At 36.9% G+C, this 121896-nt stretch overlaps 2 protein-coding genes across 2 annotated transcripts; both read left to right on the forward strand.

Annotated features, from left to right (window-relative positions):
• The first annotated feature begins 29516 nt into the window (after window positions 1–29516).
• Window positions 29517–31990, forward strand: LOC137400787 (uncharacterized). The gene is made up of 5 exons (XM_068087124.1): window positions 29517–29784; window positions 29905–30012; window positions 30203–30307; window positions 30525–30751; window positions 30857–31990. The coding sequence occupies exons 1-5, from the start codon at window positions 29517–29519 to the stop codon at window positions 31988–31990; spliced, it is 1842 nt and encodes a 613-aa protein (XP_067943225.1).
• Window positions 31991–33996: 2006 nt separating this feature from the next.
• On the forward strand, window positions 33997–117616 carry LOC137400334 (xanthine dehydrogenase/oxidase-like). The gene is made up of 31 exons (XM_068086664.1): window positions 33997–34118; window positions 44858–44962; window positions 51340–51494; window positions 51613–51721; window positions 51975–52101; window positions 53589–53794; window positions 58405–58543; window positions 58631–58875; window positions 59023–59116; window positions 65485–65597; window positions 65715–65816; window positions 66786–66868; window positions 68965–69124; window positions 69489–69681; window positions 70827–71005; window positions 75820–75939; window positions 78409–78552; window positions 93108–93246; window positions 94729–94798; window positions 99082–99169; window positions 100015–100101; window positions 104017–104208; window positions 104698–104843; window positions 108515–108692; window positions 109063–109191; window positions 111661–111788; window positions 113104–113221; window positions 115739–115858; window positions 116195–116332; window positions 116755–116922; window positions 117128–117616. The coding sequence occupies exons 2-31, from the start codon at window positions 44885–44887 to the stop codon at window positions 117179–117181; spliced, it is 4002 nt and encodes a 1333-aa protein (XP_067942765.1). The 5' UTR covers window positions 33997–34118; window positions 44858–44884; the 3' UTR covers window positions 117182–117616.
• Window positions 117617–121896: the final 4280 nt, after the last annotated feature.

Raw genomic sequence — 121896 nt, forward strand, 5'->3', positions numbered from 1 at the left:
AAATGGGCAGCAGATTTTACTTGAAGGCATGAGAAATTTAAAATTTTGACTGGGACCGATACAACTGCAACATCAGTTTGTAGTATTTGATGTGGACAATCACATTCTGTTAGGGTTACACTTCTTGGAGGATCAAGAATGTCAGATAGACTTCCGTTATTTACAGCTACATTGTAAGGGCACCACAGTTGCCTGCTACGCAGAGGACAAAGAACCCGTTTTGTTGAATGTGCAGGTCAAAAGGAGCATTGTTATTTGGCCAAATACTGAATGCTTGTTGTTAGCAAGGCTTAGTCCAAAGTAGACTTCAGGGCCAGCTTGCATCAAAACTTCGCACAACGTTTTGGGCTTAATGATAGTTACATCGCTGTGGGAACCTACAGAGCAGGAGGTCAATATTCGTGTGATGAACACAAGCAATAGACCTATTCATCTACCTTCTGGAAACAAAGTAGCCGTCTGCAGGCCCGTAGAAAGACAAAAGCAGTTTCAGAAAGATTGCAATGGAACTAAATGCCCAAACACTTTGATGAACATTTACCCAGGTTGACGCAACCTCTGTCAGAAATTAATCCAAAGCAAGCCAAGATACCGCTGATAAAGCATCAGAATGTATTCATCTCCAGCAGAGATGATGTTGGTCGCGACCAGGTAGTAAAACATGAAATTTTGGTTACGAGGGATAGGCCGCCCATTAATCAGCTAGTATATCGGATGGGGCCAATACAGGAAGCCGAGGTTGAAAAGCCAGTAGAAGAGTTAAAGCAGCACAGTTTGTTTAAAGGAGGCACCAGACTCTGTCTATAAAAGTGGAGAATCTAAGATGATATGAATGATGAGCCTGCCACCTTTTCTGTCGAAACCAAAGCTTCATTGAAGACATTTTTCACGGAGAAAGGATGCAGCACCAAACTTAAACCGAAAGATGTTAGTCCCTCCACTATGAGCAAGTATCTGCCAAATCAGAAATTTAAAATAGAGTGCAAGGGCAGAACCCCTATTCCATATGAAAATAATATCACCAGACTCTGTAATATCAGACTAAGCACCACCAGAAATTGCAGAGAAAGTCCACCTAAGCTAACGGATTGCCCTCCTGACTCAAAGGTGAAGAGGCAAGGCGTCTCATTGTTCTAGGGGCACGCAAAGAGATCTGAGGTGGGAGATCACACTATTCCACCAACCCAGCCTCAGGCTACTAAATTATGTCAGCACCTACAGGACTACCACTTAGATGTCTGCCATAGAAGTAATGCCATTCTGGGACAGAATGAAGTTTTAGGGGAGGATGGTATAGTAAACTTGAAAATTAAGCAAGGTATTCTAAAGAGCAAACTCTATGAAAAGAATGATAGCCCTGAAAAAAGCCGTGGGATGAATAACTCCAAAGAATTGCCCGATTTGGATCAGTCTCAAGGATGTCAGACTCATCGAGGCGCTTTGGATACTCGATGCAGAAAAGCGTAAAATACTGATTAAAAGAAAAGGTGACTTAGGCGATATATAGAGAAGAGATTTCTGGGACAGTAGTCGTCCTAGAAAAAATAACAGACTCCATGTATTAGGATTTTTACTCAATGAACAATCTTCAATAATTTATTTCTTACTGTTCGCTCGTTTGAAGAATTTTCATATGTTCATGGTTATGTATCAGAATAATCTAGTAAGTATTAGTTGTTTAAGTTACTTAAATAATACTGTTTCTGTTATTATTCATACATATGATCTCGAGATGAGATTTTGTAATTAGCCCTTTTCATTATCAAAATATGTCTTACTGTTTTGTTACGATTACTGTTCCCTATCCAGAATATGTTGAATTTTCTGGTCTTTTTGTTAGTGTTCAGATTTTTATACTGCAATGGCTCATTGTCTAACAAGAATTTTTTATTGTTACGGATGTGAAAATTTTTAGAAAGTCGGCAGTCAGCAAGACGATATGATTGGTTGGTTTGAACGATAACCGTCAATCTCTAGGCCAATCGCTTATGTAATAATATTGCCACAAGTTTTTAGACAGTTCAACATGCGTTTCAATCTTAAAATAGACATCTAATATTTGTGTTATAATAAAATTGTTTCACTTTTTGGAGAAACATTAATTCTAAGCCTTACTACAGACTAGCAGCAAGCTCAGAAAAATTATAACAAACAATTGGATAACTAAAGAGTTCTTGTTCTTAAAAGAGTTGTGTTCTCTTCTGTTGGGTTCAGCAGGTTGTAACGTTGGTTTCAGCAGAGCACAAGTGAATTTGGTTCAGCTCCCTCCTGTTAGTTGCGGCAGGTTGTACTGTCAGCAGCATTGGGTTCAGCACACTTTGTTGAGTTCAGCAAAGCACAATTGCGTTGGTTTCAGTTCCTGTTGGGTTCAGCAGGTTGTAGCATTGGCAACGTTGGTTTCAGCGCACTCTGTTGGTTTCAGCAGAACACAATTGAGTTGGGTTCAGCTCCCTTCTGTTGGTTTCAGCAGGTTGTACAGTCGGCAGCATTGGGTTCAGCGCACTCTGTTGAGTTCAGTAAAGCACAAGTGAGTTGGTTTCTGCTCCCTCCTGTTGCGTTCAGCAGGTTGTAGAGTTGGCAGCGTTGGTTAAAGCGCAGTGACTAGAGGTAAGGATTGTCCCCACACCACTCTTGTGAGTTTTTTTTACATAAGTCATAAAATTAAACTAATTTTACACGAGAGCACAAAGCAAACGCACGCATATACAATGGACACACGCAAAAATTCACTATAATATTTACTGCTACTGGCGTTAACAAAAGCTTATAGCTGTCAACCTGAGTGGAACATTGAAAAGTAGAGACAATTGGGTAAACATTGTTTTATATAGAGCTTCACTTCCGGTGACGGCGCGCGTTCATAAAATTAGCATACACTTGCATTGAGCTAAATTTTTTAAAAACTTTTTTCAGCTTAGAACTAGTGCTAAAAAATAAGTATTGACTGGAGGACTTTTATATCAGTGTGAACTAGCAAAGACGTCTAAATTCTAATAATAATTAGAATATTAACGATTATTCAAAAACGGATTTTACCAATTAGGCCTACATGTATACAATGATATACACCCCTCTGGGGGGGGGGGCTGTATATCATTGATGTATATTCCCACGACCAAACAAGAGCGAAGCGATTGATTGGGAGATTTATGATAAATGCACATGTGCACACAACTTCCGAAAAATTATCCGTTAATGGCCGTCACCAAACCCTTGCAACGAAATCCTATCAACAAATTTAACTATATTTCAGTAAAGTCGTTTAAAGAATAGAGAAAGCATAATATTATTATGCTTTATTATTTATCTTGAGGTGTTGACTGATGTTCTAAAAAAAGAATCAAGGAGATTGACCAACCAGAAGCTGAGATATAGCCAGCCAAACATAGGTCTACCAAAAAACATTAGTGTTTTGGTAATCATCAATATATGACGTATGAAATCGACTTGTGTGCCATTGGTCAATTAAGCCAACTAATGCGCTCTCCTATAACAATCGCGGCGTTTTATTTCGTTTAATCCCTGGAAGTATAAGAACAATCAAATTGGACCTAACAATCATTGCTCTGATAATTCCGAACCAGTCCCTCTGACGCGAGATTAGTTTTAGCGTAAAATAATTACACGCATCTATTATTTCGCAACATTTCGCTACCTTGCTAGTTCAGCTCAGTTTTGTTGTTCTCCCACTTAGCTTCCCTATTCAGACTCATCTTTAGCGTTGTTCAGATTTTTTAACTATAGCTAATAAATGGAATCAATTAAATCAATCTCGGTAATCATTTGGAATTTTCTACAAATTACATTAGTTACACCATTTATTCTATACGCAGTCATACCTGCCAACTCTCACGCATTTGGCGTGAGACTCACGCAATCACCCCAAAGAAAAAATGAAAATGCGTGAGGTTTTTCCCCGATTTCCACAATTTTATACATACTATCATTGATACATCAATTGCCCCAAAACCAAATCTCACGCTTTGCCCCACTCTTGGGTTGGCAGGTCTGTACGCAGTTATATTATTATTTTGTATAATATGCATTATGATTATTATATTAATCATAAAAATAATCATAGATAAGATAATAAATCAATAGAAAAATCAAATCAAAAGTTATCGTTTTCTTTTCTTGCAGCAAGAGCAGCACGGTCAAGTTATTCTTTTTAAGATTATGGCTGTAGTGAACTTACAGTCTGTTAATAGTGACGATAATCATGAAAATCAACTGAATACTGCAGTAGATACACAGTAGAAAAATGATGAATGAACAAAAAGTCACATTCCTATTTCTTATTCTAAACAAACTGCATATCGCGAATGTCGCATATAGACTATACACGTGCCGTTTGTTGAAAAGAGGATCTTCGGAGCATATCCGTGGAGATCGAGTTAAATTTTGAAGCATAATAGTCAAAATCTGCTCTTCTGTTTTGAAAAATCATGGCGAGGGGTTGTGGGCAAATGCCTTTACCACACAATGTTTGCTTGATTTTTCTGAGAAACCAGAGCTAGTCTGTAAATTATTTACTATCGCGAGAAGCGTTTCACATCTCGTAGCCAAAACAATCATTATACGTAACGGCGGTAAGGGTGCGCAATTCCGGAACATGATCATTAAGTCGATTTCATACGTCACAGTTCTCGGGATTTTCGAAGGGTTTTCCTCTGATTCTTTATTAGGTAGACCTGTGTTTGGCTGGCTATATCTCAGCTTCTAGTGGGTCAATCTCCTTAATTTTTTTTAGAACATCAGTCAACACCTCAAGATAACTAATAAAGCATAATAATATTATGCTTTCTCTACTCTAATATGTATAAGTATATGTCGTTTAAGTATAATAATGATACAAAACACATAGAAACCTTTTTAAGTATGTTACCAAGCCTTTGAAAGGTTACCGCAAATTCCTAAAACTAACCCATCTGATTGGATTATACACAAATAGACAGATTTATTTGGACGAAAATCGCCACAAAACGTTTGAAAAGCTTTGTTTAATAAAAGTTAAGACCGGAAATTGAAACGCCGAGCGACGGAGAATAGAACTATAAAGTCTTGTGCATTTCACGAAAAAACAACGTGCACTTTTCACCAGTCTATAGCATTGTCGAATTGCCGAAGGTTTCGGCAATTAACATAGGAGTACAGAAATCGTTTCATTTTTGCCGATTTCAATTTTTTCATTTTCATTTGCCGACACATTTGAGTACTTTTGTATTCTAACTGATGTCTAACACAGTGTAAGTAAAGGAAATGATGATGATATTTTTTAACGGTTCTTATGAGATTATTACAATAATTAATGATAAGTTTGGAGGACTACAGAGCAATGACTACGTAGTAGATTTTCTAAAACTCTAACGCAGTGTAAGTAAAGGGAATGACGATGATATTTTTTCTGACGGTTCTAATGAGATTATTACAATAATTAATTATAAGTTTGGATGACTACAGAACAATGACTACGTAGTACAGATTTTTTAAAGATCTATATAAATATCACAACTTCGTGATATTGTTAGCTATGACGTTTTGAAATGTAATCAAAATTGTGCATTGGTTTTATATTATTACTATATTAATAATATTGGTTATTCTAATAACATCAGTGCATTTTACTTCTAATATTGGCCAATATTGCATTTCTCTTTTTGCAGGAAGAGAGATATAAACATATAATCTTTTCCTTTCATTATTGCTAATTGTTGTATATAATAACACCCACACCCAGTACATTACAGCTACCATTGCAGTTATCCTATTTAACTGCTAATATTGCATTTCTCAACCATCAGTACCCTTTCTTTTTTCCAATATCACTTTGGTCGTGGGCTGTATGACAGTGGAATTTCTAGTATATATAATTTTAAAGAGATCTTTTTAAACATCTGGGGAAAAGAAAACTTCCAAAATATAGGAGGCACCAACAAAGTAAAGAGTGGAGTACATGGTTAAGTAACACTAGCTTCTTCTTGAAATGGGTTTTGTAGAGGGTGAAAATTAGTGTTTTGGTAATATGTAACAGCCAACTAGTTATGACGTCATTTACTATGTTTCCATGATGCACAGTACTTTCGTCTTCGCGTGATTTTGTCTTCGCACTAAAATCATTGCGCACTGATCAGTGCGAAGCCAGTGCAAATTTGCAGCAAGGAAACGACAATTGCGCAGTGGCTGCGCATAGCTCGCTCGCTGTAGAGGCAGATTCATCGAGGACCATTAACTAGTACAAAATTTATCCCGCTCTTTTTGTTTTTTTCTATTCTTCTGATTTTCTTTCACTTAAATTTAATTATGGTCTTAATATTTAATTAGGTGATTACTTTCCTAGACTTTGTTATCAATGCCAACACTTCGAAAAATAGGTGACAAGTCCTAAAGTAACATTTAAATAATATAGTACTAAAAAATACTTATTAATGTGATGCAGAAAACCGGATGTCCGGTTTACGACAGCTAGGAGAGGATTACGGCATCTTAACTGCGAGTGATCGGAAGAGAAGGAAGCAATAACTAGGAACTAAAAACCAGGTACATTAAATGGTGTCAAGAGAGGCGACTACAAGGAGAACCAGTAAGTCAACGATAATTGCAGCGATGATAATAAAAAGATTAAGCAATAGTGAATAATTGATGATAATAGAAAGAATTTGTGAATATAATAGTTGAAGAAAGAAATATAAAATTATAAGTTATACAATAGTGAATGATTGAGGATAATAACCTGGAAGATGAGTAACAGACACAATAATAGCATTTTTGGGAAGGAGGTTAAGACACCCGAACTGAGACTATAAACCGGAGCCGAATTAGAAAGATGGAGGAAATTTATTGAAAGATTTGAGATAGCGATTGTGTCTGCGGGATTAAAAAGAAAGAAACACACCAGGGTGACAAGAAAGGTAGAATCAGAAGAATACGTTTTAGAACAAAAGAAGGCAGCGTTTCTGTTAGACTGCATGGGAGAGAAGGGGTATGATATTTTTGAAACATGGGAGATAGAGGTTGATGCCATGCAATACGACGTCATCAAAGAAAAATTTGACGATTATTTTTCTGAGAAAGAAAATATAGTAGCAACGAGACACAGATTATTTACTATGAAACAGGATAATAGTGAAGATTTATGCAGGTTTATAGAAAGAATAGAAAAGGCAGCGAAACAATGCAGGCTGGAGGAGTTGGAGAAAGATCTAATACAGCAGGTTTTGATAATGGGTATGAATGATGATAAAATAAAAAAAGAGTTGTTACTTAAGAATAATATCACCCTAGAGAAGGCAAGAGCCAGGTGCAGTCAGTACGAGTTGGCCACAATAGCAGCGGGGATAATAACAAAAAAAAAATGAAACGATAGATCAAGTAGTAGGAGAAGAAGACGATGAGTTAATACAAAGGATAGGAGGTAGAGCTGATGGAGGAGCAAGAAACAAAAGTAATATCGGTACATGGAGATCAGGAGTACAATGCTATACATGGAATAGATTCGGACAAGAATCAAAAGATTGCTTCAGAAATAGAGGAACTGAGTATAATAGAGGATACAGAGAATGAAACTTAACCAGTGGTGGAGGCACTCTAAAAAAAAATGATGACAAGTCACCTATCACATGCTATGCTTGCTCGGAAACAGGACACATAACAATAAGCTGTCCTAAACGGCTAACAAATAAGAAAATAAGCATGGTTGAGAATGATGCATCGGAATATTCAGAAGATTCATTATAACTAAAAGAGAAATTAAAAAGATTTAAAGCAGCTAATGACTTCCTAATCAGCTTGAAAACTAGAAATAAATATATAAACTTTGAGATAGACACAAGAGCTGATGTAACAGTTATAAGTGAAGCAACAGCAAGGAGGATAAACTGCAAGATTGAGCCAACTAAACGAGTACTGAAAGGGGCAGATGGTAAGAGGTTAGAGACAGTGAGCAAGTCAAAAATTGAGTTGATATCGAAGAGAGGACAAAGAATAATAGCGAGGATCAGTGTTATGAAGGGAAACAATAGTAATCTGTTAGGGAAACGGGAGATAATAAAGTTAGAGCTAGTTAAGACAATTCAAAAAGTGACAAAGATAGAGGACGAGATGGCAAAGAAATACCCAAATTTGTTCAGAGCTTGGAACACTACCAGACGTGTTCCGGATAAATTTAAAAGAAGATTCGACACCGGTGTGTCTCCAAGTGCCAAGGAGGTTGCCAATAGGTCTGAAGGAAGCAACGAAACAGGAAATAGCAAAGATGGAAAAATTAGGAGTAATAAAGAAAATTGAGAGACCAACAAAGTGGTGTTCGGGAATGGTAGTAGCACCAAAGAGTAATGGAAAGGTCCGAATTGTGGATCTGACGCAACTGAACAAGAGTGTACTTAGAAAAAATTTCCCACTGCCTACATTGGAAGAAACAATAGCGGAGCTAGAGGACAGCTTCATTGTTAGCAAAATGGATGCTAATTCAGGATTTTGGCAGACAGAATTGCCGGAAAAGTCAAGAGAGCTTACTACATTCATCACACCATTTGGTAGGTATATGTTTCAGCGGATGTCGTTCGGTATTTTGGCAGCTGCAGAATTTTTTCAACGCCAAATGAGTAAGATAATAGGACAACAACAGAGAGTTGTTTGTATGATGGATGACATTCTGGTAGTAGGAAAGAACAAAGAAGAACACGATATAAGGCTTCACGAAGTGCTAGACAAGCTTAATAGAGCAGGGTTGACACTTAACAGAGATAAATGTCAGTTTGGAGTCGATGAAGTGAAGTTTTTAGGTCATATCTTAAATAAAGAAGGAATTCAGATAGCTCCAAAGAAAAAAAAAGCAATTAAAGAGATGCCGGCACCTATAGACAGGAAGAGTTTGAGAAGGTTCTTGGCGATGGTGAACTATTTAGGAAGGTTTAGCCCATTGTTAGCAAAAGTGGAAAGACCATTGAGACTATTAGACAAAAACAATGCAGCATGGTGGTGGAATGAGGAACAGCGGAAGGGTTTCGAAAAGATTAGGGAGATCATCTCTTCAGCACCAGTCTTGACTTTATTTGATAATAATAGTAAACACAGGATAACAGTGGATGCTAGTAAACATACATTGGGAGCAACTTTGCTGCAGATGAATAGAGAAAGGAGATGGCAACCAGTAGCCTATGCCTCAAGAAAAATGAGCGAAGCAGAGCAAAAGTATGGACAAATAGAGAAGGAGGTACTGGCTGTAGCGTGGGCATGTGACAAATTCAATTTCTGCTTGGTGGGAAAAGACTTTGAAGTTGAGACTGATCATAAGCCACTGGTTCCGTTGTCGGGAAATAAAGATTTGTCAAACTTGCCATTAAGGATCCAAAGATTTAACGGTTGACTTGCAACAAAATTCGCATTACAGTTATTTGATATGAAAAGATTCACCATGTCGTACTCTGTTGTGTTGTAGGTGCAAAATATGTGGAAAGGTGATTACAAGCTCTTAAAAGCTCAAAAAGAACAGAAAATCGCAGCTCCACGAGACCGCCATAGTTTGGATTCCCTTTCCAAAACGGCTCAAATGCCGAGCATGTAGCGAGCATCTATATTTGATATGGGGTCTTCGGTAAAACCCGAAGTCTTTATCATAAACTAGTACTACAATAAGTTTTATATTGAGCTTTGTATTGGCCTTTCAATTCACGGGACAACATACGTGACAAGAGGATAACCAAATTTCGTGGTTACGTCATCAAAATAAAGAGATTCCAATCTACAGCGGCTTTTCGATTTTGAGCCTTTTAAGAGCTTGTAATCACATTTCCACATATTTGGCACTTACAACAGAGTAAGACATGGTGAATCTTTTGATACCAAATAACTGTACTGTGAATTTTGTTGCAAGTCAACTTTTAAGATGAGGATGATGAGGTACAGATATCATATTTTCCACACACCAAGAGATAGCTGACCTGTTATCAAAACCAGCATCATAAAAAGACGAAATAAAATTAAAAAGAGTAGAAGATCATGCTAGTAGGATAGTAGCAGCAACAGAGGATGATGTAATAGAGAAAACTAAAGTGTACGCGGAAACAGATGAAACGTATCAGACAGTGATTAAAGGAGTAGAAACAGGATGGGGATATGCAATATCTGGTGAGGCTAAAAAGTTGAAGGAAAAGAAGGATGAGCTCAGTGCGGTGAATGGAATGATTATGTGGAACGCCAGAGCTTACATACCTATAAATATGAGGCGGGAAATAATGGAAAAACTTCATAGTGGACATCAGAGCCAGGTCAAGACAAACCGAAGGTGTCAAGATTCAGTGTGGTGACCAGGGATTATAAAGGAGATAATAGAGATGGTGGAACGATTTGAAGCATGTATAAAAGATAGAAGGATATCACATGAACCGATGAGTAACACTCCATTACCAAAGAAGCCTTGGCAAGAGATCTTAACAGACTTGTTCGAGTTTGAAGGAAAGCACTACATTATTTTCATAGACTACTACTCAAAATGGATAGAGGTAGTTCAGATGAATAATCAAACAAGAAGAGAATTGACATTGAAAATTGCAGGAATAATAGCAAGGTTGGGAAAACGGACCATGTTACAACTCACCCGATTGGAGGGAAATTTTGAAGAGGTACAACATAGTAGGAGAAACTAGTAGTCCTAGATATTCTGAAAGTAATGGTTTAGCAGAGAGAGCGGTAGGGGCAATAAAAAGTCTGTGGAGGAAAGAGAAAGACAAGAATTTGGCTTTGCTAGCCTATAGAACTACCCCACTGGAAAGTGGAAATAGGCCAGATAAGTTAATGTATAATAGAAGAACTTGAAATGAGTTACCAGGACAGCACTTAGTTGTGCCCAATTTAGGACAAATCAAAGAAAGACATAGACACCTCAAAGAGAGAGAGAAAAGCAATTTTGATAAAGTAAAGAGGTCAAAGAGATTGCCCATATTAACAGAAGGGGACAGAGTATGGGTGAAAATAAACCATGAGGATGAAGGGATAGAAGCAATAGTTATTAAGGAGGCTTTAGAACCAAATAGCTTCTGGGTAGATATGAAAGGAAGAAGAGTAAGAAGGAATAGGAAACATCTGAGATTATTATTTGAAAAAGCTTCGCGCTACACAACAGAGTCTCAGCATAATGAAGTAGTTAGTAATAGTAAGGAAGTAAATAGAAAGAAAACATTAGTAGGAGATAATAGTAATAGTAACCCAATAAGAAAGAGTACTAGAGATAGAATAAATAAACATGATAATGATTTTGTTTACTCCAAATAACTTCTGTTGTAGACACTTAGAGTACTATAACTGAAGTTGGATTCAGTAGAAAGGGCTCAAGGTAAAAGAAAGGTGGACAATAGAAAGTGAGGAGGTTAAGAGCACAGATAATAGAAAGGGTTTAGAATTAAAAAGAGCAAAGGAATAATAAAAATGGAGGACTATACAATAGTTGGGAACAGCATAGCTCACTATATCACGCCACCAGTTGGGGGTGAAAAAAATTGCTTTAGGAGGAGCCACCCTGGAGGAGCTGCTATACAGGTGTGGGATCCCTGGGATAAAAATTATCATATCCGGAGTTCCCGATATCATGGGCCGACAGGATAACACCGTGGATGGGGACAGGGTTTCTCGGTATGAGCAGACTCTGAGAATGGCATCCAACAGACCGGGAGTGGTCCTCTGTTCCTTTTATCCCTCTACCAGGGTGCCAGCTACACAGTACAGAGTCATAGGTCGTCTGAATAGGCTTATTTGTATCCTCAACTCTAACAAAAGAGAGGGCACGCCCAATTTGTGCACTCGCCTTTTTGGAAGAGGAACGGATGGCCTGTTCTTCTTTAAAGAATAGAGAAAGTATAATATTATGATGCTTTATTATGTATCTTGAGGTGTTGACTGATGTTCTACAAAAAAATCAAGGAGATTGACCCACGAGAAGCAGAGATATAGCCAGCCAAACATAGGTCTACCTAAAGACGAATCGGAGGAAAAACCATTCGAACACCCCGAGAATTGTGAGGTATGAAATCGACTTAATGGACATGTGCCGGAGTTGCGCACCCTTACCTCCGTTGAGTATATTGATTGTTTTAGGCTGCGAGATGTGAAACGCTTTTCGCGGTAGTAAATAATTTACAGACCAGCTTTGGTTTTTCAAAAAAATCAAGCAAACATCGTGTGGTAAAGGCAATTGCCCACAACCCCTTGCCATGATTTTTCAAAACAGAAGAGTGGATTTTGACTATTGTGCCTCAAATTTTAGCTCTATCTGCACCGATATGCTCAGGAAATCGTATGTTCAATGAACGGCACGTGTATAGTCTATGCCGGTCTATAATTTACGATATCCGCAATTTGCGGTTTGTTTACAGGTCGAATAAGAAATGTGGATGTAAATTTTTGTTCCTTCATCATCTTTGTACCTACTGCAGCATTCAGTTGATTTTAAAGATTATCATCACTGTTAATCAAACTGTAAGTTCACTACAGCCATATTTTTAAAAAGAATAACTTGACCGTGCTGCTCTTGTTATAAGAAAAGAAAACATTAGCTTTTGATTTGATTCTTCTATGATATCTATGATTGTTTTTTATGATTAATTAATGTAATCATAATGCATATTATACGAAATAATAATATAACTTTGTATAGAATTATCGATGCAATTAATATAATTTGTAGAAAATTCCAAAGATAACCGCGATTGATGATTGATTAAGGAAAAGACTATGCAGATAAATATGCTGAAGTTCATATCTTATCATTTAATATTACTTACTTAACTAAACCCAACTATTATCAATATCTATTTAGTTTTTGGTCATAGTAATCAAATTGAGTATGAAGTGCTTTGACACTTGAGACTGAAGTGGTTACCAGCAATTTTATTGTTACCAGATTTATATATATATAATTTGCTAATCTTTGCTGGGAGATGTAATTGGAACCAAATGATATTCTTCTGCTTGTCACAATGAATACCACGCTCAGCAATGATTTCTTATCTTTTTTTAGACTAACATTGTACGCTTCTTACCATACTGTTGGACACTGTTACCATAGCAACTTATGGTTCTAAGTCCAGGCGTTCTCACAGAGAGCAGCAACATAGTGAGAGACTAAGGTGACCCTTTATAAGCCTAAGATTGTATCTCTACCAGAAAACAGTAACTGCACAGGTAAGAGTCCTTTATACAAAATGTTGTCATGGCTGTTTTGAGTCTTATAGAACCAAAATATTCTGTATACCATTGACACACGCTAACATGCCTCATTTAATGCTAAGGGATGTGGTTATTAATTCAAAATTGCAAATCCACCTACACTATACTCATTTGTTGTGAGAACTTGACCCATTATTTCAATACATGAGGAACTCAGACAAGGAAGCGTCTTGGAAGATGTAAAAGACGTTCTGTTGCAACACAGTGCAATCTAATCGATCCTCTAAACCTCTTTTCACAGCAAATCAATCTGATGGATTTTCAGATGAAGAATTATCATCTGACTATGACACTGGTAGTGAGGTAGGTAAGCGTTAATCTTACACCGATATACAGTTGCAAATTAAGCTTATATTGGTTCAAGTGGTCTATTGTCATTTTCTTGCTTTCACAGGATGAATTAAGCTCAGAGGCTCCCTCATCCAGTGAGTCTGAAGATTATCCCGATAATGATGGGAATGATTCTGACTACGAGCCAGATAGTGAAGATGATGACCAGGGTCCAGAAGATGTTATGTTCAGTCTGGGGTAACTTACACCATTGTTAATCAACATCATATTAGCTGCCTACTAGAATAATTGCCATACACGCTGGCACCAGTTAGTAGTTTGTACACTCATGAATTATATTTTTAGTCGAGGTACTTGGTTTGATGAGCCAAAGGTTATCGTGTCAGCAAGAAAGTTGGTGGAGTTACTGGGAGTTTGCATGTTGTGTGCCAAGTCTTGTGATGTGGAAGGAAGAAGACTCGGTGCTGCCTCATATTCACCATCACTTGTCAGTATTGCATGCACACAAGGTTAGTGGAGTGGAAATCACGTCATTGTGAATATTAGATTTTGTAGTTTAAACAATTCTTCATAGCTACACTGGTTTAGATTTTGTGGCGCTACACTTGTAGCGCCACAAAATCCCTCGCCAACCAAAGCTAAACCAGTGTTGCTAAAATCTTCATAATGTTGTTTGTGTTGGTCTCCCTGCAGAAAATGGTCAATTTGTGATATGATAGGGAAAACTGCATCCATCAATGCTCTTCTAGCTGCTGCAGTGCTCTTCACAGGCTCCCTGCCAGCAAAGTCTTTAAGGCTTCTCAGTTCCCTAAAAGTTTTTGTACCGACGATACAAACCTTTCACTATTACCAGAGAACTTATCTGCACCAGGTATGATATATTTATATATCATATATACAGCACTTGACTTTGGTTGATGAATGTGTTTTCTTTGGTGCGGTCTGTATTGTGAGCACAGTTCTACACAATTGTATGGTGGATTTGTGTAGATGCTCACCCACCCAAAAATCTAGACATGTTTCCAACACTGAGATGAATATTATTGTATGTGCTCAACTTGATTTGAATGCTGATGTCATTCAACGCATCCATATGTAGTAATATACATGGACATGGAATATAGGTATTGTGTCCACAGCCATTGTCTGATCAAAATACAAAGCATTTATATTGGTCTCTGAGCTGTCATAATATATGTCCCAGTATCATTAATGTTTTGAGCAATCATATTGTGTGAAATCTTTCAGATCATTAGAGATAAATTTTCTGACATGAAAACTAATCTGTAGAAGACGGTGAGTGGACCTGTGATTGTGGCAGGAGATGGAAGGTGTGACACAGCAGGGCACTCTGTCATATATGGGCTCTATAGCTTGATGGATTGTGAGACAAACTTCATCCTATCAGCCAAGCTAGTAAAGGTAGTTAAAACAATTTGTTATTCAGGGGACAATGACAGCACATTGTCACACTCTACAGTGCATTTAAACTTCCTACATGACATGGTGTTGTTTTATGTATGTAGGTAATAGAGGTATCTAGCTCCAACGCTATGAACTTGGAGGGACTCTAGAAGCCATAGCGTTGTCATATTAGACGCAGGCTTGATCATAAGAGAGTTAGTCACGGACCGGCACAAGACTGAATGCATTTGTAGCCAAGAATTTGCCTAGCATTACACATACATTGGACCCTTGGCATATTGCAAAAGGTAAACATAAAGCTCAGACTGGAGCTGGTTACTGTGATGGTACTTTAATTTAGCTTTGTTTTATTCACCTGGATGGAATCACTTTTATGATTGATTGACGATTGTAGGACTAAAGACTAAATTTGCTAGACATTGGTAAGATTGGGTCGCTCAGAAAAACTCTCAACTAGATCAAGCATGAGGTCAGTCATGTCTACCATTGCGCTAAATTTTCACCTCTCAACTCCTCTCTCCGTTGAGAAATGTGGAAAATTGTTCTATTCCATCTACAGGTTAGCAACTTTGTTGTAGGCCAAAACAATTACTTATACTGAACGTACTTGCAGAAGGCCACAACATACCAGTATCATCAGTGATGGTGTTCAATTGCTACTAAACTGAATTATTGACATATTTTGATTTTTTGCTATAGGATATCTACAAGTTTCCTGCTAATATGCACTATAAAGTGTGTCCGCATGACAACTTGTCTGGTGTTGATGGTGAAATAATAGACTGGCTGCTCAAAGGTAACTAACAGATATGATATAATAACATATTTATGGTAATCAATAACATAGGATAGTGAGATAGTCTAGCTGCCTCAATAATTCATTTCTTCTTATCCACAATTAATCCATTGTCAAACCGACACATGATTTAAATAATCCTACAAATTCTTATTTATATGGTTATGTTTTAGGTGGAAAGGTATATCAAGCCCTAACTCCTGTGGTGCAGAAAAAAGACATTCTTGAGGCAGTGATGAGAGCCAGCTTTGCAGACACGGCAGCCCTCGAGAGCTATCATGCTGAACTTAGCAGAAACGCACCAAAGATGAGTTACTTCTCATACTCTGGTATGCAGTCAAGGTATGTAGATCACAAATGTGTAGCATTATTTGACCATCTATACAGTGACATCTGTTGGTAAATTCAGCCATGTAGATGATATTACTTTTGTATGATATTGACTGAAGGTCATCCAGTCATAGTAGTTTGTAAATGCATGAACAAAACACTATTCTGTAACCTGGATTTGGCCCTATGTTGAGATAGGCAATGTGCCAAGCCCCTGCCCAACCACAAAAAGCCCACAAAAATTCTCACGCTACTGCTCCAGGGTGTTGCATCATTGTATATATTTTGCTTCATGAATGCTTTTACCAGGGCTGTAAATGTTGATGGTAAATTATTGTTGTCGTAGTGGTATATGCGTGCCAGTGGTTTTTGCTGAATATTCCATGAATCATTGTGTTCTTTGGTGTGACAGGATTCAATTGATAGTTATGCACCATAACAAGAATGTCAATCGGCCAGTCATCATCAACAAGGATGGAACTGTAAGGCAGCAAATTGTTAGAAAGAAGATTACAAAACAACGGCAAACTTCAATTTCTTTCAGGATGCCACCAACATATGGTGAGTTTCGGCTATCAAAGTTTTGCATTGGTAAAATATTTCAACATGTTCATGGCCACAATAACTCAAGATGGGCAATGGGAAAAGACCAGAGAATCTCTTCTCATTATCCAAAAAACATAATTGGCCATTTCCACTTTATGCATACCGCATTTACGAGGTCTCATAATTATATGAACTTAGAAGGTATGTCCTATTCAATTAACAGAGAAAAAGGCTTTCTTTTACCAGCATACAGAGACAAGGTGTATCTACAGTTTGAATCCTACCTGCAAAGCAGGACAAAGCATATTCCACTAGAAGACATCATACCACCAACACTAGCCTCGACAGGATCCCAGTTATTAAGGGAGGACGTGATAGCAAGACAGAAGAGCAGACCAGGAGTAATACGCAAGCCACACCATGTTACAATGACTACCACTGAAGCTAATAGGAAAAGGTTCGATAACCTCTGACATTCTAGTCTGTAGCTAATGGCATGCTCTGACATTATGAAATTTGCACTAATATTGTTCATGTCTAGGTTTGGTTATTGAGCCATAAGGGCTTTATTCCCCTCGCTCCTTTCTTGCGGAGGAGGGGTTAAATATAACCCAGATGGCTCATGGTTTGATTGTCTATTCCAGTCTGGAGCTGATGGCATGCTCTGACTAATATGAAATTTGCATTAATATTGTTCACGTTGACAGGAAGACGAAAGCTACCTCAGCAGCAGCTTAAAAGAAATTGGTAGCAGCTAAGACCAGGAAAGGGGCCACAGCTAAGAAACGTCCAACTACAACATCAAAGGTGCTCATCATCCCAAAAAAAAGAAAGAAGTACTAAAGAATCATCAAAGACTGAGATTGGTTACAATGATTATAACTTTAAATATATATATATATATATATATATATATATATATATATATATATATATATATATATATATATATATATATATATATATAAACATATATGTGCATAAAACATGTATATATGTATAAACTAGAGATATATATGTATAAATTAGAGATAAAAATAATCAACTTGAAACAAATTTGCTGAACAAAAGGGAATCAAGTTCATCACCATCATCATTATTATTATTAATAAAGGGGAATTTCTTTCTCACAAACTGATAAACACATACAGGCAGGGCACGCTTGTCCCGCTTCTTTAGGCCTGAGAACAACCAAAATACAATCGATCTGTAGGCACTGAACCTATCCTTGCGCCTGTAATCATCCGGAGTTGGGTTTTCTGGAAACATGTCTTCTACAATAAAAGAATAAACAAACATTATATTGTTGTTAAAAAGGTAAGTCGAACATTCATATTGCTATGACATGGGCCAATATAGCATAGACCAACAACTAGTAATGCATTTGGTATATGATGAAACCTGCAACTATAATGTAACGTAAGATGATAATTTTTATTCTTACCATGAAAAGCAAGAGTGGTTGTATGCACTTTCCAGCACTGCCTCAGATGTTAGCTGCTCCAGTGCAGGGTTGTCAGTAAAGCATAGGAAGGTCTTCCCCATCATCTTCATCCGTGCACCTCTGTGGCTCCAACAGCAACAATTCATTTCTGGGGTGGGTTGCAGCGTACAGCTGCCACACGTACACGACTTCATGTGGCCAAACTTAACACTGACCTAGAAGGATGAAAGAACTGCAAGTCTCAAACACTTATACAATAAGCTCAATGAGAGCACCGTCAACTATCTACAGCTTTGATTTGAACAAACCTTCAGGTAGGAGTGATACTTATTATCTTATGCAATAGCGATCAATGATGTTAGACATTGGTGATAGATAGCGGTCGTATATATACATAACATGTCTATATGATTACTAAAAATGCATAACATACATTTATCATTAGTATTGAATGCAACAACATGGTCATAGATATTAATTTATAGGGAGAGCGAAAGATTAATCATTATATTTACCAAATTTCGCATATCGATCCTCTTTTTTACCTCCTGCTCTTCGCTGTCAGGCTCAGCAGCACACTTTCTAGGCTCAAAACCAGCCATTTAATAGATATAAATTAGAAAATCTGACCAGCGCTAAAGATGAGTATGAATACGGAAGCCAAGTGAAAGAACAACGAAACTGAGCTGAACTAGCAAGATAGCGAGATACTGCCAGATAATAGATGCGTGTAATTATTTCATGCTAAAACTAATCTACACGTCAGAGGGACTGGTTCGGAATTTTTGGAGCAATGATTGTTAGGCCCAATTCGATTAGTCTATACTTTACCCTACAGGATGAATTTATTCGCGGAGTTAAATTTAGCGAAAAATTGCCATTTCATGCATATTCGCGGATTAATTTATTCGTGGCGGAAAACTGTCACTCTCTATGAAGAGTTAACTCTATTACGTCTTACAATAGAGTTAACCCTACACATGCGCACGCTGCTTGTTTTGTTTTCTATTTAGCTTACAACTACGGGTCGATTGTGCTAAGCTATAAATTTTTTGCTGCGTTCAGAGGTTTTCACGAACATTTATAGATTTGGAGGCCTTTGATGAACCAACAATTTGTGGTAAGTAATGAGTTTTTCACATTTACTAAATTAGTTGAATTTTACTTTGGTTCTTCGGTAAAACGCAATATTTATTTTTTCCATCCCTACCGCTTAATTATTTGTTTTAGTGTGAGAGAGATTTTTCATTATACACGCAAGCACAATGACTGCAAGGGTGGTATATGTCATTCTTAGAAGATCACCAATCATTCAGGGAGGTCTGGAAATTGAGGTAGAAGTGACCGCAGCTACTTACGAGGAGAGTATACCTGATTTAAAAAAGGAACAAAAACGCCTTTACGAGCACAAATCTTTGGCCAACCGGCAGAAATTTGCAATAGTTAGCCACGAGGAGAGTTCTGATGACAACTTCCTTACCAGCCATGTAGTAACGAGTGAATCGCCTTTAACATCTACCCAAGACAGTGACAGCGATATAGAGCTGCTATTACCAAAGAAAACTAGCCAGAGAGCACCATTACACGCTAGTATTCACTTATCAAGAGTATCAGTTTAATTTTATTGCTAGACAACCGCCATATAGACTAAACTGTTTATATTTACTCCATTCATCAATTGTAAAATTTTGTTTGTATTTGAAATATTTTATTTGTACACTCAAGTTTGTAATAAATTATGATATATCTATCCATGAAATAAAATATATAATTTAATCATGTTTGCTGCTGCGATATCAAGGAGTTGTTGTCGATGAAGGGGTCTAGGTTGACTGGTTGCTTCTCTGCCAATATTCCTGCCTTATGAATATTACTACTTGTCTCTAGTTTTCGTAATCGGAGAAGGTTGTATCATTCTCAATCTGCAGTAAACACAAAAAAGAAAAAATATTAATAATTGTTAAAGATTGACTTGCAACAAAATTCACTTTACAGTTATTTGGTATCAAAAAATTCACCATGTCTTACTCTGTTGTGTTGTAGGTGCCAAACACGTGGAAGTGTGATTACAAGCTCATAAACGCTCAAAAACGAAAAGCCACCGTAGATTGAAATCTCTTTATTTATTTGACGTATTCATTACAGTTTGGTTATCGTCTTGTCACGTGATGTTCTCACGAGAATTGAAAGGCCAATAAAAATCTCAACATAAAACTTATTGTAGCACTAGTTTATGACAAACACTTCGGGTTTTACTGAAGACCCCGTATCAAATATAGATGCTCGCTACTTTACAGTTTTCTTTCGGCTTGGACTAACCGTCAAGTCTTAATCTGATCATGTGACCCAATACTTCGAAAATAATTTTTGCAGCACTTTTCGATTATCACAGGTGACCAACAGGCTCGTCATGATTATCAGACAATGATATGTACTCATTCGAGCTAAGGTTGAAAAGTTTAACGATTTTTTACAGTAAGTTATAAGATATCAGTGCTAAAAGTGACAGCATTACAATGACGATAAAACAGACGTGTAAGAACAATAGACATGGTTTTATTGAATGTGTGAAGTATATTTGTGAAAATATTTTGACGAATGAGACTGCATGAAATTGTAAACAGAAACCATCCTGTAACAAGTACGTCCCATTTGAGCTGTTTTGGAAATCGAATCCAAACTACGGCGGTCTCGTGTGTCTGCGATTAACTGTTCGTTTTTTAGCTTTTAAGAGCTTGTAATCACATTCCCACATATTTTGCACCTACAACACAACAGAGTAAGACATGGTGAATCTTTTCATATCAAATAACTATAATGTGAATTTTATTGCAAGTCAACCTATAAGGAAGTACAAAAACATTAGCTGAAGTATTTAATGAAAGCGATCAGTTTTTCAACAAAAGAATTAACTAATGCAGTTAATTATGGAAAAATGTATCTGCACTGCAAATCAAATGCATACCATAATGTCCAGATCAGAATCATGATTGTCCTCAACTTCGGTATTAGAGACTGATGGAGTTGATTTCAACGTAAAAAGAGTACGAGAGATTTTTTGCGACGACGAAGCCATGCCGAATAACTTGTGAAAACCTTGAATAATTTTGTAAAGTTTGATGCAATGGCAATAAAACTCGAAGCCTGGCGATGATTTGAAAGAAGTTTTGGAACTCGGCTACGTTTAGTACTTCTGCCTAGCAGCTATTTTTGCGATGACGCCATTCTGCATATCTTGTGACAACCTTGAATAATTTTGTAAAGAAATGTGATGCATTGACAATGGTGTTAGCTCAATGCCCAAGCAATTATTTTAAAAATGTTTTGGAACTAAACTACGTTTAGTATTTATGTTAAAAAATAGCCTAACAGCTAGTTTTTAATTTGATGCAGTAGTTATTCTCCCTTGTTATTAAAAATAGAACTAATTATTCACAGAATTTATTAATTCGCGGAATTGACTTCGCGAAATCGCGAATTTTTGTAACCAACGAATATTTTCATCCTGAAGGGTATAAGATTAAACCAATTAAATTGCCGTGATTGTTATAGGAGCGCGCATTAGTTGGCTTAATTGACCAATGGCACACAAGTCAATTTCATACGTCATATATTGATGCTGGTATGAGGATTCTCAAAACACATATGTTTTTTGGTAGACCGGTGTTTGGCTGGCCATATCTCAGTTTCTGGTGGGTCAATCTCCTTGATTATTTTTTAGAACATCAGTCAACACCTCAAGATACATAATAAAACATCATAATATTATGCTTTCTTTATTCTTTAATAAAGAACACTTGAAGGATGAAGTCCACCCTAATGAACACTGGGCGAGGGTCCGAAACTGTCCGAAACTATGTCCAGATTCATAGCTACAAGAAGAAGGGGTGCGATGGACTTGAGGGAACGTCTGTTTTGGCCTCCAAGGAGAGAATTTGATACTAAAGCAGGAATTGATAGGGGAAACAATAGAGAAGGGGTAAATAGAAAGATGTTGGATAAAGATGGAAGTTCAGAGGAAAGGAACGTCGAAGCTGCTAGAGAAAACCAAGATGGAGAAGGTCTACAACTAGAGGAAGAAAGCATATGAAGAAGAAGCAAAAGAGAGGTGATAGAAAGAGCAAGACAAGATAGAGAAAGAAAGAAAAGTGAAATAAGGTTTGAAAGCGAAATGGCAGCAGTTGAAAGAGATTATGAAGGAGATATGGTAAGAGCTAGAGAAGATAGGATAGAAAATGCTGAAAGCTTTTATAGATAGATAGCTGAAAGAGCTACTGAAAGAGAAAGAGCCAGGGAAAAGAGGCAGAAAGGGTTAACAGGGAGGAAAAGAGACAACAAGATATTAGAAGGATAGATAGAGATGCAAAGGAGAGAAAGTCACCTGTCAGGCAGCGGAGAGATTGTTTTGCTGAACAACCTGTGATAAGAAACAGAGACATCTGACAAGATGTCCCTACTCTTCGAGAGTATGTGAAGTAGAAGAAATAGAATGGAAGCAATAGTCAGGGCTTAAGGAAAGATAATAGTTAGCGGAGAACAATAGAGTGGATAATAGACAGGGCTAAAGAAAAGAGATAAAGAGAAAAGAAAGAGAAAGGGAGATGTGATCCAGGAAACCGGATGTTCGGTTTACGACAGCTAGGAGAGGATTACGGCATCTTAACTGCGAGTAACCGGAAGAGAAGGAAGCAATAGCTAGAAACTAAGAACCAGGTACATTAGAATTAAAATATGTTACTTTGTAAAAATTGTGTTAAGCTTTGTAAAAACTTGTGAATGTGTATTGTAAATAAAAATATAATGACAACAGAAGCATATAAAGACTGTTTCTGACGTTCGTTATCTATGATCGATTTTATCTCTCCATCCGGCGATTCGATTTATACAATTTCTCTTCTCTGGCTAATTTGCTGAAAACCACCGCGCAGCATGTAAACGTACAATCCCCTCGACTTCGGAAGGGGCTGCATCGAAGTACTGCGCATCATGGAAAGATAGTGATTGTCTGAACTCTCTTAATCGTACACTCAGGCTGTCGGCACCAGAAACAGACTAACGACCCAAACGCTATCAACGCTAGAAAATAAGCCCTGCATAAAAATGTCCTAGTTTTGGGTCTACAAATATGATAAGCTGATTTAGCAAACTGTCCTTGGCATAAGAAAAAATTTATTATAATTTTACTCACTCTTATTTGGCTAATTACTTCCAGCTTAACAACTAAAAAGCAGTAATAAACCAGATTAGTAATTACTTTGCCAAACAGGTGCCAAAGTGGCAGGCCTGTATTCACTGGTTGCAAGTTGGGGCGTCTAATGTTAGGCGACTGGTTATGAACACCTGGGGGTGTGGAGGGGGCGGTGTAAGCCCCCAACAGGTTTCTCTTATGTAGGGCCTCAGCCGGGCCTCTCATGTGAAGTTTTAAAAAGATTTATCGGAAAGTATCAACGTTTTTCTATTTTTTGAGATTTGTTTTGTTTCAGGTGATGTGACTGACGAGACGTTGTTAAATTAAAATAGGCAAAACTTGATCGCAGTTGAAACGCTAAAAAAAAGACATCTTTTTCTTTTGAGAGTTTTAGCAAAGATCAAATTTGCCGATTTTATTTTAAGTTCATACGGAGGTTTCTACGCTTTCTGTTAAAGTATTTACCTGAAGAGACTGATAAAACGTGAGCTTTCACGTGAGCTACCAAGATGTCGTCTGCGCGCGGTTTCAACTTAAACCGGAATTACATAAAATCACGTGACCATAATGTGACATCTCCCCTTTTAAGAAATATTTAAACTATTACATTTTAAATGAACACTTCACAAATCAAACCTACTCTGATTAGGATAAACTAAACAGAAGAAATATTCTATGTAAGACAGAAAGAACTAATACGTGGAACACGAGCTGAAATTAGCTCTGATCTGCAGAAACCAGTATATCTTAGCAGCAAATTGCCACATATCGACAACTGGATACTAAGCAATCATGTGACCACAAGAAAGAAACTAATGTAACTAAAACTAAGTAACTACATGTTATGCAGAAAACACACTAAACAAAAACAAAGACAAATGAGTAAACTACAACAGATGAGAATAATGATTGAACTATACACAAGAATTGTCAACTTAAAGGCTTAAGCTGACATGTCATAGTCCCTGTACCTCAGTAGCAGCTTGCCACAAGTAGAACGTTGACTACCTCTATCAGAGGATGCAGAAACAGCAGGCGGTGATGTGTTAACTGTAGCATTAGAATCAATATCTGGCATGGGAATATCTCTTTCCCAGACCACATCATCTTCAACCCGAACTGGAAGCATGTCTGAAGAAGAAACATTTGTTTCACAAGTTTACCTCAAATGCGCTCGTTTCCTTCTTAGCTGTTGACGCCCATCATCAACCAAATATGACCTAGGAGCGGCATGTTGACCTAACACTACTGCTAGTTCCTTAGTGCTCTGTTTGTCAGTTCTTACCAACACATTGTCTCCAGCCTTGAGAGATGGCAAGGATTTGGTCCCTTTGTCATAATATTCTCTCGGCTGATACTGTCTGGGCTCTAAACCTGTCTTAGGTTTACCCACCTGAGGAGCCAGAGTGAATGACAGTTTAGGAGCCTTAGACCTAAGACCCCTACCAAATAACATCTCAGCTGGACTGTACTCACAACCAGCAAGAGCAGTCTTCCTATAAGCTAACAGTGAGGCATACACATCCTCTTTGGGCTCATCAGCTTTTTTCAGAAAAGACTTAACAGTCTGAACATACCGTTCAGCCATTTCATTAGAGCGAGGATAGTTCGGACTTGAAGTTGTGATTTTAAAACCCCAACTATCAGCAAAGCACCTCATCTGACTGCTATTGAAAGGCATGTTATCCGCTATGAGCTCCATGGGTACTCCATGAGTAGCAAACACCGACTTTAAAGCCTGGATAACATCACTAGCAGTCTTTCTGGTAAGCAATCTCATATCAGGATAGTGAGAAAAATTTACTACAACTAAAAAGTTTTTGCCTTGAAAATGTAAAATGTCCATAGCTACCTTCTGCCAAGGAAGGTCTGGTACACTATGTGGAAAAGGGGTTCTCTTTGCTGTCTCCTCTGATGTTTATTGCACACCGAGCAGGCCCGTATAGCCTCATCGAGATCTGTTCTGAGCCTTGGCTAGTAGACAGACTGCTTAGCTCTATCAAGACACTGATCAAGACCCATATGGCCCTGATGAACAATATCTAGCATCTGGTTCCTCAAAGACTTAGGAACAACTAAGCGTTCTCCAATGTAGAGAAAATCACCTTCCTTGTGCAGACAGCCCTTCACACCCCAGTAAGGTTTACATTTCAGAGGCACGGACTTAATAGTGTTAGGCCAGCCAGATTCAACTGGAGAGACTAAACCTCTCATCTCTATGTTATCAGCATAAGAGCTAGTCAATTCAGCTTTGAGACCAACATCAGCTGTCATTTAATGGACCATTACTACTTGGTCATCAACAATGTCCTGCGTCTCTTTCGCTGATATAGGTAGGTAAGCCCTGGAGAGAGTATAAGCTAAATATAACTCTTTGTCAAGCACATGACGTACCAATTTATCTGGATACTTCTCCAGTCTCAGTAACAGCCTCTGCAATCTAGGAGAGGCCATAGCAGTGGGCTTGGCTATAATAGGCACCAACGGCTTGTGATCTGTCTCAATGTTTATGGTACGCCCATAGACATAGGCGTGAAACTTCTCACAACCATACACCACAGCCAAGAGCTCCTTCTCAATCTGAGCATAGTTTTGCTCTGCAGAGGTCAAGGAACGAGATGCATAGCACACTGGCCGTCCTTCCTGAAGGAACACCGCTCCCAAACCAGATTTAGAAGCATCTACCTGTACTGTCACAAGTTTGTTAGGGTCAAAATAAGACAACACAGGATGGCTTGCTAGCACTGCCTTGACCTTGAAAAAGGACTGGTCTTGTTCTGGACCCCAGTTAAAGAGTGACTCATCCTTCATTAGCACTCTCAAAGGTTGAACCAAAGTGGAGAGATGGGAATGTAAGAACCTAAATATTTACTGAACCTAAGGGACGCTGAATACCTGTTTTGTCAGTAGGGGGAAGCATTTCGGATATAGCTTTGACCTTATTAAGATTAGGCCTCAAGCCCTCATTGGACACTATATGGCCAAAATAAACTACCTCTAACTGAGCGAGCTGTACTTTGGACCTGTTAAATTTAACATTTACTTCAGCAGCCCTTGCTAAAAACAACCTAAGATTATTATCGTGCTCTTCTCGACTCTTGCCAGCCACAATCAAGTCATCAAAATACATGGCTACATAAAGTAGATCACCAAAGAGTTCTTCAACTCTTTTCTCAAATGCCTCAGCTGAGGACTTCAACCCAAAGGGCAGTCTCAAAGAACAGTACCTCCCAAAAGGGGTGTTGAATGTTGTCAACAAACTGCTTTCTTGAGAGAGAGGTACATGCCAATATCTATGGCGCATATCAAGGATTGAAAAATACTTCATTCCTTCAAACTTTAGTGCTATGTCCTCAATGGTAGGTATCCTGTGGTGTTCACACATAATCGCCTTGTTGAGATCTTTAGGATCCAAGCAAATGCAAAGCGATCCATTTGTCTTCTCAACAATCACCAAACTATTAACCCACGGAGTGGGAACATCCACTTTACTTATTATGGCATTAGCCTCCAAAGAGATTAGCTCTGCTTTGACAACATCTAGTATGGCCAGAGGAACTCGTCCTGAGGCATGAATTACTGGCTCCACTGTTGGATCTACACTTATGCTATGTTCCCCTTGCAAACAGCCAATACCTTCAAACGCCTCAGGAAACTCATATAAGATGCTACTGACATTAACAGCAACAGTTTTTACTCTCCTTACTAAATCTAGATTTTGAACAGCCCAAAGACCAAGAATCAGAGGAGATTATCAATCTACAACTTCAAAAGGGAGTTGCCGAGTTTTACTGCCACAGTGCAAGGTGAGAGTAGTTTTACCAACATTTGGGATAGGATTCCGTCCATGGCCCAATAGTTTAGCATGTGTGGGTTTAAGTGGACAGCCAATCTGGTCAGCAACCGATTTAAGAATCACGTTGACCTCAGCTCCTGTATCAAGTTTAAAGCACATCTGAATTTGCTTAGACCTTACTGGAATGTTTTGCTGTCATGAGCAAGGCAAGTCGTCACACCCTACATAACCAACAAATAGAGAATCAATGGGAGTACTGTCAACATCAGAATCTGTCACAAATTCATCCACACGTTTTTGATCACAACAAATAGCAAAGTGATTTATCTTTTTACACCTGTTGCAAGTCTTGCGATAAGCTGGGCACCTACCCCTTACATGACTTCTACCACAAAAGCGACATTGAGACACCAGTTTCTCAGCATGCTTGGAAGCAACTGGAACACTTTTTCTTACTTCAGTTTCCTTAGACATCACCGATACAGTCTTGTCACCATCTGCCATGGCTGACAACTGAGATCTTGTCATCTCTGTGGCCCTAATATCATCTATTGCTCTAAGTAAAGTCAAATTGTTTTCTCTTAACAATCTCTCCTTTAGCTTAGCGTCAACCACATCAAAAACTACCCTGAAAAGTAACATGCGCACCCTGAGCTCACCAAACTCTCAAACACTAGCCTGTGTTTTTAATCTCTTAGCAAAAGAATCTATTCCTTCATCAGGAATTTGTTTCATATTTCAGAAAGCATATTTCCCCAATGATATACAGCCCCCACATACAGGCCCCCTTAAGGGGTGTATATCATTGGTGTCACTACTGAGTGTACGAGTTTGACTGTTTGTTTGTCGGTGAATAGATAAATTTATAAGCTAGTGAGTGAACTTTTTCTTCTTTCAGAACAAAGGTTTTTTTATTATTTAAGTTTGGAATTTTTTATTATCTTAATATTTAGGAACTACAAACCATTACGTTATTTTACATAGCAATATGGTAGCATTTTGACCTGTTTTGTTTTTGCTTATTTCATTAGTTGTATTGTTGTATCTTTGGCATACTATGAGGATGTGAATAAGACATTAATTTTTGTTGATTTTATGTAATTTTTATAATTGATGCTCTTGTTTAGGTGGTTAGAATGATAATCCTACTGTTACTCAGTTTAAGGCTATCTTTCGCAAACTTATCAGCAAATGTGGTGCAAAATCAGATGCTGGTAAGACAGGTAATGTTACTGCTCAAAACGAGATTCTCATCATACAGGCTACTCCAGAAGTTGATCAGCTTGTGGATCTCACAATGATTTCGGATGTCAAATTTCTGTTATAGGTAACAGTATAGTCTATATAGCTGGCTACATTGTGCAAAAGCTAACTAAAGCGCTGTCGTGACATTGGCCGTCAGTCGCTGGTTACCACTAAGTCAAGTATCCAGTACCGTCATCTCTATACTTTACTCGAGCTACAAAACAACGGAGGATTGGTGCGTCCATCAGATGGTGTCATCAGGATCCTGCTAGTTGCAGATCGATACTTTCGTATTAATGCAAAGCCAGATTCACTCCATTGTGTTGTGTATGCTATTGGTAGTGTAAGATCTAGTGATGTGCTATGCCTTGGGAAACACCTTACGGACACAGCAGATGGCATATCCAACCACTGCATCATTGATGAAAAACCTTATTCGGTCGTTTTATGATCTCTGACAGTATCATTATGCCAAAATCCTACATTCAAACTGCAAGGTGCATCTTTGCGGCATAAAATACTAAAGCAGTACTTTTTAAAGGCCAGTAACAATGTAATCACTGTAATATTCATCTGTAGCTGTTGTTGTGCTGTTATTTCTAATCTGATTCAGTTCTAAGACACTCTGATGCACCTTAGCTCAATATTCATTGGTATACAAATCTTCTTTTACACAGTTTCTGTAACGAGTATGTTTAAGTTTAATCATCTGATTACACAATTTCTGCATTTCCTTGTTTGCATTATTTTGATCATCCTCTAATACAACTGTTTTTAATTTCCTTTTAGTTGATGCAGTAGTTTATTCCATCTTTTACAGATACTGTATTATACATATCATACATTCATGAGCTATTAGCACTTGAATCTTGAAAGCGGTTTCTGTTTTGGCAGCATATGTGTTGTTTTTATCGAAATACTTCATGTTGTAAGTTTCTTTATGTAGTCTATGTATATATAGTAAACTATGCGTGCATGTATTATTTTATAAGCCTATATCATTTACTCTTGCTACTGCATGTAATACTATTACTCATTTCTGTGTACAAGTAATTGCTGCTTCATGGATTGCTGTCTCTGTGTTTCTTACCTAGTGGTTACGCCATTCGTTACGTCATTCGTTATGTTATACCTATTATTGTGTCATTCGAATACAAGCGGTCTTGGTGTCAAGTTAGCTGGTGCACTATACAAAGATAAAAGTACTTACTACAAGCTATTTCGGCTATAAGAAACAATGGCAGTAAAACTATCTGATTTAATCAAATCTTACGAGGACAATAATATCAGTGGAGAGTTCGGCACTTGGATCAGCAAATTAGAACTGGTGGCTAAACTACAAAAAGTAGAGGATCTTAAAATATTTGTACTGCTATTCTTAAATGGCTCAGCATTTGCTTTGTATGAGCAGCTGTCTGAGGATGCAAAGGGTGACTATGTTAAGCTGAAGAAAGAACTACTGACGGCATTCAGCATAAATATATACAGTGCCTACAGTCAACTACGTGAGTGAGCCTTGCAAGATAACGAAACAGTAGACGTTTACCTAGCAGATTTGAAAAGGCTTGTAGAATCTATGAGACAGACTAATCCAGAGCCGCTTCTCAAATGCGCTTTTATGTCAGGGCTGCCATCAGAGTTAGCATGCCAGCTTAAAGCTACAGCTGCCGTAGAGGAGATGGGGTTAAGGGAAATTGTAACTAGAGCTCGAGCAATTCTGTCTTCAAATTCAGGTGCGTCAGCTTATGTATGCGGTGCTGCTACACATGACACACGTAATCAACCAGCAAAGGGTGTTCAATGCTATGCTTGCTCAGGTTTTGAACATTTTTTAAGACATTGTCCTACAGGAAAAAAAACAAAAAGTTTTTCTAGTAAGCCAACTTGTGGTTACAACTGCAATAACATCGGTCATATAAGCAGAAACTGGACAGCTAAGGAACAACAGAGAAACGAGAATGGGAGAGCCTCAGCATCGCATGCTCTTCCCAACAACCAACACTAGAGATGACGCTGCCAATTATATCTGTGAGGCTTCATAGACTGTCCATAAAAACTCTAATTGATAGTGGATGTGAGCAGTCGGTAATCTCAGTAAGTGTTGTTTGTAAATTAGGTTTTGGCATAAGAGGGCAACAAAGGACAGTAAAGATGTTAAATGGAAATAGCACGCAATGCTGTGGAGAAGCTGACATCAATGTAGCTATAGACCATTGTGACACTATTCAGTTACATTGCTTGGTAGTACCTGAGTTAGTATGTGGGTGCGGGTTGATTCTTGGTGTAAACGGAATCTACAAACTTAAAGATGTGACAATACATGCAAGAGACAGGGTAACATTTGGATGTGCATCACAACCTGTGGTTGCTATGTTATATGAAGATAACTCCGAGTTGAAAAAACCTGAGACAGACTGTTTGACTATCAAAGATACTGACTTTAAAGCTGTATTTGATGGAACTAAGTGGACGGTATTATGGAAATGAAAAAGCCACGAACAAGAGTTTAAAAATCACTGCGCTGAGTATGCTATAAACACAGACTATAAAAAACAATACAGCTGTGATATTGAGCAGTGGATCTCTAATGGCTGGCTGGAGCCACATGATGTGAAGATTCATGGCAACGTAAGTGGCATAATTCCACTGATGGCAGTCTTTCAGTCAAACAAAGGTAGAAAGGTGAGACCAGTGATGGACTATAGCAGGGAGTTAAACAAGCATGTGAACAGCAACCCTAGAAATGACGTAGCTATATGTCAAGAAAAACTGAGGCAGTGGAGAACATTAGGGGACAATGTGTGTATGTTAGATCTGAAAAAAGCATACCTACAACTTCATGTGAACAGTTCACTACAATGGTTTCAAGCTGTTCGATTCAATGGTCAGTTGTATGTGATGGCAAGGTTAGGGTTTGGCTTGAATGTGGCACCTAAGATAATGTCTCGTATCTTAGCAAAGGTTCTGTCAATGGATGAGAAGATAGCCAAAGGCACGGATCATTACATAGATGATATTGTGGTAAATGAAGATGTTGTGTCAGCATTGAAAGTGAAGGATCATCTGCAGAAGTACGGCTTACTGTCAAAAAAACCAGAAAGTCTGTCAAGCACACGAGTACTGGGTTTGAGAGTAGAGGCTTCCAATAGCGGTATTCTCAAGTGGAGTAGAGACTCTGAGCTGCCAGAAGTGCATTCCACTGTGACCAAACGAGAGCTGTACTCAATATGTGGAAAGTATATTGGTCACTATCCAGTAGCAAGGTGGTTGCGAGTAGCATGTAGCTATCTCAAAAGAGAAATTAACGCTTATGGGTGGGACGATGAGGTACCTAGTAATGTCAAGGAAAAATTAGATGAGATTGATGACAGCATACACCACCATGACCCTGTAACTGGCCAATGGGAAGTACCTGCATCTGAGAGTGGTAAAGTGTGGTGTGATGCTAGCAGCTTGGCAATAGGAGCATGTGTCAAAATTGATAATCAGATAGTAGAGGATGCAAGTTGGTTGAGAGGTGTCAATAATAGAACCCATATCAGTATGGTAGAGTTAGAAGGAGTTATCAAAGCAATCAATATGGTTATGAAATGGAATCTCAAAAATGTGACAATTTTGACAGACTCTGCCACAGTAGTTGGATGGGTGAAATCTGTATTACAGGACTGTAAAAGACCAAAGGTGAGCGACCTCAGTGAAATGCTGGTGTAACGACATCTCAATCTACTAATTGATCTAATCAGTGAGTATCAGTTGGTCTTACAAATAACTCTCGCAAAGTCTGAAGACAATAAAGCTGATGAACTGACTAGAGTTCCCCGCAAATGGTCAGAGAAACGAGTTTGTGCTGTCAATGTAACAACTTCTGACAGTATAGAAGGGAAACTGCGTGATCTACATGAAGCTCATCACCTAGGCGTTGATCGTACATGGTATCTACCCACAGGAATGTGGGGCCTACTGTAAAAAAGAGAGACATTAAAGAAGTAGTGAAGCACTGTCATGTGTGCAAACGAGTCGATCCTGCACCAGCTCATTGGGAAACTGGTCAAGTAGACGTGGAAAGTGATTAGTATCGTTTAGCAATTGACATAACACACTACCAAAGAATCCCGTACTTGACTGTTGTTGACTGTGGACCGAGCAGGTTTGCGATTTGGAGAAAGTTAAGAAACGAAACTTCTCCCGCTGTCATTGAACAGTTAGACCACATATTTTGTGAGTGCGGGTCTCCAGTGGAAATATTGTCAGATAATGGACCTTGCTATAGATCGTTCAAGCCTCTTCTTGACAAATGGGGTGTAAATCATGTCCACAGCTGTGCTTATAGAGCTTCTGGCAATGGAGTGATAGAACGCAATCATCGTACTATTAAGCGCATGCTTGCCCGCTCCGGTGGCACTGTCAATGACATGCTATATTGGTACAACAATTCTCCTAATGCCGATGGTGTTGTACCATTTAGGAGATTGTTTAATTACAATCCTCAGAAACAAGAAACTACTAGAATATCGATTAAATGGGACATTAGTTTAAACCCTTACAAAGTGGGTGACCAGGTATATGTAAAACCAGGTAACGCCAAGTGCACATCAGTGTGGAAAACTGGGAAGGTAATTTCCTTGGTCTCCAACACAGCAGTTAAAGTGGATGACATGACTCGCCACATTAATAGGAGACATAAGATTTTGTTGGAGAGTTGATAAACAGCCAGCTACTTTAGACTGTGAGTTAGACATAGCTAATACTAATGAGTCAACTGAGGGTTTAATAAATGTTGAAACTCCACCTGTAACTAAAGACAGTCACAACAATTATTCAACTGCAGCTAACAACGCCACTAGACCAGCTAGGGCTAGGAAACCCCCAGATTTTTATGTAGCTGGTTTTAATTGATCTTGGAGATCAGGGGGAGGTGTAGTCTATGTATATATAGTAACCTATGCGTGCATGTATTATTTTATAAGCCTATATCATTTACTCTTGCTACTGCATGTAATACTATTACTCATTTCTGTGTGCAAGTAATTGCTGTCTCATGAATTGCTGTCTCTGTGTTTTTTACTTAGTGGTTACGATATTCGTTACGTCATTCGTTATGTTATAGGCTACCTATTATTGTGTCATTCGATTACAAGTGGTCTTGGTGTCAAGTTAGCTGGTGCACTATACAAGGATAAAAGCACTTATTACACTCCATTATGTAATGTAATTTTTAATATAATGGAACAGTTGTTCTTTGCCTAAATATATCATTTGCTAGGTTTATGCATCTGTAAAACAACAGTTTGTATGACTAATATGGTCCACGAAAATCTATTTTACATCTACTTAACATTTATTATATCCCACTCCATATGTTATAAATAGGTTTTCTTCTACTAGGGCACGCTAAACGTTGTGTATGAGAAGTTTTCATCAAGACCCAGCTGGAAAATAACTATTCAACATGTATGTTTGTCATTTTTCGCTGTTTGTTTACAAACGGTTAGCTCTCCAATATGGCGCATGCATTACGTACCGGTACATGCATTACTAACAATGATGTAAAAGTCACGTGATTGCCATTCCAGGGGTCGTAAGTTCAATGGATACGTGGTTGTTTGTAGTTCAAGTTCCTATACTGCAACCAAGTGCGGAGAGACTCATGGGGATACGTACATCGTATAACAACAGGCCCTAAAGGAGGCGGGCGTAAAGTAAGCGAGTCTGCTGAAACCGCAGAACGCGAGTATTCGTTCGTAAATTACATTCGATAGGTCTGGATCTGGATCTGGATAAATTAGGTCCCAAGACCTCTTGAGCCGAGTAAAATGTGGGACCCTCTGACCACTGAATCGTAAGAATTGAGAGTCATTAAAATGAAAAGTTAATTTTTTTACTGTAAGATTCATATCTAAAATTGATTGTTAAAAATCCACCCTAAAAGTATGCACGTTATAGCTCCATATTAAAACGACAGTTTCATGTGCCTATCAAAATATTGTTAAACCCATTTATTCAATAAAAAAAAAAATTTTACATGAAAAAGCTATAGTAATATTAGTTTTTTTTTAAAAATCATCAAAAATTTCTCCTGTGCGAATTTCCCTTGCCGTTCGTACTAAAAAACTCTGTAAAAACAAGCTTGACTCACAAGCAATAGCATTGTAACCCTGAGTGCGAGTACTCATACTGTGAGTTGAGCTCTGCATAAAATTTAAAGTGTCCTCAAAAGAAGGAAGCAAATAGTTATCTGTTGTAACACGACAAAATAAAGAAATTCTTTGCAATTGCCTTCTTTTTTGAAGTGAGGTCAGCCCCGCTTCAACTTTGCTGTCAGTCACTGAAATATCTCGACCCTTGATGTTTTTTACAAAGCGAATAGCTTTACTTTGGATATTCTCTAATTGAGTAGAATGAGATTTAGTTACTGGGTCCCATACCTCCGCAGCATATTCAAGCAAGGGCCGACAAATAGTCTTATATGCAAGCAGTTTAATTTTCTGAGGAGCACTGTAAAGTGAGTGCTTGAGTAGACCCAGAATGCGTAGTGCCTTTGTATACACTGCAGTAATGTGGTGATGCCATTTCATGTCCTGTGAAATAATGACTCCCAAGTATTTAATTGTGGTGCATGCGTTTAAGACACTCTTGTCAAGTTTGTATATGTACGCGTTCAGTGTTTTGTCTCCAAAGGATATAAAGTTACTCTTTCCTGCATTAAATCTCATCTTATTTATTTTTGCCCATGATGTTAAACTATTTAAATCATCCTGCAGTTCAGCCTGTTCGCCAGGGCCAGTAATGGGATGGTATATTAGAGTGTCGTCAGCAAACAATCGAATAGTGCTGTTGGACACACAGTCCACAATGTCGTTGATAAAGAGTATAAACAATGCTGGTCCCAACACACTACCCTGCGGGACACCAGATGTGACAACAGTTAAATCAGAGTTTTCGCCATTCAGAATTACTCTCTGATATCGCTCACTAAGAAATGATGAAACCCACCGAATAATAATAGGATTGATCTTAAGTTTAATCATTTTACTTAAAAGTAATTGGTGTTCTACTACGTCGAAAGCCTTCGAGAAGTCTAGAACTATGGCATGAACAGAGACACCTTTCTCAATACTTTTCAGAATGTCGTGAGTTACCGTAGCCAGCTGAGTAACGCATGACAACCCTTTACGGAAACCATGCTGGTTTTCGTGTAAAATCTCATCAAGCTGCTTACTCAGATGATGATGAACAATGTGTTCAAGGAGTTTGCAGCATATGCATGTAAGAGACACCGGTCTGTAATTTGAGGGACTGCTTCGGCCGCCCTGTTTGTAAATGGGGGTCACATGCGCCAATTTCCACTCATCTGGTAGAGCTCCGGTTTGAATAGATTGGTTAAAAATACATACCAAAATGTCTGCAGTTTTGTCTAAATTAATTGACAAGTACTCCTGGGTTATTTTGTCTGGTCCTGGTGCCTTTCCAGACTTGAGAGATTTTAAAAGATTTATAACTCCTTCCTTGTCAATCTGAATATCAACAGCACTATCTACAGAGGGCAGATTTGGTAGTGGAGACGACTTTGTAAAAACACTATTGAAAAAATTATTAAGGGTATTGGCAATATCTACCGAGTCCTGTGTTAGTGCTCCGTTTGCTTTTTCCATAGACATTATTTGATTGCTGTTACCTTTCAAATCTTTTACATATCTATAGAAAGGTTTTGAGTTCCCACAGCTTAGTGGTTTGTACAATCTGTTCGTCATGTACGATTTTTTCAGGGCTTTGAACATGTTTTTGTTAGAACGTCTCAGGTTTGTATATTTTGCCATCGTGCTTTGGTCCTTTGTTTTTTTATATAAGGAGTATAATTTCCGTTGTTTATTGCATGCCCGCCTAGCCATACTATTGAACCATAAAGGTTCATTGTCATTCTTAATTGTGCACTTGCGTGTAGGAACATGACTGTCAACAGCATTGTGTAATCCAGTTGTGAAAGTTGACCATAAGGTATTCATATCTGCCCCTTGGTTAATCTGATCTTTAATCTCTGTGTAAACAAGATCTAGGTCATCACTAAATTGTGCAAAGTCCACTTTGTGGAATAGTTTAACAGGTGGTCTAAGTGACTTACTTTTCTCAGTCTGAGTGGCAAGGATCTTAGCTTCAATCATGAAGTGATCGCTAATTCCTGGTTGGATAACGCTTACATTTTCAATTTTAAATGCCAAGTCTGTACATAGTAAGTCCAGTGTGTTGCCAGCTATATGTGTAGGCTCATGAATGAGTTGTTCTAGATTGTGCTCTGCCAGTAAATTAATAAAATCAATATAAAAAGGCCTCCAAGAAGTCGACAACTCCACTTTGTTCCAATTAATACCAGGTAAATTAAAATCTCCGGTTATGAGTGTTTTATTTGTGGGGTGGAGAGATTTGATGGTATCTATATATGACAAAAACGAGTTAAGATCATTATTTGATGGTGGCCTGTAGTAGCATGTTAAGTTGCAATACTCGTCGCCACAGAGTTTAAAACATATCGAAACCACCTCCGCGCTAGAATCACATGCAATCTCTCTGTGAGGAATACTAGCTTTAATGGCCACAAGAACTCCTCCACCATATAAATTCCGATCCCTCCTATATATTACTTTATCTTGAGACATAAACAACTGAGAGTTGAAAAAAATTGTTATCTAAGTGAGTCTCGGTGATACAAATAATGTCATAGTCTACAGCCAGAGATTCAATTTCAGCTACCTTTCCTCGCAGTGATCTGGCATTTAAAGAAAGCAATCTTACACTACTCCCAGCAAAACCTACTGGTCCAGGTCCCCCACTCTGGTTACTTTTCCTTTCACAATTTTGAATATTTTGCTTGGGTTGTTCGCTTTTGTCTCTTTTAGCTCCTTTCTCAGGAGAAAATCCGCCTCTTGTTCTTTTTTGTTAAGGTCAAGCCGAGCAAAAACCCCCTTTACCTTCTGATTGTTAATACGCGTCAGGAACTCCCATTTTTGGGGTTCACTACTCAAAGTTAGTCTGATAGGCCTGAATTTACCTTCTTTTTTTTGACCAAGTCTTGTTGTGTTTGTTTTAGATGTTTCGTGTTTCAAGTTACATTCTTTCAGAAATGTGGAAACTTTAGCGACTGATTCGTCTAAGGTTGTGTCTTGGTCTTCGGTCATGCCAAAGATAATCAGATTCTTTGATCTACTCTCATTAGTCATTTCGGTTCTGATGGAGCTAATTTCTGCTCTAATTTGAGAGGCCTGTTCAGTAGAGTTAGTTTCGATTTTGGCTACTGCTTCTGCATAGGTGTGTAAGGAGTCGTGGATTAAGGAGTCGCTTAGGAGGAGGTAAAGTATTACAAGCTGTAGTCCAAACGACTGTGGTTAAGTTTTCAGTGTATTAGAAAATTATTCGTTTTTATAATTAATGAAACAACAAATGTTCACAGAAGAAGCATAGATCTGGAGTATTCACAATTACAAAACTCGGAATCGTGAGGGTTTTAAGTCTGTTATCGAGAGCTGTCACTAAGATTGAGGAAGACGAACTAATAGCTAGTCTAGCCAAGTTAGGGCCAAACTCCTCAATATGCAATTTGAATTGTTCTGGCTAGACATTAACGTCACACCAGTTTTAATGGACTGTAAAATAAGGCTGTAAAATAAGGCTCTTCGCTTTGATTTGAAAAGTTAATCTACATGTAGATTTTTTGAGCTGTGGTGAGGAAATGCACTCTGTAGACGATATTTTATGCATAATTGTCATATGCAATAAAATTGTGAGAATAAAAAACGTTAGCCCTTTCTTGAGCTGCTACTCTGACAGTTTTGCAACCGTCTTGATTTTTTTTGAGATAGCAGAATAGGTAGTCGCAGTGTTAATACGAGAATTATTTATCATAATACAGAGTATCTCCTAATTACTATGTGTTGACCAAGTACAGGTTGAAATATCTCATGTGTTGTATAAATGGGTATAGTAGAGCAGGAGGGCGTCAAAACCTGTCAAAAAGTGATTTATTCCTTTTGAAGGTGGGCTATGTAATAAGAGTGACATCTAGATCAGAATTTTGAGCTGATTTCAAATATCTGGTTTCTACACCTATCTGATTGTTCGTTTTTGAGCATTATAATTAATATATTATTTTAATTAAATAAATGGCTGTAGTGTTTTATGTGCTTCTACCAACAATGTGATATTGAAATAGGCATATAAATGCTAAATAATTAGCAATAACCTAAGTTGGAATTAGTTTTGATGATACTAAAATATTTATTATTCAAATATTAGAATAATATTATAATTGTATTATATAATATTATGTGTTCTCAGTTTGGTTGGTTGATATTGTGGCAGCTTTAAAGTTTGTCCTTGTGAAGTAAATTCTGCTCGACGAGGATAGACAACTCCCAACTCGAGCGAGTTCACGCAAGCTCGATGAGTTGATGAACAGACTCGTGGGCGAGCTGATAAACAGGCTCGGGGGCGAGCCGATAAACAGACTCGTGGGTGAGCCGATAAACAGACTCGATGGTGAGCCGATAAGCAGACTCGATGGGGAGCCGATAAACAGACTCGATGGTGAGCCGATAAACAGACTCGATGTTGAGCCGATAAACAGACTCAATGGTGAGCCGATAAACAGACTCGATGGTGAGCTGATAAACAGACTCGATGGTGAGCCGATAAACAGACTCGTGGGTGAGCCGATAAACAGACTCGTGGGTGAGCCGATAAACAGACTCGATGGTGAGCCGATAAACAGACTCGATGGTGAGCCGATAAACAGACTCGATGGTGAGCCGATAAACAGACTCGTGGGTGAGCCGATAAACAGACTCGTGGGTGAGCCGATAAACAGACTCGATGGTGAGCCGATAAACAGACTCGATGGTGAGCCGATAAACAGACTCGTGGGTGAGCCGATAAACAGACTCGTGGGTGAGCCGATAAACAGACTCGATGGTGAGCCGATAAACAAACTCGATAGTGAGCCGAGCGCAATAATTCTTGATGTTCGGTCAATAGCACTTATAGTGAAAGCACCTATGATACGCTGGCTAATATCACAATGCTAAAGTCAGAAACAGTGACAAGAATTTTTTATACCCTATTTGCTTTTGAAAATCAAGCAGAGCTTATTGTAAAGAACGCAGTATCTTTATTGGTGTTATATCTCTCAGTACCAAGCAGTAACACACCAGCAATGATAAAACTGACAGGTTATGAAGCAATCCCAGGGAAAAATCTACAATTGATTGGCTGCACAGTAATTAGGTCAACCAATTCCACAAGAACATATTTCGAATACAAAAACGATAACATTTGTCACTAACTAATCACGCAATACGAGTATTAATAATTTTTAGTGTTTGTATAGTAACATACAAATCTTAGAACAATATGGTAATAAATGGTTAACGTAAAAAAATTTCTAGTATAACCCATACATATACACTACAGTGGACATGTGTTAAGAGTGTGCCTTATAAATGACTATTCAAATTTGTCTGAATTGCGACGAACGTAATATAGATCCATTGAGTCAGCAATTTGAAGCTGCGGGATTATAGGCTTAGAATGACGTCATCAACTCTCTTACGCATGCTGACTGTCTATAAATACGGGTACACACTGATTTACAGCTCATTCGCTTTTACAGGCATGAAGCACTCGTGTACTTTTTGCGATTTTTCTTGCAACAAGGAGCGTTACCTACAGAGGCACGCTCGTGTACACAGACACCGTTGCTCCTCCTGTGATGAGGTGTTCACCACTCAGCCTCTCCTGCATGCGCACCTCTCTGCTGAGCACCGAAGAACACAGTCTACCCAGACTGAACCCCAGAGACCGAGGGCGTGTTCACCCCGTCACCAACACCATCACCGAGGGCAACGCTACCAAAGGCTACGGCAGGACCGACGGCCATACTGGAGGCCAGCCCGTGATGCTTGCCCTACTCCACGACATGAAGTGGAGTCCAAGATCGTCCGCCCATCGGTAGACTCCATCGGAGATGATAATGACCCTCTCGGGCTACTGGACTCACCAGTCAAAATCGATTTCTGAGCGCCAGTAGTCCCACCAACCACCTCGGCCCTTCTCAGGGCCACCATTTCCATTTTAAGGGTTTTGTTCTGCGTCTACAATGGCGGAAACTCACTGTCGTACTTATCATCCACTTTTTTATTACACTTGTTATTCCGCAACTCCTATATCATTACAGATCTGCGAAACAAAATGAAAAGTATTTTTAAAGACTTAGACCATGTGTATATAATATTTTAGTATACATTTATTCATCATTAATGCTTATGATTTTGAACCGTATACTTTATTATGCAAGTAAAATCGCAATTAGTCCATCTTTCATATGGTATGACACATACGTGTTCTAATCAAACATGAAGCACACCTCTGGTTACAATACCACTCAAATACTAACCTTGTAATTCACAGTCATCTGAGTCTTCTGCATCACTACTTTCATCTCCATCCTCTTTATTTCTATTGCTACAGCAGCCGCATCTGCACATGTCCGTACATTTGAGATCTGTATTGTTGTATTGACAGCGACGAGACTGGCACCCAGTTTTGCATCGACAAAACATGTTATGTGCACATCAGGAGGTGCTGGTTGTTGTGTCATCCATCTAGCTTTAAACTCTCCACCTTCCATAAACCATCCATGTTGCTAGGGGATGGGGCATTGATGATGATTTGCTTGGCTCTTCTCCATATTGCGGCCTGATAGGCAGCCCTAGATATATGGAGATTTAACTCTTCTAGTGTGAGTGGTAGGTTTGATTGTGATGTGCGATACGACGGTCATCAGAAGATCTTATATAGTGCTTCATTGATGGAATTTGTTTCTTCACCATATAATCTGCATATGAATTTCTCAATAGATTCTCTTACTGCATCATCAACTTCAAAATCTGTTTCTAATGATTTCAGTATGTTACAGAATTCAGGATTGTTCTTTAGCAGCTTGAAGAAAGTTATCTTTCCTTTGAAATAGAATTTGCTTACACTGTCGCATCGACTTAGAACATAGAGCTCGAGCAGTGCTTTCTATCGTTCGAGTGTGAGGACGGTAGACAGACAGCCTATGGTTACGTTTCTCAACCGCTCCTTACCACAGCAGTAAATGAGTTTCTGTGATGGCAGCTCATCCACTAGAGATAGACAGCTTAGGAAAACATCTGTCTCCTGGCACTTGACTAGAACTTTTGAGCTGGGTCTGTCTTCCATTATCTTTGCGATATGTGATAACATGCGTGTATCTGCCTCCTCGTGGTCTGACAGCAAACTATCTATTTGGCTTACAGCAATTGATTCATCAAGGTCATAGCTGATCATGTGGCATTATTGAGAAAAAGCTGTTACAAGATCTAGTTTCTGTTTCACAGTTGACTTGCTCCATGTATCCTTCAAAGATTTTACTAGGGCAGTTTTGTTTGAGCCATCTGCTAAAAGTTCAGACCATTTTGGCACTGATTCGCTCGGACTAAACACAGCAACCTTCTGCCTTCCTTTCACACTTCTACGACTTTTCTCACCTCCATTAATGCTGATATCAGGGTATGTGTCACAAACAAAATCTACACGACATGTGTGATACACGCTTGCAATACTAACTATCCGTTGCAAAAGCTGACTTGCAACCATGCCAAAAGTTGGAGGAGCTTTCAGGGTCTGAATTTTGCCTATAGCAACAACCACAACAGCGTCAAAGACTGGTAGCTGATTCTGGTTAACATAGATCGATGGTTGATCATCAGCATCTTTCTCAACAGCAGCCATCGGAGCCGATTTAGCAGTCTTCAATATAGAGCCATCAGAGTTAGCCAGGGACCAGCTGATGTTGCTAAAAGAAAATGATAACACTTTTCTCAAATCCAAGTTACACTGTTGATTGATCACTAACAAATTCTTAAACAGTCTGTGCGAACACTCTAAGACTTTTTCTTTTGATTTCTTCTTAGCTGATGGTAATGTGGTAAAGGTTTTGAGCTTGTTTGACTTGATGGATGCATTGAAATCAATTTCTTGGGTGCTTAACCTCTTCTGTACATATTCTGAAAGCTGTTTCTTTCCTATCACATTTGCTATTTCAAGATCCTGCTTCACTTCAATGGAGGCTTTTGCATCACTGGTAATATGTACTAGCTTGGTGGTCTGAAACGCAAACGGATTCTTGCTGTTATGAGTCTTTCATGACTTCCCTCATTTCTTCATCAGCCTTCCATGCCTTTTCATGCATCTCATAACTTGCTGTATCCGATTCACCAAGCACTAGCATCTTCTTCCTGTCTGTATGCTCAGCTGTTTGTTTCGGGTGAGATAAAGTCCAGCGCTGAAAGGCCGATGACTGACTTCGTGGTAAACCCTATGATTCCACCGTGAGACTTTTAGTCTATTCTAACTGTTTGCTCAATAGATTGATCACAAGCAATAGAGCTAAATGGACAGTGGTGCCGTGATTGATAAGTAAAGTACCCCTTCTTCATAAGAGCCTCATACACCTTGCTATGCGATACATTCAGATTAATCATCTCTGCATAGTACAGTGTGCCATATCTAGCGTACAATGGTCATATGTGGTGTGGTCATATGCAAAAATCCAAGGAAGGATCATACATGTAATATATCTATACATTTATGTCCAAATTGTAGGCTATAACACGCCATGTAAACTGCAAAGTGTTAGTTTTTCTGCTCCCAAAAAGTGCAGACAAAAATGAAAATGTTTTCTTTGTCTCCCACCAAAGTACCATCATCATGGAGTAATCATCATGCATTTGTAAAGTTATAAATATCTAGTCTCACCTCTTCTGATGTATCACATTCTTTCTGTCTATTCTCATGTCTTTTCTCAGCTCTTTCCATAACGAGTTTGTTACAATACTTGTTATAAAAGGCATAATGACATAACAAGTCTGAACTCTCATCAAAGTTCTCAATGCTTAGCACTCTTTGAGCAATTTCACATGGAATGCTCTTTTCTTCCAGTATCAACCATCTGCTTGAATAATGTTTGGCTGTCTCATATTGAAGTTTAGTCACTCTGAGTAGGGCTTCATTCACGGACTGATCAAGACAGTGAAACAAGCAGTCTTGCTGCATCCTTGGCAGGGATTAAAAAATGCTGAGAGCTGACTCACCAAATCTCAAATAAAAGCATTTATTAATTTTCGAGATTATAAAATAGTTTTCTTTGTCTGATATGTAAGGTTTTTCAAGCAAACTTTGAGTTGCCCCTCCCATTTCAAAAGTGCCCTTTAGCTCAGAAATGTGCAAGCACATAGGTGTAGAAACATTATAATTGAATTCAGCATAAATTTCTGACTATGAAACATATTTGTATGAATAGCCCACCCTCTGAAGGAAAAGGCTGAACGATAAGTTTATGTTCTTGCTCTACTAGTAGACTTACATGTATTGATGCGCATAGGGCAAAGAAGAGACTCTGTCTTTCGTTCCACTTGCTTATGTACTTCCCATACTGCCTTGCTGCCCCATACTCCCCTACTACCTAATCTTTACCTAAGCTTTACCCACTAGCCTTATTCTCTAGCTTTATCCACTTTTATTCACTCACGTAATTGCAAAGACCACCTGTACTGCTTTGAGCTCAGACACCAATCTAGCCTGAGCCTAATAAATCCTTTAATACAACATCATGAAGCTGATCTTGTAGGATAAATATTCTGGCTAACATTACCCTGAAAAATGCCATTTCAAAAAACGTTTCGGGCCATAACGATAATTGATATTGTTCAAGTACCGGTGTAGTTTTTGCAAGTAGCAGAACTTAACCTGTTAGGCAGCGGTTAGCTGCTTCTTCAGATGAGTTCATCTAGTACCGCGGATTAATTATGTTTGTACAGTTTTAATCTTTTCACATAGAAGTCCAGGCAATATTATCTTCTGGCTCATCTAAAACTCTTTCATCGTGTAAGTAAGTAGCATACATTAGGTTTCAGTCAGGTCAGATCAGTGTGGTATTTCACCCTATCAGTTATTCTGTAGCAAGACAACAAAGTTTCATGATACCCTCATCATTATGATCTAGGGGATCTTTCGAGACCTCCATTTTGATTCAAATTGGTTTGAGTCGTCTTTTCATGACCATTATTAGTTAGATATTATTATTCAGACAAAACTACTTTATGTATTATTATGCTAGATTAGCTGGCATTTCGAATAATCACCGGTTAGCGTTTATTCATTGATGCTGCTAAAGAATTCTCTTAACTGCTATATCCCCATATTCTTTAAGCATCATGTCCTAGCTAGTAACCAATATGCATGCTACTGAAAACATTTTAAGCTTATATAGTGTCTTTTCTCTGGTTGATATTATTTCAAATTATTCTGTCAGTGCTGTACTGCTATAATTACATTATAGCAGTACATTAACAAATTATACTATGGTGTAGCAGAACAAATACAAATCCCTTAGTTTATATAGAGTAGACCGAGCTCCAGAAATGGTCTATTCTGGAGTTGAACTGATTTCACTGTCTTATAGTATAATAACTTTTGGTATGTATTCTTATTCATCATTTTTGGGTATAGCAGGAGCTGCAAGGTTGAATAGACAAGATGGGGAAACCTTTCGATGTCTGCCAGTTTGGCAATGAGGATAAACAGACTCTTATTTTCTATGTCAATGGAAAGCAGGTATGTTCTATAAATGCATTCATATAGCCTAACTAACTGCTTTCCATTACCAAAATGAGGTCATTATCTAATGGATCAATCCTGCTAAAATGTAAAATTGGGATATTGGTTCGTTCAAAGCAGCTCTATGACCTCTCATTGTGTGTAATGAAGACTACCAAAGCATTAACTGTAGCTATGCGAGAGTCATGTCTTGTTCGTGGAATGGATTGGAGGATTCAAATATTAGCTTATTATATATATGCCGGTTGTTTATTATTGTTTCATTGTTTTTAAAAACGTTTTGTTTCTTGAAATCTCAAATTGCCTTAATTGTTACTTTGTAACTCTAAGGTTTCCTTTAGACTACTACTAAGTCTATTTTTCATAGTGGACTTTTGTGTACAGTATTCGCTTGACTGCCTTGACATGATAAACCTTTAATTATATCTAATTATGCTGATCTACCAAGGGTTGTTTATTCAATGAGTATTGTGGGTGAGGAATATTGTGGGCGTGAAGTTTCAATGCTTTTCCGCTGTTTGATGAAATAAGTTCCTATTTTTCATTCTATTTACTATTGTCACTCATGTCTAAATATTCAAAGTTAACATTGAGGAAAAAGCCACAAAGACAAGCAGAAAACAGAACCTCATTGGAAGACATGCAAGAAATAATAGCAATAGCGTGGGGATTGAGATTATTACTTTAATTTCAGAGGCTATCGTCAAAGTTCAACAACGTCTAGGTCGTGCAATCTAGTTTTCCTTTAATAAATCATGATTTAATCAAAATGTTTGGAAACTTCAGTAGAATATTTCAATATAACTGGGCAATAACCATGAAGCTAATTTGTGGCTAAAATCAAAAAAGCCGTGCAATGTTCGGGAGACCAATTCAGTGAGATCCCCATTTTATCAAGGTTATAGATCCTTATGAATCAATGGCTTTAATTCTAGTCATCTTCAATTGCATGGCTTTCTAGCAATAGGATTTGTTCCACGGGCAGTGGCTCATTGTCTGTAATGAATACCATTCATTAGGCTGCATACACACACTGTTTTGAAACTTGATAGCGTGGCATAACCAAAGCAGTCTGTTCACTCATCTGTCATATGAGTTTACATAGCCTTTCTCATTATCTATCTTTTCAAATATTCCACCCTCCTTTTTTCTTTTTGGCTTCCTGCCAATTTTTATGCTCTTATAATCTAACCTGCTTCATTCTAGAAGTCTTACAAGGCCAGTATGCGTATGTACTCAAGCGCTACGGTATAATAATAGTCCATCTTTTAAGTGTCATTTCAGGTAGCCTCTAGGAATTGCCTTCAAGATATTCATGCACTTTGAGTGTTGCCAAAGAATTCTGAAGCACGCGTGACGACTGAAAACAATTGGTAAAAACTACCTGAAATGACTTTTGGCACTATGTTTATACATCGTGCCAAAAGTGATTGTGGGACAGACAGATTTCATTTAAAGGTTGACTTGCAAGAAAAGTCGTATTACAGTTATTTAGTACCAAAAGGTTCACCATGTCTTACTCTGTTGTGCTGTAGGTTCAAACTACAGTCAAACATGGATAACTCGAACTTCACGGGACCGAGCGAAAGTGTTCGAATTATCAGAGCGTTCAAGTTATCAGAGCACTGTCACAAGTCCATGTATTTACTTATCTACTAGTAGATACATGTACATATACAAACTATAATATAAATCAAAAGCACAAATGGTTTGTTTCAAATTAAATGCTTCTAATGTGAAGTTTAAAACGTTTTTATCAAAAAGTATAGAGATTTTTCTATCACTTGAGATCGGTTTGTTGTTTGAGGTGATGTTATTGCCAGGACGTTTTTTAGATTGACATTGGCAAAACTTGATCGTTGTTGAAATGCTCAAAAGAAAAGACATCTTTTTCTTTTGAGCGTTTTACCCACGATCAATTTTGCCGAATTTTCTTTAAGTTTATGCAAAGATTACCTCACTTTACCTTGCTTCCGAAGGGCGATCGCTAAGCGGATGTTTGGTATAAATCAAATTTCACCAAACCTTTAGAAAAGTCGTTGACAAAAATATTTTGCCGATGGTGGTAATAACGACGCTTATGAATTACAAAAAGTGAGGTTTACCTTTATAGCTTGGAATAAAGTGATTTTCTAAAGCAATAACAACCGTTTCGGTAGCCGTTGGGCAAAAAACAGTTCGAGTTAACAGTGTTGAGTTCGAGTTATCTATAGCAATTTATCATTACGTGGGAACGGACCAAAGAAACCGTTCGAATTAACCATGTGTTCGAGCTATCCGTGGGCGAGTTATCCATGTTTGACTGTATATGGAAATGTGATTACAAGCTCTTAAAAGCTCAAAAACGAACTGCCATGTTTATACATCGTGCCAAAAGTGATTGTGGGACAGACACATTTCATTTAAAGGTTGACTTGCAAGTCGAGTTGTATATGGAAATGTGATTACAAGCTCTTAAAGGCTCAAAGATGAAGTTTAAAAAACTGTCATAGGTATAATAGTAGTTCATCATTCAGGTGTCATTTCAGGTAGCTTCTACGAATTGTTTTCAAGATATTCGTGCACTCTGGGTGTTGCCAAAGGATTCTGAAGCATGGGTGATAACGGCTATATCTATACACTGCAAAAAGTGATTGTGGGACCTTTCAGAGCTATCACCCTAGAAAGCAGAAATAGGAGTGTAACGGCCTTTTTGAAATTGAAACAGCACATTTGTAAACTACAAATAACAAAATAGGTAATGGGCAATGGTGAAAAATTTAGCTTTTAAGAAATTTCTAAAAGTAACAACAGTAAAAGGAAATATTAATAATAATAAGCGCATATTTAGCGTGTACAATCATGATAAGGATATACTTATACTTGAGAGCGTTAGTAATAATAAGAACAACTTTAGGCTGGTTCACACTATATCGCTGTATCTCGTAACAATGTTCAAACTGCCACAAACCCATCCTGTTTGCATCAGCAATTCTAATTTTTTTTCCTTTTCTTGAAGAAAAGTCTTCATTTTTGCATGCTTGAATTAAATACTAGGCCCGCACCTACTATCATAGATGAAAATAAATCATGCTATCAGCGACCGCAACTTACGGGAGCTTACCGTGACTTAGCTAAAATGGTTCTTATTATACTCGCTGTCCTCAATGCACGGCGGAATATTGGGGAAGTTTGACAGCTGCAAACTTTCCCGATGTATGCATCTGTCGGGAAAAATGCATACATCTTTCTCGACATCGATGTATGCATTAACTATGCTTCATCGATGCTGTTCGGCCCTGGTTCACATAGCTGACGATGAACGCCGAAAAGAAAACGACGATGAACGCCGAAAGAAACATGCTGACATCTGGTGAGTTTGAGTTTATTTTCATCACAAAAACAGATACACATAGAGACAAACTAAATAAATATACATATATGAATGAGCGATCACAATACAACAGGGAGTGATGAAGGCCCACGTGCACAGTAGCAGGGCTAATCAAGGTGCAGGGCCCGGTGATATAGTGTGAACCAGCCTTCAGCCTAGTGGTTATGCGCGTTTGGTTGTAAACTTGCAATTTGAATGTCGCGAGTTGAGATCCTCTGCGAAGCGGATTTTTAATTGCTCTAACGGAACACAGGGATGAAAACAAAAAAACCAATGAAAAAACAAACACTGAGATTTATTTACATGTATATAGATTACTGATAGCAAAAGTCAGCCAAGTATGACATTATATGAATTGTTGTTTTTATTAGACTGTCAAATATTATCATCATTTCTATCTGCACTCGAAAGATGTAACAGTCCATTTTTCGATCCTTTAGTATATATGCTTATATAAAGTATTGCATAGGCAGCGCTTGAGCACCCATCACTTCAAGGACAAACAGATGAAAAGTTGAAATATGGAAAGGTTATTACAATATTGTGGTGGATGTTGCATTTACTTTATTTACTCCTATATGCCTTATACTGTCTTGTCCTTTTAAATATCGTGATTCGTCTCCCCTGTCTGTTGCATATGCTTATTCCTTATTACTCTGTACGTTTTTAATCGGCGACGCCAATAATTATTTAATCATACTTATACTTCTTTTTATACTATTATTATTTTCAGTTTCGACCGTGTGCTATGTTTTTACTTGTTTTTGTACATATCCACCTTCCTTTTATATGGTAGTAAATTGGGTGACTTGGCAAGATGGGCCAGGCTCCCAGGTGAGTTGTGAATGCCTCTGTGGTACATTGATTGTGGCGCTTACAGCCAAATACAAACTTATTCACTTTGAACTCATACACTCTTTCTCTGCCTGAAACAGGGGTGGATTGCAGTAGCCAGTTAAGGGAAGGCGCTTGACCTTAACAATATAGTTTTTAGAATTATAATGTCATATGCCCTGTAATAGCATCCTATCAGTGTCAGTAGTATAGGGCCTGTCAATGGTTATAAAGCAAATAATTTATTCTGATGACAGTATGTTTTGAAAGTGTGTTAATTCAATTAAAATTTAGTAGTAAATTATACTGTTCATCGCAAATACTCAGTAGCACTGCACGATTATGCAACATTTTTGGGGTAATTGTGGTTTTAGCCTGCAAATAGAGGATAAGACTAAGGTTATCTGAACTATACTTAACCTTCTAGTCATTGTTGTAAACACGTTTTTGGTATAGCAGCCTTGCTTATGACCATATCCTGGTTGAGTTCCAGTTGCACAATTTGGTGTTCTTTTGCCTGGTTAGCCTGCCAATAAATAGCCAATTCCTAATCGGTGGCTCATGGTGCACATGAAAAATTGTATAGTTTGCCAGGGTATGGATCAGTAATCTCCGAGGCCTTTATGTGCCAACTAGCGGAATACCCGACGTTGCACGTGTGTTAAAAATCAGCTTACAAACAGTGATAGCAATGCCACGCTTATAAAGTCGGCTTATAAACAATGTCACTTGCCATTAGCCTGGCACATTGCCAATGGCTAATTTAAGTAAGCTAGTCATCTACGGCTCTTACTAGTACATGTGCATAGAATGATGTTGCGTCGTAACGATGGGTGGTAGCGCATTTTCACCCACATAGCGACATATATCACCCATAGAATCTATCAATGTCGTGTAGCGCAATGGCTTAGCATTTCGTCTCGGAAACGGGAGGTTGAAATTAAATCTTCCGCGATTTAGATTCTTCATTCCAAGATTTTAGTAGCTATAACTGGACATACCGAATTACAAAAGTATACACAGACAAACTTTAAGATTTATGTGTATAGATACACTAAATGGCATAAATATTAAGGCAAATACATGTATAAAACTATGTACAAAATTTAGTGTAATAGTCTACATTATATTTAAAAACTAAACAAAGTAGTAATCAGTAGAAAGGTTGTTATTGTTATTTTAATGAAAAGGCGTGTGAATAGAAGCCCAGGCTGGGCATCGTAGGAGTAACTCACTGTAATTTACACTAGGTATTATTTAAATCAACTTGATTTATATTTTCATTTATTTTGCACTTGATGTTTAATCTCAACCAGCTTTTTCTTTACCTTTATATAGAAATAGTAATATTTTTCTAGACTACTCTTTTACGATCATACGCTATAGATTACTATATGCAATCTTACTATATGTACATTCCCAGATATTTGCTCAAATTCTGCATCCGATGTTAAAATTTTGTTTGGTGAAATCATTGTAAGTCGAGGCTTGACTGTACAGTTATTAACAGAAGTTTGAGACCACTCAGTAAATCAATGCCTATTATTTATTTTATAGCAGCATATGTGGTTTTATTCAAACTTGTGATTAAACAATATAGTTACATACTGAAACACTTCTACTTATGCAGTTGTAAAGTTCATTAAAAGCGTTGCACAATACTTTTGAGTCTTTACTGTCAGTATTTGGTGTGTCCACCATTATTGGCGATTATCGCCTCAAGTCGCTTCGGCATACTTTCTATCAGCTTTCTGCAGTATTCTGCGGTGATCTCAGTGCACAAAACACTCTTTATAACCTGTACAAGTTCTGCAATACTTGATGGCTGTTTTTCTGCCTCTTTGAGTATCCAACACCATGAAGAGCTACTATTTGTGCCCTTGTACATGGCGATAACGAGCTTTTAGCGCCCATTTTGCAAGCAGAAAAGGTAATGAGCTGTACTGCAATAATGCCCTGAATGTGTTGTTTGTGACATTATGTAAGCATGATGCAAGCCACGAAGCATGACACAACCTTGTATAATTCAGAGTTAACTTAGTGCAAACCATAGCATCACTTCTCGGCAGCATAGGGAAGATAGGTAGCCCTTACATTGTATAACCCAGGTAAAACAAGCTTGGTCTCAAACTTTTGTTAATGACTGTATCTATATTTATTGTTGCAGATGAGAGTAGACAATCCTGAACCAGAAGACACCCTCCTCCAGTTTCTAAGGAATGAGTGTCAACTGACTGGCACTAAACTAGGCTGTGCTGAAGGTGGCTGTGGTGCCTGTACAGTCATGGTCTCTTCTTACAACAAGCAAGAAGATAAAGTTTTGTATCCTTAACCCTCCCCACATATACGGTTGCATGACTCGATCTTAATGCAAAGTTGTGTTCTCATGATTAGTTTGTTCCTTTTGACCCCGTGCGACTTTCCTTACAGTTGATATTAGACACTTTTCTGTGAATGCATGCCTTGCCCCATTGGTGTCTTTGCATGGAATGGCTGTTACAACTGTAGAAGGAATTGGGAGTACTAAAACCAAACTCCATGTTATTCAGGTGCGGAGAAAAGGTTTACACCCTGACTGGGTTTTTCAATGTTCATTTTCCTATCGACATGTATATATGGTATTCTATTCACCAATATCACAAATTTTAAACATTACTGTTCAGGTGCTAATGGATACTATCCAGTAGTTATTAATATTGTATTTAAACACCGTGGCAATGCAATCGCTAGACATGAAATTCTTGATGCAATGTCTATACTATATCAAGCAGCTCTTAATTCATGCTCTTCCGTGTCTTATAGGAGAAACTGGCCGCATCGCATGGATCACAGTGTGGTTTCTGTACTCCTGGCATTGTTATGTCGATGTACGCTTTATTGAGGAATGTTCCAGAACCTAGCCAGCAGCAGATGGAAAAAGCCTTTGAAGGTAGATATTACAGCAGTTTTCTAACATATACCCTAGTGTGAGAAAGTAAATGTATCCTGCCTGTTCCTCAGGTCTTTCACCAAAAGTTTTTGCTGATGAAAATACACTCCAAGTTTACATACTGTATGTAATAGTTAAATGTTTAATAACAATTGAAGAGGCATATGCTTAAAGTCCTTAAGTCACATTTTAGATAAGACGGAGTTGTAAAATGTAATTTTAGACGAGGTCAAGTTAGTTGTTTTCACAATTTTTCCATGTTTAAAGGTTTACTTGCATCAAAATTCACACTACAGTTATTTGGTATCAAAAGATTCACCATGTCTTACTCTGCTGTGTTGTAGGTGAAAAATATGTGGAAATGTGTTTACAAGCTCTTAAAAGCTAAAAAAACCAACAGAAAATCGCAGCCATCGTGAAAGTGCCGTAGATTGGAATCCCTTTCCAAAAGGGCTCAAATGGGACTTAGTTGAACACGATGGCTTCTGTTTACACTTTCATGCAACCTCATTCGTCAAAATACTTTCACAAATATATTTCATGCATTCAGTAAAACCATGTCTATTGTCTTTACGCGTCTATTTTATCCTCTTTGTAATGCTGTCACTTTGAGCGCTGATATCTCAAAACCACCTTTCAAAATGCGTTTAATTTTCTAACCTTCGCTCGAAGGAGTGCATATCATCCTCTGATAAACATGACAAGCCTGTTGATCACCTGTGATAAAAAAATGTTGCAGAAATTGTTCACGCTATTTGGCAGGAAGTATGGGTCACATGATCAGATTAGGACTAGATGATTAGACCAGGCTGAAACGAAACTGTAAAGTAGCGAGCATCTGTGTTTAATACAGGCTTTCTGGTAGAACCCGAAGTGATTGTCATAAACTAGTGCTACGAGATATTTTATATTGAGCCTTTTATTGGTCTTTGCTTTCACGTGATAACATCAAAATCTTCATTGAAATAAAGAGATTCCAAACTACGGTGTTTTCGTGATGGCTGCGATTAACTGTTCGTTTTTGAGCTTTTAAGAGCTTGTAAACACATGTCCACGTATCTTGAACCTACAGCACAGTGGAGTAAGACATGGTGAGCCTTTTAATACTAAAAGAACTGTAATTTGATTTTGGTTGCAAGTAAACCTTTAAAATCGCCTGTCCATAAAACACTTTTGACATGGAATATTCTCTTTGCTTGTCTGAAATAGTGTTTATATTTTAAAACTGTTTTTTGAAATGTGTTTTAGTGCTTTTTAGAACTGGGCTCTTTTATTGATCTGTTATTTTCATGTCTGAGCAAACCCAATATATATTATCAAAAGCCTTTTTATGATGACAAACTGTTTTTTTTACATCTATAATTAGTTGAATTTATATTATTTTACAGATAACAAATAATATTTTAGGTTCTAACATACTGTTGATAACATAGGCCTACCTATTTCCAGACTTGTCACCTTCTCACTCAGGTCACCTTCTTACTCAGGTAATCTATGTCGATGTACTGGCTATAGACCAATTCTAGAGGGCTTCAAGTCTTTTGTAAAGGCTCCATGCGCTATGGGGGAGAACTGCTGCAAAAATGTAAAGGGAGGCCATGGCGATAGTGAGACATCAAGTGAGGATAAGAGAGCAACTCCTAAAAGCTTGTATGATCCTTCTCAAGAACCAATATTCCCGCCTCAACTCAAGGTTATTCTCTTTTTTAATCTGTTTAAGTGTTGTCTTTGATTAGTCATAGATTGTAAGAGTAAATCACTGATTGAGGACCTAACAAATTGAAGCAGAATCTCTCATTCATACATCCTCAATATGCCGAAAAGGGTCAGAACTTCTTTGAGCGACATCAAAAACAGATCAAGAGGATGTGGTTAGACACTTTGGGGCCTTGTCAGGGATCAAACTACTGGAGGCCTCATATGAGGTAGCATACAAAATTGCTAATTAGAAAAAGCCACATACTGTCGTAGAAGATTTAATAAAGTCATGTACACTGCTGATAGCAGAACTGATATTGAAAATAATACTGAAAAGAAGGTGGTTACAGTTCTGATGTCCCATAACACAGAGCAGATAAGAGTTAGCACCATGGACGGCAGTGAGTGACATTCAAGCTCAGGTTGAAGGAGCAGGTAAAGTCATATTTTTTGAGCTCTTTGCCATTCAACTAGATGAGTTCACCGATGTGACTTCTTCTGGCATATGCATGCTACATATACAATGAAAAGTAAATAAAAGATTTACGTGTTGTGCACTTCTGCAAGCCATATCTAAAGACAATTTCTATATGGTTTCCAACTTTTTTATGAAGTAGACCTAAAATGGGAAAACGTCATTGGCTGTTGCGCAGATGGGTACCATCTATGCTTGGCACAAGATCAAGATTTCAAGCACTTATGAAGAATGCATCCCCTACTGTAAAGAAAGCTCATACCATATTATTCCTTCATTTTTTTCATTGTATTGCAGGAGATGATAGAAATAGTCAACTACATAATGAGTAATACACTATAGACAAGGCTATTCAAATAACTGCAAAAATGTGGGTTTTTGTACATAACACTGTTGTGTTGCACAAATGTTTGCTGGTTATCAAGCTATTAACTAACGATTTGCTTTTCAAGCTAAGCAGATGTACTGCAAAAGAAAAAGCAGCAGTGGAAGCATTGTGTAGTTTGAAAGCTTATACAACTTGCTGGACAATGCGAGTCTGACACCTTGTGATGAAATGACAGTTCCAAATGTTCTGCAAGATTACAGAACACTTGGAACCCTTTTACACAGAGGTTGAAAGATATTGTCTTCAGATATCCAATGAAGATTTAGATGTGCTTATCGATCCACATCAGTGTGAAGTCACACGGTACCAGCTGAGGGCCAGTATAAATTTCTTGAGCTTATATTAAGTTCAGCTGCAAAACTTTCATCTGGAACAATTTTAGTTACTGAGTTTTTGTCAAAGGTTACCACATCTGGTCCGTAAGTACAAAGATTGCTAGTCATAAAGTACTGCCATTTGTGACCACATAATCTGTATGAGTCAAGGTTCTCAACTTGCTTAAAGATGTGTTTGCATCAAAAAAAGTCTATCAAATGAAATTAAGACCAATAAAAGACTAAAACATCAGCTACAGTTTGATGTCATTTTTGTCTTTGTAGACTAACCCTGTTTAGAGATATAAGCGTTTGAATGGGCCAATCTTGTAAAACGTTCAGATTCAAGCGGGTGCTTCATTTGTGATGTAACAAGTGATACACGTGAAATGAGTCCATGAGCGATAAATATAAGATCTCTTCTTTAGCCAATCATCAGCACAAAATTTTTATAGAGGTCGCAATAAATGTTATCGCTAGTAAAACGCGTTGTCTGTGATATATATATCACATACAATATATGTCTTCGCCCTATATTCGAACATATTATTTTCAAAGATGCGGCTTATTTTATCTAGAAACTAGTTTTCGGTGTTGGTAGTAACTAAGAATTTAGCTGATACAAAGGCCACGATGAAATAAGTTAACTCATCGACCTAATTACTGTAGACTGACAGAATCGTAGTCGGTACTCAGATGTTTACACAGCATTTAGAGAAAACTAATATGACAAGTTTTTAATTTTCCTTATTTGAGGCATTAGAGACATTTATAATAATGTATCTGTAGCTGGGTTTAAAATTTTATTCTAGCCAACATGAGCAAATACAAAATTAAATTTATGCCAATAAAGCCGCATAGGACGAGACTTTTATTGCAATAGCCGATGTGAATACAAGAGATAGAGACAGGTTGTATCACTAGTTACATCATTTTGGGCAAGTCTGAGCATGTCTTTTTTTTCTGAGCGTTTTTACCCCAATCGAGTTTTCTCGATTTTAATCTTCAAATATCTTGACGATAAGATCCCGTAATACAACAAACAACTTCTTAACTGATAGACAAAGAAATACCTCCTTTTTTAAAATCAACTAAACTTTGACGCTATCACATCTTTAATATTAAATCTAAAGCCTGCAATAAAATAATTTAGCAATATAATCTGCATCGGCACTATCTAGAAGAAAGCCTCAAATTGAATTGCTGTGCCTGAATGAGCAGCAACTAAAATCTCAATACTCAATAGTAATTAAAGAGTAACATGTTGTTTAAAAAAATAAAAATATATTGTTGTTTGGATATGTGCAATGAAATATAGATTATACTTTGCATTGACTGTTCTTTAGTCATATGGGTTAACAGTGCGTGTGGGGATTTACATTTTCTGATAATACCCAGCAGGGTGAGCAGAATGAAAAGGGTTGGGAACTCCTGACTTAGACTGTATATTAAAATTGGTGCTGCTTGAAAGCTGTTATATCATAAAGGATCCACTGCGACTCTTACTACTCCAAAAAGAACCAAACCATTTTAGAAGATCAGGCGTTGTATATTTTCGATAAAATTATGAAACAATACGTTCAGTGCGTGCATACAATAACTGCATTGGCGAGACTTTCCGGTGCTCTGCTTTCTATTGGGTCATCAGGCTCCTTATTGTATAGTTCACAGGATGGTAGGCTCTAGCCTCCTTCTGAATGGCTGGCTTCTACTGGCTTAGCAGCAGGTCTGTATTTTTGGTGATGGCTCGATGGTCGGCCAGACCGTCATTTACCGGTTGGCAGCTGGCTAGTTGTGCTTCCGGCTGGTCGTGCTTTCGCCCAGCTCAATCTTATTGTGTAATGGCGTCTTGGTCTGGAGGGGCCAGCTCAAATCTCTGTTGGTCTGGCTGTTCCGTGCTCCTTTGCTCGTTCTGTTGGCTGTATCAGTCCCTTTCGGCTTTAGGTGCGGCTGCTAGTTTCCATTAAAATATTTGTTATTTTTATGTCTGAATGGCAAGAAATAGTTGATAGAAATAGCATCATCGGGTATCTGAATGGTGGAAATAGCTTTTCTGGTAATGAATGAAGGTTTCAATTGTACCATAATTTTTTAGAAACAGTATACTGTTACAGACGGTTTGTTTTTGTAAGAGTATTTTTGTTGCTCTAATATGTTTGATAAGCTAAAAGTAGGTAAATTGGCTTGACATTTTGGCTACCATGATAATTATTGACAATTCTTATGGTGTTATGAATGGTCATGAGAAATATAGGAAAATGACAGTGAAAGTCTGCATGTTGTCAGCAGTTTTTTGTTTATATTAGTTGACAATCTACTCATCAGCAGACATACATGACAAATGGTCTAGCATAAGCACTGTTTGACTATTTCTTTGCTTACCTTTGCTATATCCAAAAAGATACCTAATCACAATTTATGCTAGAAAATTCAGGCAACAAATGGTATGCACAATTATAAACAACAACTTCAGTGTTATATACAGATAACACGTTATCCAACATTTGAAACAGTAAATATGTGCTTATCAATAAATGTCTGTTGGTCAACAGTCAAGGGTGCATTATTATTGTGATGGCAGGATTACAGCATCAAATAGTTCACATGGCAGCATTTCACGTCTGCTACATGAACTACCTATATCTTACAGTAAGGTATTATTCACCGCCGACTTATGAGCTATTCCATTATCGATTCTGCTAACCCATGAAAGCATTTGCAGCTAGACATGGGCAAGATGGAATCTACCATTTTCTGTTTGAGGGGAATATATATACATGTATTTCTTTGTACCATTTCTACTTTTAAACATTTTGTTAGAAAGTCAAACCAATTAAAAAAATTTATAAAACAATCTTTACATTAGTTCATTATTATCATTGCCACTGTGACTATATTGTTTCTAAGAGAGAGTATAATACACATAGTTGCTTACTTTAATAATTTTCTGCCTGCTGGTATGTTACCTCTCTAATTTTCAGAATTAAACTTTGTGTACAATTTCTAGTGATACACTGCAATATACGTTTTAACTTTTATGTTAAGCAGGTTTCATGCTGTGATCGTAAAAGTTTTTTGCCGTGCAGAACCAAAAATTTTAGTTTTGTTTTTGAAAAGTTCAATAAATGACAAAAAGCTTTTCAAGACCATCATATGAAAATGGGTCTTTTCACCTATTCTCGTGTTCATTCAAGTCATTGTTCCTTTTTTTCACTTGAATTTACTCTGTTTAAACAGAGTTTGTCGGCGATAGTTTAGGCTAATATGACTGATGCCACTTGTCTGCACATTTGAAATAACATCAACTTAAATAGACCTATAACAAAACTGTATACCACTCATTGACGGTTCTCAGTGCATCATAAACCTGGGCATGTATCGATATTATTACTAGCTGATGTTTTAATACATTGTGATGTGATTACTAGCTGAGAAACTTTGGGTCAGAAGAGAGACACTATAAAGGAGAGAGAGTTGAGTGGTTCAGACCAACAGACTTGCAGACGCTCCTTAAACTCAAGCAGAAATATCCATCTGCGAAGCTTGTCTGTGGAAACACAGAAGTTGGTAGGTGCTTTTCAATCGGTGGTATATTTTGATAATAAAGATCCTGTCTTTGCCATAGGTGCTGTATAGTGCCAATTTTTTTTGAAGGGGTAGAAGTGAAGTTTAAGAACCAACTCTACCCACTCATTATTGCACCAACCCATGTGCCAGAACTCAATGCTATACAAAAGGAAAATGATGGTATCTGGTTTGGTGCTTCTGTCTCTCTTACAAAACTTGAGCAGACTCTTCAAGAGCAAATAGATTGTGTTCCAGAACAGGAAAGCGGAGTGTATAGAGAGATAGTGGAGATGCTGAGGTGGTTTGCTGGACATCAGATTAGAAATGTCTCTGTAAGCGTTTGCATCATGTTAGAAGACATTTATTGATATACATGCATTTTCATTCTGCCTAGGCACTTTACTATTTACAGATAGTTCTGTTCTGCTTAACTATGTGTAAATTATTTTAGTTGAGAAAAGGTCATCTATCTGTTTTAGTCGATGGCTGGTAACTTAATGACAGCCAGTCCAATATCTGACCTCAACCCACTGTATTTAGCTGCAGCTGTCAAAATTCGACTTGTATCTGCAGGTAAGACTGAAGTTGATCTGCTTTTCTAACCAACAATGTTTGTCAGTTTCAAGGGTGCTCATAGAGAATTAGAAAGTTACTTGGTTGTTTTGAGAGGGTTTGATGAGGTGTCTAAAGATCAGCTACAGTGCCGTCAGAAATTATGAGACCACCATTTTAAGAGACATTTGCTGGTAGCGATGATTTACTGCTTTAATCTTGCTGGAAACCACCAAAAATCATATACAGTAAGCACTCCTCCTGTAACAAACCTATAATGTAAATCCCACATAATGTAAAGAATTCAAGTAAAGTTTTTATTTCATACTATGTAAAAAATTTTCATATAATGTAAATTGTAAAGTCGGCACCAGTTCTCGTTCTCAAATTTGATTTGAGTTAGGAGAATCTCGTAGCTAGCCTTAAAATATTGCTTTCACTCTCAGGAGAGAAAATGATGTATAGGGTCCTAGTATATATCTATTTTACATGCTAGTATCCTGGCAGTCCAGTTCTCTGAGAGAGATCATTAGGTGTGTTGATAAATCACATAGAATAAGTAGCTGTGCAATTATTAAGAAGTACGATCAAGAAGGCAATTGATTGGTGCAGCTGGTAGAGCATCGGTCCATCAAGCTGAATGTCACGAGTTGGAGTCTCGTCGAAAACTATCTTTTGTCTTAACATTAAACCTTGGTAATGGATAGATGGGCAGATATCATTCTTAATATGCTCTACAGGATGAAAATATTCGTTGGTTATAAAAATTCGCGATTTCGCGAACAGTCAATTCCGCGAATTATTAAATTCCGTGAATAATTAGTTATATTTTTAATCACAAGGGAGAATAACTACTGCATCAAATTAAAAACTAGCCGCTAGGCTAGTTTTTAATATAAATACTAAAGGTAGTTGAGTTCTAAAACATTTTAAAAATCATTGTCTGGGCTTTGAGCTAACACCATTGCCAATGCATTACATTTCTTTACAAAATTATTCAAGGTTGTCACAAGATATGCAGAATGGCGTCATCGCAAAAGTAGCCGCTAGGCAGAAGTACTAAACGTAGCCGAGTTCCAAAACTTCTTTAAAATCATCGCCAGTGCTTCGAGTTTTATTGCCATTGCATCAAACTTTACAAAATTATTCAAGGTTTTCACAAGTTATTCGGCATAGCTTCGTCATCGCAAAAAATCTCTCCTCGTCTGTTTACATTGAAATCAACTTCATCAATCTCTAATACCGAAGTTGAGGACGATCATGATTCTGATCTGGACATTAATGGTATGTATTTGATTTGCAGTGCAGATACGTTCTTCCATAATTAACTGCATTAGTTAATTCTTTTGTTTAAAAACTGATCGCTTTCACTAAATACTTCAGCTATTGTTTTTGCACTTTGCACCACAGCACGTTTTTGCACTTATTAATATGTTTTTTTTTGGTGTTTACTGCAGATTGAGAATGAAACAACCTACTTCGATTACGAAAACTAGAGACAAGTAGTAATATTCATCAAGGCAGGAATATTTGGCAGAGAAGCAACCAGTCAACCTAGACCCCTTCATCGACAACAACTCCTTGATATCGCTGCGACAAACATGATTATATTATATATTTTATTTCGTGTATAGATATATTATAATTTATTACAAACTTGAGTGTACAAATAAAATATTTCAAATACAAATAAAATTTTACAAACGATGGAGTAAATATAAACAGTTTAGTCCATATGGCGGTTGTCTAGCAATAAAATTAAACTGGTACTCTTGATAAGTGAATACTAGCGTGTAATGGTGCTCTCTGACAAGTTATTTTGGTAATAGCAGCTCTATATCGCTGTCACTGTCTTGGGTAGATGTTAAAGGCGATTCTATCGCTACTACATGACTGGTAAGGAAGTTATCATCAGAACTCTCCTCGTGGCTTACTATGGCAAAGTTCTGCCGGTTGGCCAAAAATTTGTGCTCGTAAAGGCGTTTTTGTTCCGTTTTTAAACAGATATATTCTTCTCGTTAGCACCTGCAGTCACTTCTTCCTAATTTCAAGACCTCCCTGAATGATTGGTGATCTTCTAAGAATGACATCTACCATCCTTGTAGTCATGGTGGCTCCGTGTATGACGAAAACTCTCTCTCATACTAAAACAAATAACGAAGCGGTAGGATGGAAAAAATAAATATTGCGTTTTCCCGAAGAACCAAAGTAAAATTCAACTAATTTAGTAAATGATTTTGAAAAAACTCATTACTTACCACAAATCGTTGGTTCATCAAAGGCCTCCAAATCGATGAATATTCGTAAAAACCTCTAAGCGCAGCAAAAAATTTATAGCTTAGCATGATCGACTCGTAGTTGCAAGCTGTGGTGTATACCCAAGCTCGGTTACGGTGTATGCGCACACCGAAACACGCAATGTGCGCAGGCGCAAGGTTAACTCTATTGCAAAACGCAATAGAGTTAACTCTTCATAGAGAGTGACAGTTTTCAGCCGCGAATAAATTAGTCCGCGAATATGCATGAAATGGCAATTTTCGCGAAATATAACTCCGCGAGTAAATTCGTCCTGTACGGTATTGAAGACTAGCTGTGGTACTCGGTGTTACCTGGGTATTAAAACCAGCTTTAAACAATGAGAGGTAATGAGAGTTGCCTGCTATTTCCTATTAGCCTGGCACATTGCCAATGGATAATTTGAGTAAGCTTACTAATAAGAGCTACTCTACGTGATGTTACGCCATCACTTTGCGCCGTGACCGAAAGAGGTAACGTATTTGCTCACATGTAGCAACAAATATCGTCTGAAAGCATCAAGCTTGTGTGGCTGAATTGGTAAGGCGTCCAACTGGTGAACCGGAGGGTCTGAGATCAAATCTTTGACGATATGGATTTTTTATTCCGAGATTTTAATAGCTATAGCTGAAGTGACACGAAAACTTTGAGAAATACATATATAAATATACTTTTGTTTAATGTTGTTTTAGACAATATTTTCTAATGATTTAAGACGTCGCTGTCTAATAAAAAAATTGATATAAATTGACATTGACGGTGTACATTCCCCCTTAACTTATATTAAAATTCCTGTAATCATAGACCATTAACTGAATGAAAGTGATGAAAAAGGAGAAAAATTGTAGATATAAACTAATAATACTACTACAGTTACTGTACAGTCATCAAATTCAAAATCAAGCTGAGTTTCTTACCTTTTAAAGGGCCAAAGAGCTTAGTTTTGGAATATCTTAGAACAGATTAGGCAATTTGCATGTATTTTGCTGCTCGTATGACTTAAAATACCTATAACATAAACGCTCCTGGAACAGATTATTCTCAGTATAGGAGGGTCTATTTTACTATTAGATACAGAATGTTCTAACGATTAATATGGTGGTAGTTTCTAATAAACAGCAATTGGCAATTACCGTAAAACCTTTATTTGAACGTCATGGCATTCTATTTTTCAACCCTTTTCATGACAGCGTTTAATTAGAGGTGCAATTCAATAAAAGGTTGGTGTTAAATTTTTCAAGTGGCTGCTCAGTTTTTGGGAAGTTAAATTTCATTTAACAAATAACGAATGATAACATAGCATCCAACATAAAGTTACTGTATAAGATAATTTAACAAACAACGAACGATAAAATAATAACCAATATAAAATGATAAAACAAGAAATATCATACAAGACATATAATACAAAATAATACGGTGATTACTATTATGTAATAAAATGTTCAAAGTCAATTGATACATTGCTATTGCAAAAGTTTTTTTCATTTTTAGAACTTGCTCATCAGCACCGAATAGGTGAATGTCATTTTTATTGGTAATGTCAGCATTAACCCGCGTCATTGGACCGCCTGACTTGAAATGATGAATCTTGTTATCATCAGAGCCATCCCATGAACGACCTTGACGATTAGCATCTTCGGACTCTTGCCTGCTCGACATGTCTGCTAAAAGATATATGTAGTGTCTGTGTGTAGTGCTCTGAGGAAGTTTAACACAACCCATGTGGTAGGAGCGTTTTAATTGAATGCCAAGGCATCAATGTAGTAGGCTCAACCTCTAGGCATAATGATCCAGGTGCGATTATTCACGTGTTTTGATGCGTGGTCAATGCATTTAATATTGTCCTACAGAACTCAAAGTCTATCGAAATCACACTGGTCGCTGAGTACAACATGCCTAGTTAGGTAGCTCCAGAACCATATGGTTTCACAGAGTATCGCAACAAAAACTGGAAACAGAAACGCTTATTTCCAAACAAACCCAATCGACATACTGATATCTAATGGAATATTCATACCTCGCCCTCAATACCTCACTTTTTTGCATTTACTTTACTTTTTTACAAAAAAATTATTGGTAGCTTATTGTAGAGATTTTGTTTTCTTTCAAATAGTGTATAATACAACAATCAATTTCAGAGCGACTGCCTATGAAAGTAATTTTTGGTTGGTTAGTTTTGCAGCTTCTCCATTATAACTTATATGAAAAATAGTGGGCCTGGCCTGTTTGTTTGGAAATGAGCAAGCTCCCATATATGCCTTCATTGGTCACGGGACTCTATGAAACTCTACCGCTCTGGGTTTGGAGTTTCTTTCACTCCGAGTTTCTCTTACTTCTTTCACGCTCTCTTTTGTCAGAGTCGTATAGCTTCACAGAGTCCTGCGACCAAAACCAGAAACAAAAATGCTTGTTTCCAAACAAACCCGATCGACATACTGATCTCTAATGGAATATTCATACTTCGCTCTCACAACCTCGCTTTTTTGCATTTACTTTACATTTTTGCAAAAAAAATTGGTTGCTTCTTGTCGAAAAATTTTTCCTCTTTCAAATGGTGTATAATACAACAGTTAATTTCAGAGCGACTGCCAATGGGAGTAATTTTTGTTGATTAATTTTGCGGCCTCTCCATTATAACTTATACAAAAACTAGCTGTGCTACCCGGCGTTGCTCGAGTAATAAAAGTTTTTGGTCAGAAAATTGATTTGTATTTATCATATAACAGCATTTGCCATTCTAATTTTCAAACTACATATCATGAGAAAAGTGTTTTGTATAATTGAAATAAATTTAGTGAGAAAATAAAATTTGTCAAAGTTTTCAAACTGTCAAATAACTTTTAAACTTCATATAATGAGTAAAATATTTCGTGCAGATGAAATAATTAAAAAAAAATAAAACGACTATAAAAAGGTTTAGATGTAAATGTAAAATAATTAGCAAGTAATAGCTAAATTAAGTCAGTTTTGCTATGATTACAATAAAAGACGATTTGGTAATAACACAATTAATATGAACTGAGAAAACAAAATAAACATCTTGAATATGTTGAATTGATAATTACAATTCATGCATAGAAGTGTGTGGTTATAAAAAATTACTGTTTTGAATCAAAACTTTGAATATCTCTCGATACCGGTACAAATGTAAAAATGAGATATCGTACTGTTTTTGTCTGACCGACCGGAGATGTAATGTTGAGGCTTTTCCCACGGAAACAATACAATTGTTCGCGTGAGAAGAATTGGCCCTGAGCCCAGATAAAGTAATATAACCTTACGAAAAATATTTCTTTACAGGGACATCGTAACGCGTGGCCGCATCGGTAAAATAATCAGCATCCGCTATAGCCGGAATGGCACACATACTTTAAGATATATATATATACATGTATATATATATAAATAGTGGGCGTGGCCTGTTTGTTTGGAAACGAGCCAGCTCCCATATACGCTTCCGTTGATCGCAGGATTCTGTGAAACTATCTGGCTCTGGGTAGCTCTAATTACTGATTAGTCGATGAATGTCAGTGTTGCTCAAATATAGGTGGCCTTCAAATTAAGGGTGGTGCTGTATTTTTCAACCCTTGTCCTATAGTGGCGTTCAAATAGAGGTAACCTTTAAATAAAGGTGACATTTAATTACAGGTTTTACGGTAGCTTTTTCAATGAGAATGCATATGCGAGTGTCTTTGACAAAAGTCAAAAGATAGCAAAATTATTCGTTTATTTTATTCTCAACTAATCAATTTTGACTGATACTGTTAGAGCATAATTTTGAACAACTCTTGTAATAATTCATGGCCCAGGAAGGGGCCATTGATGTGTGTAAAGTAGCTTGATTACCATTAATATATATATAACACAATACCACTAATTCCATCACCTCTCCTATAAAGTGAGACTGAAAGGCTTTTGATATATTTTGCTAGAATAAGGAGAAATTTCTATATGTAATGATGCTCAATATGTGGTAATTAAATGGATCAACATGGCTCCAGCGAAGGTGCCAAAATGAATAACCCTCTTGAATTATTGGTTTGATGAAGTTTCTAAAGATCAGTTACATATACAAGAGTTGCTAATTGCAGAGAGAGGACTCAGAGAGGTTAAACTAGATGAAAAGTTCTTTATAAGTTACCGGAAGATAGCAGTCGCTGAGGATGAGATACTTCACAGTATCCACATTCCTAGAACTTGCCAGGTCAGTGAGGACTTCTAATCTGAGAGAAAGAATTGGAGTAGCTTGCGACTGATGTTGAGAGAGATCAGAAGTGTCTGTGGTGTCTTGACAATAAAATGGTTTTGCATCTTATTTCAGAATGAGTTCTTTGCTGGGTACAAACAAGCACACAGAAAGGAAGATGACATTGCCATAGTTAACAGTGGCATGCGTGTGCTCTTTGAGGAGGGAACTAGCAAGGTATGCCATACTCTGTGCTTTTAGAAACACTTGTATTTTTATCCTATTTTCCCGACTATAAGGCATTCTACATTATATGTCGCCCAGCCATAAAATGTATAATAACGAAGAAAATACGTATGAGTCGCATTGGAACATACTTGTAAGTTGCGTATTTTGGGAAGATTTATTTGATAAAATTGAACATCACGAACAGATGTGTCATTTAAAACTTAAATGACAAGCAATTAAAAAATATAATGGAGGCAACAACAGACTTGCAGGTATGCTTACGCTACATAATGCAACTGCGAACATGACTGGCATGTTAACATAACTGGCATGTTAACATAACATGTCCAGAGTTATTCTGATAACTATAGCATAAATAATGTTTCAAGAAGTTTACCAAAACCATATGTGCCACTTCAAATATTTGGTAGCTAAAACATAATGAATTCTTCATTCCTGGCGTTACTTTTCAACTGAGCTGACACCGGGAGGTAGAGCAATTGGCCACCTAGTTTTTAGCCCGCAATTGACGTTCTTTGCTTTTTTAATTTCGTTGAAAATATCATCTGCCTCTCACCAGTCTCTTACAAGTTTCTCGCCAACTCAAACTTATTCTTCTGCTGCTCTCTGTTTTCGACTGCATATCTCACTACATTCGCAGCTTGTAATATGTAGAATATGAGTTTCTTTTCGGTATCATTTATGTTAATTCCTTCTCAGTTGTTTTTAAAAGTTACCGCTGAGGTTTAATTTACTAGAATGGTTTAGTGTAAAAATAGCATGTGAAATGGTATACCGCGTATTATGTCTCAATAAATTCACACGTAAGTCGCTTCGAAGTACAAGACGCACCTCCAAACAAACTATGAAAAAATATACTTATAGTCCCGAAAATATGGTACTATGTTTGTTCATGACCATGAAATATTTACTGCGCTTTTGAACTTGGAATTTACATCCCTCGATTATATGTCTCAGGTAAAAGAGATATATCTAGCCTATGGAGGTATGGCTCCTATCACTAAGATGTGTTTAAAGACTTCACAAGCTCTGATTGGCAGGCAAGTTCAGTTTATGTCAGAAGATCATATGATCAATATATAAAATGGATGCATAGATTATATATAAGTTAGAAGCATTGCTTTGCTACATGTCATTTCAGCTATTAATACTTTCACTGCCTTCCATGTACAAATTTAGCTACCGGCCTACTGCCAGCCATTTTACCGAAAGTTGCCGATTTTGCTTCATGAGTTGTATACAATTTTTTCAATTTCAAACTCTATTTAGAACATTCTTGTTATATATTTTATTTTGCCATCATGTTAACAAATAGTGCTATGCAAAAAATATTATGTATCTACTGTATGCTTAGTGCATTGCTAAAGCTATATGAAGCTATGATCGCTGCGAACCTAAAACGATCCTCTACAATGTTCCTTACTTTTACAAAGCTATTACTTTCACCACTATCAGAGCTAGTGCTGCTACTCTAATTATCTGTGTAATCTATAATCTGAATCGCTTATAATGTCATCAACAAAAGTAATTCTCTGTTTTCTAACTCGGGAGGTACTTGCAAAAGCCATAATAACGCTAAATAGTTCGAACGTCACAAAGAAAAAGTGTTCGTTTCTACGTTGGAAATTCCCAAACAAAAATTTAACATAGCTCCGTGATTTTAGGCTACTTTTATAGAGAAATCTTCTAACAACACTGTCAATACCATAAAAGTCTTAAAGATCATTGGTTATGTTGTCAACGAATAATAAAACTAAGTTACTACGCAATTGCTGGGAAGGTAGCAAAGTAGACCATAGATTATGCATAAATGCGCCTACGGCAGTGAAAGGCTTGACCAGTCTTGAAAATACTATATTTTGCAGTTTTTTTACATGAAGATCCTATATAGACTCTCCATGATATACAAACTAGTTTTTGAATGGAATGAATACTGTATAATAGGATGCCTTATATATACTGTATAATAGGATGTCTTATATATACTGTATAATAGGATGCCTTATATATACCGTATAATAGGATATTTTATATATACTGTATAATAGGATGTCTTATCTATACTGTATAATAGGATGTAGTAATAGGATTTCATGATGGCGCATTGACAAATCACTTACAGTGCACCCTCACGATACGATTTCAATCCGTTCCAAGGTTGGCACGAATTGTATAGAGGAAAAATTGTATAGAGGGGTATATAAACCATAGAAATTATGTAATGCTAACATCCTGGTAAAATCATCAGAATTTTATACAAGTACTGTACTGATTAAAAATTAGTAACAAAATAGTATGTTAACCTTAGTAGCTGTAGTTACCAACAGTAACTTTAGTGGATTTACTGTATTTATTGGTTAAGATCTGTATTAAAATATAACTATACAATGTGCTATGTGCAGTACATACTGTAGAGTTCTTATTCTCGAGACAGATGTACGTATAACATCAACTTTGAATTCACCTTAAATAAGTTTAGTTTACTAAACACACGCACACTTGAAGCTAAATTTGAGTATGTATTTTTGATTAGTTTACTAAATTTCAACTTTTTATCACTAAATTTTTATCGCCTATAAGTTTCTGGCTTCATGTTCGCTGTAATTTCAGCTGACCTGATTAAAACCTTTTTCAACCTAATCCGGCAAAAAATCAAAATGATGCTGTTTTTGTAATGAAATGGATTTTTGTTACCACGTTGAGGAAGGCTGTCTGATCTCTGACCCTCTGTTCAAAGAGATCATAACTCCAACTTTCTAAATAGTTTTGAAGAGTATTATTGCGCACGACTTTTTACACTAGAAATGCCGAACTGAAAGAAATCGGTCATCGTATCCCTTTCAGGCGTTTTGAAAAGTTTTCGGCGAACAGATTATCAGCATCTTTGTTATTACGACGCATGTTATGAGCACACAGACTGCCTAATTTGAACTCGGCCAAAAATGTTGTTGCATTCGTACAGTGAAATAAGATTCGTATGGCAAAATGAAAAAAATATGAAGTTCCACTTCGTAAGGTGAAAAAAATCGTATAACAAGGTAATCGTAACTCGAGAGAGCACTGTATTTATACACCCATAGATTTCTGATGATGGCTCATACTAGGGATCTAACTGAACACTTGACATATTCTACAGACATTGGGATGAGGATCTTCTGGAGGAGGCCATTGCTTGTCTCAAGGCTGATTTGCCGCTAGAAGACAATGCTCCTGGTGGTATGGTCGCCTATAGGAGGACTTTAACCATCAGTTTCTTTTACAAATTTTACTCAACAGTCAAACTTTCGTTGGAGAAGGTGAGAAACTAAATATTCATTCTGAATTTTCTTAATCTTTCTAATCCATGCTTGTGATATTTCATACTTGGAATAAACATTCTAAAATCAACAATGTTTTAGTTGTTCCATTTATGCAATCAAATGATCACTCAAATGGTAAATCCTAATGTTTGCCTTTGTTTGATGTAATTACAAAATGGGTCTACAGCATATTTGGAGAGATTGCTTAACTCTCATTGCATTGATTGAATTCTCATTGATTGCAGCGCATGCTTTTTGAGGACTTCAGGAGCAATTCTCACACTAAGCTAATGAACAAATTTAATTTTTTTATGTATTGGTGACTCTAGTTAAGATCTAAAGCTAGACTTTGTGTTGTTAGGCTAGAGGCGACATCATTTCAATAGACACAAGTGCTGCTAATCCTCTGGAGAGAGGTATGACTAGAGGTGTTCAAGTGTACGAGGAAGAAAAGGATAGCACAGGAGAATGCTGGCAGGCAGTTCCTCACAAATCTGCGTTTCTGCAGTGTACTGGAGAGGCTCAATATATTGATGATCTGCCAAAATACAAAGGTACGCCTTTTATTTAGTAAGATTCTGTTGACTTTATACATAATAAATCAAGACATCAACTTTGTGGTAATGCTCTGTGAGGTTAAGATTGTTTATATAATCTAAACAGTTTAGTTTACAACTAAATCAGTTTAGTCGATACAATCTAAACACCACGGTAAACTCAGCTATTATACTCAGTTCAGCATGGTACAATCTAAACACAGGGATAAACTCAGCTGTTACACTCAATTCAGTTGGTACAATCTAAACACAGGGATAAACTCAGCTGTTATACTCAGTTTAGTTAATACAATCTGAACACAGAGATAAACTCAGCTGTTATACTCAGTTCAGTTAGTACAATTTGACCCAGAAATAAACTCAGCTGTTATACTCAGTTGAGTTGATACAATCTGAACACAGAGATAAACTCAGCTGTTATACTCAGTTCAGTTAGTACAATTTGACTCAGAAATAAACTCAGCTGTTATACTCAGTTGAGTTGATACAATCTGAACACAGAGATAAACTCAGCTGTTGTATGCACAACTTAAGCCTCCTCTGTAATGTATAAGAAATTAAAGGGATTATCAATAAACAGAGGGTTTAGTTACGGTAGTAGAGGAGACAAAAATATGGTACTAGTCTAACATTATGTTAACCTTATGTTAGTGTAACTGGTTTATACAGGTTTTTGTTTTCAGTCTATGGCTTTTTAAAATTCTACTTTCAATTATTACAACCCGCCTCTCTACTTTCACTCATTTCGGCTTTCTTTGCTTTGAATCACTTTATACCCTATGTACTTTATATGTGCTGATTCTCAATGTTGTGATGTTTTGAAAAGCAGATTTTGTACTTTGGAAATTTTTCTGTACTCCTACATAGCTATTTGCTCCAACTTTTTTAGTTATTTTCAATAGTTTACATGTGGAAGCAATTATAAGTCTGAAGTTAGTTGTATAAAAATAGACTCTGTAAAAAGATTTGTTGGTTTGACCAGTCATTGCATGGTAAGTCTTACGAATTTCAAGCCAGCAGTTTTTATATACTTTTTTAGGACTGTCAAATTCCGCTTTACTGACATCTTGCACCTTCATGTCATATTTATATGCATGTCTCTCACCAACTGTCTACCAAAGATTCTTTTTTCACAATCGCAGAGGAGCTTTACATGGCATTGGTTACCAGCACCGTAGCACATGGAAAGCTGATCTCTATTGATGCGTCAGAAGCATTGCAGTATCCCGGAGTTAAAGACTTCATTTCTGCTAAGGACATCCCTGGCAGAAATAACTATGGAGTTAATATTCCTGATGATCTTGTCTTTGCTTCTGAAGAGGTTAGACTACAAGTTATTCCTGACAGCTAAGTTAAAAACTTTTATGTTCAACTCTCAAAAGCCACACAGTTAAAACTGATTTGAAATGAGGTTTCTATGTCTGATAAAAATTCCTTTGAATAAAAAGTAGAAAAGCTAAAGGTTTTACTCGCAACGAAATTCACATTACAATTATTTGGTATCGAAAGGTTCACCATGTCTTACTCTGCTGTGTGGTAGGTGCCAAATACGTGGAAACGTGATTACAAGCTCTTAAAAGCTCAAAAACAAACAGTTAATCGCAGGCATCACAAAAATGCCGTAGTTTGGAATCTCTTTATTTGGCTGACGTACTCCAACAGCTTGTTTATTGTTTTAACACGTGATTTTATCACGTGAAATTAAAGGCCAACAGAAGGCTCGATATAAAACATCTTGTAGCACTAGTCTATGACAAATACATGTATTTCGGCTTCTACCGGAAAGCCCGTATCAAATATATAGATGCTCACTATTTCACAGTATCGTTTCAGCCTGGTCTAATCATCTAGTCGTAATCTGATCATGGGACCCATGCTTTCTGCCAAATCACGCGAAATGTTTCTGCAGTATTTTTTGACTATCGCAGGTGACTAACAGACTCATCATGTTCATCAGAGGAAAATATGCACTCCTTCGAGCTAAGGTTAAAAAATTAAATGAGTTTTAACGGTAAGTTTTGAGAGATCAGTGCTCAAATCACAGACCTACAATTATGATGAAACAGACGCGTAAAGACAATAGACATGGTTTTATTGAATGTTACAAGTATATTTGTGAAAATATTTCGACAAATGAGATTGCATGAAAGTGTAAACAGAAGCCATCTTGTTCAACTACGCCCCATTTGAGTCGTTTTGGAAATGAATTCAAATCTACAGTATTTTCGTGATGGCTGCGATTAATTGTTTGGTTTTTAGCTTTTAAGAGCTTGTCATCACATTTCCACATGATTTGCATCTTCAACACAGCAGAGTAAGACCTGGTGAATCTGTTGATATCAAATAACTGTAACGTGAATTTTGTTGCAAGTCGACCTTTAAAAGCTTAACACGAACAGTTAATCGCAGCCATCACGAAAACTCCGTAGATTGGAATCTCTTTCCAAAACGGCACAAATGGGACGTAGTTGAACATGATGGCTTCTGTTTATACTTTCATGCAACCTCTTTCATCGAAATATTTTCACAAATATACCATGTCAATTGTCATTACGCGTCTATTTCATCATCATCATCGTAATGCTGTCACTTTGAGCACTGGTATCTCAAAACCTACCGTAAAAGTTTGTTTAATTTTTTAACCTTAGCTCGAAGGAGTGCATATCATTCTCTGAAGAACATGACGAGCCTGTTGGTCACCTGTGATAGTCGAAAAATGCTGCAGAAATTGTTTGCTTTGTTTGGCAGGAAGTATGGGTCACATGATCAGATTACGACTAGATGATTAGACCAAGCCGAAACAAAACCATTTAGTAACGAGCATCTATATTTGATACGGGCATTTCGGTAGAACCCGAAGTGTTTGTCATAAACTAGTGCTACGAGATGTTTTATATCAAGCCTTTTATTGGCCTTTAATTTCACGTGATAACATCAAGTGTCAAAACAATAACCAAGCTGTTGGAGTACGTCAGCCAAATAAAGAGATTCCAACCTACGACCATTTTCGTGATGGCTGCGGTTAACTGTTTGTTTTTTAGCTTTTAAGAGCGCGTAAGCACATTTCCACATATTTTGAACTTGTAACACACCAGAGTAAAACATGGTGAATCTTTTGATAACAAATAACGGTAATGTGAACTTTGTTGCAAGTCAACCTTTAAGCAGAGTTAAGGCCCAATCACCTACACCGTATTTGTTCCTTTCAAGTCACTGAGAGCTTTTACATGTCCTATCACATTATGTTAAATATAAATAACCAGTAAACTAAAGTTGAATTATATTTTTTAAGGTTTAAAATTTTTTGTTTTATGAAATAACTAAGTGAATGCCTGGCATTGTTCGGGTAATAAAAAAGTCTTTGCTCAGAAAATTTATTCTCATTTCACATGTGATAACCGTTATCATTTTAACTTTCAAACCTCATACCATGAGAAAAGTGTTTTGTGCAGTTCAATTAAATTATGAGAAAAAATGAAGCAACTTTAAAGGTTTTCAAACTTTTTCAAGCACCTGTAACTTCTAAATTTCATATCATGAAATTTTTGTGTGCAGTTGAAATGAATTAAAAGAAAAATAAAACAACTGTAAAGGGGTTTAAATAAAAACGTGTAATAATTAGCGAGTAATGGCTAACTAAAGTCGGTTTTGCTACGATTACAATGAAAAATTATTTGTTAATTAATTATATGATTTTAATTCGTTTCAGTGTTGGCATCGTAAGGGGAAAATATCGTATAGAGTGGTATAGAAACCCATAGTAATTATCTAAGCAAATACTCTCTGTAAAAAGAATCAAAATTTTATATACCTATTGTACATATTAAAAATTTGTAACAACACTATATGTCCACCACCTTAGTAACTATAGTTACTTCCAGTAACTTTAGTGTATTTAGTAGTTACGCTCTGCAAGAAAATGAAGCATTACAATGTACTACACGCAGTATGTACCGTAAGGAGTTCTTACCTTCGAGACAGATTTATAACATAAACGCTGTATTTAACATAAATGAATTTAGCTTACTAAAGCCAAGTTTTAGTATGTATTTTACTAAACTAAACTTCATAGGCTAAACTTCAAACTATGTCATAGGATAAAATTTCATCACTTATCCGTTTTCGGTCTCATATTTACTATAATTTATAACGAATAACCTAAATCGAGAGAGCAATCATCTTATCTTTTTCAGGCGTTGTTGGAGAGCTTTCGGTGAATAGCATATCGGCATTTTCGGTATTTCGCCATAATCAGTACACTAACAGCCAAATTTTAATTTCGAGAGAAAATTTTGTTGATATCGTATGGCAGAAAAAGTCAAACAAATGTAGTAGTAAAAAAAAGTATGGCGAGGACGAAAAACCTCGCATTCCATATAGTAAGGCAAAGAAATTTTATAACCTTAATTATATCTATTCGTAAGCCAATGGCGCACCATATTCATTAATAATAAAAAATGCACATTTAGTGTGTGCAATCGCGAAAAGGTCATACAGCAAATGATAAGAGAGCTGGGTGTGATAAGAACAGCTCAGCCTTGTGGTTACGGGCAATTATTAGTTTACTTAAGACTTGAATGTCGTTTGTATAAATCCAGTACGATGGTGATTTTTCGTTGCTAAAACTTTATCGCTATAGATGGACAGACGAACGACAGACAAACACTGAGATTTCGATATATAGTTAGGATTTATGTAAACGCAGTTAGGAGGGCAGTGATACTCTATGAATTTATATTGATAAATAGTAGGTTTTAATACTCCTTGTATAAGTTGTTTTAATAAATTGTATCAAAATGAATTAATTACTGTGTTTTCATTCTTCAAATGGATTTGGAGTTTCTTCCACTCCGAATCATAGAAACTGTAAAATCTGAACGTATTTGATGCCATTTCACTTGGCAAAATTTGTGTGAAGGCAGTGAGACTACTATTCGACGTCACAGTAAGGCTCACTGCGAATGGATTCGAATCGATAATACCCAGTTGAGCTCTCCCCAGTGGAGATAATAAAATTCTGTGCATTTCATCGCATTTCCACGAGGGTGTATTATAACTATTATTGCCAATAATAGGTTGCTCATATGACAATAATGAGATAATTACCTTTTTGTTTATTTTATTACCTTACTAGCTGTGCTACCCGGCCTTGCTCGGGTAATAAAAAAAGTCTTTGCTCAGAAAAATGATTTGTCATTAGCATAACAACATTTGCCATTCTAACTTTCAAACTACATATCCTGAGAAAAGTGTTTTGAGTAATTGAAATATACTAGGAGAGAAAAGAAAAACAACTGTAAAAGTTTTCAAACTTTATCAAAGAACTTGTAAACTTCATATCATGAGGAAAATGTTTCTTGCAGGTCAAATAAATTAAACAAAATAAAACAACTATAAAAAGGTTTAGATGTAAATGTGAAATAAATAGCAAGTAATAGCTAAATTAAGTCAGTTTTGATACGATTACAATAAAAGATAATTCGGTAATGATACAATAAATATGAACTGAAAAAAACAACATAAAAATCCTTAATATGTTGAATAATAATAACAATTCTTTCATAGAAGCGTGTGTATAAAAAAAGTTACTGTTCCACCACAAGCTGTTCATCAAAACCTTGAATACGACGATACGGAGACAATATAATTTTCTGCAAGAAGAGAATTGGCCTTGACCCCAGATATAGTAATCGAACATTACAAAAAATATTTTTCAACAGGGGCGTCGTAACGCGTGGCTGCATTGGTAAAATAATCGGCGTGCGCTATAGCTATAGACGGAATGACAGATCCACAGACATACTTTGAGAAATATATATATAGATTCATTAAATAACTGATCCTGCTGATTGTACAGATTCACATGCTTAACTCTTCCCAGGCTTAACTCCTCTAGCATAGAAAAGGTTTTCACCAAAAGCGATTGACATTCATGCGACCTTTGAATTAATAATTGTATCGCAAGTCCACTTCTACCAGTAACTCAATTTCTAATAGTAATTTAACTTCTACTAATAACTCAACAGTTACTAGTAACTCTACTTTTACTAGTAACTCAATTTTTATTAGTGACTCAGCTTCCACTAGTAACTCACTTTATTCTAGTAACCCATCTGCTACTGTGTACATCTGCAGGTCACCTGTGTAGGGCATGTTATTGGAGCAATACTAGCTGACACTCAGAGACACGCTCAGACAGCAGCGAAAAAGGTCAAGGTTGATTATGAGCAACTGCCAGCTCTCTTTACTACTGAGGTTAGTAGATGCAACAAAAAGATGTCTCATTCCATTGGTGACAAGCATCAATGGGTTATTTTATGTAAAGCTTTTCCACTTCAATATCTCTGAATTTTCATTCAAAATATATTAGTTAATTAGCTTAAAGTAGAGAGATTTAAAGAACTTTAATTGCTTTAAAGCACATAAATTACATAATTTTTTTATTATATATTTCAATACATTAGAGTCTTGGCTTTCGAATGAGCCTATATTCAATACACAAAGAATAATAGAACTATGAAAAACGGGGTGTCAAAAGTACGTCCTGCAAAAAAAACACTTGGTTCAGGTACTCAAAATGTGACGTCGTAATTCTCATTTGGCCTTAAGTCGTCGATCCCTTTTGCTGCCATTGAGGCTGCGTTTTTCTGTAACAATCGGTGCTGTTAAACCCGGAGAGCGCTAATAATAAACTAAGATTCTAGATAATCAACAATGCCCGCGATCGTGCTAACTCCCGGCCAATACAAACACATGTTCTGGGTTAATTAATTATGCATCAATAAATGTACTGTCATTGATAAAGGTAATGAAATCACATCGATTAAATTATGACCTGCCTAAATTATGGCCCTAGGACTAAATGTCAATCGCACTTTCCGAGATCACGCAATGCTTGAAATTAATTGGTTTCAGACGTCACTCTCAACATCACATTAAAAATAAAGAGATAGTGTATAATATCATCGGGAAAATATAGTATGGTTCTTGGAGTCTGAGGTACTTATCATAGAAATAATATGTACATGGAGAACTAATGACACTGATTCCTTTGTCATCTTCATTCGTTCTCTGGAGTTGTCCTACCTTCGCCTGGCACTAGTGTCATTATCGTGGTTGATAAATCAGCGGTAAGAGCACACAACAACGAATATGAGAATTGTGACGTCACAATTTTCGAGACTATGCCGGTAAACATTTTCGCGGTAGAGCTCTGGGGAAATCCTATAAACATCAACCAATGTCTGTCTCACCATGGCAAACAATAGCTCATTCGAAAGCCAAGACTCTGATGTATTGAAATATACAATAAAAAAATTATGTAATTTATGTGCTTTAAGTTAGTAAAATTTGCTGAAGTGACTTTTACTGTTGTTCAGCCTATTATCTATCTCTAAGTTACGTATATCTCCTAGTACGCAAACATGCTTCGTGGTCTCAAGTTAGAGTAGCTCTGTATCGATATGATCACCTTCACATATGCATCATTCACTATCTGTAGTCAAGAATGATGGAGGTGCGCTGGCATTATTAATACTTGTACACTTGTGGTCTAGTGTCGTGAGAGATCATCAGGTGTAATAACTATGTGTACAATTATTCCACAATGTAGCAAGATGGTTGTTATTATTAATACTAGTACCCTTATAGTCTAGTGTACTGTGAGAGATCATCATGTGTAATAACTATGTGCACAATTATTCCAAAATGTAACAAGATGGTTGTTTTTATTAATACTAGTACCCTGGTAGTCTAGTGTGTTGTGAGAGATCATCAGGTGTAATAACAGTGTGCACAATTATTCTACAATGTAACAAAATGGTTGTTATTATTAATACTAGTATCCTGGTAGTCTAGTGTACTCTGAGAGATCGTCAGGTGGAATAACTATAGGTACAATTATTGGGGGAGGGCAGTGGGCAGTTGAGTGCCACAGTTGTTAATGTATTGGTCTACCGTGCTGGTAATTGCAAGTGCGAATCCCGTGCAGATGGATAGGCGGGCGTGGCTCATTATACTAAAGCTTATTTATTAATTTGCTATCTTGCAAGTACTTCTAATTAATAATTCTTTTTTCTATATTGGTAGTTGGTTCGAGGCAACTAGATACATATTTGCGTCTAAGATTTATTGTGAATCAGTTTTTACTAAAAACCTTTCTATTGGAGCAAACATTGCAGAGATTGGCAATACACTGAGAGCGAGATCAGCTAACATTTATTCTGTGTTATTTTGTCAGCATTAGGAACTAGGTCATATAACATGGCTATACCATTCTAGACATCTCTAGATGAGCCTAAAATCTTTAAAATTAATATATTAATATTTATAATTATTTAATAATATAATAATTTAATTTATATTTATTTAGTAATTAAAATATTAATAATTCACAAGTCATTGTTATATGATGGCAGCATATATTCTGACTAGTTCAATTACTATCATTGTTATCATTTAATCAAGTAGCAGTAAATTGCAAATTAACAAGGGTTGTCATATAAGAAAACCGACAATGTCCTATTTATCGATTCATATTGTAGCCGACTATTAATTTTACTATACTAAGTTAATTTAGTTCTTCGCACCTATTTTGGGCTGCACGGTATTAAATTTAAGAGATATCATCCTTATTTTGTATAAAATAAAACTCCCCCGGTTACACTTTTTGGAAGGATTTTTGGCGACTCAATTAGAGGCATTAATAAGAGGTTCTGTGTTTAGGATGCGATTGCTGTCGGCTCCTTCTTTGAACCTCCAAGGAAAATGTGGAAAGGTGATGTGGATAAAGCTTTCTCTCAAGTGCAAACAGTTATAAACGGTGAAATAAAGATTGGTGGACAGGAACATTTTTACCTTGAGACACATGTGAGTGTCAAGTCTCTTCTCTCTACTCTCTGGTAGAGTAAGATGAATTGTTAATGTCATCTGACAGTAGAAGTCGAAGGGTGTTAGTATTCAAATTGTGTTTCATATCATTCCCAGCTAAATCTGCTTTAGTTATTCCACTATTCCAGGTTTGTAAAATGATATGCTAAAGTTGAATTTGGTTAAATATTTTTAGGAAATTATCGCAGACACAAAAAACTTTTGCTACCAGCTATTGTCTGTCATTCCCAAAATAGGATTCCTAGAGGGTACATTACTACGTCTTTGTCGGCACCTCCGTGGCTGGTACATCATTGTTAATATCTCAGTGCTAGTACACCACAGTTGGTACATCTATATATATTTCTTAAAGTTTGTCGTATGTTGTCTGTTTTCGGCATGTCCGACTATAGCTATTAAAATTTTTGAATTAAAATTCCACACTTGCTGGACTTGAACTCACAGAGATTGCGAACACAGTTTAATAATCTAGCACTTCAAGCACAAGATCGTGGAAGCTTTTGCAATTGCTCGTTCTTACTACATAACCTATTAATCCTTTTCCGCTTTTATACCAAAATGGCATATTAATTTAAACTCTGAACTCTGTTAGCTCTATGCAAGGCAATGCTTTTTCGATACTAGGGCAAATTTGTTTTCAGCGAAACGATATCAACAATAGATTCTCTCGAAATTGAAATTTGGAGATTGTTCTACTGATTACTAGGAAATCATGATTGTTAGTTGGTGTTTTCAGTTTGTATTGACTGTAACATTACAAAATCATCTGTTTCGTAGTTTACATACTTCCTATTTCTTTCACATCTACATTTATTTGCTCTCCTAACTTATTTTAACTGCCCCAAAGACTTTTTCCCAGCCATGCTACGTTTCCTTACTTCTGATAATAATGCATTAAATTAAAGGTATTTCTACGCTAAATAACGTATTAATTTTAACTCTATGAACTCTCTTAGCTTTATGAAAAGTGATGCTGTTTCGTCCTCGCCGTATTCGGGCTAATTTGTTTCTGACAAAACAACATCAACAATAGATTCTTTTGAAATTAAAATTTTGCAATTAAATTGTATTAACTCTATGAAACACAATGCTTTTTGTGTTTTCGTGAATTTCTATTTCCGGTTTTTTGTAAGGTTCAATTGCTAAATCGTCGTGAAGGTCAATACTTTTCACGCAGACAATTGTATTATCCCGAGTAGGAATAGTCTCTACATTCTCTCACCGTTCGGTCAGACAAAGACACTACATTATCTCATTTTTACATTACTACCAGTATCGAGAGGTACCAGTATCATCGTATTCAGAGTTTTGATGGATAGCTGCTGGTGGAACAAATACTTTTTTAAAAACACACACTTCTATGCGAGAATTGTTATTATTAATTCAACATATTCAGAATTTTTATTTTGTTCTCTCAGTTCGTATTAATTGTATCCGAATCATGTCTTATTGTAATCATTGCTAAACTAATTTAATTTAGCTATTACTTGCTCATTATTTCACATTTACATTTAAACCCATTTATAGTTGTTTTACTTTTATTTTTTTATTTGACCTGCACAAAACATTTTCCTCATGATATGAAGTTTAAAAGTTGTTTGACATAGTTTGAAAACTTTTGCAGTTGTTTTTATTTTCTCTCTTAATGTATTTCAATTACACAAAACACTTTTCTCATGATATGTAGTTTGAAAGTTGGAATGGCAAATGTTGTTAGATGTTAAATACAAATCAATTTTCTGTGCAAATACTTTGTTATTACCCGGGCAACGCAGGGTAGTACAGCTACCCCCCCCCCCCTTTTTCTACTTTTTATCAGTAAGTTTAGCAATCATATAGTAGATGCTCCTACTATGTAAATAATTCGTTCTAGAAACGTTTATGTTATAGGGATTTTACATTATAGGAACAGTAAAATACATGTAAAGTGCCTAATCCGTTCCAAGGCTTTCCAAACTCACACTTTTCGGCATACAAAAAGGAAAAACTTGACTCAACTTTTTAAATTTTTGATTTGTACCATAACTGCAGCAATATAAGTTTGCATTGACAACTTTTCTCCTTTTTATGATTAATCTCACTGGTTTTATAAACCGTGATTGAGGTACTTTTACAATAAGTTGATGGAGAGCGCATACCTTCAACATTCATTTACTACAATTTGCTTATTTTTTCTAAACAGCAAAGTCTGCTCTGCAAAGTAAAACTAATAAATATTTTATATTTCTGCAACAAAGCAAAATAAAATAGTTCACAAAAAGTGGTACTGCCTGTTCATTGTCTATTTGTATCCAGGGGTCAGGGTTAAGATAAAAGAGAACTTTCGACGATATTCCAACTTGTGACATTTGGATTGGTAGACCGAAAATGTAACACCTGCACCGATCGATAGCCGTTGTATTTACAGACGGTTCCCTACTTACGAACATTCGAGTTACGAACAACGGTACATACGAACGTATGTACCGTTGTTCGTAACTCAAATAACTTTCGAGTTATTTGTTTGAACTTTGTTTGAACTTTGCATACGTATTGTAAAGGGATTTGCTGGCCTTTACTTGGCACGATCTATACTAATAAGTAAAGAGAAGAGAGTGCGTGTAGTTTCATTCAGCTTTTAATTAGCGAAGGAAATTTCACTAGCCGAGGAGCGTACGGCTATCTGCTCTGCTCAACTAAATGAGCGCACTCATTTATATACAATAATATCAACCGTTCCGGCTAACGGCAAGCAGTAAGAACACCGGCTAACAAGGTGAATAAATAGGACCGCTAGCTCGTTGGTATGACAACAATATAAGTGACGATAAGTGATAGTGTTATGACAGTATATCAGACATAACAATAGCATAACGAGTGAAACAACGATATAATAAACAGACAACACATACAAAAAATAAGACAACAACCATAAGTGATAGCATAACGATTAAAACAACAATATAATAAAAAGGACAAGACATACAATAAATAAGAAATGCATTGTCATGGCCCGGCGTCCACCAAAGTATTATCTCCATTTTGTTAAAAAAAATTTTCAGTACAAACCAATACAGGTTATTTATACAAGCCTTAAACATACTTATATAAATCTTCAATATACTTATATAGGCCTTAAACATAAATTATAATACAAAATATAGTACTGAAGCAACTTACGAACAAATTCACCTTACGAACAATCGTTCGGAACGTAACTCGTTCGTAGGTTGGGAACCGTCTGTATAAACAATTGCGCAGCTATACTATTCTCTGTTTTGTCGACACATCTGACGATCTATCGCAACGAACTAGATTGTTGTGAAAGTTGTATGTATATAAATTATATTTCTCAAAATTGGTCATATGCGTATTGGTCATATGCGTATTTGTCATTTTGATGGTCCAGCTATAGCTATTATTTTAGCATTGTGCCCACACGTTACGCTTTCCTTGTTAAAAAAATTTTGTAAGCTTGGATTGTTATTTTATGGAAACTGTTATGCAGTTATGAAACTGCATAACTGCACAAGAAAACCGTTATAGAAACTGTATAACTGTTTCAAACTGCATGATATGCAGTTTGAAAGTTAGAATGGCAAATGTTAATTATGTTAAATACAAATCAATGTTCTGACCAAAGACTTTTTTATTCCCCGCGCAACGCCGGGTAGCACAGCTAGTAATAAATATAATGCTACATGCATGTCGTTTTTGCTTGCGCAAGTGCAGCGAGATAAATTAACGATCAAATCGAATGAGATTTGATCTCAGACCTTCCCTTTCGCCATTCCAATGCCTTACCATTTCAGCCATACAAGCTTGATAGAATCATTTGGCAATATATGTCGCTATGTGGGAGCAAATATGCTACCGCTTTCAGTTACGACGCAACGTGACCACGCAGCGTCATAGAGAGTAGTTATATGCATACTCAATCGTGAGAGCAAGTAGTTGGCTCTCACTAGTAAGCTTACTCAAATTAGCCATTGGCAATGTGCCAGGCTAATGGCAAGTGGCAGGCGACTACATTACCTTTCACTATTTGTAAGCTGATATTTTATATCCGTGCAATGCCGGGCATTTCGCTAGTCATTGCTAACACGCTATTGCTTGTACATCATTGCTAATACACCAGTGCTAGTACATCATTGCTAACACACTAGTGCTAATGTCCCGTACAGTTATAGGAGACTTTTGGTAGTATTTGCCTTGATTGGCGTACGCCACAGTATATGATTACCAAGTCGAATCAGGTCAATTGGCAGTCAATAACCACATGCTTGGAGATGCAAAAGCCATGGCCTGAAATCTTTATAGGTAGTTTAATGCTTGCAGATTATGATCATCAAACTCTGGCCTTGTAACAAACACATTTGGTCTACGCAAAAATATTTTGTTAGATTCATTGTTCATCGATAGATTAATTACTCCGTCAGACACTTAATTGCAAAAAACAGTATGGAGAGAATAACTCCAAGTTTATAGATTCGGAAAGGACTAAATAAGTGCTTATGATGTACATTGAACACTTATGATGTAGAATGCTTTTGAAATCTCACAACATAAGTAAAATTGGTTTTTTGAGTTTGGCAAACAATGATATGGTAAAATTGGAGTTTGGCAAGTATGGCAAAAACTACATTACCATATAAAATCAACAAATAATCTCTTGTAAAAAGCTGTCATTTTTCTCACAACTTAGGAGACTCTTGTAAGTGTCATGCAGTGCTGAGAAGTAACTGAAGATACGTAATGTGTACAGTAGCCAATAGTCTGGCGGATTTGGTTAAAATCACATGCAGCCAATAAATTTAGAAAAATTGCTATTGTTGGCTGACTAAAAATGTGCCCAAAATTTGGCTACACAAGTGTGGTCTTTTGCTCGATTAGTATACAATTCTTTGGTCACCTCAGCTAGTCATAGCAAATCGAGCGCACAGTTGCACATCCTCACACAAAAGAAGTGCTGTTTCACCTGAATTTAAATATAAACTGTTTTGTTTGCAATGTTATGTACTACCATTAATAGAAATAACAAATGTATATATGGGTGTAATGTCTATTAATAGTGTAGCTCAAAGCACTTGCTTGTGCTACAAATTGATCGTCACAAAAAAGCAGGTGGAAGCCAATAACTGATTGTCAGCTATTGGGTACGCTTATAACAATTTCTAGGGCAGCGATATTCTACAAGGCCGTTGTTTTGACGTGAACCACTGCATTTTGACACGGACCATTGTTTTGTCACCAACAGTTGTAACCAATGAGGCTAGAAAAACAGGAAAATATTTCCAATAAATTCCAGCATGTCGGTTTTAGTGTCAATGTTATAGTCCAAATTTTTTAACTCCAAAAGTTGTGAATGACGTTGAGAAACCTCATAACCTGAAATATTTCCAACTTTGTCAATTTATGTTTTGGTAGTTTTTAGTCAAACCGACATGATTAAACATAGTTATCCAAAAAAGAGGAGAATAGTATTATCAAATTTATCTGCTTTTGAAATTTCGTCATCATTCAACACACAAAGTAATCTCTCTCACTTGCAATCAAATCACTTATTCAAAAACTCCAGTTTTAACACGATTAATGTTGAAATGTTTCATGGAGGTTCAGTTTTAGTGATTTTTTATGTATGTTTAAATTCAAGTCAAAATTTTTTGAAGCAACTCAGTTAAAGTTTGGTTAGCAAGAGAATTTGTGAGTTATAGTTGGTCTCTGTGGTTTGCATGTATAACAGAAGATATGTACAGACGCTCCCCAACTTGCGAACGAGTTACGTTCCGAACGATTATTCGTAAGGTGAATTCGTTCGTAAGTTACTTCAGTGCCATATTTTGTATTATAAGTTATGTTTAAGGCCTATATAAGTATATTGAAGGTTGATATAAGTATGTTTAAAGGTTGACTTGCAATAAAATTCACATTACAGTTATTTGGTATCAAAAGATTTGCCATGTCTTACTCTGTTGTGTTGTAGGTGCCAAATATGTGGGAATGTGATTAAAAGCTCTTAAAAGCTCAAAAATGAACAGAAAATCGCAGCGATACGAGACCGCCCTAGTTTGGATTCCTTTTTCAAAACGGCTAAAATGTGACGTATGTGTGGGAGATGGTTTATGTTTACACTTTCATGCATCCTTATTCGTCGAACTATTTTCACAAATATACTTCACGCTTGCAATAAAAACCATGTCTTTGTTCATACGCGTCTATTTTATCGGCATCGTAATGCTGCAACTTTGAGCACTGATATCTCACAACTTAGCATAAAAATATGTTTAATTTTTTAAACTCAGCTTGAACGATTGCATATCATCCTCTGATAAAAATGATGAGCCTTTTGGTCCGCTATGATGGTCGAAAAATGCTGTAGAAATTGTTCGCGCCACATGGCGGGAATTGTAAGTCACATGATCAGATAATGTTAGTTTCAGTTCAAGTTTGATCTATCGCAAATAGCAAACACGCTTTCTTGTATTAAACTTGTTAATTTCAATTCGTCATAATCTCTAACGGGCCACATCGTGTTTGTGCAGCTGGCAAGCTGAGAAGCGCCTTTTTTCCTGGCCAAGAGCAGAGAAAAGACCAGACCTTCACCGGGCGTGGAGCAGCTGGGTGAAGCTGGATGTGACAAACTTTATTTATTCGCCTGCTTACTCTTACCTTTGTTTTCGCCATTTCAAAGACAACATGTTTTCTAACCTGTTTGCATACTCCATATGTCACCAAAGCACGTGAGTAATTTATTTTATGAACCACTTGTATTAGTAGTAGTAACTCGGGTTATTTTCTAGTATTCTCCTAATACTGCTGTATTAATCTATATTTAATATTACAATATTAATGTCATTTAATTGTAATATGATATTATTAGTATTTTATCTTTTTAATTACGTGTATTATTCTTATTATAATAACAAAACTAATTCATACTGCATATATATCTGTAAAACGTAATATATTAATCTATAATTGATAAAATTTAATGTTATAAGTTTCACGATTAATTTCGCCAAATTTCTTAACCCCACTCACTTATAGATATGTTATATAAAATAGTTATTGTCATTTTCTGGTACCATCGTTAATAGCATATTAATATTATTAGTTGATTATTATTAGTATTAGATGATGGAGAGTTTGTGCCAACCACTGAAGACTAGGAAGAGTTTGAGCGCTATGTTGGCCAGCGTCAAACGCTCTCCAATTACATGTCAGATAGAGCTGAACTTAACCAAACTTGACAAAATATAAAAAATATCCATAAAGTTATTACTCACATTTTTATGTTTACAATATCATGGATTCTGATAAGGTTTTGTAAAATCTGTGTCATGATTGCATGGCTGTAAATTTATTCTTTTTCTGATCAAGCAAATATGATATAATAACAGGAAATGATGTTGTACAAATCTTATTGCAAGTCAACTATTGTGTTGTGATTTCAAACCCGAATCCTCCTTCAAAGTGGAGAAAATAATAGTAAGTGTGACAGCACTCCAGCGACTATTTCACTGCCACGCCTGCGCCCTCCCCTGCTCATTCACGATGGTGCGAGAAGGCGGATGGATAGAGTTCAAGGTTACATGTGCCTCCTGTCACCAATCGTACACTTGGGAAACAACTGCCAGGGTGAACAGAGCTCACGCCATCAAACCCCTGCTGGCAGCTGCATCACTCTTTTCTGGCGGATGCCTTACGCAGAACCTCCGTTTTCTGTCGCTCCTGAACATCGCGATACCAAGCCACAGCATTTGCCTCTACCAACAAAGAGAATACTTACATGGTGTGAGTGTTAATATTTACCCATAAACTTGGAAAATGTGAGTAAAAGCTTGGCAAACTAATTGAATAACGACATTTAGAAACAATTTTTTTCTTGAAATGAAAATATGTCATCAAGTGAAATATATTATAATTTAAAATTCTGATTCTTCATCATAATATAGCACAAAAAGGGGGAAAAGGATTCTACATTCTTAGACTAATGAAAATGATACAAATTAATCTTGTATAATAAAGTTTTACAATATTTTACAGTGTATTGCTGAGCAGTACACCCTGCATAACGAGGGATTGATGGCAGCAATCGATTGAGAGCTTGATTTGGCAGGTGACGGTAGATGCGATAGTCTGGGGCATTGCGCACTATACGGGGCCTACACTATGATGGATCAGAGCTGCGGTTTAATAGTCAGCAGCCATCTTGTCAAGGTAAAACTTTGACAGTTTTTACTTCACAGCCTGACAAAAACTCAAATTTTTTAGTAGTTATCAATACATAAACATGAAGTTGCTGATCTAGCTAAATAATTCATTCAAATAATGTGAAAGTGATTGTTGGTCGTAACTTTCTTTACTTTGCAGTCAACGGAGACCACCAGCTTTAACGCCATGGAGCTGGAAGGCTTCAAGCGATGCCAGTCCGATCTAATTTCCCACGGCCTGAGAGTGAGGTCCATTACAGCGAATGTTGTTACAAAGGTTGTGTGCATACCGCAAGCTTGTGTTTTGGCTTATGCCGCAAATTCGTTTGGGTGAGCGGCGGCCTCTACCTGCCTGCTTGGTGTCTAAGATTCGGGCTCTTTTTCCACCAACAGATGATGAAGAAGAGTTTGCAGACTATGTGTTCAAGGGCTTCTGCTATGGCGATGAAGAGACTCAATGACTTTGATTGAAAATTCTAGATCAACTCTATATCATAGGTGGTACTCATTTTTATTGCATTGTCATTTTATTATTTTACTTTTATTCAGGCTAAGCCACATAGTGACTACACACCATGTAGCTAACAAACTAATTTTTGTTAGTAAATTGCTGTTACATTGCTTCCATATTTAAAATCACATGATTAATGTGCATAAATCTGCCATCACTGATTTTATAAAATAAAAACAAATACATAGAGGAACGCATATTGGTTTCATCGGTTACTAAGCCCCAGCACTTCGTCGAAATTTGCATTTGGCGATGGCTCTCCAAATGGGAATAGATTATCTACTAAAACAATTATTGAAAAACAATAATTGCTGATCATCAAAATAATCTCAATCTTTATATAATAAAATCATAAAACCAATACACTCTATACTGTAGTAAGTGTACAAGCCAAATATAACAGTTCTCCTTGTGTTCCACGAGTTCAGAATATGTCTGTGTTCAACCGATGCATTAAATGTGTAACACAAGAATTGTAGATAATGCTTGACACATTAGCATAGCTTTGGTGTTGTTGGCATTAAATGAAAATCCAACTCACTATGATATCGCTGGTAATTATTCCAGCCCAACTCAAGGGGTGCAGGCGCTACAAGTTCGTCCACACCAGGATGCATACACAGGCATTCATGCTCCCGCGGTCATGGAGACGATGCACAAACTCAGCATCATGGCAGCACAAACATTCAGGAAGAGATGGCATGTCTTGACAGCGCTTGCAGACACACCACTCTGTAGCCGGTGGTATTAGCTCCTAAAGAAATGAACAGATATGCCTATGCAACCGTAGCTAATACATCAGGTCGATGTTATCCAACAGTATATCAGTGCAGCACTAGATTTAAATATTAAAATTGTTAATGTTGTCATTCGAGAAAAATCTGTAGTTATTTTTTCGCAATATGAAGCGATCATTATCATCATTAAAATCATATAAATGTATATAATAATAATATTCGTTCTATCACTCTCAAGCTAAAACTATTACTACTAGCTAGCTTGGCACATAAGAGCTGGCTAGTGGCAGTGCTTACTTGCTGGGAGGTTTAATTCTGTTGAGGATCTTCTTCAAATAGAGCGTCAGGCTCGAAACGCCAGGGTCTTAACTCTTCAGAATTTGACATTTTTTATGATCGCAACTCAGACATGAATTGTCGAACGGAATGGCCAAGCCGAAACTGTAAAGTAGCGAGCATCTATATTTGATACGGGGTCTTAGGTAAAACCCAAAGTGTTTGTCATAAAATATTGCTACGATAAGTTTGATATTGAGCTTTTTATTGGCCTTTCAATTCACGCAAGAACATCACGTGACAAGACAAAAACCAAACGGCGCGGATACGTCATCGAAATCAAGAGATTCCAATCTACGGCGGCTTTTTGTTTTCGAGCTTTTAAGAGCTTTTAATCACATTTCCACATATTTGGCACCTACCACACAACAGAGTAAGACATGGCGAATCTTTTGATACCAAATAACTATAATGTGAATTTTGTTGCAAGTCAACCTTTAAGGCTTGTATAAGTAACCTGTATTGGTTTGTACTGAAAAAAATTAATAAAATGGAGAGAATACTCTGGTGGACGCCGGGCCATGACAGTGCATTTCTTATTTATTGTATGTGTTGTCCTTTTTCATTATATCGTTGTTTTAATCGTTATGCTATCACTTATTGTTGTTGTCTTATTTTATTGTATGTGTTGTCCTTTTATTATATCGTTGTTTCTCTCGTTATGCTATCACTTATCGTCACTTATATTGTTGTCATACCAACACACTAGCAGTCCTATTTATTCACCTTGTTAGCCGGTGTTCGTACCGCTTGCCGTTAGCCGGAACGGTTGATATTATTGTATATAATGAAGGGCGCTCACTTAGTTGAGCATAGCAGATAGCCATATGCTCCTCGGCTAGTGAAATTTCCTTCGCTAATAAAAAGCTGAATGAAACTACATGCACTCTCTTCTCTTTATTTATTAGTCTAGATCGTGCCCAAGTAAAGGCCGGTAAATTCCTTTACAATACGTACAGTAAAAATAAAAAAGTTCTTTGCGCACTGGAGATACGTTCACGCACTTATGCACAGCAACGAACTGGGCAGAGGAAGGTGGATGCTGGGTGGTGCTTCCGAGTAGTGCTTCTTTCCGCTGCTAATACCGCTGCTAATAGCGTCTATAGTAGCGGCGGACATACGCGCCGACATGTTTGTATGTACCGTTGTTCTTAACTTGAATATTCGTAAGTAGGGGACCTTCTGTACAGAGTTGGTCTTGTAGTCTCCGTGTGCAACAGGAGATGTACGCAGTTGGTCTGCTAATATTTGTGTACAACAAAACACTTGTACACAGGTGGTCTGGTAATCTTTGTGTACCGCAGAACACATGTACACAGTTGGTCTGGCTATCTTTGTGTACTGTATAATAGGTAGTATATGCAATTGGTCTAGTAGTCTGTGTGTACCAAAGCGGAAGTGTGCGCAGCTGTGAAAGTTTAGCTGCACAGTAAAGGTATAAACACACTAGGTGATATTTAGAGCGATATCGCGCTGCGTGGCGCTAATCTGCGCTAGAATTCACTCAGCGTGCTCATGCAGAGCGATAACGTTAGACTTTCTCTACACAACTTTATCGCTAGCGAGATGCATTTCGATTGGTTGGCTTTTACCAGAATGCAATTTTATGGCGGGTAATTATTTCTTATCGCTGTTCACCAACGTACAGCAGCGACAATTTGCTATTTTGTTACAATTGAAACATCTTCAGAACAAACATTGGATTGTTCATAAATTTAATAATAGCACTCTCAGTACACTGTACACCATAACAAAAAAATTACAAAAATCCGATTTGAAAACCGACATTTGGAGTCAATCGTTGTGCAGGTTGACCATCTTGAGAACGGTAAATATTTTAAAAAACCACTACAAAATAAAATATGTATAAAAATAGTAAAAAATATTACAGTTAAAAATAACATAATCGTTTTTTCTTATGTCTTCTTGTAGTGTAGGCAGTGTACAATCCGTGAAAGTGAGATAGGTTTAATAACAAATGCGTAAGTTGTTTACGTTGTCGCCTAGACGGCGCCATATTGACTAACCTAGATGTATTAACAACTCCGAAGAAACTAATGATACGAAATTTTATTGGCAGTTTGTGGGCGTGCCAATTATATCGCTTGCTAGTGAATCGCTCAAGTGTGTTTATGCACACGCCAGCGATATCTCCGCCTTCCGCATGACGCTCGCGATAAAATCGCCTAGTGTGTTTATACCTTAAAAGTTTATGTAATGTAAACCACCTATAACCTAAATTCCACACGACGTAAAGAATTTATGTAAAACTTGCTTCATTTTACATAAACAATTTCATATAATGTAAAGTTTCAAATCGATGCAAGTTCTCAAATTTGGTATGAATTACAAGAATCTCGAAGTTAGCCTTAAAAATATCGCACTTTTCTCTTGCTGCACTAGGGAGTACAAATGGCATAAGGTTATCACTATTATACATATACAGTAGCACTAGCTAAATGCTGGCATTGCCCAAGTATTAAAAATCAGCTTATAAACAATTAGAGGTAATGTAGTTGCCTGCCACTTGCTATTAGCCTGGCACATTGCCAACGGATAATTTGAGTAAGCTTACTAATAAGAGCCAACTACTTGCTCTCACGATTGAGCGTGCATAAAACTGCTCTCTATGATGCTGCACCATCATGTTGCGTCGTAACGGAAGGCAGTAGTGTATTTGCTTCCACATAGCGACATATACCGCCTAATGATTCCATCAAGCTTGTGTGGCTGAACTGGTAAGGCATTGGACTAGACGTACAAGAGGTTGCTAATGAGTTGAAAGCTAAAAAATGAACAGTGAAAGATGTGGTCGTAAGCTGGATTCCCATATTTTGACGATGTATTCAACTCGACGTGGTTATCGTTTTGACACATGATGTTATCGCGTGAAATCGAATGCCAGTAAAAGGCTCATTATAAAACGTCTCGTAGCACTAGTTCATGACAAACACTTTGGGTTCTACAGGAAAGTCCCTATCAGATATAGATGCTCGCTACTTTACAGTTTCGTTTCAGCTTGGTCTAATCATCTAGTCATAATCTGATCATGTGACCCATATTTCCCGCTATATGGTCGAACAAGTTCTGCGGCATTTGTCGACCATCACAGGTGACCAACAGGCTCCTCATGTTTATATGAGATATATATGCACCCCTCGAGTTAAGGCTAAAAAATTAAACTGATTTTTAGGCTAAGTTTTGAGATATTAGTGCTCAGAGTGACAGCATTATGATGAAATAGATGTGTAAGGACAATAGACATGGTTTCATTGAATGCGTGAAGTATATTTTTAAAAATATCTCTACGAATGAGGTTGCATGAAAGTGTAAACAGAAGCACATCGTGTTCAACTACGTCACATTTGAGCCTTCTTGTGAAGGATTCCAACCTATGACCATTTTCTAATGGCTGCGATTAACTGTTCGTTTTTGAGCTTTTAAGAGCTTTTAATCAAATTTCCACATATTTTGAACCTACAACACAGCAGACTAAGACATGGTGAACCGTTTGATACCAAAAAACTGAAATGTGAGTTTTGTTGCTAGTCCACCTTTAAATTACTTCCATGTAATCTTTTGCTTTTCGCCAAAATATCTTGTTAAAAATAAAATTCAAATTTCTTTGCTCCTATGTCAATGTATATAAAAAGTAAACTTAAATATCCCAAAAATATTTTGCTCTCCTTAAAATATCTCCTATCAAAATTCTACAAGTTAGAAATACGAACATGCTAAAAAACCTGGAAATATAAATAAAATGTGTGCTGCTCAGCAATAACAATTTAAACCATTCAGTTTTCTTTGCTCTTATGACCTTGTTCTGATTATATGATCTGACAGAAGCAACAAATTCATTTACGTTTAGTGTAATGTTCTGTGTTGTGGAGATTCTCAGGATGGCCAGCAGGTGCTCATCAGGCCAACGGCTATATTCCTAATATATTGTAATAGCTAGAGGCAAGGCTGGTGACTGGATCTGCAGTTCTGTGCAGTATTATGTCATCAGCGCTTCATATCAACGGGCCATGAATTATAGCGATCATGTAAAATAATTTTGCGGGCCAGATAAGATTGCAAGGAGGGTCGGATGTGGCCCGCGGGCCGTGAGTTTGACACATGTGGTGTAGGTGTTAGGATGTTGGAGTGGCGGTATACCAAGCTGAATGTCATGAGTTTTAGTCTCTTCGAAGGTTATCTTTTATCCTAGCGACGGATAAACAAACAGACAGAAACGCTGCTCTTATTATAGTAAAGATATATTTTTGTTTCACTTTATTTTAGACATATACAATAATTTTTATTTTCTTTTTCTATGCAGAATAGACCTTGCTGTCTAAAGAAACAATTAGAAATTTGATGTAAATCGACATTGAAGGTGTGCACTACCCTTATTTTATTGCAAAATTATTGTAATTGTAGGCTATAAACTGTGTGAAATTGATAAGAAAAAGAAGAGTTGTCAATACAACCAATAATACTACAGTTACTGTATAGTCCTTAGATTAAAAAGATACTTCTAGTTTTTTCCTCATTAAACAGCCAAAGATGTTAGTTTGGGAAAATCATAGAACGAATTAGGCAATTTACATGTATTTTACTGTTTTGCATGAAGTAAATGTTCCTGGAACAGATTATTATTGACGTTGTAGGAGCATCTACTGCATATTGTTCAGCTCAAATGCAGCCTCCAAGCAGCTCATAATGCTACCCCTAAAATCTTTATAATCATTCAAACATTTTATAATGTCTTTTTAGGCATGTCTATGCATTCCTCAAGAGAATGGAGAGATGGAAGTATTTTGCTCAACACAGAATCCGAAGTTAAGCCAGATTTCCATAGGTGCTGTGTTGAATATTCCAGCACACAAAGTGAATGTACGGGTCAAGAGGATGGGTGAGTAAGTCTGCAATCATGAGTATAGTCAGCATTGCTTTACTGTATTCCAATGAATGCAAGATCAAGCATTTTCTGGATTGCTCTTTATTATTTTTCATTTTAGTGTTTCTTTATTTTGACAATTTCTGCCTGAATAATAGTTTGTAAATTTGTCAGGGCATTTCAGTCAAATGTTGAACTTTTGGATTTGCTATTTCTAAGAAAGTTTGTGTGAATTGTATCCTGATATGATTCGTAAGCAAATTCAGTTTTATATTCTTCGTTTGAGAAACAGGAATGCGACAGATTGTCAGTGCTGGTCAAAGTTGTTTATAGTTTAGGTCACATCAACCAATATTTAAAGGTTACTTTCAGTTTGTAAAGCTGGTCAATTTGGACATTTGTCACTGGATAGCTTAAAAGTTGGTAGCGCATTGAGTAATATTGTGTAACACGAGCACCAACGCATATGTAGTATGCGAACATCAGCGAATGGAAAACTTTGCGACGGAGCTCACTAAACTTCCAAACAATTTTTTTTATCTATGACATCGATCAACTAGTGTCCAAAGAGTTGTCTGTTTTAAAAGTTTTGATGTTGGGAGATATGGAAAAGGAAATGTCTCTACATTCTAAATTAAATGACTCGGTATAACCCAATATACTCATTATAGCAAACGGGAACTTTTTGGCATTAATCTTCACTTGTTTATTTCGGTCGACGATATCATTATCATTTTTAACTATCGTTCTTATTGTTTGACCAACCAGTCATCAAGACTAAAATAGCAATTAAATACATTGAAGTTTTTATAACTGATAAAAGTGTTACATAAAAAACCCTCAAAATATAAGTCTAAACCACAAACCTGATCCTAATAGATATGCAGCTGCAAATTACCCTGTATTTTCTATACGCGTACTTGTAGTTAAATTATAAAAAAGAAGCGAACATTCGCGTACCTATTAGCTCCTCAAACAACCAATCTGCTAATATCCATTCTAGTTGTAATGCTTCAAATCTTTATGGTCATTCTTCTAAATATTTACTGAGCCAGAAATGAAAATGTAAAAGCAGCTTACTGGTCAGACGATAAAACGTTGTGTCCAACGCAAGGCCAGCCCTGGCAATTTGCCAGCACACTCGGCCTTTGCATTTCACTTCATATTGTGCAAGGTCACTTAGACTACTGTATTTTACTACAATAACAACTCATTCGCGGAACTCCTGTCTATGTACCCAGGCAGTTTGGTAGACATTTTGTCTGTCTATATCACACATTCATGTAGCTATTTCTAGAAGGAATATTATATTGAAAGTTTCTGTATTACCAGAGGTATCAATAGAAAGTGGAAATACAAAGTATTTACCCACAGTTGTGGTTGCGTTTACCCATGTCTATTTATAATCTCAGCTAATGAAACGCTTGTAAAAGGTAGACCCACATCTTTACATGAGGCAAAGAGGTTCTTCTTTCATTGACAACTTTTGCATTTAAGGTGGAGGATTCGGTGGTAAAGAGTCAAGGTCAAATGTGCTGCTGTTGCCAGCCGCTGTCGCAGCAAGAAAGTAAGTGACATGGTTTACTTGTTCCCATGTTCTCCTTGCTGCTGTCTTTACTAGCAGCCATTAGCTCTGCTCTGTTGACAAAGCAAAGCATTTGTGTATTGGCAAGCAAAGTGATAATTTGTGTAATCACCTTGTAATAGATGTAGTAGTCAGTAAATTCAGTATATACATGTACATGTATTTGGGTATAATGTAACCATCAAATTTTGTTGTATAAAATTTTTTGCACTTTTTTCTTTCAGTCTTGTTTATATTCAGACTGTATACCATCAGAGTGAGAGATTGTATTTTGGTTGACATTAAAATATCTGATGTATGCATAACTATTAGGAACAATGAACTGTTGTGCATGTGTCTGTGTTATAAACTTTGTGACAAACAATCTTGAGTGAAAAATGATTTCTCAAATAGAGTAAGCCATTTTTTTTACTTACTATCGAAGCGTTTACAATTTTTGCTGCCTGTAACCTCCAGTTTTTAGTGAACAATTTATAGTACTTTAGTGTCATCAAAAAACTGCTGTTTTCTTCCAGACTGACTAAATCACAAGTCAAACGGTTGGCCTCTTTATAGTTTGTGACACATCACATAATGCACCTGTTTTGTCATACTAACTTGAAGTTGTCAAATAGTCTACACAAAAAATCATTACCCTACAGGATGAAAATATTCGATGGATATAAAAATTTGCGATTTCGCGAAGTCAATTCCGCGAATTATTCGACTCCGTGAATAATTAGTTCTATTTTTTAATCACAAGGGAGAATAACTACTGCCTCAAATTAAAAACTAGCCGCTAGGCATAAATACTAAACGTAGCTGAGTTCCAAAACCTTTCTAAAATTATCGCCGGGGCTTCCAGTTAACCCCTTTGCCAATGCATCACATTTCTTTACAAAATCATTCAAGGTTGTCACAAGATATGCAGAATGGCGTCATCGCAAAAACAGCCGCTAGGCAGATGTACTAAACGTAGCAGAGTTTTAAAACTTTTTTAAAATCATCGCCGGGGCTCCGAGTTATCTCCATTGTCAATGCATCAAACTTCTTTACAAAATTATTCAATGCTTTCACAAGTTATTCGGCATGGCACTGTCATTGCAAATATTTCTCCTACAGCTTTTTACATTGAAATCAACTCCATCAACCTCTAATACCGAAGTTGAGGACGATAATGATTCTGATCTGGATGTTATGGTATGTATTTGATTTGCGGTGCAGATACGTTTTTCCATAATTAACTGCGTTAGTTATTTCTTTTGTTTAAAAACTGATCGCTTTCCTTAAATACTTTAGCTATTGTTTTTGTACTTCCTTTACACTTATTAATACATGTATCTTTCTTTTTTGTGTTTACTGCAGATTGAGAATAAAACAGAACCTATTCCAATTACGAAAACTAGAGACAAGTAGTAATATTCACCAAGGCAGAAATATTGGCAGAGAAGCAACCAGTCAAACTAAACACCTTCATCAACAACAACTCCTTGATATCGCTGCAGCAAACATGATTTATATTATATATTCTATTTCATGTATAGATATATTATAATTCATTACAAACTTGAGTGTACAAATAAGATATTTCAAATACAAATAAAATTTTACAAACCATGAATCGAGTAATTAAAAACAGTTTAGCCTATATGGCGGCTGTCTAGCAATAAAATTAAACTGGTACTCTTGATAAGTAAATACTAGCGTGTAATGGTGGTCTCTGACTAGTTATTTTGGTAATAGCAGCTCTATATCACTGTCACTGTCTTGGGTAGATGTTAGAGGCGATTCTTTCGCTACTACATAGCTGGAAAGGGAGTTATCATCCGAACTCTCCTCGTGGCAAAGTTCTGCCGGTTGGCCAAAGATTTGTGCTCGTAAAGGCATTTTTGTTCCTTTTTTAAAACAGATATATTCTCTTCGTTAGCACCTGCAGTCACTTCTACCTCAAGACCTCCTCCCTGAATGATTGGTGATCTTCTAGGAATGACATATACCACCCTTGCAGTCATTGCGCCTCTGTGTATGATGAAAAATCTTTCTCTCTCACACTAAAACAAATATCGAAGAAGTAGAGATAGAAAAAATAAACATTGCGTTTTACTGAAGAACCAAAGTAAAATTCAATTATTGATTTAGTAAATGGTTTTGAAAAAAACTCATTACTTACCAAAAGTTGTTGGTTCATCAAAGGCCTCCAAATCGATGAATATTCGTGAAAACTTCTGAACGCAGCGAGAATTTTATAGTTTAGCATAATTGACCCGTAGTTGTAAGCTAAATAGAAACCGAAACACGCAGTGTGCGCATGCGAAGGGTTAACTCTATTGCGGCTAGCAATAGAGTTAACCCTTAATAGAGAGTGGTTGTGTTCACCCGCGAATAAATTAGTCCTCGAATATACATGAAAAAGGCAATTTTCGCCAAGCTTAACTCCGCGAATAAATTCATCCTGTAAGGTAGATAATGAAATGACATTATTATTAGTGCTGAACAACGATTATAGAAAGTTATCGCAAGTAATAACTGGTCTGAACCGGTTAATCTTCGATTAATCTTAGAATTAATCTAGCAAAAACCTGCATATTCGAAAACAAATAATACAGTTACATATGAATTAATAATATTTGAGACAACTATTGTTAATAGGAGTACGTGTCATGTACAGTTGACATAAGTTACAATGTATTAATTATTCTGTGTATGAAAATAGCCCATGAAAGTCTATAATTAAGCCAGCCAAATGTTGAGGCAGGACAGTTTATTCACATTATCCGAATGAAGAGATGCCCTCTTTCTACATACAATATTGCCAGCTTTAAAGGATAGCAGCTCACAGGGGCCAGTAGTAGCGGTAGTCAGCAGTAGTAGTTATTGTCTGTGACAGCTGGTGATGAATTCTGAGTAGTATGATAAGAATTAGTTGAATGAAATCTTAATGATGATGTGCTGCAGTGGTAGGCAAATTCTTTTTGGCATATATTGCACTTCACTTTCTTGTTTATGCTTCCAACAAGGTCTGTAAATGCGTCAGCTAGTACGGAGGACATTTTTCTGCTTTCATGTTCCAATAAAGTGTCAATCTTGTTTTAGTATTGTTATAAAGCTAAAAAATGATTGTGATTTTTTGAAGAATTAAAATACATGTATTATTTACATGAAAAAGTTTTTAAATATAAACAAAAAATAGACTGCAAGATATTAAATAATACTGAAATCACCGTTGTTGCTATTACCTAGAAACATGTTCAAACAACTAACAACATGGCCGTTTACAACTAGAACGACACGTCGTTTTCATTGTATAAACAAGTTTTACGTTAGTGATTCACTTAGTGTTTTTATAGTTGAGTGCAAAATAATTGTGGTTGTATTTAATTGGTAAGAAAGTGCTGCTTGTCATAAACCACCTCGGGTGCATTTTATTTGAAGATTAATTGGCTCAACTCAATTAATCAAGTATTTGTATTGATCGCGTTAATCGTTTAATTAACGCGATCAATGTGCAGCTCTAATTATTATTATTAATTATATGATTCATGAAAATGAATTTATGCATTGAAGAATACGCCATTGAGTGTGCATAGTTCATAAACCATAGATGTTTGATCGCTCGTAGATGTTTGATCGCTCGTAGATGTTTTATCGCTCGTAGATGTTTTATCGTTCGTAGATGTTTTATCACTCGCAGATGTTTTGTCGCTTGTAGTTGTTTTATCGCTCGTAGGTGTTTTATTGTTCATAGATGTTTTATCGCTCGTAGACGTTTTATCGCTTGTAGATGTTTTATTGCTCATAGATGTTATATCGCTCGTAAATTTTTTATCGCTCGTAGATGTTTTATCGCTCATAGATGTTTTATCGCTCTTAGAAGTTTTATTGCTCGTAAATGTTTTATCGCTCGTAGATGTTTTATCGTTCGTAGATGTTTTGCAGTTAAACTGTTTGTATGAAATCACCTTGCTCTAGAGTTTAGAAAAATTCTAAATTACCATAGAGACAACACATTGTGTTGATTATTATGAAATATTATATCGATTGTAGTTCAATAACAATTTTCTCTTGAAGAATAGACGCAGCCTTGTTATGCAGTCTGACACTAAAGCTATCGACCATACATCAACTAGTATTGTATCGGTTGTATATGACTAAACATTATTTTGCTACCCTGACTTATTGGAGACTTCGTGAATTGGAGGGATTCATGCACCTCATAATTATTATAGTAGCGCTATGAATATGCCCTGGTGACTCTTCATATTGTTCCTAAGATGACTGTGTTGCAGGCATGGAATACCTGTTAGGTGTATGCTCGACAGGGATGAAGACATGATAATTACTGGAGGAAGGCACCCAATGTCGGCTAAATACCGGGTAATCATATATTAGAGAGGGCTGATCAAATCAACATCATTTCACTATTTGGCTTGTCGTTATTTGATCACTATTGAAGCACCTCCTAAATGTTCTTAGTAGAGTCTGACCCAAAAATACTGTCGGAAACTGAGTTGTTTGTGTAGCATTTTAGTTTTTTGTTAGTGTATCTAACTCATTAAACCAGCTATCTATGGTTATGCTGCTTTTACTAGTACCAAAAGTATCATAGCATAATAGCAATTGTCTTGGTCAAAGTTCCTTCCTTCAAATCTTTTTTGCTCCTTGTTCGCTTAGAATCAGAACTCATCAGACTACAATTTATCTGAGGAAGAGTCATCTGTTTGTGTAGTTGCTTGCCTTATTCAATACTTATTGAAAACTCTGAACAATTGTTGAATGTCAAAAAACAAGCGAGTAAACCAGCATACTCAACGTTATGAAATGATCATGGGTTTTAAAATCAGCTTTCTCTTTCAACAGTTGTCTGTTGTTATGAATTCAACAAGTTTTGATCAAGACGTAACAATCTAAGACGTGTTATCTATGTAACATGATTCTAAAACAAAAACTGATGTTAATATGATATTACTTAGAAGTAGCTCACACAGGTGGTTAGGCTGATTTGCTATTCGGTTGCTATGGAAACAACTCTGTTCTTTGCTGTTTTAATATTGTCAGTAGTGGCATAATCCTATGCAAAGCGGCTAAGACATTGTAGTCGATTCTTTGATGACTTTCATTGTACTTACAGGTTTTATACTGCGGTGGCCGATTATCTCTCTGCAATCGCTTTATCAAGTTTCTATGCTGCCACTGACTGATGATCACCCTCTCCTTTGTAGGTTGGGCTGGATCACACCAGTAGAGTTCATGCAATCGATGTGGAGATATATGCTAACGTCGGTAATACAATGGACCTTTCTTTAGGGGTAGGGTCATTTTTATTATAACGAAATGCAACATGTAGTCATGTTAGTTATTCTGTAGAGTTTCTTAGTTTTGTTCGTTACAAGTTTGTTTCAGTAGTGATAAGGGTGGTGCGACAGAAGGTGGTGCGACAGAAGGCAAAAGTAAGGCAAAATATGAATATTCTGTATATTTAGGTCAGTGTGAATACCAGGAGCTCAAGGTAAGCCATAAGTCATGCAAATGAAAAATTGGCTGTCAAAAGTGAACAGTTATTGAGATGATGTTACTAGATAACAAAATAATGTGTACAGTCAAATAACAGATATGCACAATGACGTAGATGGTGAAGACTGCAAGGTAAATGATAAGTAGAATAAGATTCATGGTAAACAAAACAAGGTATGTGATTAACGGAACAAGGTAAGTGATGAGCAAAACAAGGTAAGCGATGAACAGAACAAGGTAAGCGATGAACAAGATGAGATGAGTTATCAAGGGAGCTACATATATAAGAAAGATTCGACAAAGCAAAAATAATCAGTAGGAATTGATGAACTGTGAAGATGAACCAAAGACTGCTGAAGCTTAACCCTTTCAACCCTGGCCATCCTTATCAATGTGTGTCAGTATCCCTGGGTAGTTTCCAGAAAACAGGACATTTTGAAACTTATTTAATATACAACATTAATTTGTTGCAGTGTTGGCATTATAAGGCAAAAATGTCGTATAGAGGGATATAGAAACCCTATTAAGTATCTAATGCAGACACCCCTGGTAAAAGACATCAAAATTTTATTTACGTACAGTACATATTAAAAATTATTAGCATAATAGTATATTAACCTACATTAACTTTAGTGTATTTAGTGGTTATGATCTGCTTATGATTATGGTTATGATTCTTCTTCCTTTAACGTCGTTATCAATCTTAGTACCCATGACTAACAAATCAAAGTTATATATGTTGTTATATACGTATATGAGTGAAAGTTTATAGTAAGCACTATACTAAATGCTAGATTTCACATTAAATTGTCACTTTCGTTTACTTTTCACTAATTTTTCTTTCATTCATGCAATGTCAAGCATTTACAAAACACGAAAAATGCTGAACTGAGAAAAAGCAAGCATCGTACCTCTTTGAGGCATTGGGAGAGGGATTTTTAGTGAGTAACATATTGGCATCTTTGGTTTTCCGATTCATTCAGTACATCGACCGCCAAGTTTGAATTTTGAAAGACATTTTTGTTGATGCCATATGACAAAAAAATGTCATAACAAGGGGACGGAAAAAAAACGTCATGTTCTACATCGCAAGGCGAAAAAATCCTAAAACAGGGAAGTCGTAACCTGGGGTGCACCGTATCTAAATCTGCTCGTAATCAAATGGTATTTAGTGAAACACTGGAAAACAAGTGCAACTACAACACACTGCAAATGTCTCCAATTAAAAAAAAAATTTTTAGGCACAAAACTGTCAAAATTCATGATTCTAGCAAATTTTGAGAAAATGATGGAAAAAAGTTTCTGAAAACGTAGATTCAATGGTTTAATTTTCTGCTGACTACAACAAGAAGTAGAACAATCATTCAGTGCTTCAATGTAGGTCCAATAATCTCTCTTTGGTGTAGTGAGCTCTGAAACCCCTGGCATCTCCTACTCCGATACAGAAGAAAACGTCGCATAAAGATGACTTGTGCACACACAGTCTTTTGAAGCTTTAGAAAATCTGCATATGAAGCCTCAGCATTCTGTTTCTTTGCTCAGGAATGTTTTTCAAAGCAACCGACACCCTTGTGATTTGTTAAAATACATTTGCTCATTCTACTAGGTGAATTGGTTTCATCTGAACATTCTGCAGACATCCTCCTGCCCAAACGTAATGTCCAGGATAGATAGAAGCATCTCATTTGTAGCCTCTACAAGTTATGTGCGCAATTTCTCTATGTACTGATGAAAAAGTAAAGCTCCCTTGCAGTCTGAACTGGGAGACCAGTTTTCTATAGATTGCATAAGAGGTGTACACAGCCCACATGAAGAGCTTTACATTCAACCTTCTTGGTCAGCTGTAATGATATCGGCTGCACTATAATCTTTTGAGCTGATCATTTTATCAGTTTCACCCATGTACCTATTGGAACATTTTACATCCTTTTGGCAACCCGCTTCTTTATGTGAGTTCTGACATTGTACCTCAACACATGCCCAGCTGGTTCAGTAACATCGTTTGAGGTAATAACATATATTGGTTTCATGTCACACCAGATAATATCCGCACAGCTTCCATTGAAGAGTACCTTGTGTTCACCTCGGTTCTTTGGCCTAACTACTTGCTGTTTAGGAAAATTCTTTCTAATTGTCATCACTTTTCCGGTCATAAGAGTCCCACATCTATGTAAGACATATTCACAAAGAGCCACAGATGTGTAGAACCCTTCTGTCTACAAAATATAGTTCTGTCGAGCATATGGTGCACTGGTACAGGTCACCAAATTTTCTGTAGCCCCAAGTTCTTTGAAAGCTGTGGTATCGTCATACCTCCCAGTGTATATTTCAGCATTAACAATCTGCCAAGTTTTCACTTCACAGAGGAGAAAGGATTTTAGGCCCCGTTTGATAGACTTTATCTTTATTCACTGTCTTATAGATAATTTTTTTTCTGTTGTACTTATCCCTTCATCTAAAGAAAATTGCTGTGCTGTAACATAAAAGTGTTTAAATTTTTTCAGCAGATAAACAATAATTGGTCTGTTCTTGTAGATTATTTCATTTTTGTCAAGGTTGGATTCCCTTTCATCAACAAAATGCAACATGTACCAAAGAAATGATCACGAGACAATTTTACTAAAGCCAGAGGTGTACGTTATTCCATGATGGTGCTCAAAAGGGAAATAGGACTCATACCTATTCTTGTGCACAATCGTCTCTATTAGTATTTTTATTTCAAAGAAGGTCTTGAGCTCTGGGAGCATCAAGTTTTTGGATGATTTAGCTACATGCAGTAATTATTAGTCGTTACCTTTCTGACAGCTGCAGCTTGTCAATTAGTTATGACTACGACTAGGTTCCACAAGTCCTCAATCCAGAAAAGTTCAAAGACGTGATGTTATCAAAAAGTCTAGGAGGCACTTCCTTATGTCAAGGTTTTCATTTAAAGTAAATGGTAACGGTTGAACAATTAAAGGATCTACATTCCACCCAAGAGTGTCTCCATTGGGTGTCGGTTGATAACCCTGTCTCCTGAATTGACCACCCTCCATCTCTCTATAGGATCTGGTCCTGTGTCGTTTCCAGCCTGATTATTCTTGCCTCTGCGTATTTTTCTAGCATTGTTAGTTATTGGCCTATTGTGGAAGTTGCGCAATCATAGTTGTGGTTATTGGCACTGGTATTATTTCTGGGTTCAGCGTAACTCTCGCTTCTGAGTGTGGCAGAAATGTTAGCAGTATTATATTCATCAAGCACATTTTCGTCATTGTTATCTGACTCAAAGTCATCAACAAAATTATAGTTAGTATTACGTTATTTTTCATCTGCATCACTATCATCTACTGCATCTACATGTAAGACAGGAGTCATAACAAGTTTTTTTACCTTATTCTTGCACTAAAATTAAGAAGGAAGTTGGTAAACATTTTCAAAAATGGTAAAAAATGGAAGCAAAATTTTTGGTCTAATGCTCTATGTAAGAATTAATTTGATTGGATTGGACTGTTAATTGTAAACACCATTTGTAAACAGAGCCATGTGAATGCCGGTATACCAACCATCAAGGTTTTTGACACGCGCTACACAATGCTGAAATACCAGCTGTCAGGGTTCAAGGGTTAACATGGTGTTAAAGCGAACATCATATCTCAGTCATTGCTTTGCTATTTAATACACAAATTCTGTCAAACCTTTATGCCCTGCATAGATGTAGCATACTATTTTAGGTGTTAGAAAGAGCAATGTTTGCTTCCAACAACTCCTATAGTTTTCCCAACATGAGAGTTCAAGGTTGGATGTGCAAGACAAACCTCCCAAGTAACACAGCTTTTAGAGGCTTTGGAGGGCCACAAGGAATGTTTGTAATAGAGCACATTATGTCTGAAATTGCGTCTAGACTGGATATACCAGGTGATAAGGTGAGTCGTAGTGAACTTTGATGAGAGTCCTAAGGTGAGTTGTAGTGAATCAGTGTGACTACTATTGTGAGTGGTGGTCAACCAGTGTGAGACTATTAAGGTGATTGGTAGTGAACCAGTGTGAGACTACTAAGGTGAGTGGTGGTCAACTAGTGGGAGACTACTAAGGTGAGTGGTAGTAAACCAATGGGAGACTACTCAGGTGAGTGGTAGTGAACCAGTGGGAGACTACTAAGGTGAGTGGTGGTCAACCAGTGTGAGACTACTAAGGTGAGTGGTAGTAAACCAGTATGAGACTACTAAGGTGAGTGGTAGTAAACCAGTGTGAGACTACTAAGGTGAGTGGTAGTGAGCCAGTGTGAGACTACTAAGGTGTGATACTAAGCTGAATGGCAGTGAGCCACAGTGAGGCTACAATGGTATGCAGGCCATGCAGATGATCATGTGTATTCCATAGTTTGCTGTAATGGTTATGGTTTACCTTGATAGTTTCGGGATATGCACCTGTGTGAAGATGGTGATGTAACACACTACGGCCAACTGTTGACTAATTGTACAGTAAAGAGATGTTGGACCCAAGTACTTGAGCAAAGTGACTACCGCAAGCGGCAGGAGGAGATCTGTGCCTACAACAGGTAGTCATCGATCAAGTAAATGTGGTATATGCACACTCACTAGCTGTGCTACCCGGCGTTGCCCAGGTATTAAAATTCAGCTTACCGTAAAACCTAATTGAACGCCACTTCTATTTGAACGCCACCTCCAAATGACCGCCACCATGAGAGAAGGGTTGAAAAATAGACCGCCACCTCCATTTGAACGCCGCTTTGACATTATTTAATCTTTTCGAGCCCATATTATCAACTGATCAGTAGAAAAGTGTGCACACAATTGTATTAATAATGAATCTTTTATACCAGTAAGAATTAATTCTCTCGTCCAATTCCAAAGCCTTTTGTATTTTTCTTTGAAACTTTGAAAGCAACACCATAGCAATTATCAATCACAGTCTCAGGCTAGTAGCAGTTTTCTGTTTAACGCTGTCTTTCTACTTGGAAGTAGCCTACATATGTAAAAACCGGCTTAAATTTACGATGGTAGATGAACTTTCAAAGCATTGCTATAAAAATAATTACTGTCTCAGGCTAATAATGGTTCCTTGTTTAACACGGTCCTGATACTTCGAAGTGCACGTACATATATAAAAAACGGTTTAAATTTACGATGGTAAATGAAACTTTGAAACTAACGCCATAAAAATAACCAGTACCCAAGTGACTACAATATAGCCAGCAAAGAAAAAGTAGAGAAATATCTCCTTCTTGGAAAAGAGATTGAAAAATGCTGGGATGTAAGAACAACTGTAATTCCAGTAGTCATTGGGCCACTGAGCGCAATAACACCTGGTCATAAAAGCTACCGATAGCAATCAACTCAAGTGAGTTGAAGAAAGCTGCGCTATTGGGAACAGCTAAGATCTTGAGGTGAGTGTTCAAACTCCCAGGTCTCTGGTAGGAGACCTGAGTTAGAGCAAAAATAACCACCCACATGGGTTAACCAGGGTTAGGAAACAATTTTGTATATCTAATCTGTACTTACCTGCAATATAGATATAACTAGCCGCATTACCCGTCTATGAGAATAATGTAGATTCGCGTACAGCAAGAGGTTTATTGAGAGTTGTCTGTCACACTGTAAAACAACTCCAAACATACACATATGCAGTCATAATGTCATGTCAATAATGTTGGGGAGAACAATGGAAATCTGCAATGTGTTTTACAGTTAGATGCGTGTAAAATCTAGTAAATATTCTAGGTTAATGCGTCTAGATTCATGCATCTATTCATACCCATCTATATTTGCAGTTGACGATCGCGCGCTTTTGCCACCGAGTCCTCGACTCGGCAGACCAGTCTTCACCCGCCTCGCAGTTGACAATTACGCGCTTGCACTCGCCTCGCAGTCAATCACCTCGCAATCAATCTCCTCACACTCGCCTCGCAATCAATTGCCTCACACTCTATTGCTTTGCAATCAATCGCTTCGCAATCAATCGCCTTGCACTCAATCGCTTTGCAATCAATTGCCTCGCAATCAATCGCCTCGCACTCTATCGCTTTGCAATTAATCGCCTCGCAATCAATTGCTAAGCACTCAATCGCTTCGCAATCGATCACTTTGCACTCACCAACTCGTTCATCCGGAGCACCACACCTAGAGACTACCGCCGCACTCGGGGCAAAAAAGATCTCACGCGCATCCCCGAGTGATGCCACGACTTCAAATCCGAATTGCTAGCTGCATTACCTGTCCACTGGAACAGATTCACGTACAGCAAGAGGTTTGTTGAGAGTTGTCTTTCATACTGTTAAACAACTCAAAATATGCCGTCTACTGAAATTGTTGCCCTGATCAGAGTATGCATGCACATATGCAGTCATACATGTCAATAATGTTGGGGAGAACAATGGAAGTCTGCAATGTGTTTTACAGCTAGTCTACAATGCATCAATCTCAAACCACTCAAATTGGAGTTGTCTTATTTTTGGGCAGGGAACTTATAATGAAATTGACATTGCTAGGCAAACTGAAATTCTTCAAACTGGCTGTATTGAAAAATTTCGCATCGTTTAAGAAATTGTACAAGATATTTTGCTATCGCCAGCATTTATTGAATGGAGACTTCTACATGCTTAAGACACTGATCATGGCTCACCAGTTTGTCTATAGCCTGTGTTTTGACATGGTATATGCAAACAGTGCAGCAGTAATGTGGTTGTGTTGATAAAATTTATATGTATCATAGCACAGACAGTATGATGTCAAGGCAGATACAGCATTAGCACCTTACAATAACACCAACATGATAGCCTTTTTATGAGATACAATGAGGAAAACGAATGCATGAAAATATGTATATACTGAAAAATATGTTAGAAAGTGCTGCATGTGGATAATATGTAGGTATAGCAGAACATGAAGAACATAGTATGACATAATAATAACATAATGTTAATTCAATGCAAGCATGACATAACAATAACACAATGTCAATTCAACGCAACACTTGTGGATAGACAACATTTTTTGTTTTTCTGTCGGGTGTATGAACAAGCAGTTTTCGGCTTGTGCCTACTTTTGGGCAGGCAACGTACAGCTGGCCATGGCTAAAGCAGGGTGAGGGTAAGTCGATACCAACTGCTCTCTTTCTTCTCACCGTCGCCTATTGCAACGCTCAGAGTACCCGTGCAAATTTTGTAGTAGCTGTAGTACTCGTAACTGGAAAAAATAAAAGTAACTCAGCCGCGGAAGAAAATGAACATGTTTACTATCACCAACAGTGGCAAATGCAATTTTTTTAAGTAGTGGAGAGGTGGCAATTCATAGACAATACAACATTGAATGAAAAGTACTTACCTTTTTGAAGTAGAAATTTAGTAGGTAATTTTCGAAGCGAAAACAATTGTCCAGGTGGCCGGAAAAGACAAACGTTCACGTGACCTTCTGTTGGCATTAAATATTAATTTACTACTCATTTACTACTTAAATTTACTAATTAATTTATTTAATGAGTAGTAAATTTATTAATTTTAATTAATTTATTTACTACTCGTATTAATTCAGTTGACTTCGTACGACCAAATCGAAAAAAGAATAGACCGCTCTATAATTTATTCATTGCTCATATTAATTCAGTTCATTTTGTACAATCACTTCGTAATCAAAAAAAGGAAAGACCACTCTATAAGGTGGACTAACGTAGACACACACAAATATACAGACAGATTTTTTGCCGTTTATATAGTAGATTAAAACTAGATGATTTTCATGATTAAACTTTATCGTGGCAACTACAACGCTGTGGACAACTACAACGCTGTGTAGGACTACAATGCTGTGTACGACTACAACGCTGTGTACAACTACAACGCTGTGTACAACTACAACGCTGTGTATAACTACAACGCTGTGTACAACTACAACGCTGTGTATAACTACAACGCTGTGTACAACTACAACGCTGTGTACAACTACAACGCTGTGCCACGGCAAAGTTTAATCATGAAAATCGTGATTAAACCCTCCCGCTTGTCAGGCTGCAACTGATGGTATATATACTGCATATATATGTACAGTATACATGTGTGTACATAAATAAATATGTTTATAAATCTAAAGAGAAGGGTTGTACTGAAGTATAAAAATATATGTAGTTACATATTTTCTATGATGGTTATATAACTATTAAAGATCAATGTCTGGGCGTGCATGAATGTTTTACTCTTGAATATCACTTTGGCAGCAAAAGTCGATGGAAAAAGAGAGGAATAACCATCGTACCGACCATTTTTGGACTGTCATTCACCGTTCCTTTTTTAAATCAAGCTGGTGCCCTCGTGCATATATACACAGATGGGAGCGTGCTTGTACATCATGGTGGAACTGAGATGGGTCAAGGACTTTTTACTAAAATGATTCAAGTAAGTTCATAAACTGTTTTTGTTAGTTTCACCGTAATCAACATTGTCTACATTTTAATGTCGTACTATCTTAGTTGAAGGTTTTATACAACCATTTTGTTTTTCTAAATGAACTGTTAACAGCATTCTGTTGACGTTGTCTTTTACATAAAATGACGTAAAACCGGAAAACTTGTGAGCACAGAATGCTGCCTGAAAGACATTATTACTGTTATAACAAAGTGTATGAGATGTATATCATATGAAAGTTCCAACATAATTTGGTTGGAACTTCAAAAACAGTAATAATATGATTTGTTATAACAGTGATAATATGACATATTATTACTGTCGTAACAAGGTCTTTGTGGAAACAAATTTTTTTGGACAGGTGGCAAGCACTGCTCTTGGTATATCTGCTAACAAAATACACACCATGGAGACCTCTACTGCCACTGTACCTAATACTTCACCAACTGCTGCCAGTGTCTCTTCTGATCTTAATGGAGCAGCCGTTGTGGTGGGTATATTAGGAGTCGTACTCTCTTTTTCTTTGTTTTTCAACATCATCTCCTTCATGTTTAAGCTTGTCATCGTGTTATCAAACTGTCTTGTGCTATGTTTATGACTTAACAATAGTTACACTAAAAGCATCCCATTTTGGAAATTCTGCATTCAAGCGGTATTTAAAATAACATTTTGAAATACAAATTCATATCATTGCTGGCTGTTGCATAATCGTTCACTTTTGAGTACATTCATATGCATGTAGCATATAGCAAATACAGTGAAACTTGGCTAACTCGACCTTCACAGGACCGAGAGAAAGTGTTCGAGTTATCAGAGCGTTCAAGTTATGAGAACACTGTCGCAAGTGCATTAATTTCATCTGAAGATTACCTCACTTCTCCTTGCTTTCGAAGGGCTATCTCCAAGCGGATGTATGGTAAAATTTGATTTTTTGCAAACCTTTAGAAAAGTCGTTAACGAAAATATTTTGCCGATAGTACTAATAATGACGCCTAAGAACTGCTAAAAGTTGATGTTTATCTCTATGACTGGGAATAAAGTGATATTCTAAAGCGATAACAACCGTCTCGGTAGTCGTTGGGCAAAAAACTGTTCGAGTTAACGAAGTTAAGGTCGAGTTATCTAAAGCAATTTATCATTGCATGGAAACGGACCGAACAAATCCGTTCTTGTTCGAGTTAACCATGTTTTTGAGCTATCCGAGGGCGAGTTATCCTAGTTTCACTGTATATAGCCTATAGCTAAAGAATTATCTCATTATAATGCTGCCATTGTTGTTGCTTATACTTGCTTCCCAAAAAGATACTTAAGTGAAGTTTTATTTGCTAACACATATTGATATCGAGTACTGAATATACACAAGGTTCTTCAGTACTCTGTTTTAGGTACTGGTCTAAATGTTCGAATATTTGCCTTGTCATTTGATCTCAAAGTACTATTTGCATCTTTGCCTGCTTTCTTTATTTTGAGCCTCTAAGTACGTATTTATTCATTAACAATCTTTACCATATAAGGTAGGTTAGTAAACATTCCTAGTATGTACGTGTTGGCTTATTAGTAATCTCTACCTTATGTGGTAGGTTAGTAGACACTCCTAGTATGTACATGTTGGCTTATTAGTAATCTCTACCTTATGTGGTAGGTCAGTAAACAATTCTAATTATGTACATGTTGGCTTATTAGTAATCTCTACCTTATGTGGTAGGTCAGTAAACAATTCTAATTATGTACATGTTGGCTTATTAGTAATCTCTACCTTATGTGGTAGGTTAGTAGACACTCCTAGTATGTACATGTTGGCTTATTAGTAATCTCTACCTTATGTGGTAGGTCAGTAAACAATTCTAATTATGTACATGTTGGCTTATTAGTAATCTCTACCTTATGTGGTAGGTTAGTAGACACTCCTAGTATGTACATGTTGGCTTATTAGTAATATCTACCTTATATGGTAGGTTAGTAAACATTCCTAGTATGTACATGTTGGCTTATTAGTAATATCTACCCTATAGGGTAGGTTAGTAAACAATCAAATGAATCGGAAATCATTATTTACAATAGTTTGTGTCAAGATGTTTTATTTCTGCGAAAGGCATGTTGGTATATATGCTAATATTACTTATATAGAAATGTTGGCATATGTTAATTGTAGACATGTTGGCATATGCTAATGTTACTAGTAGACATGTTGGCATATGCTAATACTACTAGTAGACATGTTGGCATATGCTAATATTACTAGTTGACATATACTAATATTACTAGTAGACATGTTGGCATAAGCTAATGTTACTGGTAGACATGTCGGCATATGCTACTATTCCTAGTAGACATGTTGACATATGCTAATATTACTGATAGACATGTCGGCATATACTAATATTACTAGTAGACATGTTGGCATAAGCTAATGTTACTGGTAGACATGTTGGCATATGCTAATATTCCTAGTAGACATGTTGGCATAAGCTAATGTTACTGGTAGACATGTTAGCATATGCTAATATTCCTAGTAGACATGTTGGCACATGCTAATATTACTGGTGGACACGTTGACATATGCTAATACTACTAGTAGACATGTTGGCATATGCTAATAATACTTGTAGACATGTTGGCATATGCTAATATTCCTAGTAGACATGTTGACATATGCTAATATTACTGATAGACATGTTGGCATATGCTAATATTACTGATAGACATGTCGGCATATGCTAATATTACTGGTAGACATGTTGGCATAAGCTAATGTTACTGATAGACATGTTGGTATATGCTAATGTTACTAGTAGACATATGTTATACTACTGCCAGTCATGTTGGCATACGCTTATATTGCCAATCAAATAGACATTGTTTCTACCAGTCTTGGCTTACCAGGCATATTTGCAGTACAATAGCTACCATATATTGACTATACCTTGCATCGCTCTGTATTACTATCTTATAACACCAGGATGCCTGCAACAAGTTGAATAAAAGGCTGAAACCTGTAAAGACTGCCAACCCTGATCACACTTGGGAGCAATTGATATCGACAGCTTATTTGTCTAGAATATCCTTATCAGCAACTGGTTACCACAGGTATGCTTTCTCTATTGCACTCAGGTCATTTTTCTCTCTCATTTATGGTGCAAGGGTTTCTATTCTTGTTATACATTCGGTTGAAAATTCTCAAGCTGATTTTGAAGTCCTCTAGCAATCATATGAGAAACTTTTTTTGAAGTATATAATTTTGAGGTTTTTAAAACGACTTTTCTAAAAGCCAGTTAATTAGTAATTGTAATTAGTAAAAGCCAGTGTTAGGTAAAAATAACAAAAAGGTTTATTTTTAAGGTTAATTCATGCTAGATATATGGAAGCTAAAACATGCTAATTTTGTTAATGTCATATACTAGAAGGGTATCAGTGCTATCCAGGTAAATCACAAGGTCTTACCAATTTATGTTGAGGCCATCAGATCCTGAAGCAAAATTTTTTAAAGCATGCACTATATTTCATTTAATTCATTCCACAACTTAAACATTTACAATAAATATATCTAGTAATTGCGTGTAAGATAAAAACAAATGCATTATGTAAACAACAAAATATAAAAAACGAGTTATATTTAAAAAGGCCAAGTAATCATCAATAGATAAGCATTTGCTCTAACATCACCTAAATGTTGAAGGCAGATAAAGTGTAGGTAGATAACATGACCTCTAACATCACCTAAATGTTGAAGGCAGGTAAAGCGTAGGTAGATAACATCACTTAAATGTTGAAGGCAGGTAAAGTGTAAGTAGATAACATCTCCTAAATGTTGAAGGCAGGTAAAGTGTAGGTAGATAACATGACCTCTAACATCTCCTAAATGTTGAAGGCTGGTAAAGTGTAGGTAGATAACATCACCTAAATGTTGAAGGCAGGTAAAGTGTAGGTAGATAGCATCACCTAAATGTTGAAGGCTGGTAAAGTGTAAGTAGATATCATCACCTCTAACATCACCTAAATGTTGAAGGCAGGTAAAGTGTAGGTAGATAACATGACCTCTAACATCACCTAAATGTTGAAGGCAGGTAAAGTGTAGGTAGATAACATCCCCTAAATGTTGAAGGCAGGTAAAGTGTAGGTAGATAACATCACCTAAATGTTGAAGGCCGGTAAAGTGTAAGTAGATATCACGATAAAGATATAGAGGCTGGTTGAAGGCTGAATGTTGAAAGCAGGTAAAGGTGGTTGTAAGTTAAGGTTTTACTGTATCAAGGTTGATAGTATCAAGGCACCAAGACTATGACCAGCCAGCCACGAAAGTCCAGAGCTTTGATAGAATAAGATAGCTTCTATACACTACACAGTTCAAATTCTTATAGTATTTCCTACCACCTATTCACACCATAATAAATGCAATTTACAGCACTCCTGGACTTGTTGGCATGGACTGGGAAACAAGCAAAGGGAACCCATTTTCATACTTTTCTTCTGGGGCTGCTGTGAGTGAAGTGGAGATAGACTGTCTCACCGGAGACCATCAGGTGAGTGAAGAAGATAGCCAAGTTCTTACACCATCATCAGAGAGATTACTGATAGATGTTGACACGTTGCTATTTAGTAAGTAGGGCGATCCGGGAACAGACCGGGAATGCTTGTACGATATTCTCTGGCAGAAATGCCAGGGAATACCAGTCATGCCCAGGCGTTCTCATTATTCCCCGGAATGCCTGTACTGGATGCCGGTATAGGTTTGGGAATGCCTATTTATTAACGAGAGCAGTCCGGGAGTGGCTAACCCCCAGGTAGCTCAGGGAGTGGCGAGGTTTCCTGAGCATGGTAGGATACTACCTGCAGTATATTCCAAGCTCCGCTACCGCAGTGCCTAAAGCAAAGAGAATAAGTAGCTGTATAAGTATTCAGAAATACTTAAAGGCGGTTGATTGGTGTCCGTCTACCAACACGAATGTCACGAGTTCGAGTTTCGTCAAAAGCTATCTTTTATCCTAACTTGTAACCCTGACTATGGATAGACAGACCTACAGCTAGAGAATGCTCTTATTATAGTAAAAATATATGTTTGTTTACGTATTTTAGACATACAATTCTTTTTTGCATAGACCTTCTTTGTTTAGAAAAATCATCTAAATTTACATAAAAGGTGTGCGTGCCCTGTAACTTATCATAAAATTACCCTAGGACACTTATGTATTCGCGGCATCTAACTTTCGCATTTTCGCGGTGTCATTCTCTCGCGAAAATTTCATGTGCGAAACTAAACTATCATAACGAACGAGCGAAAACGCGAAGTTAAATAACTTTGTTCGTTGATATCCACAATAAAATCGTCATATAAGAAATGCAGGCAATTTTCGTCTGTGGTTGGGCTCAATGGGAAATTTCTGGTAAACTCATTATAGCTAATACACCGACTGAGCAGCATGGCAAAGCAAATTAAGATGATATCAGTTTAGTCACCGAATTTGTAACTGATGAGGATGAAAGTCTGGTAGGTGAAATCATAAAATTGAAGAATAATCATTGTAGTGATGAATTTTATTACCAACCAAAAACAATATCAACCCTCATCAGGTCCAATCACATTATCTTTTTCACTGCCAACCATGTACAAATTCGCTATCGGCCTAGTGCCAGCCATTTTACCGAAATTGCCGATATTGCTTCATGATATGTATACAGTATTTTTTCAAGTTCAATCTCTATCTAGAACATTTTTGTTGCATATTTTATTTTCCCAACATTTTAACCAATATTGCTATGCAAAAATTCAATGTATCTCTACTTGTGCGCGATGATAAAGCTATGTGAAGCTACGATCGATCCGAAGCTAAAACGATCCTCCACAATGTTCCTTACTCTTACAAAACTATTACTTTCACCACTGTCAGCGACAGTGCTGCTGCTTTAATTATCTGAATCACGAAAATCTAAATCTTAATTTGATATGCTGTCATCATCAACTAGTTACCTGTTTTATGACTCGCGCGCGGTAGTTAATGAACTCACACAAAAATGTTCGTTTTTAGATTAGAAATTCTCAAACAAACGTTTAAAATTGCTTCGTTGTTTTAGGCTGATTTTATAGAGAAATCTTCGGACAACACTGTCAATTTCATAAAACTCTTAAAGACCGTGGGTTATGTGGTCAACGAATAATAAAATCAGGTTACCACGCAATGGCTGAGAAAGTGCCAAATGCGTTAATGGCAGTAGCCCCTAGAAAACGCATAAATGCGTTTATGGCAGTGAAAGGGTTATACAGTTTTGGTTGTGAAGTTGGTTGTTACCTATCTATTTTCTTCTTCTTGGGACTCGAGTGTGAAAGTCACGGCGGGAGGGACCTATACGCCAATGGTAGTCTAAGAAACAAATGGCAGCAAGTGATCAAATCGAATTATCGATCTCACCAACACATTTCAACCTGCGGTTTACAAATACGAGCGAGTCCCAAATTGAATTTTTTTTTCTTATTAGCGAACTGGACCTGAGGAATGTAATCTGTTTGTTCCACTGCATTTATTTTCACATCACTATATTTTCACACTCATTAGGGCCGCGAAATTAAGTTGCAGCGAAATTTTACTCTGTGTACTACTCATGAAACTAAATACTAGCGAAATAAAAGTGTCCTAGGGTACTGTAATCATTGACTGTAAACTGATTGAAAAGGATAAAAAAGATAACTATACAATCCAACAATGTCACACTTACTGTACAGTAATTAAATTAAAAATTCAAGTTTAGTTTTTCCTTTTTGAAAGGCTAAAGGGGTGAGTTTAAGATGATCTTGGAACAGCTTCAGCAGTTTATGTGTATTTGACTTCTCGTATAATGAAAAGGCTCTATATCGTAAAATGTTCTCAGACAAATTATTGTTGGTTAACCCTTATATTTGGATTTTATATACTGAAAAAAATATACTATACTCACCAAAGCGCCTCTTTTCGTGTATTAGCCAACCTGATGCACTGCAGCAGGTTGGCTATCTATCTGTTGTGCCCAGTATTTTGCTCTGGGTCTAAAATCATTTGTAATCTCAGGTCCTTCGCTCAGATATAGTTATGGATGTCGGGAAGAGTCTCAACCCTGCTATAGATATTGGACAGGTTGAAGGAGGCTTTGTTCAAGGTTATGGACTCTTCTGCCTCGAACAAAACAAGGTCTGTGTTAATCTACTGTTAGTAGGTATGAACTTCCTGTTAGTCTACTGTTAGCCTTCGCTCAGATATAGTTATGGATGTCGGGAAGAGTCTCAACCCTGCTATAGATATTGGACAGGTTGAAGGAGGCTTTGTTCAAGGTTATGGACTCTTCTGCCTCGAACAAAACAAGGTCTGTGTTAATCTACAGTCAGTAGGTATGAACTTCCTGTTAGTCTACTGTTACACGCATCTCTCTTTCGTGGCACTTTTATACATGCCTTTACTTGCAAGGTAAAGGTCAAGGTTACTCATTTACTTAAAGTTGCTTCGCTTATCTCTTGGATCCACTTGCAGATCATGTCAAAAACGGGACATCTGCTGACAAGAGGACCAGGCGCTTACAAAATACCAGGATTTGGTAACATACCGCAAGAGTTTAACGTGTCATTACTCAAGGATGCACCCAATGTCAAGGCTGTGTACTCATCGAAGGTTTGTGTTTTCACCTTCACTCATGATTTACCCATATATATTGTCCATCAAAGCAAAACTGCTGATTCGACATGGTTGATCAATTCCAGAGTGACGCTTGAGAACATTAAAACTATTTGCATATGAAAAACTTTTATTAAGTGCTGTATGTGTGTGTGCGGCCTTTTGATCAGTGATCAATAAAAGATCGTTTTACAATATTGAATATGAACTTTCAGCTCTGCAAATGGTCAGAAACGGCAAATATGTATAATAAAGATTCCAAGCATCAGTCTTTATGGCAAACACTCAGTCTAAACAGAAAGGGCATTGTTGTCCACTCAACCTATTCGTTACTTACACTAGTATGTATGTCTAGTTAGGACATACTGTAGTTGTCTGCTTATTGTTGAGATCTTCACCACTGATCTGTAATGTTTCAGGCTGTAGGAGAACCTCCATTATTCTTGGCAGCTTCAGTCTTCTTCGCTATCAAATTAGCAATTCAGGCAGCTAGAAAGGATGCAGGGAAGGATGTGAACTTCCGACTGGATTCTCCATGCACTCCAGAAAGAATACGAATGGCTTGTGCTGATACCCTCACTGACCAAGTAAGTATATGGGATGGGGTGGGATGGGGTGGGATGGATGGGATGGGATGGGATGGATGGGATAGGATGCTACAAGATGGACGGATTAATATTTTTTCAATTCATTTGTATGCAATTACTCATATCTATGCTGTGTTTCATTGTGCTTCTTATTCATGCTCTTCTATAGTATGTGACTCCATAGTTCTCTTTGTTTCTTTTAAAGTTTATGAAAGACAGCCATAGTCATCCGCATTCTTCATTCTTTGTGGAGCCGTAAATCAGTGAGAGACCAAGTCAACAAGTTTACTAGTTTGTGATTGGCCTGAAGACTAGATAAAAGTTAACAACTTCAACTATGCTGTATGATGTCAGTCTGGCAAACATTTGATTTCTGTAGCATTAGATTTGCTTCATGTCATTGCTATTCATGTCACATTGCATCTTTAAATGAATTGCTACAGAGATATTTACTTTTAGTTTTTAGAATATTTTTATTAAATGTCTATTTTGCACCTTTGCTATACTTTGGCTTCCATGCTTTTTATATTATATTTTAATACATGTGTGTCATATATTTTAACCAACATCACTGGTTGAAAAATGGTGATAATTTTATTGCTAGCATTTCATATTGATGATTTAGATATGCATCCTAATGCTTCTTTTGTGCCACTGTTATGCAATTTCAACTATGCAAATAAAATGCTGTATCAAAAAAGACCTTGACACAGTGTTTTGGCAATGTCACAGAACTAAACATATCCAAATTACACTTTTATGTGAAACTAGCAGGTATATATCTCCAAGCGTTCGTTTAGGCCCAAATTGTCAAACTGAAAATTTTAAGGTTATCTATTTGACCCTTGTTATTTAAATCAAGTGTGAAAATTTGCAACAGCTTGATGCTTTCGTTTTATGAAATTGATTACATAGCAGAAAGCAAAAGCTACAAATTCTTTACAATAAATGGAATTTACGTCGTAGTAACGCCTACCGTATTCCTCAACTGTTTCAGCAGATCTGTTTTATTCATTGATTTTCTCAACATTTTTATCTGCCATAGGGCCGTTTCCACCAACAGGTACTAGAAACATTGCGTGTGCACCTTCACAGTGTTGAGCAGTCATTGAACTATTCTAAGTTTTCGAAAAGTTTTTGTCTCACTATTGTTAAGGTGAAGAAGGGTACCTCGACTGAATAGGCCAGCTCGGCATGACTTAGGACAGCCTGGGTGATACATAAGGAGGCAGGACAACCTGGGTGATACATAAGGAGGCAGGACAGCCTGGGTGATACATAAGGAGGCAGGACAGCCTGGGTGATACATAAGGAGGCAGGGCTTCCTAGCGAAGACACTCATATAGAAGGCACAAGAAGACAAGAGAAAGCAGAGCCTATTCGCGCTTGCTTATGAACTGTTGCATGTCTCTATACTGCACTCATAAGATCTATCTCAAACATTATGGAATCGTTCTTGAGGGTTCACATGGCGCTGGTAAAGGAGCCCCACAGGCTTTTTTTTACGCTGTAATATGAAGCTTGTAGTTTTTACAACCAGTCAGGAAATGATTGGCAACTAGGACAGAGCTAGCTGGTATCTCTGCTGCAGCAATGTCTCATTGGGGCAATGAGTGTCATCAATATCACAGGCATGCTAGCATCAAACATGCAATTTAGCAGTTCATACTACCATCAACAGTTCATAGAAGACTGAGTGGGAGACACACTGCGACATGATCTTAGTAATAGCGTTGTAATTCAATGGCATATCTTATCACCGCATAATGTAATGTCAGCAGCAAATTGTAGACCAAAGCATAAAGGTATGACCATACGTGGCGCAAAATTTGGAAATTGTGGCCGAAATTATGAAAAGCAAAAAAATATTTGTCTGAAACTCACAGAATTGTCAGAGCTGTGTATGCACACCGAAATCGTCGATTAAATGCTTATAATTTGTTGAAAAAATTATTAGCGATCGCAATTTTAGCAGCTTTTGCGATTTGTTTAGTCTGAAACACGTATAGCAAAATGTAAAAAAAATATCAGCTTAATTCGACTTAGTAAATACGATGCACTTATGATGAGATTTCGCTAGAAATATCACGCTTTTTTAATCAGTTGTATCATATTTACTATGTTGAATTGCGTTGGTATTGCCTTGGGCATTTTTATATGTGTCTTGAACTAAACAAACTGTGAAAGCCGCTAAAATCGCAAATAATTTGTTCAGCAATTGAAAGTGTTTTTTTGACGATTTAGGTGTGCGTCTACAGCTTTGCCAATTCTGTCAGTTTCGGACAAACACATTAGTGTTTTTCGTATATTTCATGCATGTGGCTGAAACTTTCGAAATTTTTGGAATGTGTGGCCTTACCTTTAATCTTACTTGATCAAACTTTTAGTGACCTACATTTGACTCGTTCCATCATTAAAACCTGCAACCTATCACTCTGTATTTTTACTCTTAACCAAGTGTTATATGGAGTGTTAACCCTTTCGTAAGCGATGCGACATTAATGTCCCCCGGAGTTTTGAGCAAAGAGACATTTATGTCGTTTGGGAAATCTCAAAAGCCATTACTCGTCAGTCGTTTTGTTATTGGATATTTTTGTTTAGTTCTTCGAATATTCTTTCAGCTTTATATTACTAGACATAATATTATTCTGCTCGCTATAATAGTCATTCAAACCTAACAAAAGAACAAAGTTCTTATGGTCCCTACGGCGATCAACTACCACCAAAACATCTTCTATCGTGAACTACTACTACGCCTAAAACTATTATCGAAACAATGGCAAGTCAAACGAAACGACAGCGTCGAAAAATTGCTACTAGAACCAACTACAAGGAAGATATTGCTGATTATGTGGTTGAAACCATAGAGTTATCTCCCCCTAGAGTGATAACTGTGAACTGTGCCTTAAACAACACGAGCGTTTCCAGTGCCAACAAGGAGCGTTTAGGCCACGCCCCTTTTTTGTGCTAGTCAATCGTAGTGATTGACAGAACTATAACATCAGCCATGAGAATGATCATGAATTTCCACAGTTCAGACAGTAATTATTGCACATATTAAAGAAATGATGATTATAGTTTATTACTCTAATAAATGCTTATTATTTAAAGCAATTCAATACCTACATGCCTTGCAAAGGCACTGAATAGATAGTGTTAAGTGAGTTAATGCAATCAGTTACTCCAATGATATTCAGCCCCCACACATGGGGGCTGTATATCATTGGTTACTCATAGATAAGATAGATAGTCATACTGGGGTTGTATTACATTGGTGTGATGGGAAGCTAATCGACTGCCATCAACTGAAAGTATTGACATTGTATGGTGGTAGAGTGATTCATTGACCCCACAGTTCACAAACAGCCCTTGCATGTAATATTAGATTTCAATACATATCAATCAAATACATAGACTAGCTTAAAGCAAAGATGTCCACTAGTTAGTGGACATCTTTGCTTGATGTAAGCAAGTAAAAAGTTTGAAAGTTAAAGTGGCAAACGTTGTTATATGTTAAATAAAAATAAATTATAACGTACTTAATTATACTAAATCATAATTATATAAAAATAAAATAGACTCTTTTATTACCTTATTTATTAAATAATTTTTCATTGTAATCATAGCTAAACAGATTATATTTAGCCATTACTTGCTAATTATTTCACATTTAAACACATTTACAGTTTTTTTTCCTAATTTATTTCAACAAAAAACTTCGTTCATGATATGAAATTTAAAAGTTGTAGTTGTTTGAAAAAGCTTGAAAACCTTTACAGTTGTTTTCTTCTTCCTCTTAATTCATTTAAACTGCTTAAGAATATTTTCTCATGATATGAAGTTTAAAAGTTAGAATTGTAAATGTTATATAAAAATAAATTTTCTGTCCAAAGACTTTTTTATTACTCGGGTAGTACAGCTCATAGTTGATGGCAGTCGATTAGCTTCCCATCACACCAATGTAATACAACCCCAGTATGACTATCTATCTTATCTATGAGTAACTGATTGCATTAACTCACTTACTTAACACTATCTATTCAGTGCCTTTGCAAGTCAACTAGGTATCAGGGATTACGTGTATGTCACAATTTCCATTTCCCTACTTCATTTCCATATTATTTCCATATTCATAACATTTCTATAATTTATTTCCATATTATTTCCATTTCCATAAAGTTTCCATAATTCATTTCCATATTAATTCCATTTCCATAATTCATTTCCATATTATTTCCATAACATTTCCCACTTCATTTCCATAGCATTTCCATAATTCATTTCCATATTATTTCCATTTCAATAACATTTCCATATTTCTAAAATAAAATTTCCATATCCATCTTCCTAAAATTATGGAAATATTTATGTTTATGGAAACATATGGGGCTGTGGGGGGGCTGTATATCATTGATGGAAATGGATATGAAAAAGTAAACATTTCCATAATATGTTTAGCGATACCTGGTAGGTATTGAATTGCTTTAGATAATAAGCATATATTAGAGTAATAAACTATAATCATCATTTCATTAATATGAGCATTAATTACTATCTTAACTGGAAATTCATGATCCTTGTTTAACCCTTCTCACGGCTGATGTTATTGATCTAGTCAATCACTACGACTGACTAGCACAAAAAGGGGCGTGGCCTAAACGCTCCTTGTTGGCACCGGAAACGCTCGTGTAGTTATCACTCTAGGGGGAGATAACTCTATGGTTGAAACTGATGAATCTTGTTCCAGTGGAAGCGATATTGATGCCAATGATTTCGATGTAGAGTCAGAAACCGGTAGCGATAGTGATGAATCTGAACGTGCCGACGGTCATGATCCACGGCGACGGTAGGGTTATGCAAAGGTGACTGCTTCAAGAAATATTAAATGTCGTGACTTCTATGTGTGTGAGTTACATGTATTTTAAATTTCATGTAGTTATTCCTGTAAATAAAAAAGTTATGACGTTTTATGTA

Source organism: Watersipora subatra, chromosome 7 (assembly GCF_963576615.1).
Source record: "Watersipora subatra chromosome 7, tzWatSuba1.1, whole genome shotgun sequence".
NCBI lineage: Eukaryota > Metazoa > Bryozoa > Gymnolaemata > Cheilostomatida > Watersiporidae > Watersipora > Watersipora subatra.

Excerpts from the sequence above, each read along its gene's own strand:
- LOC137400787 (XM_068087124.1), top strand. The coding sequence starts at position 29,517 with ATGGCAGTAAAACTATCTGATTTAATCAAATCTTACGAGGACAATAAT. Across the intron at positions 29,785-29,904 it reads CAGTGCCTACAGTCAACTAC|GGCTGCCATCAGAGTTAGCA; the intron begins GTGAGTGAGCCT and ends CTTTTATGTCAG. Across the intron at positions 30,752-30,856 it reads TTGATGGAACTAAGTGGACG|TGGATCTCTAATGGCTGGCT; the intron begins GTATTATGGAAA and ends GATATTGAGCAG.
- LOC137400334 (XM_068086664.1), top strand. The coding sequence starts at position 44,885 with ATGGGGAAACCTTTCGATGTCTGCCAGTTTGGCAATGAGGATAAACAG. Across the intron at positions 58,544-58,630 it reads CTGTGGAAACACAGAAGTTG|GGGTAGAAGTGAAGTTTAAG; the intron begins GTAGGTGCTTTT and ends TTTTTTTTGAAG. Across the intron at positions 104,209-104,697 it reads TGGATATACCAGGTGATAAG|TTTCGGGATATGCACCTGTG; the intron begins GTGAGTCGTAGT and ends TTACCTTGATAG.